This window comes from Abramis brama, assembly GCF_963993115.1.
Source record: "Abramis brama genome assembly, chromosome: 2".
Taxonomy (NCBI): domain Eukaryota; kingdom Metazoa; phylum Chordata; class Actinopteri; order Cypriniformes; family Leuciscidae; genus Abramis; species Abramis brama.
In genome coordinates, this window is record NC_139964.1 from 362950 (window position 1) to 507128 (window position 144179).

Here is a 144179-nt window from a genome sequence, read left to right on the forward strand (position 1 = left end):
AACATATTTAATACTTTACTTACAAATTAAAAAAATATATATTTTTTTACAGTGTATAAATAAAACGACATGAAGGAAGTTATTTCCAAAATGTAATTAATTGCACAGTCTTTGTTTTAGCTGCTTGTTTTAGCTGCTACCGATTGACACAGAGTCAAGAAATTACACCCACCCCCCAGGTCTGCCGATTCAACCCCCAATGCTAATCGATCTCCTTTCAGGGAATCAAAAGAAAACCGGTTTTTCCTGTTTTCACCAGCGCGTGGACAGGGTTTTAATCCCTTGCAGTTCCTTTGTTTAAATGCTATTTAAGCAAATCTACTATAGGGGGGAGCGGGGGACAAAGTAACGCTTTTTGACTTAGTTTACTCAGTTTGTGTAAATCTACTTATGGTTCAGAGTATTTATTTTTTTCCCACATTCATTTCCCACATGTCTAGTACAATTATGTGTTTTTGTTTTATCAATACAGTATATGCTTTTTTCTTGTTATACCCCGAAAGAATGGAACTGAAACGTGACAACATGCCCCACATGTGCAGGGGCACATTGTAACATGACCATATGACAGCTTAAAATGTTATCTGATCTAATAAAAAAATATACAAAACAAACTAAAATATTTTCTAAATAAAATACAATTAAAAAACGTTTTCATATAAAATAATGGCAATTTTTAATAATTAAATATAAACTATTTTTTGAGTTTTGACTACGAACACAGCTATACAACATAGTTCAAAACAAATAAATAATTTGTATTTTCTGAACATTGACTCTCAGTCTTCATTCACATTTTCTCACGTTTTTAATTAATAAAAAGTATAGAATATAATAGCATATTTCTAATAGGGGCACATTGTAACGCAGTGTTACAACATGCCCCCGCCTGCACAACTGGGATTTAAACCCTGCTAGTGTCTTCTGCTAGTTAGCGAAGCATTAAATAACTATCTCAACTGTTAAATAACATCTTGGAGATTAAAATAATATCATATTTGTCTTATTTTAAATAAACAGAAAAAATAGAGATGGAAAATTAACTTAAGTAAGACATTTACTTTTGCTATGGTTTAATAAATGTCTATGGATATCTTCCAAAAAAAAAAAAAAAAAAAAAAAAAAAATTGGCGGATTTTTTTTTCTATATAGTGTTGATATGGCAACTAGTAAATACTAAATACACAAAGTTCCGTCATCCAAGCATGTGCAGAAGTAGGCTATTTAAAACAAGCGTGTTACAACTAACCCCGCGTTAGGTTGTGCCCCGCGCTCCCCATACGCTTTAAGTTATTCAAATGAATGTTTCTAACTTGTTGATATCGCGTAACTTAATTTGACATATGTTGATATAACCAACTGACATTGTAGCCTTGTAGATTAGATTGCATGCCAGGAAGAGGCTTATGCTTTTTAAGTAATGCGTTTACTAAAGGCTAATATAGCCGCACTCAAGCGCACGACCGCACGCATAAAGCTTGCCACAAAGAACCGGTAAAAGTAATGATTATGAATGCGTCTAAATGTGTCTAAATACGCTGTGAATGTGAATGTGCATTATACACCGAGTTTCGGTTCATTTATGAGACGAACTCCAGTTCACTCGCCGGCGCCTCCAATGTCGTGATTGTCTGCTATATTTACTTCTTAAATCCAGGCAATTGGTTCACGAAACATTGATTAAAATTAAGAAATAATTAATACAAAACGAAATTCAATTTAAAGAAAGGCAGCTGTTCTGTTTGAGGTCTCTGTGAAAGTTTTACAGTCTTTCAGAGCGCTCGCGTCCATAACCGTAAACTGACACGTTGTTTTTTCCCTCATAAAATGCGAACACGAAAATTAAAATAAAATGAATATTATAATGTTTTTTTGTTGTGTCAGACACCAAATTTTTCTCTCATATTGCTCCTCATAACCACTTAAACGGTCAACGGAAATTAAAAGTGGTGGATACAAAATGACTCATGACGAAATCAGGTGGGTACACGTACACTGTCTTTGAATCTCTTTATAATATTGCTTTTAGAAAAAAATGACATAATTATGAATCAAATTATTATGAACAAATAATGAAACTCTGTCAAAATTCGACAACACAAAGAATTATCAAAAAGCGATAGGCACTAACGCACATCTCAGGTTAAATTAATTATATAAAAAACAGGGAACATTTTGTAAAAGCAAAACTGAACAAAATGCGTAATTAAAATAATTGTATTATGTGTTACCAAATATTTAATACCACTTCCCCATAATGTTGTAATTATTTTTCTAAAACAACATCTGTCAAACTGTCAATCAGATACCTCTTATCTGGTCATTTTTATTTAATTTTTAGAAGTTCTAACTGTTGATCACCCTTTATATGGAATTTGTGAATATGAATATTTAGAAGATTTACAAACTGTCGGCAAGACCTCAAACCAACCCCGGACATTCTGAGACTAACGTGGAAAAATCTTTATGCTTAATGCATTAAGACAGTTCAATTAAAATATTTATTAATAATAATGGCAAATCAGATGCGCCCAAAATATAAATGCTACGCGTTGTGCTGCAACATTACCTCACAAGAAATATCTGCCCAAGAACAATCACACAAGAAATATCTGCACGAATTAAGAATCTGGGTAAGTCGCATTATTTAAGCCTTTCATTATGTTAGGATGATTTTGTGTATATATAAAAAAAATACTGCTGGGTTTTTACAGGCAGAGTCACGTGTATTATGCTCACACTAAATTCTCTGTTGCACTTATATAAATACGCATTGCATGCACAATCATCTTAATAGTTGTACAAAAAAAGTTATGCGCTGGCAAGAACGTCACTTTGCTGTTTTAATAAAAGCAATGTTAAATATTCTGCATGCACTCATCTCCTGGAAACCACAGCAATGACAAAGCATATACAAATTCGTAAAATTCGTCTCAAGACAACTTTGATGAACCTTTTGCATTTACAAATATTTTAAAATGTCTGTATAATACAGTAGCCTACTGTAAATATTTGTGTCTATTACTATTTATAATTTATATTTTATTGTGGATGTTTTCTCACAATCATGACGTAATTTGAAGTAAAATAAAAAATCTAATGTAAAGTTGTTTTTTATGCGCCACCTGGTGGATATTCTGTGAAGCGAAACACATTGAGGGATTTTTTTAAGTAGGCCCCCCCGAAAGCACTTGCAGAATTCTGCGAGACTGTGCGAGACGAATTGCCGAATGCCGCGGGAGAAAACGCGCGTTTCTAAGGGCCACATCTGTAAAGTCGCAATTGCGAGAAAAAAAGTCAGAATTCTGACTTTATAACACGCAATTGCGACTTTATATCTCAGAATTCTGACTTTATATCTCAGAATTCTGACTTTATATCTCAGAATTCTGACTTTATATCTCAGAATTCTGACTTTATTTCACCCAATTCTGACTTTATATCTCGCAATTCTGAGAAATAAAGTCAGAATTGCGAGATGTAAACTCGCAATTGTGAGATAAAAAGTTGCAATTATCTTTTATTTTTTTTATTTTGTGGCGGAAACAAGCTTCCATATTCATGCGATTTCCGGTGGGGGGTATTTATGCACTGTAGCCCGCTGGGTGAAAAACGCAACTGGTCAAACCAGCGAGATAATTGTGCTCCCGAGATAATTACTTCTACCCACTTTCACCGCAACACTACAGAAAAATAACAATTCCGACACGTCTCAAAAGAAACATGCCGCTATACCTATCAGAGAAAACTCACGTTCAAAAAAACAATATTGCACATGTACTTACCAACTGGTGATTTCACACGGTGAACTAATTGACTTCAGTACAAACAAATTTTCGCATGTCCAAAAAAAATTTAATAAATCAATTATCAAACTATACGAAAACAAAACTTTAGCACAATCAAATAACCTAAGCAAGGACGAGCCCCCAATTTTGTTACGACCCTTGGCTCAAGGGAAGCAACAAAAACAAGGAACACACGAAAACCAAATTATAAGCTCAAAGAAATGTTTATTTAATTACAAAATAAGGCAACACTAAATAATAAGATGAAAATCAATTAAAGAAAATAACAATGTTTCTGTATTCATCAGTAAGGTCAGTGTGTAAGGCAAGGTGCAGGTTTGAAATGTAATCCAGTGTTGAAGTAAAAATGTGAATGCAAATGAAAATGAGAAGGGTAATAAAATACAACACAACCAAAGAGTCCAAAACCAAAGACTGAAAACTGTCCGGTCAATTGGTGATCTCTTAAACAGCATCCAAGGCACGAACACAGGTGTTTCCCGTAGACTGGCAATCTAGGTGATTAATGGGCTCAGGTGCCAACCGCAATTCACAGAATCAACAGCAGAGGTCGTCACAGTAGTATGAAAAAGCCTTCAAACATCACATAGTTCATTCGTCTCAATTAATTTAACAAGGCTATTCTTACTGGCTTCATGTGGTTCTGGGTGGTTTCACTGAGTTACTTATTACAGTATTTAGAGTGTTTAAAAAGACCACCCTTTCTGTGCCTACATTAGGAGCTTTAGTGAAAGTCAATTTACTTTTCAAATACAGCTTGTATTTTTAACAAGCGACCTTTAGTGATTTCCTCAGTAACACAATAAATGGGTAAAACATCTCTAGAAAACAGGAACCAACTCCACCACTGTTACTACTCTTATGACTGAGAACAGCTTCCCCATCCCAATCTTCATTCCATGCAGTTTCATTTTCAGCTGTGCTATGCGTGTGTTTATTGTAAAAAAAAAAGACATTTAGTTTCTTAACTTATTATAATATTAACTTAACTTATCTTAATATTTTTAAATAAGATAATAATAATCTTTTTCAAACACAGATACACTTAAATATACATTTCCAAGCAGCCATCATTATCAGCATCACAAATGCATTGATTTATTCCCCATTTAAAATTAAACATTTCAATGTCTCTGACCAGTTTATAAAAAGTAAATTCAATTTTAATACGATATTTTAGTAAACCTTTTAAAATGGACACCACATCAGTTGATCCATCACCCCTCAATAGCTTTTTCCATGACAACCATAGGGCCAGTTTTGTCTGCCCAAATAAAATATTAATTAAAACACGAACTTCCCTTTAAGTACTACTATATTCATTTAATTTCATTCATTGATTAACACTTTATTTGTCTCCAAGGGGCAATTATTGAGGCCATGTAGAGTACGTAAACAATATACACAAAAACATCATACATTAAATAAATAATAACAGTGTGCACAGAGTACAAATTAATAAAAATCCATATCAAGTGGATACCTAAAGACACAACTAGTCCATGTCATATATAAGAATAAATAAATACATAAATATATATACTGTATATGGAGTACAATAATAATAATAATAATAATAATAATAATAATAATTCACTAAGATCACGACTTGGTAACCCAGGGGGCCAGAGATGGTTTAGGATTTAAAAGCTGCACTGATTTTGGAACAAAGGTTGCCTTCCTCCTTTGAGTCCTACAACATGGACAATGAAGCCATCGCCCTGAAGGGAGCCACTCAAAAACAGAGAACATGACATGTGAAGTGTCTTGTAAAATCCTTCCAGCCAATCTCAATGTTTGCTGATCACTTAATAGATGAGCCCTAATAGGGAGTCCAATTATTTTTAAGCAGACTTTAACCGTGCTCTCCAGACTATTTATATTATGGAGGCTAATAGAATGAAACCAGCAGACGATGGAAAATGTAGTGACACCTTTAATGTAGGAGTAGTAGAACATGATAAGAATGTTCTTACTAACTCCAAAGGAATTAAGCTTCCTTAAAAGGTACTGCCGCTGCTGGAATTTCCTCAATATCTCCACTGTACTAGAAGCGAATTTAAGCAGCCTGTCAAAAGTTGTCCCCAGGTACTTGTACTCCTTGACAATCTCAATCGGTTTTCCATGAATAACAGTAGGGGCTGCCATAGCCATCTGCCTCTGCTTATTAGAAAAGGTTACCACCATCTCTTTGGTCTTATTCACATTAAGTTCCAAATAGGAGATGTCACACCACTCAACACATTTCTGAAGTGTTGGGCCATGATGCTGTGAAGGGCCTGAGAGCAGAAACAGTAAAACCGTATCATCAGCAAACTTAATTAGATGACAATCAGGTAGATTAGATCTGCAATCATCAGTATACAAAATGAAGAGCAGTGGTGAAAGGACACAACCCTGGGGAGAGCCAGTTGAAGTAAATAGGAGGTCAGAAAAGATGTTATTGACCAGCACTCTCTGAGACCTATTGGTCAAAAAATAAATTATCCATAAAATCAATTTGTCCTCCAGATGAAAACGACTAATAAGTTTCTCAGCAAGAATATGTGGCTGTAAGGTATTGAATGCCGAAGAAAAATCAGCAAAAAAAATCTGGCTGTGGTATTAGGAGACAGATGCTTATGAACAAGGTCTGTGATAAACACCTTTGCATCATCAACCTCCCTAACCATGCAATAGGCAAACTGAAGTGGATCCAACTGTGAGTCGGTTACTTTAGTAATATAGCTTTTAATAATCCTCTCCATTGCCTTAATCACAAGAGAGGTGAGTGCAACAGGCCTCAGATCGTTTAGGGCTTTTATGGAACTCTTTTTAGGTATTGGAATAACTGTGGAATGTTTCCATAGGTGAGGGACTACACCACTGACCATGGTGTTCTGGCCCCCCACTGCCATACCCCCCCCCCCCCCCCCCACCAACTGCTCCGCACATTATTTTAAGATTCGGCCACAGATATTATCCGGCGGAGGTGCAGATTTAACTTTGGTCTTTTTAAAAGCTTGCACCACCTCTGTACTTATAATGAAGGCAAAATCAACCGGTTTTGAAGTAGAAATTATTGTTTCCACTTGAGTGCTATTATCAGTCTCGAATGTTGAACTGCTACCTGCAACCTGAATGTGCTTACGAGCAGTGGGAGCAATATTAACTGCCGCCATATTCTTAAGACCCTGCCAGGCTGTATGGAGGTTCCCCTGAGTAAATGTTTGCTCAATCTTGTTCTTATATCTCAGTTTAGCAGATTTAATAGCACGTTTAACCTCTCTGTTAACTTCCTTTTTTTTCATACTCCGAGCCAGTGAAAAAACTCTCTTTGGTTACCCAGGGCTTATTATTGGGAAAGATGGTAACCGTCTGGGTGGGAATGATGTTATCCACACAAAAGGAGATGTATGATGTCACTATGTCCCCTTGCTCATTAATATCACTTTTCAAACACTATGAGCATATTCCAATCAGTTATTTCAAAGCATCCCTTTAATCTATCGATGCTATCATTAGGCCACTGTTTAAAAGCCTTTACAACCTTCTCTGTCCTCCTAATAACGGGCAAATAGGCTGGTGCAAGAAATACAGAGTAGAAGAGCCAAGTGGTGGGAGAGCAATAGATCTATATGCACCTAAAATTGAGCCATAGCATTTATCTAATATTTTCCCCAGACGAGTAGTACATGTAACATACTGTTGGAAACCTTTCAAGGGTTTTTCTACCTCACAGTGATTAAAATCACGCAGAATGAATTTGGGAGAATCTGGAGAAGGTGGGCGATACTCCAAATTATGGTATCGATCCGATACCAAGTAAATACAGGGCCAGTATCGCCGATATCGATACCAATACTTTTTAATTTTAAAAGCATGCACTTGAACTTGTATGCACTTTCCTGTGCTAGAGCAGTGTGTCATGATTTATGAGGTGAATGCATCATTAATATGCTAAATCTGAAAACGTTTTCATGACTACTAAATATTTTGTGATTTGTGCTCTCAACTCGCCTGTAATTATTGGTCAGTGACTTTTACAAAACTACCCTAATTATAGTAAAAGTACTATTGTACACTAGCCTACTGTTCAAAAGTTTGGGGTCTGTAAGATTTTTAATTCTCTTCTGCATTTATTTGATCAAAAATACAGTAAAAACTGTAATATTACAATTTAACATAGGCTATCTGTTTTCTATGTCATACTAAACTGTAATTTATTCAATTGATCAAAGCGTAATTTTCGGCATCATTACTCCAGTTATGATGATAATTAATTTTATTATGCTGATTTACAGCTCAGAAAACATTTCTTATTATTATCAATGTTGAAAACAGTTTCATATTTTTGTGGAAACCATGATGCAGAATTATTTGATGAACCAAGTTGAAAGAACAGCATTTATATGAAGAAGATTTTTTTAACAGTGAAAAACCCTTGACTGTCACTTTTGATCAATTTAATGCATCGATCCTTGTTGAATAAAAATATTAATTTCATTAAAAAAAATCTTACTGTCCTCAACATTTTGAACCGTTATATACACTTTTGCTTTGTTTATTGCAAAATAACTCCCGATTGTTTCTCTGTCATCTAAGCAAGGCTTCGTTTCCCAAACGTGCCTGTGAGCTCAGTGAAGCACCAGCATCGAACGCTCTCTGTGATTGATTGGTTTCGTCTTGTATCCAGATGACTAGGAGAAAAAGTTCTATCCTACACAATTATCCGCTAACATTCGCTTATTTTTCCACTTAGAAGCTTATTTTACGCACTGAATTGCGTGCTAAATTAATAAAAATTACTGGTAAAAAACACACATTTGGATCGATATTTTTATGTGAGGATCGATCCTTTTCGATACCACGTCAGTATCGAAGTATCGATATTTTAGGATCGATCCGCCCACCTCTACTGGAGATATTAGTTCCAGTCTGCCTAAGGTGTTCTTAATATGCTCTATGGCTGTGGCAGCATTTGCTCTCGGGTGTATATAAACCAATATAAAAAAAAGCTGTGGAAATTCCTTGGGCAAATAAAAAGGGTGTAAAGATACAGCCAAAAGTTCAATGTCAGGGGTGCACAACTTCTCCCTTACAACAATCGTTGAGCACCAGCGTGCATTCACATAAAAACAAACACCGCCGCCAAGCTGTTTACCCGTAGACTCACTGTCCCGGTCAAGTCTCAAGGGAGTTCCAAAGCCATCTATACATAAAGTGTCATCATTATCATTCTTATTTAGCCATGTTTCAGTAAATGCTAAAATGGAAGCAGATACTGATGCATATAGTTCACGTTAGCTTGCAGTTCATCAATTTTGTTACGAAGAGAATGGACATTGGCCATAATGACTGATGGGAGCGATCAATGTTTACATTTCTCCCGCTTGAGTCTAGCTCGTATTCCTCCCTTTTTCTTCCCCCTTCTCGTTACCTTCTTGTTTTGAGAAGAATCCCGGGTAGACCTCTTACGTGTTATTTCCTCTGGAATCCTTTCTGTAACAATAGCCTGGTGAGGGTGGAATTGCAGCTGCAGCAGAAGATCTCTTAAATATGCAAGTCGCAGATTATCCGGGAGATCATATCCAGTTGGCAAACCAAAAACGTTCTCCAGAAAATGTAAAAAGACCAATGACCAGAAAAGTCTTTTGTAATACATATTGATCGCAAGGCGATGTTCCAACAGTCAGTCAACACGAAACTCACGTGTAACCATATATAAACCGCAATATCCTCTCAATATAACATGGACTGTCTTAATATAATCCAAAATAAATGCACTCAGTATATAAACAAACAAACAAACAAACAAATACGATAAAAAAAAAAAAAAAATTTAATTTACGTTACTTTACAAGCCACACGGTCGACCACATGAGCAGCGACCCGGAAGTATTTTGGTCCATAAATTAAATAAATCAGTGTAAAAACTTCCCCCAAAGTATTACACCACTCTTCCAATCTATAAAAAAGTGTTTGAAGCCTTTCACATTCTGAAAACAGATGAAGAATGGTTTCCTGCTCTCCACGTAAGGACACCTGTCCCTGCCTGTCTGTATCTGTCCGTATCTATAATCCCGTGTCAGTTCTCCACTGAAGATCTCCAGATCTCTTCTCAAGGGCTGGTTTGTGCACGGACCGCCAGCTACCTTTAGGGGGAGCGACCAGCCCCAACATCTCCTGCCATTTTGACTCTTTGACACTCTCCAGTGTTTTAATGTTTTAACACACAGAGAATAAAATACTTTCTTTCCAGCATCTCGAAACAAAACCAGCTGAGGTGACTTAAAAGATAGCAAGCAACCCTCCTTTCCTGGCCATGTCCCAGTCTCAGCAGAGACACTCAGCTCTGGAAACACACGTTCGCCCACCTCCTCTTCAGAGGTTTCTCGTGCCAGTCTATAGTCCTGTGGCAGAGACTCTACAATCTCATTCAACACTTTCTGTGCCAGTCTGATTGATCTTAGTCCCAGTTTTAAAGCCAAACTTTCAGCAGTTATCCATTTGTTTACATTAAATGTCCAATCTTTACAATTTTAGCCTTCCACATGGCTTTTCTGAGGGTGTCTGATTTAGAAATGTCCAAATGTCCAAAAAGTAACGGTTCTTCTTTCAGCCATAATGTCCCATTTCCACTCTGTGAAAACTTAAAAAGTGTCCATGATCTTGAAATCGATCTATAAAAAGAGCTCAGTCCAGAAAGGTCCAGTTTATTCATTTCCATAAGGAAGAGATGTCGGTCTAGAGCCATGTTTCCCGCTGTCCTCAGGAGGGCACAGGCATCTCCAGCTCACCTCTTCTCCACACAGCAGGCTCTGTGCCGTCTGGATTCTGAAGGCCTTTACTCTTGACGTGACATCGATCAGCCCCTGGCCTCCTTCATGTGTAGGCAGATATAGAACTGCCGCCTTCAACCAATGATGTCCTGTCCAGAAAAACTCCACCAGTCGCTGCTGGATTTCTCTCACCAGCTCTTCCGGAGGGTCAAGTATTGCCATTTTGTGCCACAACGAAGATGCAACCAAGTTATTACAGACCAGTACCCTCCCCCTGTAGGAGAGCTGGGGCAGCAACCATTTCCAGTTAGACAGCCGAGCTCACACTTTCTCCACTAGGCCCTCCCAGTTTCTCTTTTGTACTCGTTTCGCTTTAGGTGTCAGAAGGCTTGAACTAGGTTTGTTTCGGATTGTACAGCAGATCTAAAAGACACTATCCAGCTTAAGTAAGTTGAGCGTTGATTCATTTCCATTGTAAAAATCATTAGTTATTAATTTAGGGCCCGTTTATACGGCACTGTTTTCAACTGAAAACGTTGAATGCGTTCTGGTCGTTCATTTACACGACAATGGTGTTTTGGTGGCCTGAGAACACAACCTTTGAGTGCAAGTGTTTTGAAAACGATACCATCTAATCAGAACATTATCATTGACTATAAGTTATTGTTAGTTAGTTCATTGTATCCCTTTCTTCTTCCTTATTCTTCTTCAAATTATTACACGTTGCACGTAAAACTAGTCAAAATCTTGCGATATAATACAAATAACACAAAATATGCATTTATCAAAAACATACTCTTAATAATATAAGGATGTTTATATTGTTTTATGGTGTGTCATTTTAAACACCTTTTACCTTATTTTGATTATTCTCAGGTTAGGTAAAGTGAGTCAAATCTGTCCTAAATAACAAGCATTTGAATTTCCATACTTACAATATTTAGATCACAGAAGACTTCTCCGTGGTCAGTTCAGCTCAGTCTTTTGTAAAACAGAGACATATGGCAGGCCAGCTTCTTAATTTTGATTATATATATTTTTTATTAAATACAGGTTAACTAGTTTACATAAAAGGCACTAATATATAAAATAAAACTGAAAGTAAATCCAAACCTAATAATTTGCCAGCTTTGACTGCATGAGGCGCAATGGCACCGGAGAGGCCGTCCTTGGTGAATCAGCATCTGACTGGACATTATCTCTCCAGTCCTTTTAAAGTCCATCAACTCTTTGACATCCTCAGAAATCCCCTCCTGGAAACTCCCTGAACTTGTTCATTGGTTATCCCCTCCTGGAAAGCCCCTGGGATTTGGTCATTAAAGCCTTCTGGACCTTTTCTTCTACACATTCTGTCTCTCGTCCGCAACACAGAGACGGTAATGATTGCATTTGTCTTTGGCAAAGCTCTTTCTAATGCATCTTTCTCTCTACTCTGCCACATGCTTCATAAATGCTCACATTCAGTGTGGTATTTTTTTCTTCATAAACCATTTTCTCAATATATGGTTACAATGATTATTAAAAGTGTCTTACATTATATAACACTTTCTTAATAAATTGTTTAACAACAACTTCTGGTGTCTTTCTTTATAAACCACTTTCTAAATACAGTTACAACTGTGGTTTACTACGACACATAAGTACTTCATATACTATAAGGCATACATAAGGCATAATTATAATAGAATAATTGCATATTCCATAACAATATATATATTTTGGTGTATATTTTTGAGGAGATGAAACAGAGCCGATAGTAAAGTGAATCTAATAAAGGTTGTTGTGGTGATGAAGGTGATGATCACATTAGTGATTCAGAAACAGCTTCATGATTAGATTAATCACAAATGTACTTTTCTTATATCGGTTTATCAGTTTATAATATGAATATAATATGAAGTAACTTTATTACTCAGTTTTTTTTATAGATGTGTTTATATGATGTGTGTAGATTTCTAACTTCTAGTTGTTAATGAAAAACTTTAATTAATGGATCTTAGAAATAGGATTTATAACTGTGTGTCTGTTGTTTAATGGCACACAGAGACACTGAGGAGTTATCATCATAAACCCCAAATCCAGCATAGAGGGGTTCAGTGAATGTGATGATGAGTGTGTGTAAGTGTGTGAGTGTGTGTGTGTCAGAGACGCTGTAGAAGGACAGAGTGCCGGCCGACACGTCCACATACACTCCTGCTCTCTTAGAGGATGAAGAGACGACAGGAATAACCGTGAATGTATTATTGTGAAGGACAATGAATCTGTTATCATAGCAGAACAGACTCCAGGATTTGTCATTTAATCCAAACACACAGTCTTTACTCTCTCCTTTCCTGCTGATTCCTTTATATGACACTGATATACCAGCTTTATCTCCGCTCCATTCAGCCTCCCAGTAACAGCGTCCAGTCAGACTCTCTCCACACAGAACCTGAAGAACATACTTAAATCTCTCTGGATGATCAGGATACGGCTGACGCTCTTTCACACGCGTCACTGTCCTGTTCTCATCAGACAGAATGAGTTGAGTGTGTGCTGTGTTTGGATCCAGTGTGAGATTACAGGCATCTGAACACAAGAAGAGAAACATTTCACTAAATGACACAAATCAACAATAAATCACTGAATGATTGTGTGTGTGTGTGTGTGTGTGTGTGTGTGTGTAGACCTACATTTGTGTAATCCTGCTATCATGCTGAACTCTCCACAATGATCCACACTATAAAACACACACATGATTCATATTCATTTCTAGAGGAAACACAAGAAAGTGTGTGTGTGTGTGTGTGTGTGTGTATCATCCTCCCTTTGAACGCAAGAGTGTGTCTGTGTGTGTGTGTGTGTGTATCATCCTCCCTTTTGAACGCAAGAGTGTGTGTGTGTGTGTGTGCGCATCCTCCTCCCTTTGAACGCAAGAGCGTGTGTGTGTGTATCATCCTCCCTTTTGAACGCAAGAGTGTGTGTGTGTGTGTGTGTGTGTGTGTGTGTGTGCGCGCATCATCCTCCCTTTGAACGCAAATTTAGAAGTTAGTGATCCTACAAATGTTAATTTAAATTGAGTGACTTCTTCAAAACTTTCAAGTTTCACAACATGAAACAAAAACACCTTAAAAAAAAACTTACTTTTTTGTTATAGCTTAATAGGTCTGTCATGTGAGTTTGTGCAATAATGAAGCGGTTAAATGCACTCCACACAGTGTGTGTTTAGGCTGAAAAAGGTTCATGATCTTGGTAAGCAATTGGACAACATTGTAGGAAATATTCTCAGTGCAACAAAAAGTGTGTTTGTTAAGATACCAGCAGACAAACTAATCCAGCACAAATTACAGCATAAAAAGTCACCAAAATGAAGTATACGATACAACCACCCTATAATGATGAAAATCCACACAGAGCTTTTTTTAAAATACCCATAAATCATAAGCACTGTCTCAGAACGAGCTATTCTCAAAATCGATGCAATGTGACGTAGAATTGCACATGCCCCGCCCACGACTGTTGATTGACACTGCAGTTTGAGCATAGCCCCGCCCTGAGTTAGCTGGACACAGGCCCCGCCCACGACTGTTGACTGACACTGCAGTTTGAGCATAGCCCCGCCCTGAGTTAGCTGGACACAGGCCCCGCCCACGACTGTTGACTGACACTGCAGTTTGAGCATAGCCCCGCCCTGAGTTAGCTGGACACAGGCCCCGCCCACGACTGTTGACTGACACTGCAGTTTGAGCATAGCCCCGCCCTGAGTTAGCTGGACACAGGCCCCGCCCACGACTGTTGACTGACACTGCAGTTTGAGCATAGCCCCGCCCTGAGTTAGCTGGACACAGGCCCCGCCCACGACTGTTGACTGACACTGCAGTTTGAGCATAGCCCCGCCCTGAGTTAGCTGGACACAGGCCCCGCCCACGACTGTTGACTGACACTGCAGTTTGAGCATAGCCCCGCCCTGAGTTAGCTGGACACAGGCCCCGCCCACGACTGTTGACTGACACTGCAGTTTGAGCATAGCCCCGCCCTGAGTTAGCTGGACACAGGCCCCACCCACGACTGTTGACTGACACTGCAGTTTGAGCATAGAGTTAGAGAGCTGGACACAAGCCCCGCCCACGACTGTTGATTGACACTGCAGTTTGAGCATAGCCCCGCCCTGAGTGAGCTGGACACAGGCCGCCATTGGTCCGACGCTTGAGCGGCTGTAGACAAGAATGTCTTCTAAAGGTGTGTTGTTGTTGGATGTAAGAATGAACATAGCAGTCTTCATTTACTCCCGTTATTACTCGAGGATGGATCTGTACTGTTCGTGATCCAGCTTACACTCTCCGGAGCGACAGGCCTAACGTTACTGACCACGGCAGAGATGAAAATGAGAGCGCGCACTTTACGACAGCTCATCGAGTCGCTTTAAGGGGGTCACACACCGGACGCGCAGCTCAGCGCCGCGCCGCGCAGCGCCACGTCTTTTAAATTCGAACACATTATTCTCTATGAGAGTACACACACCGGCGGCGTCTGTCCGCGGCGCCCAGCAACGGCTCAGGACCGTGTTCAAAACCCTGCCGTGCCACACAGCGCCATTTACATAGTTTTATATTAAATTTACATTTATGTGTCTCAAATCGTAGTTAATGTATACGAACTTCACCCTGTGCTGCAATATATATTTAGTTTTATATTTATTTACAGAAATCAGAAAATTGCTGATGTTATCGGATTTTCAGGTAAGAGTTGTCCTAGACGGTGTGCGACCGGCTTTACGGATATAAAGTTTACCAGTTTTTTAAGCACCCACTGAAAAGGTGTGTATATATTTCTTTACTGTTAGTTGTAACAAGTGTTTTGTGTACTTCGCTGTGTGTGTTGATGACAATGAAAGGGAGAGAGAGAGAGAGAGTTTATGGATAAGACTTTAATGCGCACTTCTTATACTGTGTTTATTCAGCTCTTTTCTGGAAGAAAACTAACGCTTCATCTTTTGTGTGATGTACAGTAAACTTCATTAAACTCATCAGTATATTTTGGTCATCATTCGGACGGGGTCTGCTTCAGCAGGCTTGTATTAATAGTGGATAAAAGCAGATGACAAATTAGTTATAACTGTAATTAAACTAAACGATACCTGTTCTATCTCCATACAGCATATATTCTCTGGCTCTGTGGGCATTATTGTCCGACTCCTGGTCGAAACGAACAGCGTTACTGAGAATTTCTGTTTTGATATTATCAGATTAGATTGTCCTGGCTCTGAGCGCGAGCTCGTGAGGCTCCGCCCCCTGTGCGGACAGCAGCAGCTCATTAGCATTTAAAGGGATACACACTAAAACGGTGTGTTTTTCTGAGCCCCAAAAATGACAATTTAAACATGCTGTAAAAAATTATCTGTTGGGTATTTTGAGCTTAAACTTCACATACACACTCTGAGGACATCAGAGACTTATTTTACATCTTGTGAAAAGAGTCATAATAGGTGCCCTTTAAATATTGAAAAACATTAGGGTTAGGCTTAGGAGAAATGGAAAAACTGCACAAAAAGTGCAGAGGAAATTGAAAATGGCTGACTTCCTGTGGGGTTTAGGGGAGGGCTGCAAGAGGCTTTTTCATAGGTACTGGGATGTCACATGTGCCTACCGAATGTCGTGCATGTACGCGAAACGTAGCACGAGGGGCGCTTCGGTCAAAGTTTGTAGGTGGCGCTATTGAGCCGTTTTGAAATACCTGACTCTGAAACCTGTATTTGTTTGATGAGATGGTGTGTTGTAGGAGGTTTTCTGGCAATGTTATATGCATGTTTTGCTTTATGTTTTAGGGATATTTTTACCCTGGGGAGAAAATCTAGCCTGGGAAAAGCTTCTTGCCAGGGACGTGAGATGTGAGTGAGCAGTGCATGACTAAGGCTGAACTTACAGTCTCTGACTAAGATCATTCCTTTTAACAGCGTAACACTCAACATTTATCATGACAAAATACATTTACAGGAGAGCTTTGTAATGCTACACATGTTTTTTTTCTCCTTCAGGCATATTGCATCATTAGAATTCCTCATTTGAAGATCAGTTTTGTGCCTGTTAAACTTAGGAATGTAAAATATCATGCTGGAAAACGCTACCTCTCTGCAGGTTGCCAGATCTCCACACTACTGTTAGTGACCCGTATCCCATACCAGCCTTTCCAGAACTTTATATCCTTCCCACCGTGAGTGAAGCGGATAAACCGAACACCAGGGCCATAATCCTTAAAGACGTGGGTCATCTGGAATAAAGCAGAACAAACACAGGGACAACGACTCTCTGACTGTAAGTCTGACTACAGAAGAAGAACTTGGGCCCTATCTTGCACCCAGCGCAATTGACTTTGTACACCGACTCATGTATCATTCCTATTTTGCACCCGCGCAAAGCGCGCTTTTCCCTCCACAGAAGCACGTCGCTAAACTAGGGAATGAACTTGCGCTCCCTGGGCGGTTCAGCTCAAAAAAGGAGGCGTGTCCCGGCGCAAACGTTCCTTCATGCTATTTTGCAGGTTTAGAAAACAATTGCGCCACTAACCAGGAAAAAATAGTTTAACCCCCTGAGGTCGGCGGTATCGCCGGCGATACCAGCTCGCTTTTTTTCAGTTCAGTTCAAAAGAAATTAATTTTGCTCTGTGGACTTTGATATTACAAGCAAGTTTCATACATCAATCGATTCTGTTAAATGTGTATTATTTTTGTGTATACTCACAATAAAAACAAAGTGTTGAGCTTTTTGCCAAATAAAGAAAAATAAACGTGAAGCGAGTTCTGCCTTCTATCTGCCAGTGTAGTCCATTCTGAAACGCGTCCGAAAATGAACAATAACTCAGCGAATACTCAGTCAAACAGGCATTCAGACACACAGGCATGAACCTTGAATTCTCTTCTTTTTAATGAAGTAATTTATATAAAAAACAAATATTCTCATCTTGTGAAATCTGTATTAAAAGAGAGCGATTCCAGTCGACCTCATTAGAGCTAATTCAAATGTAATGTGACTCCGCCCACGGAGAGCGCGTGCTATTCAAACGCAAATGGCTGAGGTAATCCGCGCAATCCTGTGAACGCCCCCTGTATCAGCTCGAGACAACCAAAACACAAGTTTATTCAGAACATTACTTGTTTACAACACAGCGCTGTGAGGAATAATGAGGAATACGAGGAATACGAGCTGAGGAATACTAGTAAGTTTTTCCTTCTCGGGTTTCTGTTTATGAATGAATGAACGGCATAGATGCGCGCTGTTTACCACAGCTGGCAAAAAAACAATATTACGTGACAGTTCTCCATTATGGACGCGAGCGCTCTAAAACTTTTACAGAGACCTCAAAACAGAAAGTACAAATTCTTTCTTTAAAACGAATTACGTTTTGTATCAATTGTATCTTAATTTTAATCATATTTTCATTAACAAATTTCCTGGATTTAAAGTAAATATGGGCTAGCAATCAAAACATAAGGTGTTTGAACTGGAGATCATCATGAATCATGAGCCTACTCGCCTCACATGTCTAAAAAATGTGAAATATATTTACAGAAAGCTGTTTCTAAACAAAACCATCCAAAACAAAAAAACTATAGCCTAATAAATGTGCATTTATCCGGTGCGTTCACTAGCCTACTGCAAAGATCGCGAGTCAAAAGCCTATCGTCAACGAATGATGATTTTTTTAGCAAACCGTATTGCTATACTGAGATGGGTAAAAATCAACTGAAATATGTTGAAATAAAATGTAGGCTATTTGTATAAGCAACGTAAACTGCAAATTAACATTTATATGCCCTAATATTTCATGAAAACAACGTTACAGTCAGGCGAAATATGAAAGACAACATTTTGTTTAGTATATTTGGGTACAGTTTTTACTGTAGAATATACTGCCTCGTCAAATAAGCTTTTGTTTAGCAATTTCTATATATAAAATAGCCTAATATTTTTGTCAAAAATAAAGTCATCAACTAAGATGTTAGCTGTAATGAATACATAGATAAAATGTAGGCCTATAATCTTTTTTTTTTTTTTTACAAAGAAAGAGTACACTTGAAATATTGTTGAAATTGTAATTATTGTTGTAATTGTAACCTTTTTAATAAAATAGCAAAACATATTTACAAGATAGATGTAAGCAAAATCTTAAATGGTCAATATAAGTATTCTTCTAAATATATCTTTTGTCCTTGCATTGTGGCTCAGCCAGTTTCACACCTGTGTGAATGGCTAATTATGCAGAGTGGGATGGGACATTTTAATTTCAGGTGTAAACCACTCCTCGTTCACGCCCCCTCGCATATTGGCTTTCCAAGCAAAACCTGTTTTACATCAATTTAAATCAATGTATGGTTTTATGTGAACAATAAAGCAAGACTATTTTCACATAATTTTGAAGAAAAAATTCTAGGCGAGGACATCTATTAGTCAAAAGTCTTATTGACACATATTTACTATGTGTTTTGAGGCCTTATTTCAGAAATTTTAGTTTTTAGTTTTTTCAATATCCATGCATAAACATGCATGTACATTCACGTGGCTCACATATTATTGTAGCCCTGTTTGTGCTTTATAGAGTGAATTTACACCTTTGCCATTAATATGTTTATAAGCAACTGAAAAAAGCACAAATGTCAGGGCATGTCAGAACATCTCAAGGGCCCCAAAAACAGCCCAGACTCCAGAGGGTTAAAGTCAGTGGCGCGTTGGGCATGTTATTCATATGCTATTTTAAGGGCGCATGCTTGGCCATAATCAATGTAGCGTGTGCACAACGCGCATACACTCTCTCATCTACACAGAAGCAGCAGTTTTCATTTTTGCAAATCATACATTATTACGATAGATAGATAGATAGATAGATAGATAGATAGATAGATAGATAGATAGATAGATAGATAGATAGATAGATAGATAGATTAACGTTGTGTTAACGTTGAACATTTATTTTTACTCATAAGCATTTAAAGAAATATGATCATATAAGTTTGCAGACAACAAAATGTCAAAGTGACCTACTGTATACTTTTAAGTGTGAAAAGTATGTGTGCAGCTTTGATAGAAAATAGAGATAGGCAAAAGGTGCGAATAAGATCAGCAGCTAATAACAGGAAACTTTTGCAGACATGGTATTGCTTTGTCTAGATAGAATTTATGTTAGAAGAGATTTCGGTAACACTTTAGAATACTGTATCTTACTTACTGCATAACTAATAAGGAATTATTGAGGAACTAATAGATAATTATTTATTAACACTTAAATCACTACTGTTAACTACTAAGGAAGATGTGTTAACTAATTAGTATGTAATAGAATTGTATGATTGTGTTAAGTTTCAGTTAGTTAATCAATAACTAATGAATTATGTCATAACTCTTGAAGAACTATTATTAATTATCTATTAATCAATGTGCAAAAAAAATAACTAAGAAGTAACTACTAATGAACAGTCATATACAGTGGTTACTACAATAAAGCGTTTTATTTTAGCAGTGGAGTGGTGGATGAAGTACACAAATCAAGTACTTGAGTAAAAGTACAGATAACCCAATAAAATATTACTCCAGTAAAATGATAAACTATTGGCCTATTCATTTTCAAAATTACCTTAGTAAAAGTACAAAGGTAATTACTTGAAAAGTAAAAAGCACTGATCAATGTTTTTTATTTTATTTTCTGGTTTTAGTCATTCTTCAGCACTAATAAGAAATATAAGTGCAGACATTTACTAGGCTATATATTGATCTGCAAATAAGCAAACTTTTTATTTAATTAGCAAAATGTATCATAATGTATGTTAACTTATCTATTTTACAAAGGTTTAGATAATACCGTTAATAATGTGTTTTTTACAGTAAGTTTGATTTGAGTCAGAAGTATGTGGTAATTCTGTATTAATTACTAATGAGTTCCCTATATTCTCACTTTAGAATACTGTTCCAGGTTCCAAGTAATTCCTGAAGAATTATCTAATAATTATTTGTTAATTACCAATTAATTTCCTTATTTGTTCACTTTAGAATACTGTTTCAGGTTATAAGTAGCCTAATTCCTGGATAATTATTTGATAATTATGTATTAATTACTAATGAGTTACCTATATTCTCACTTTAGAATACTGTTCCAGGTTCCAAGTAATTCCTGAAGAATTATCTAATAATTATTTGTTAATTACCAATTAATTTCCTTATATGTTCACTTTAGAATACTGTTTCAGGTTATAAGTAGCCTAATTCCTGGATAATTATTTGATAATTATTTATTAATTAATAATGAATTCCCTATATTCTCACTTTAGAATACTGTTCCAGGTTCTAAGTAATTCCTGCAGAATTATTTGATCATTATTTATGAATTACTAATAAGTTCCCTATATTTTCAGTTTCCATCAGTCATTGCCTCAAACATGAATTTACTCAATGGCATTCTATACTGAGGAAAACAGAGACACACACACACACACAGTACTGTATATAAAATATAAAAACTAATCTGAGGTTAGTTTTGTATGACTGTTCATTAGTAGTTACTTCTTAGTTATTTTTCTTGAACCTTAATTAGTAGATAATTAGTAGTAGGGGAGAACCGGGACGAAAGTAACGCGGGACGAAAGTAACAAAGCGATTTTCTCAGAGCCCTGACTATATGAGCATTTCAACCTATGACTGCACGTTTAGTACGCAACCATTGACGGAGCTGCCAAATATCACGTGATTTCATCATCATTTCCCGCTGTTAGGTCCGGTAAGCAGTTTTCGAATTCAATAAGTAAATTACTGAAGCGGTACTTTTTTTTCTAATTACAAGTTTAGTTTTTCGTTTCATGTCACACAGTAATGATCAATCTACAGGTTATTAAGTGCTGTAACACATCCTGAAGTGTGCCTTGTCAGAGTTTTTCAGAATAAAAGTAAATCGGGTTTAAATGTCAGGAGTTCCTGTCGGGACGAAAGTAACACTTGTTACTTTTGTCCCGCTATAGTGAAAAAAAGTGTTTCTTTTGTCGCGCTGCTAATGTGGTGACTTTCACTGTGTTGCAGCATTTATTAAAACATGTTTATGTCATATTATACCAACAGAATATGGCAAGAGTGAGGGTCAGTACGACAGATAGAGGTCTTATTCAGCCAGATGTTTATTATGAGAGCACGTTCACATTTAAATCAGCTGATTTCTGTGTCACCAATTTTTTTCACTCAATCTGTTTCCATTTACCCTAAACACATTTAAATTTTAGCCATACCTTATAGCTTTTCCACCTCCACCTATGAATTTGCAGGGTTTCCATCCTGATGTTTTTATGCAGATTTTAAATTTATGCATAAAAACAGCTTGATGGAAACATGACTATTGTTACATTATGTTGAGAATTTATATTATGGTAATGTAATTAATTTTCATATTGTTCATTGTAGCAACAATGGGTTGTACATTAATATTAATATTAGCTCAAATGATCTATAGGGAATTTTAATAATTAATCATGAATATGATTAATATTTTGTATGTTACAGTTAAATTAATTTATCGCAGCTGAACTAGATTGATATATGAATGATTACCATAACGGGTTATGGTTCGTCATTAATACATCAAATAGTCTTATTTCAGCTCGAAGTAATGGGATAACTTTAATGGAATTAATCTAGTTATCAAACAATCTGTTTGTCCAGCAAACATTGAGATTAACTTAATTCTCAAGGAAAATTATCCTTCTTACAAACACGAGAAAGAGTATCTTTTCCAGGCCTTGAAAAGACAACTTTCTATGTTTGTAAAATTAGCTTACTTAAATCGTACCAAGATAAAGCATATAGCTAAGATCGAACATTTCAGGGACTAAGTAACATGGGCAATTAAAACAGAGTCAGTCAAGGACATATGGAATTTAATAATTAGACTAATACTACATCGAAACTACGAGTATACACAGAGTAAATACATATTTACAACAGAAACATACGGATGAAAACATTACAAGACCAAACGGATAACAGATGAGAGAGGGAGAGGATGAAAGGGAGAAAGTGAAACTAAGGTTCAGGATGAGAGAGATCACCGAGATGATCTCTGCATCGCAAAATCACAGGAAATGTAACCTTTTGAGAGACAGCAAGGAATCAAATCACATTAAAAGTTCAATAAACTTATCTTGCAAAATGGTTCTCTTTGTTGCTGAAGAACGCAGAGTTCATGCGTGTGTCCTAAGACCAGCGTGCGTGTGTTTCTTTAAGAAAGCAGGGCTCGCGCTCTCGTGTCTTCTGGTGAGCGCGGTAGCGGGGTTTTCGAAAAAGTCTTTCTCTTTGAGTTGAAATTGTCTGCTGCGTTTGCTTCGTGGAGTCCGAAGACGAAAATAAAGAAAAGACTTAAAGAAAATCAAAAAAACGCTCCCAAAGGGAGCCATAAGGTCTTCTCGCTGACGAGGCGGGTTCGTGAAAGTGCAGGAACAAAACAAGACGAAAGGAAATACAGAACAGAACTCTCTGCGGAACGCGGAGTGTAACCGCTTTTCTAGGGCACAAGAATTTAACTCCTCCCTGGGCTTGAGCCAATTGGAACGCGAAATTCCAGGCGGGAGAAAAGTTCTTTGTCTCACTATGAGTTTGATTTGCATGTTTTATGGCAGTCTTAGGATCATGCCATTTCTACGTTAAACAATTATAACTGCAGTAAAATGCATTTTATCATAATTTGGTATCCATATCTTTCCTATGGGTATATGGAGGTTCAATTCAAGACCAAATTTGGTATGTTTAAAAGCTACGGCCTAGAAGTACCTTTTTACTCTGTAAGATAAGTATTAAAAGTTCGATTAACAAACTGTGAATAAGACTAACCTAAAATGTGATGTGCATTTACAAGTGGGAATGAAAATTGGACTTTTAAAAAGACCACATGACATATACCTATGAATTCGCAACAGTGTGCACATCTGAAACATTATTCCTTTAAGGTTTACAAGAATACAAAAACCCATCACAGAGAAGAACAATCGTGGAAAAGAAGAAATTACATTCAGGTTTACACATTTCTTCAATGGTTATACATATAGAAAATGTAGGATTTACGTAGGGTTAAAGATTAACACTAACTCTGCTCTACTCCTAAAATCTCTGTTGCGGGACATTCCATTAGGCAATAAAACACAGTGGGTGGGGGGAAGGCAATTCCCCTGGAGAAACATTCTTCACAAATACATTTCAGAGCTCACACTAGAAAATCATAATTATATGATCAAACAAATTAATAAAACATGCATACAGGAAGGTCAAACCCAAATCTGAGTTACATACATTAAAACTATTTTTCTATCCTGAATATCACACAGAGGATGTTTGTGTGTGTGTGTGTGTGTGTGTGTGTGTGTGTGTGTGTGTGTGTGTGTGTGTGTGTGTGTGTAAGGTTTCGTTATCTCTTTGTGGGTCCTTTTGGAAGCTCCCCACAGGGAATAAGGAATGTTGTTTCCAGGTTTTCTGGAGTATCTCTGAGGGGCAATTAATGTCGTAAAAGTCCATTTGCTCCAGACTAACTGGAGCTAACACAACTGATTTACCTTCGGGGGTTCAGAGTGGGACAGCAAGAAGGAATGTGCGTTTGTGTTCTGATTCAATGAGCCATGATTCATAGCCAATGTGGCTACATTCCCCCTTTTCGTCCGATGAAGTCCCTGTGTGGACATCATCGGACGACAATCATCACAATGGTCACATGGCGGTGAATCATGATGGTCATGTAGCAGGTGGATCATGATGGTCGGAAGGCAGGTGGTTCTTGGAGCTGAGGGTTCAGCTCGATGAGGTTCGGCGTGGTCTCTGACTTGGCACCCCCTTTCCGGGGATTCCATCTGAAACCTTTGGACACAGCTTTCGTGAGCTTGGCTGTATCGCATCTCGTTGAGTCTTCTGTACAGGATGGAGACCAACCTAGTGTTAGGGTGTGGCTGATTACCTGCAAAGGTGCACAGCCCAATGTCGGCGGCGGTCCCGGCTTGGACCGCAGATGAAGTGTTCAGAACAGGTCGTCGAGACAGTGCTCGGAGGGCTGTGTTGACAGGAGCAGGGTCAGTGAGTTGGGACCCCCTTTTCTCAATCCAGAGTTCCAGTCCTGGATTTAAGGTGAAGTTGAAGTTCTTGGAGGATGGGAGTTTCAGTGCTGTCTGGTACTCTTTGCTCGGAAGCTGGTACCCTGTCAGGCCATCAAGGTGTAGGATGACACCTTTCAGTACTTGAAGTCCCATTTTCTGGTTGAGCATGTTGACACGGCTGGTTGTGTCATGCTGGTCGTGAGTGACAGTGGCGGTGTGCACAGGTGTGTTAGCACGCCACCTTTCACTTGCAATCTCCGCTTGTGTGTTGGTAACTTTGCTGACCAGGGGGTGCAACCCGTAGATTTCTTCAGCGTTGTCTCTGAGTAAGGGTTTGCTAAGGCAGAGATAATGAATGTCTTTGGTCATTGTACACAGGTGCAGGTTTGGAGCTGAGTACAGTTGTGTGTCGCTGTCGTGGTAGGCCACCACGTCTGGAGGGCTTATCTTGATGTGGGTGTTGTTTTTCCAGAACCTGACCTTGACAATGTCTGTAAGTCTGTAGACTCGGCTTGACTCGATGATAGGCAGATTTAGGAGAAAACCCACTCCTCTCTGCTCGGGATCGACGCAGAGTGAGATGGCGCTACCCAGAGAGTAGGCCAGGTGTTTTTGTAGAGTGTCAGCTGGCGTGGTGATGGTGGAAGCCAGCACAGTTAGCATCAGGCTTAGTATCAGGTACGGTGGGATTACACCTGTGGCTAGGCTGTCATTGGAGGAGTTAACCTCCCACAGCATGTCTGTCGTTAGCGCTGTAACCAGCTGAGTCTGGACAAAGTCACTCTGTAAGACAGTAAACAGCGGCTTCATGGAGTTTGCGGTCTGGTTTGCTGCATTTACACTGGACGTACCAATGTTAAACAGAGTTCTGGTGGCCGCTACGACTCGGAGCAACACTCCCAGGAGCTGGCTGGAGTGGTGGTTGGTGCTTAGGAGTCCCGATTGTGCAACAGTCACTTTCTCAAGTTGGTTGAACATGTGTTCGACCTTGGCCTCGGCGTGAGAGAGGGAGTCCTCTGTCCGTTGGACACTTGTCCAGATGTATTGGGCTACGGAGCTGGGGTAGTGTGCTCTGTAGACCGGGCAGGGCTGGATGAGTCGAACATGCACTTGCTGGGGGTAGGTCCTGCCGTCGGTGATCTGGAGTCTCAGTTGTTCTCTCAGTGGCAGCTGTCCTCTGGTTGGCTGACAGTACAGCATGGCGAACCAAAGCAGCAACCTGGTACAGACAACAGGGAGAGAGAGAGAGAAAGGGGGGGAAGAAGCCAGCAAGGGTTGTCTTTGATTGAACAGGGCAGTCTTTTTACTTCGTGGGCGGCGACTGGGTTTAGTTCGCCTTGGCCCATGTTTTGCCACATCTTGCTGTCGGCTTGTCGCTTGCTTCAGTGTCTCGTCAGTGGCTCTGGTGTTGCTGTGTGTAGCACATGATGCGTTATAGACGAACATTAGCAGTTTACCCCCCTTTGTGTGCCGTGGCATTACAAGCCTTGGCATAGTGATGTCAATCGGTGCACAACTCATAATGTTGTTCTGTACGCGCAGCATGTGCGTTGTGTCATGCACTGGTCTGAGGCACTGGTTGTCAGTGAGGTCAGACGGCGTGTGAGGGTGGATAAGGAAAGTCTTTATGTAGGTGACGGAAGCCCGCATGTCCATTATGGTTGTTTTTTCAAATAGCGGAGCTAGCGTAAGCAGCTTTGAGGTAGGTAGTTGAGCTCGTAAAGGTCTTATGCTGTGTGTAATCTTCACTTTCTTTAGGGTGGGTGGGTGGGTTGAAAGTGACCACAGCTTGTTGTTTAGTGCGCCAGGCTTGGCGATGGCTTGAGTGAGGTCATGTCGCTGCAGGTGAGTCATGACCTTGAAGCAGCAGGTGTCAAAGTCTTTGGTGGGCTGTAAGGTGCAGGGTAGCGGGTTCGAACCTTCAGTTGGGGCTGAGTCTGTGTCTTCCTGGCTGGCTGTGGGAGTTCCCATGAACTCTGTGACCTTTGTGACCTGACCGTCTAGCTGTGACTGGAGGGGGCAAAGTTCTCGTACTTGAGCCCAGATCTTGAGCTGTTTCAAGTCCAGTACCGGTTCAAAACGATCTAGAAGGTCTCTGCCAATGAGGAACGGAAAAGTGTCCATTTTTGAGATGAACACTGGATGGAGTAGACTCAAAGGACCAATTGTCAGGTGAATGTGAGCTACCTGTTCGAGCCGGATGTCATGTTGACTGTATGACTGTACGTTCAGTTCACAAGTTTGAGGTGTAAGAGTTCGATCATGTCTCTTAGCTTCAAGTTGGAGTCTTTTGAAAAGTTGATTTGAGATCACCGTAATGTCTGATCCGGTGTCTATCAGGGCTTCCATGCTCACTTCCTTTTCCAACGTGATGTTCAGGTAGAGTTTTTGGGCCACCCCCTTTTTGATCAGGTTGCCCAGGAACATTGGCATCGGGGCAGGTGTAACGGTCGTTGGGTGGTTAGGACCGGTCTCGTGTAGCTTGCTGCGGAGGCAGTTAGCCGAAACAGCATTTCCTGGTACCTTGTGATTGTGGTACCTGGTTTGAGGAAGTGTGCTGTTTCGTTCATGGTGTACAGCTGTCAGCTGTGAAGCTTGGGTGATGCTGTCACCTTGTGATGTGACAGTTAGCTCTGTGGGCTGTGGATGATGAGCAGTGTTCGAGGTGCTTGGCTCAGTCAGATGGCGGTCAGACGGTTTGTTTTCAGGTCTTATGCTTAGGCATAAGATGTCTGGCTCGTCCTTCTTGTCTTTCTTGCGACGTGTCTGGTGAAGAAGCTCTTTCAGCACCCTTGGGATCTCTGCTGTCTCAGACGTGGCTGCACTGTGGTTATCTGATGTGAGCTCAGGCTTGAGCTTACCAGTGTCGTGTCGAGAGTGGTTCCACTCTCTGTCGGGGCTTGTTGTCCTGGACGGTAGAGATCGGTTCTTCTTGGGTCGCCGGCCGGCTTCCCAGAATCTTTCAGAGCGCTCGCTCTGGTGCTTTGGACGAGCGCCACCGCGATTGTGTTGCCCTCTGCTGCTGGCGTGGCGTGAACAGTGCTCAGAGACAGAGTAGATTGTGGGGGTTTTTACAGTCTTTTCAGAAATAGTCTTTTGCTTGGTGTAAGCTTTATGGGCTAAGTCACGCAGCTGTTGTGTAGACATGCTACGTGGGCACGCGGCCACGCCCAAATGGTAACTTAAAGTAGGATGTAGGTTTCTGAGGAACAGAGTTTTAAAGTTGATGTCCTGTTCCATCCCGGGCTCATTCCGGGCTCCGAAAAAGGCTTGTCGGAGTCGGTTGTAGTAGATCTGGGGGTGTTCACGCCGGCTCTGTTTGAGGTCCATAGCATTGAAAAACCCTTCGTCTGATTCTGGATCAGAGAATTCACGGATCAAAGCTTGTTTTAACTGTTGGTAGTCTGCTTTGACAGTCTGAGGTTGGCGGTCTAGGAAGCTACGAACAACACTGCTAGCCGTTATTCTTAACAGATACAAATTGTCCCAAGCTGTCATGTTGGCGACAGTTTGCACGTGAAAGTCAATGTCTCTTAAATAAGCATGAAGGTCACGACCTCCTGCAGAATCTGGATCGAACATAGGAATGTTTCGAGCTAGCTTGTCAAGTTCTCGGGGGGTCGTGCCGTGGTTAGTGGCATGGGTTGTCTGAAGGGGTCCTCCCCCTTTTGCTCCTGACAGGTGTTCTTGAAAGCTGGCTGGTGATATCTTGAGCCGTGGGCTCACATCTCCCTTTTCAGCTCTGGTTTCTTGGCTGAAAGGGATGGGGTGGCTGGCCGGGAGAAACTCTGTGATGTGTGTTTCTCCGTTCCAGCCACTCTGCAGTCTGTAAGAATGTCTCAGTTCTGCATGAACAGTGTCAAGTTCATCTTGGAGCTCGTCTCTCTGCAGAGTAAGCTCGCCGATTTTAGCTCGGGCCTTTTGCAAATGTTTTTCGCAGGCCCTGGCTTTTGCTTCTGCTTCTTTTCGTTCAGTCTCGGCTCTCTCTAGGAGAGCGTCACTTTGTTGGAGTTTTTCGTCGAGTTCTTTTCTGGTTTCTCTCTCCAACTGTTCTCTTTGGTCTGTGTCGAGGCGCAGATCTTGCAGGGCATTTCGAAGTCTTTCTACTTCTTTCTGTAGCTCTGGATCTGTGGCGTCCTCTTTCTCGCGCTGGTACTGGGTTTCGAGGAGGAGCTGATCAAGGCGACTTTGGGTTCGGGCCTGGTCCTTCCGGGCCTCCTCCGCTTGAAGCTTAAGCGTTGTGGCTTGCTGCTCCAGGTCGATGTTGCGCCGTTCGCTGAGCCTCGCCTGGGCGACGACGTTGTGGGTGACGCTGCTGACGATCCGGGCCCCGTCTTTGTAGTTGTAGCTTCGGGTAGGATCGTGTGTTTTCAGTTCGTCTAGCTCGGTGTCCAGTTGCGTTTGGCTCAGATGCTGCAGGTCACTGGCGTCCTTGGCTAAGTGCTCCCGACGGACCACGGGACTGGATGCACGGGACATATTGGCTTCGCTGTAGGCGAGAGAAACACAGCACACACACAAAGAGACCAATGCAAGTTCGTTCTAAGGTTAATGAGCTATACTCATACAGGCTATGCCGTTTTTGAGAATTTTGGGCTAACTGATGCACAGTTAGACAGTTAGCGGAGCCAATTGACTTGGGTCGAAGGACCCGAACTAAAGATTTGACAGGCAGTAGCCTCGCGGGTCACGTGATGACACCGGCTGCTTGGTCTGTCGCCCTATTATTTAGCTTCCTTGGTGGCTCTCACAGGTTACTTGTCTCTAGGTAAAATGAAAGAAACAAATCATGACAGAACAAAGGATAGAAAAGACTGAGGTCAAACAAAACACTAGTGATGACTAGGTCTGAAATTAAATAAACAGAATAGTAACACAGTACGTGTTCAAGAGGATAAAGAGACCTAAGCTATTACCACTGCTAGGGTTTAGGATAGGGCCAACAGGTGAGTGGGGCTATCGGGGTAGAAAACCTAGGAAGATGGTGTGGCTTAGAGAAGAGATGGGCCAACACTTAAAATATCCGGGAGATATCTAGTGTTCTGTGGCTTATAGTAAGTGGAATGGGTTTTACTAAATTTAGTTTACCTGCGGTGAATTGAGGTCATTCAGGTGGAAACCAGTGGCTCGGTCAACCTCTCCGACGGTTCTCCAACACTTGACCGCAGTGCTCTCGGGCAACCTCGTCTCTCGGTACCACGGTGTGCCCACTCAAACCACTTGCGACTTTAAACACAAAGTGGCAACGCCAAGGTGTCAATCATCAGACGGCACGGAAAGATTGAGTTTTCCTCGGAACTCTCCTTTCGGAGTGGTCCTTTCAGCGGACCCCAGTTCGAGTGATTGTCTCAAAATTGCCTTGTGTGTCGCTGACGTTGACTTAACCTTTTGGCGGGCCAAATTGCTGATGTCGGGGTGGCGTGCCACAACCGGAGGTACGAGATTCGGAAGAGTCCGAGACACACGGCCAGTGCCAGGTAGCGTCGGACAGATGACCTCGCTCGCGGAAACCAACCCGAGATGACTGCAACTCACCACAGTGCTCTAGTGAATGCCACCTATAAATACACAAAGGATAAACAAATGAAACTTAAAGTGAATTAAGTTTGTTTAAACCAAATGGATTAGTTATTTATGTGGCAATAAGAGTCAAAGGTTTTACTAAATAATAATAAACAAAAGGAGATTATGATAATGTTACTTATCAAAATGACCTAACCCAAGAGAGAGAAGGAAAAGAATAACAGTAGAAATAAAATCAATAGAATAAAAATAAAAATTTAAAAATGAAATCAAAATGAAATGACAGGATGAACCCAGGAGAAGAGGCAGGCCGCAGTAGTGGGTTTTCACCACAAGGGGGCGTGCTCCCTCTCTGTGCTTAACCTGGCAAACAGAGAACTTAATTCAAATCAAAAATTCAAAACTTGATTAAATTAAAATTTAAAATAAGCATGTAAGGAAATGTGAAAATCAGAATGATATCTTATAATAATCCAGATACAATAAAGTATCAGTCCTATTTATAAAAATAATCAGGAGAGAAATACGATAAAAGAGTGAAAGGAGGAAAATAGTGATGCCACTTAGTATCCACAAGGCCACACGATGGTGCTGTTTCCTCCAAGTGGAAATCAGTGGCTGAATAGACAACTCAATTTAAATTTAAAATTCAACGTTTAAATCAAATTTAAATGAGCATGTAAAGAAAATGTAAAAGGAGAACTGGTAACAGTGCCATAACTATAAAATAAATCCAAAATAGAAAAGTGGAAATAAACAATTCCTGACAGGATTTGAAGAGAGAGAAAAGAGAGCTGAGTGAACCGACCTAGCGGGAGGCGGCCACTAGGTGCCGTTGTTTCCTCTAAGGGAATGGCTGGGATTTAATCTAAGTTTTAATTCAAATCTAGTTTGAACCAAACTCAGAGTAAATGTATCAGTCAAAAGCAGGAAAATTGTGTAACACAAAATAATATTCGCACGAGCAAAGCTGTAAATGCGGATAGTTATTTAGAGTTTAAACATTAATTCACAGGGAAATGAATTCAGCCGTAAAGAGAGCGTTATCTGATAACTGGCCACGAGATGGCGTAATTGTGCTCATGCAGGCTGACGTCAGTGGGAGTGGTGCTGACGTCGGATGACTCGGTGGGGCGCGTAATTTGAGAACTGCCACACACTTAAAGGACGCCCTCTGGCGTTTAGTCAATGGAATTACACACAATTTTCATGTGATTCAAAACTAAGAGCTTTCAGCTCGCGTCACGCGCTCGTCGCGCTGATTTTCTGCAACAATCACAAATAGAAAAACACTTTAGATCTCAGCGGATCTCTCTGTGTCAGTTAACTGCACAGAAGGGTGTCTGCAGGATTCTTTTCGCTGCAAAAACACACAAATGTAAACAACAGGAATTTTACGTCTGTCGTTATAAATTTAGATTTTCCTTAAATCTAACAAAACTCCAATTTACAAATCTATCATCAAACCTGTGTTGTTTATATGATTTTTGATTTGCGTAGGTTCACAGTGAGTAGCTAAGTCACTGAGTAACCCACAGGAGAAATCGTCTTAGCTGGACATTATTGGACTAACCATAACTTCAACTAGCGATAATTTATTCAGGCCTTACTTATACTGCTGAGGGGGGGAAACTCGCCCCGATCAGACTTATGTCTCGCACTAGAAAGAGATTTCTTCGTCTTAATAGGCGGTTTATTAATATCAACATGTACACTGCAAAGAGTTTTGTTTCGTCTTTACAGGCACAGGTTCATATGGACTGCAGTCTACTCACATTTAACAGTGTTAAAATGTGTCTAGGCATATTTTAGCAACTTGTTAAAAATGTAACGTTGCTGACTTCGGCTTTTTGCCTTGGTCAGTTAGGAGTGAGTTCGCTTTAGCGACTTAACTCACAAATTCATAATTTCATAATGCGCAAAAATGATTAATAACCATATAAACAGATTGAAACTGAATATTGCCCATAACAAAGTTTGAAATGCCCCGCATTCGTTCCACCAAACTGTAGCAACAATGGGTTGTACATTAATATTAATATTAGCTCAAATGATCTATAGGGAATTTTAATAATTAATCATGAATATGATTAATATTTTGTATGTTACAGTTAAATTAATTTATCGCAGCTGAACTAGATTGATATATGAATGATTACCATAACGGGTTATGGTTCGTCATTAATACATCAAATAGTCTTATTTCAGCTCGAAGTAATGGGATAACTTTAATGGAATTAATCTAGTTATCAAACAATCTGTTTGTCCAGCAAACATTGAGATTAACTTAATTCTCAAGGAAAATTATCCTTCTTACAAACACGAGAAAGAGTATCTTTTCCAGGCCTTGAAAAGACAACTTTCTATGTTTGTAAAATTAGCTTACTTAAATCGTACCAAGATAAAGCATATAGCTAAGATCGAACATTTCAGGGACTAAGTAACATGGGCAATTAAAACAGAGTCAGTCAAGGACATATGGAATTTAATAATTAGACTAATACTACATCGAAACTACGAGTATACACAGAGTAAATACATATTTACAACAGAAACATACGGATGAAAACATTACAAGACCAAACGGATAACAGATGAGAGAGGGAGAGGATGAAAGGGAGAAAGTGAAACTAAGGTTCAGGATGAGAGAGATCACCGAGATGATCTCTGCATCGCAAAATCACAGGAAATGTAACCTTTTGAGAGACAGCAAGGAATCAAATCACATTAAAAGTTCAATAAACTTATCTTGCAAAATGGTTCTCTTTGTTGCTGAAGAACGCAGAGTTCATGCGTGTGTCCTAAGACCAGCGTGCGTGTGTTTCTTTAAGAAAGCAGGGCTCGCGCTCTCGTGTCTTCTGGTGAGCGCGGTAGCGGGGTTTTCGAAAAAGTCTTTCTCTTTGAGTTGAAATTGTCTGCTGCGTTTGCTTCGTGGAGTCCGAAGACGAAAATAAAGAAAAGACTTAAAGAAAATCAAAAAAACGCTCCCAAAGGGAGCCATAAGGTCTTCTCGCTGACGAGGCGGGTTCGTGAAAGTGCAGGAACAAAACAAGACGAAAGGAAATACAGAACAGAACTCTCTGCGGAACGCGGAGTGTAACCGCTTTTCTAGGGCACAAGAATTTAACTCCTCCCTGGGCTTGAGCCAATTGGAACGCGAAATTCCAGGCGGGAGAAAAGTTCTTTGTCTCACTATGAGTTTGATTTGCATGTTTTATGGCAGTCTTAGGATCATGCCATTTCTACGTTAAACAATTATAACTGCAGTAAAATGCATTTTATCATAATTTGGTATCCATATCTTTCCTATGGGTATATGGAGGTTCAATTCAAGACCAAATTTGGTATGTTTAAAAGCTACGGCCTAGAAGTACCTTTTTACTCTGTAAGATAAGTATTAAAAGTTCGATTAACAAACTGTGAATAAGACTAACCTAAAATGTGATGTGCATTTACAAGTGGGAATGAAAATTGGACTTTTAAAAAGACCACATGACATATACCTATGAATTCGCAACAGTGTGCACATCTGAAACATTATTCCTTTAAGGTTTACAAGAATACAAAAACCCATCACAGAGAAGAACAATCGTGGAAAAGAAGAAATTACATTCAGGTTTACACATTTCTTCAATGGTTATACATATAGAAAATGTAGGATTTACGTAGGGTTAAAGATTAACACTAACTCTGCTCTACTCCTAAAATCTCTGTTGCGGGACATTCCATTAGGCAATAAAACACAGTGGGTGGGGGGAAGGCAATTCCCCTGGAGAAACATTCTTCACAAATACATTTCAGAGCTCACACTAGAAAATCATAATTATATGATCAAACAAATTAATAAAACATGCATACAGGAAGGTCAAACCCAAATCTGAGTTACATACATTAAAACTATTTTTCTATCCTGAATATCACACAGAGGATGTTTGTGTGTGTGTGTGTGTGTGTGTGTGTGTGTGTGTGTGTGTGTGTGTGTGTGTGTGTGTGTGTAAGGTTTCGTTATCTCTTTGTGGGTCCTTTTGGAAGCTCCCCACAGGGAATAAGGAATGTTGTTTCCAGGTTTTCTGGAGTATCTCTGAGGGGCAATTAATGTCGTAAAAGTCCATTTGCTCCAGACTAACTGGAGCTAACACAACTGATTTACCTTCGGGGGTTCAGAGTGGGACAGCAAGAAGGAATGTGCGTTTGTGTTCTGATTCAATGAGCCATGATTCATAGCCAATGTGGCTACATCATGTTGAAAACACATTTTATAAAATAGATTGATATTGCCAATAAAAAAAAAATATTCTAAACAATTCAAGTTTGTAATGCTGGGTTATTTGAAACATTGATGAAACTGAAATTTAAAATGAAAATGTAAATTAACAATTTTTTGCAAATATTAAGGCCAAAATATGTTTGCAGTTACATGTTAACAAGGTCATATACTCAGGTATATTTAGGCTAATAAAACCCCACAAAAAACAAGAGTAACACAAAAAATCTAGCTTGTATATTGTTGTGTTACTTTTGACCCACCTGTGTGTTACTTTCGTCCCTACTGACGGGGTCGAAAGTAACATGAGCAGTCTTAAGTTCAAAGTGAAATTATACTGAAGTCCTTCTACATTTTTACAAAATATCACCTGGTATTGATAGACCACACTTGTGAGTGACTGACCACAGCAAAAATATATCTCTGTCTAACACATCATCTTTTCAAATTATGATTTTCTGAAAAATGGTACTTTCGCCCCTGCTCTCCCCTAGTTCTTCAAGAGTTATGACAGAATTCATTATTTATTGATTAACTAACTGTTACTTAACACAATCATAAAAATATATTACATACTGATTAGTTAACACATCTTCCTTAGTAGTTAACAGTAGTGAAGAAGTAGTTAATGAATAATTACCTATTAGTTCTTCAATAATTACTCATTAGTTATGCAGTAAGTAAGATACAGTATTCTAAAGTGTTACCGAGATTTCGAACAGAGACATGTTGCCTTTTAAGGTAAACCAAGGCGATCTTTTGAGACAGACCAGGATGTGTTAAGGCTATATAGCTGGGCAAAAAGGAGAAGTCAGCGCCCTTCCATATCAGACTCTGACTGATGTGTGAACTGCCTTTCTTGCAAGAAATAAAGATCTTTATAACTTTTGAAATCTCCAGCTGTCTTCCAATTATTATTTAAAGAGGAGAAAGAATTTCCACGACAAATGGCGACGAGGATTGGGAATCACAAAGCTGATGACCTCCGTGGACGAAGCAATTGATTGAACATCCCAAAGACAAGAAGTCTCTGGCTCCGATACCCCAACGCTAAAAATGCAAGGGACGGGAGAATTGTGGACACCACGGCAGGCCTAGGTGGACGCGATCTGGAATAAAAGAACCAAGCTGCAAAAGCACGGTGAGAGAAAATTATTTACATAGTAAATAAGGAAATTATCAAGCGGCACCATTCTGATCTGAAAAATGAAGCCTACCCGGAAGTGTGAAAAACTGCAATACATCGAAAATCCGCTAGGGGCAGGTACCAAAAGGGAGCAAATGTCCATAGCCCCCAAGTTAAAATGTCCGTTTTCACAGCATAAATTCATGTCTTTACAGGTTGGTCCCATGGACTTTTATTGTATTTTTCGATAGCTTCCGAGTGCCTGACAACTGTGAGGGGGGTGAATTTTTTTCTAACTCGTTAGTTTAGATCGTATTTAGATATAAAATGTATGACAATAAGGGCGTGGTTAACTTTGATTGACAGCTTGATATTGACAGCTGACAAGGCAGCGCCACGGAGAATGACAACATAAGAATCGCCATTTTTTAATACAGTTGACATATAATACTACTGTTTCTGTATCATGAAATGTAGTTTTAAGAGTTTTTCAGGCGAGAATGTAGTTGTTTAAAGCGCAAATCTGTGGTTTATTTAAAGATTTATGAAAATTGTATCCAGTTGATCCAGTGATGACCGGGCGCTCGGCGTTCATGTACCCCGCCTGGAGCAACCTTTCATCGGCTAGACGTTCTGAGGTTTGCCGCCAATGCCGCGGTCTCTGTAGAGGTTAAACATCAGATATAATTCGTCTTGTGTATATCTAACGGGCGATTTTTGGTCTCGTAAATCTATAATTTTTTTCCTGGGCAATCGTTTTGGCTGAGGGGAAGTTTCATAACTTTATAACTTTACCGATGTATGGTTAGACGAGCGCTGACTTTGTATGTTTGACTGAATTGTTTGCTTTATTTGTATAGCTTCTTATACCTTTTACTTCTACTTTTATAATGGCTAATATTGATAAAACTGAAATTTAACAAAAAGAGACTGGGTTGAGTTTTGTCATTTTAAATTTTAATACAACGAAGATGATCTGTAATGTTGTTTACTGCAAAATCTGTTGTTTAGTACAAATGCACATATTGCCTGGACCATAAAATGTTTAATATTTTTATTTATTTATTTATTTATTATTTATATTATATTTAAAATGAAAAGAGGTTTGTGTTTTATATTTTGTTTTTTCATAAATAGGCAAACGTTATGCAGTTGAATATAATCAATATGCGTTGCCTGAACCACATTTGTGTGGCTATAATGTTTAAGATTTCTTTAAATGAAAACGAAAAGAGTTAGTATGGTGTTTTATAACATATTTCGTTGCCTAAAATATACACAGAGATAACCGGAGTAGCAGAGCGAGCTGAGTGACGCGCGCTGCATCAGAAGGTGGGCGGCATAGTCTATGGTGGGCGGGGTTTGGATTTCCCAAGACTTTCCAAGATGGCGCCGCCCATACCCCCCATAAACGGCTTCAAACCCGTTCTTCAGAAAGTCTATGGGTGACGTCACAGACGCTTTGTCCATATTTTTTACAGTCTATGAAAATTATTTGCGTATTGAATATTTTTCCTAAAAGGGTCAGGAGTTTGGAATAAGCCTGAAAGTAATTTCCAAACAGGGTTTGAGAATAAGCCTGAAAGTAATTTCCAAACAGGGTTTGAGAATAAGCCTGAAAGTAATTTCCAAACAGGGTTTGAGAATAAGCCTGATAGTAATTTCTCAAATGCCATGTGTTAATTGTTTTCCCAGAAGGGCCAGAGTTTGAGAATAAGCCTGATAGTAATTTCTCAAACGTCCAGACAAGGTGCTGTTTGAAATAAGCCTGATAGTAATTTTCGAACATTTAAGAAGGCACTTGTTTGGGAAAAAGACCTAGCATCGACGGATGTGGGCATTTTGAAAGTCCTAAATTGACGGATTTAGGCAGGCGTGGTGGCCACGCTGGGGAGAAGAATTAACACAGTGAATATAGTGCGTGGTGACCACGCGGTGGAAAAGATTTAAATACGCAAATATAAATACTGTTGAGTAAAATTAGTGCAAAAATGGGTAATGTTAATGATAAAGAGTTGGAGACAGTGGATTTCTCAAAAGGGAATTATTGTTCCATGACCAAGAAAAATGGAACAGGGTGGCATCATAGGATACCACAGTTAATTAAATTGTACGGATTTAATGTGTGTTTAATGTCTGAGTGTAAGCCATCTGCAAAAGACAAAGGAAAATTGGACAAAAAACAAGTCCAAAAATATACAGAAAAATATAATTATGACTTTGATGGTCGAATTATAGATGTATGGTTAAATGAGGCAATAACCAGACAAAGAAGACAGATAAACGCAGCATTAGCACCATTAGAGAGTGCAAATAGTATAGAGACAAAGGCAGAGGAAGCCAGAAAAACTTTACTAAACTCTGTTTCTAATTCTTCTGAGGAAATGAGATGCATGAAAACCCGCCTGGCTGAGGACGACCGCTGTCCGGCTACCTACTCCCCCTACCACCTGTTGTAATATAGTAATTTACCAATAGGTGTCACTGTTGTACTTGCCATCCAGTGTGTCACTACAGTTCTGTTATTCTTCTTCGTTGCTTCTTCCTTCTCAGTTGGATATAATAAAAAGCCATGTGAAACTTCAATAGGTTATGGGCCCAGATCTTCGCTAAAGCAAAGAAGAGGTAGTTTTACACAGTTTTTTGTGTGTGTGAAATAGACAGTGTTGTGGAACTCACAATGGAGGATAAGCTGTTTATTGAAAAGCTGAGTGGGCCAGAGAACTGGGCAACGTGGAAATTTCAAATGGAGCATTTGATGAAAGCTAAAGGACTCTGGGGCATGGTAATGGAGACTGACAACTTGGCAGAAGGAGCAAATGCACAGGTGAGAGCAGAATTCGAAAAACGGAAGGAAAAAGCGTTTTCTGTGTTAGTGCTAAATGTGAGTACGCCTCAGTTGTATCTGATAACAAGCTGTAAGACCCCTAAGGAAGCGTGGGACACGCTAAAAGGACATTTTGAGAGAGATACTCTTGCAAACAAGCTGTTTCTGAAGAAAAAATACTTCAGATGTGAAATGAAGGAAGGAGAAAGCATAACTGAACATTTGAAACGAATGAAAGAGTTAACTGACCAGCTAGGGGCAATAGGTGCAGTGATTGAAGAAGAAGACCAGATTGTTACACTGCTGGGTAGCTTGCCACCAAGCTATGCTACAATTGTCACTGCACTGGAAACTAAGTTGGACAGTTTAACGCTGCATTTTGTTCAGCAAGCATTAATAAATGAAGAACAAAAACGAATGTCTGCTGATGGTAACTATAGCGGTGCTATGTCCAGTGGTGCTTTGTCCGGTGGCTCGTCAGCAATGTCAACACAAGTTCGCAATGATATGCAGGCTAACTCCAAGGCAGTGAGAACTGACAAACCTGGCTCGTGGAGATGTTACAAGTGTGGGAAAGAAGGACATATCAAGCGTGACTGTCCAAGTAAGAAAAAATACACTAAAACTCACAAAGCTAAAAGTGTAACATTTGATCATGATGAAGACTCGTCTGAAAGTGCCTTCATCGCCAGAGAGGCAAATCAGGATAAGTTAACACAAGTTGAGTGGTTGATCGACTCTGGAGCCTCAAAGCACATGACATGTCATGAAGAAATTCTCCAAGACTACCAGCAATTTGCAAAAACACAGTCTGTGAAACTTGGTGATGGCAGAGTGGTCGATGCTCTAGGATTTGGTAATGTTAAACTGAGAATGACATTAAAAATCAGTGATGTAAAAAATGTCACAATGTTTGATGTGCTGTATGTTCCCAAGTTATCAGGGAATCTCTTCTCAGTGGGAGCTGCTGTCAAAAAAGGAAATACGGTGAAGTTCAAGAAGTCTCGCTGTTACATCTGTGATAAAAATGGAAATCTCAGAGGAATGGGAACACAAAGATCTGATGGATTGTATCAGCTTGATGTCGAGGAAAGTTTGCCCGCCTGTCACAGTGCGTCAATAGCAACCAGCTTGTGGCATCAGCGACTGGGTCACACCACTAAGTTGAAGGAACTAAAAAAACTGGTGAATGGAGTGGACTTTCCTGAAGAGAAAGAAGTTTCTTTCTGTGAAGCATGTGTGGAAGGCAAGTTGTCTAGGAAGCCACATAAGCCAGTGGGAGAAATCCGTTCCAAACGTAAGCTACAGTTGGTTCATAGTGACGTCTGTGGTCCCATGCAGACTGAATCTATTGGTGGATCAAAGTACTTTGTGACTTTTATTGATGACTTTTCAAGGTGTTGCAAAGTATACTTCATGAAACAGAAAAATGAAGTTCTTTCCAAATTCAAGGAATTTGAGAAAATATTATCCAACGAGTGCGGACAGAAAATAGCAAGACTAAGAACGGATAATGGTGGGGAATACACATCCAAAGAATTCCAAGAATACTTGAAGGCTCAAGGTATCCATCATGAGACAACTGTACCACACACACCTCAGCAGAATGGTGTTGCTGAAAGAAAAAACAGGACATTAATTGAAGCAGCGAGAACCATGCTCTCTCACGCTAAACTACCAAAGTCGTATTGGGCAGAGGCTGTAGCAACCGCAGCTTACATACAGAACAGACTCCCCACATCTGTTCTGAAACAAGTGACGCCCTACCAGAGATGGTGCGACAAACAGCCAAATGTGAGTCACATGAAAGTGTTTGGATGCGTAGCTTATGCACATGTCCCAGACACAGAAAGAAGAAAACTGGACAAGAAGGCTGTGAAGCTTCGTTTCGTGGGATATGCCAACAATGCCAAGGGCTATCGCTTGTACGACGAAGAAAAAAAGAGGATTCTTATTCGTCGGGATGTGGTCTTCAATGAGTCAGACTTTGACTTGAAACAAGAAGTGGACATTTCTTGTTCGGAGAACGAAGTTGTCATGAACACTGACGAGAGAACACCAATTGATGCTACTGTCGATGAAACTGCAAGAGAAGGTGTCAGAATCAGAAAACCACCTAAGAGATATGGTTATGATGAGTTTGCCGACCTAGTGACTGTTGATCATTATGCTAGTGTTTGTTGTGTTGCAGAACCAAGCACACTGAAAGAGGCAATGATGAGTCCTAATGCAAAGGAATGGCAGGATGCAGCTGATTTAGAATATGAATCACTGCTTGAAAATAAGACGTGGGATTTAATGGAATTACCAAAGGATCGGAAGGCCATAGGATCGAGATGGGTGTTTAAAGTTAAGCATCATAGTGACGGACAAGTGGAGAGATACAAGTGCAGACTTGTCGCTAAGGGTTACTCACAGAAGTATGGTGCAGACTACGATGAAACTTTTTCACCCGTTGTACGTTTTAGCTCAATTCGTACATTGCTGTCCTTCGCAGTCCAGAATAACATGCATGTGCATCAGATGGATGTGGTAACCGCATTTCTAAATGGACACCTGGATGAGGAGATATATATGGAGCAACCAGAGGGATACATCAGACCAGGGGAGGAAAATTTGGTGTGCAAGCTGAAGAAGTCAATATATGGACTGAAGCAGTCTCCTCGCTGCTGGAGCAAAACTTTCACAGAGTTCATGAAGAACATTGGCTTCAAACAGAGCACATCAGACCCATGTGTGTTTGTGAGATCTCGACAGGAGCTGGAGATATTAGCTGTGTATGTTGATGATCTAATTCTGATCACAGTGTCGATGGAAAGCATGGAAGAGCTGAAACTCGCTCTTAAGAAGCGCTACAAGATGAAGGACATGAGAGAACTGTCCTACATCTTGGGAATCTCAGTCATCCAAGACAAAGAAAAAAACAGTCTGTTCCTTCATCAGAAGCATTACATTGAAGCCATTCTTCAAAAGTATGGTATGCATGATGCAAATCCTGTTGCAACTCCAGCTGATGCAAATGTAAAGCTAAAAAAGGATGATGGTGTCAGCAAGCCTGTGAACCCAAGTACTTATCAGTCAATGGTAGGTAGCCTACTGTATGCTGCAATGGCCACACGACCTGACATAGCACAAGCTGTGAGCGTTGTGTCAAAGTTTAATGCCAATCCAAATGTTTCACACCTGACTGCAGTGAAGAGAATTCTACGGTACTTGAAGGGAACACTGAGTCTCGCTCTCAAGTATGAGCGGTCTGAATCTGGAACTTTGGTCGGTTTCTCAGATGCTGACTGGGCTGGAGACCAGGACGATCGTCGCTCTACAACTGGTAATTTGTTCTTACTGGGTGGAGGAGCTGTGAGTTGGCTCAGCAAGAAACAGTCAACTGTGGCTCTTTCAACAGCGGAGGCTGAGTATGTTGCACTTAGCCAAGCAGCTCAGGAATGTGTCTGGCTAAGACGACTTCTGAGTGATCTTGGAATGGATGCAACTCCTGTGGTGATCCTGGAGGACAACCAAGGAGCCATTGCAATCGCAAAGAATCCAGTTGATCATTCAAGAACCAAGCACATTGACATTCGCTACCATTACATTCGTGAATGTGTGCAGAATGGACAAATACAACTGAAATTTTGTCCCACAGATGACATGAAGGCAGATATCTTTACCAAGCCATTGGTGAGACAGAAGTTTGAGTATTTTAGGAGTGAGATTGGACTTTGTTTCATTTAACTTTGTTTAGTCTGATCTTAAATGGACTAGACTGTTAACTGTGTTACAGTGAGAGAAAAGAGAAAAAAAGGGACTACAAAACATATATTTTTTGTTTGTTTTGTTAATATCATTTACTAAGAAATGGCAGACCCATTGTTAAATTAAGTGGGAGTGTTGTAATATAGTAATTTACCAATAGGTGTCACTGTTGTACTTGCCATCCAGTGTGTCACTACAGTTCTGTTATTCTTCTTCGTTGCTTCTTCCTTCTCAGTTGGATATAATAAAAAGCCATGTGAAACTTCAATACCACCACCACCAGCAGTGGCCCTCCACGAACCACAAAGACAACCAGGAGCAATGGGAGGTCAAGATCCTGAGGAAGACAAAGAATTAGAGGGAACGAGTCTGCAAGCAAGACCACCAAAACACCCATAATCGAAGCCTGCTAGGTTCGATCACCCTGCCCTCTGCTCCTCCAGACTACACTCCTCCATCTGCAAAGTTCGTAAATGTTCACCAACCCAAAGAGAAGCACAGGCCAGACAATCAAAGATAAGTACGTATGAAGAATATCTGAAAACTGTTTTTCTGGACGGTCTGGACCCTGAAATAGGGGAAAAAGGTCAAAACGTCTTGTGTGGGGTACCACCAAGCGCGGCTGGAAGAAATCCGACGACACGCAACGCATCAACAAAAGCTGCTGAGAGACCAAGCCAAGAACAAACAGAAAAAAGACTGACAAAGACACTCAACTGGCTCTGCTGAAGATGGGAGGGTTGATGATGGAAAATTAGAGGAGGAGGAAGAGGTGGCAGAAGAGGACGAGGCAGAGGAGGAAGAGGAGGAAGAGGACGTGGAATGGGTGACCAACCCGCAATGGACCCTGAAGCTTGTTATAATTGTGGGCGAAAAGGACACTGGAGAAATGACTGTCCGGATCCTCCAAAGAAGAGAGGATTCCAACAGCCACCAAAGCCATAAGGAGATTGAAAGAAGGAGGGCGAGGGGAGCGACGGTGAAGGGTCTGACTCCCAGGTGGTAAATATATCTAATCTTATCTCTTTTTCTGCTCCTTGCAATGAAGAAAATGTGCTTGCTGTTTCTTGCAATGAAGAAAATGTGCTTGCTGTTTCTTGCAATGAAGAAAATTTGCTTGCTGGCACTGAACGAATGTATAAAGCATTTGCAAATTTACCAATGATTGACATTAGTGTCGAGGGAAAGAAAATTAAGTTCTAAATTGACAGTGGAGTGACGAACTCAGGAATTAAAAATTAACAATTGCCTGATTTAACTGTATTATCTGGAAAATGGGCAACCTCCAGAAGTGCCACAGGGCATCTGGTAAAGGAACCATATACAGCAGATTTGTCTTGTCAGATTGGTGATCGCTCGCTTCTCATGCTTTTCTTGTAACTACTACCTGTCCTTGTAATCTTCTGGGAAGAGATTTGATGTGTAAACTGAAGCTGAACTTGTATTGTGATGACAGTGGCCTCACTGCTGATATGAGTATGGTGCGAATGCCAACTGAAACATTATATGTTTTTGAATGGAGCACTCCTCAGTGTGGTCTGCAAAACAAAGCCACGAATAGGATGCCTCCTGACCATGATTTCATGGAAGAAAGTGATTTGCATTGCACATATCATGTTAGCAGTGAGCCAGATGAAATATTTGATGAAAAATGGTCTGAACTAGAGAGGGAGGAACTGATAGCCAAGCATCACTGTATGATGTGGAGGGGGCCGTCCCTCACATCTCTTTAGCTAAACCACTGACTGCAGAGTGGAGAGAATTGGGGCTTTTTGTGAAACAATGTGACTAAAAGATTGGTGGCCAACCACTGACAAAATGTGTGGCAATCTGAGAGCACAGGGTTTTACAAACAGTCAATAGGGGGAAAAAAATATTAAGGGAATCAGAACTCTTAAAATGATGAATAAATAGTACTATATGAATTGCACGTGTTTTAAATATTATACTTTCTATATGAAGGCGTCTATAATTTGAATCCCGTTATCCCTGGGAGACAGTGAGGAAAAATGTTTTTGATCTATGAGATTCTAAGAGTCAATGGTTTATTGTATGTTTAACTAAGATAATTTTTGTGCATTGTGCATATGGGAAATATAAATTGTGATTTGACAAAAATATTGGTCACTCCATTTCATTTAAAAGGTAATTTTTTAGATTTAATAGAAACAATGTTTTCAATGGTTCTAGACTTTTGAAATCACATGCTGTCATCACCGGGGGTACGAGATAGAAATGTTATTTTCTTTTTGTCCATGGATCAAAGATTGTGTGAAGATAAATTCCAAATATTCTTTTAAATAGCTTATGAGCAACAACAAAAAGTTTGAAAAATTTAAATTGTGCAAAGAATGACAAATTGCATTTGAGAAATTAAAATGGATTCTCTCAACTGCAATTGTAGGTCTATACGATTATTTTAAAGTGTTTAATCTATTTGATTTTGAAAAGTTAGGTTTATGTTCACTGTGTTAAACTCAAACACATGACGACTGCATCAGACAATTGAAAATTGATATCCTAACGTTCAGACACTGTCGCAAGGGGAATGCCACAGTGTGTCTACGTTCTGTAGTTTCCGTCGTCGAACTTTGTTACCGTTCAGATTTGGTGGTATTCCACTCCTAATAAATATATGTTCCCCATTCAGTTCATAAACTGCTAAGGCAGACAAGAATGAATGTATGAATCTCTGGCCAGAGAGGGGTGTGTGGAGTGTGTGAAAGTGAGTGTGTAAATTATGGTGTTCAGAGACATAAATGATGTCAATTAAAACAGCTGTATCTAAACAGATAAAATATGACCCAACAGGGAAAAAAATATTCTCAATAAAATAACAACCATGGATGAATTTGGCTAACCATTGTGGGATGGGTTATTGTTGTGGCAGAAATAAACAATGCCACACCTGCGCAGCGTATAACTTTGGGAAGGCAGAGAGCAAGCAAGCTTGCCCTGTCCACCCCATACTTAACTTTTGACTTTTTGCAGGATGTCATGATGAATCTCAGCGAACAGAACTGATTCTGTTCCAAATGTATAAAATATTGACTTGTCACTGTTTAACATGAAATTTTACAGGTCTCATCAAAAAAGGACGACCGGCCAGACAAGCAGATGAGTCTGGCGACATGATACATGATGTTGTCACTAACAAAAATACTTAAGGTCTCCATTCACAGGTTGTTCTTGTGGTTCACTCCACAAACAAGGTCCAGCAGGGCCGTGCAGAGACCTCTGGAGGGGCAGGTGCTCAAAGTATAAAAGGGGGCACATGGAACAAGGCTTTAAATAGGGCTGTGATCAAAATACAGTAACAGGGTTTTTCCAGCCTCAAAATGAGGCGGAGGTGGTAAAAATCCTAATAATGTATTTTAATAATAAGATAATTAAATTAGTATTTTTTTGTCTAAATGTGTTTCCCACATTATTTATGTGGGTGGAGTTTGGTATCTGTAGGGGGGTCCGGGTCCTGATTTAAAATGAACATTTATTTAAAATAAAAGTTCTTCTTTTGGCAAAATTACATTTCCTTAATAGCCTAAACAGAGGCTTTTCTCCCTTCAAACTTAAATTGTCAATGTTTCATTACATCACTGTTTGAAAACACTAATTTTTTGTACCTTTTATAAAGGGCATTTTTCCACTAATTTTATTAAATGTATGCTCCATCTTTCATTTCAAATTCTCAAATTTGATCAATATATTCAATTAAAATAATAAGACACTAGGCTGTTACCAATCAAATTAAATAATTAACATTGAAAAATTATAACTGTATTAAATTAATTATTTTAAATATTTTTGAATATACAAATAAGGAATGTTGAAAATAATGATACTTTATGAAACTAAACCGCCAGTAGGAGGCGGCAGGCGGCCGTCTTAATGAGCAAGTCATTGAGTCATTCATTCAAACGATTCATTCAAACGGCTGATTTATTCAGAATGAGGCAGTTTGTGAATGGGTAATTGAATCTTTGACTCAACCGATTCGTTCAAAATGCTGAATCATTCAGTAATGCAACAAGTGTTGCTGTGAGATGCGCGATGCTTCTGCTGTGATCTTTGTTTGGAACTCTTTTCGTTGCTGAAACAGAACAAAAATAGTCATTGCGTCTAAAATGTAAGTGACTTAATTTTAACTATTTGTTTATTGAACTGTTATGAAATCAGTCTCGGTTTCAATCTTGATGGCATTCAGGAAAACAGTTACTTCTATAGCCTAACGTTCCACACAGCAATTTAAACAACATCTCTGCATGCTCTCTTCACGTCGTCCTTGTAAAATAATTATAATAAGTAAACGAACATCAAAATCACTTCGCTGAGAATGAAACGCCACTTACCAGCAGCCGCAGATTTGAAGATATCCTCTGGTAGTGCGCATAGCCGCGCGAAATAAAAAAAAAAGTGCGTGCAGCCAGAGCCCGTCTACGGAGAGCCTTGGCACTCCCTATTAGCCCCATTGTATTGATTTTGGTTGCAGTTCCATTAGAATTCCACTGGGGGTGATCGCGAGCGAGTGCAGACTGAATGGGAGTCTATGGGGCTAGACGGCTAAATGTGTCTCTTTCACCCGATTGCCGTTGAGAAATCTCAGATTTTATTGTAGGTTTTGCAAGTTCAACATGGGTTATAGGTCGAAAGTTGAATGAAAGAGTACTTATTTATTTTCGATTTCTTACAGGTTGAGTTGTTGTTGCCCATAACACGCTAGCATTCTGCTAATGACGTCAGCATTCTGACGTCATTGACATTTTAAAAGACTTTTTAAACCAAATAAGTGACTCTAAAAAATCTAACACCCAGCAATGTGTAATTTCTTTGCATCTCCTTTCGCATACAACATTTAAATTACTAGACAAAAAATTATATCCTGAGAAAAGTGGGTTTTGAGGGGTATTTCGCCATAGACCTCCATTCATTCTGCACTCGCTCGCGAGCGCCCCCGCATGGATAGAGACGTGTTACTGCAACCAATCCAGAACCCGGAAGTAAGCAGAGAGCGCCAATTCTCTTCCTATTAGACATTCTCTGGTGCAGCGTGAGGAATGAGTTAGTCAGGTGAAAGATCATCATGTGGGTCATTTCATTTATGGCTAAATTATTATTAATTAATTTTACTAATAGTTAGATTGGGCAGGCATCCACAAAAGGGCCTTTAATTACAAAAAAAGTAGAGGAAATTTTGCCTTGACAAAAGGGCACTTTGGGCACCAAGGGGCAAAGGGGCAGGTGCTCAAGCACCCAACGACCCCCCCTCTGCACGTGCCTGAGGTCCAGTGGACTGCGGTTGTGTTCTGAGGAAAAATCTTGCAACTATCAGCAAGGTTGCAGTGAGTGACACCTCCGTCCAAGCATATCGACTTAAACTACACCAACCAGCCTCAACAACCCCAAACGCCAACGCCTGACAACGCAAAGCATCAAGTAGAGGATCAAGGATGTGCTAGTTTAACATTCCTCCCTTGCCAACGTGGGAACGCCCATGGCAACGGTTCGCAAAGAATCACCCTGGTGAAGATGGAACGTCCATGGGGCAACGAGATGATCAACACATCTGGAGGAAGATGTGGACCAACTAGCCTAATGGTTTAAGCTTAGCATGATAATAGTTCATTTTGTGTGATTTTTATTGATGTTTTATTTGGTTCGATCAAACTGTACTGGACTGTATGATTTAGATCTCATGATTTGAACAATTACAAATTAATTTTAATATTTCAGGTACACGTAAATTAAGAAGAGGAAGATTTCTTAATTCTGTAGAGTATATGGACTCTAAATAGGTACATTACTGTAAAGATAATAAATAATCTAAGTACTATTTTTGAAGAAACTTGAGGGTTTTAGAACCCTAATTCAGATATCATAGATGCTAAAAAATTAATTAATAGGGGTAATAATTGTTCTCTAATAAGAGAGGATAAGTTACTTTGCTGTACTAGGTCCGAATAGATAATTGGGTAAACTTCTATAGCGATTAATTAATGACTACATTAAATATTTTTTTAGTTGTTTAAATTGGTTAAAATAGCAAAAGAAAAACTTTCAGAAGGTGATTGATTTTGGGAAACATATTTAATTTCTGGATTATTATTAGTTAAAGAAGTTACCAGTGTGATTATTGAAATGTTCCTTTCATGTATTGTCTAAATTCTGTATTTGATATCTGAGAGGTGACTGCGGGTCTAGTCTATCTAGGAATACAGTAACAGTGCTTGCTAATTCAGCCCGGCTTCCAGAAATGAAATATGGATTTGTTTTGTTGAGAAAGGTCTTCAACGTATTAGAAAAATATGAGCACAAAGTTAAAACCTAGACCAAGAACAATGTAACTCAAACATGTTAAATTTAAAGACTAAAATTAATCTAAGACATTTCAGTGAAATGGAATATTTGCTCATAAAGCAAAATTCTAAAAAAGCTCTCTTAATTCAGAATGAAGTTACGGATTTAATGATCTGGATCAATGGATCCATTATGAATTATTCCGCATTGCCAACAAATAGAGGCAGGACATGTTATGTCCATCAGTTAATTCTGGAAAAAATAGGATTTTAGAATAGGTAATAAAAGATTAAATGTCAAACCAGCAGCTAAAGCTATTCTCATGGCAACAGCTGGGTGAGAGATAATAAATACAAAAAAAATAAAATAAATTACATTGTTTGAAACAAAATAATACAATTATTGGTATTTGTGTTAAAAGATAAAAATGAAAAGATTATATTATTTTTTGGTTAGATTTTATTACACAGATACTTAAATAGATCTTACTAAGTAAAACAATAGCCTAAAAGCTAGCAAAATAAGGTTAAGAAAAATGGTTAATCAGCAGGTATCAGCCTGTTAAAGGCCTAATAGATCAATGTGATTCGAAATTTAGCAAAGGATAATGAAACTTGATTCAAAGTTAAAAGGCAATGTACTATGGTATGTGTATGTGGTAAAATTGTAAACGTGTAGTATTTTAATTAAAACTTAGGATGCTAATTAAAGGAATATTTGACAGGTATTCTAAAGTAAAAGATGGAACATGGTATGATTAGTGATATTAGGTTGGTATTAAAATTTGAAATTTTTAAAAAATTGTTATAGGAAAGGCAAAACCAGGCAACTATGATTATGGAGAAGTAAATGTCAAAATTGTGTGTATGTTCTTTGAATGAACATGGGGTGGAATGTTATGGAAATTTTACATTTAGATGTGTTTCTTTTACTTTTAGGTGTGTGCAACTTGTGTTAACGTTGAACATTTATTTTTACTCATAAGCATTTAAAGAAATATGATCATATAAGTTTGCAGACAACAAAATGTCAAAGTGACCTACTGTATACTTTTAAGTGTGAAAAGTATGTGTGCAGCTTTGATAGAAAATAGAGATAGGCAAAAGGTGCGAATAAGATCAGCAGCTAATAACAGGAAACTTTTGCAGACATGGTATTGCTTTGTCTAGATAGAATTTATGTTAGAAGAGATTTCGAACAGAGACATGTTGCCTTTTAAGGTAAACCAAGGCGATCTTTTGAGACAGACCAGGGGCCTCATTTATAAAACCTTAGGAACCTTACTAAAAGTGTACGTGCGGCCGAAAGCCAAAAATGGCAAAAAAATATTCAGACTTATAAAACCGTGCGTACGCCAGAACCTGCGCAGAATTCACTTTATAAATCCCAGTCAGCGGAAGATTGTGCGTACATGCGTCTCCACCCGAAATAACCATATATGGAGCTTACAACGCCTAGTTTTACTATGCAGATCCTCATCTACATATCATTTGCATATGATTATTCATCCACGTGATAACTTAAACGTTATCACGTGGATGAATAATCATATGCAAATGATATAAACGGTACAAGAAACATTACATTAATACAAATCAAGTAGTTGTCTATCCTTGCCTTGTTTTTAAATACATAAATCAAATAGTGTAAAATACATTTCAGAGAAAGTTTTTCTCAATCTTTTCCACTTGCCGAATTTTATTTTTAATATTCTATTTTAATTACATATTTAATGGAAACGGATAGACCTTGTGCATTATTTGCACGAAACTATTTTCTCAGACACTCTGGTATTATCATGATAAGCAGTTATCTCTGTGGTTAAAACATTAAAACACAGCACGCCACAGGAAAAGTGTTCAAAAACAATCGCATCCACAACAAATATTTCTATTGATTGAATATAAATTTTTTTTTTAACCATTCAGTATGAATTCATGTTTAAGTGTTTAACTCCATAATTTGAATGGCATATTTAATCTAAATGTTTATATCAGAAGTAAAACATAGTTTAAATCATTATTTCATTTATTTAAACTGCGTCAGTTTCACTAAACGGCCCAACGCGCTCGCTGGCGCGGACATTTAAGAAGGAATGGATATTTGCTTCAAGTGACAGGTTTGGTGAGTGAAATTATATTTGTATTATCTTTCTGTATTATGTTTAATTTTAATTCTTAATTCTAAAAGTGACCAAAAAGACATTTAACTCCAACTCACCATCGGTGTCTCCAAAATGTGCGTACGCATGGGTCAGAGTTTGCGTGCAGGTGCGCATATTTTCACGTCAAGTTTTTCTTTATAAATCCCACCTTTTGCGCAGGAACTGGCGTACGCATGTTTTCAGCCCCGTTTTGTGCGTACGCAAGCTTTATAAATGAGGCCCCAGGATGTGTTAAGGCTATATAGCTGGGCAAAAAGGAGAAGTCAGGGCCCTTCCATATCAGACTCTGACTGATGTGTGAACTGCCTTTCTTGCAAGAAATAAAGATCTTTATAACTTTTGAAATCTCCAGCTGTCTTCCAATTATTATTTAAAGTGGAGAAAGAATTTCCACGACAATAGATAGATAGATAGATATAGGCGGTGGGCCGGACCTCGAAATTACGAATTTAATACTTACCTCACAGCTGTCTACGTTTTTTTTTGCTGAGGTCATGTAATAAAATCGTATAAGTACTATAGACATTGTTTCCAACTTTGTTGTATGCACATTTGACGCAAAATGTCCTTACAAACTCTTACTTTTTTAAACCGGCAAAGAAGCAGGAGTACTAATCATAACGTTAGAAAACCTCCCGTTTCCTTGACAACCAATGTAAATAATGAACACAGATTCTACAGCGGAGGCATATAATCTTTGTCAGTGACCAGGAAGCTGGGCCATATAGTGAAACTGACGCATAGTTTGTCTAACGGCAGATGAAGTAAAACCGTAAATCTCTGTAAAGTCCTAATCATAAATACAGTGCATGTTCACAATAACGCAGTGGTGTAGTCTAGTTTTTTGTAGTGAGTATACTCTAATATAACACCCCCCCCACCCCACCCCACCCCACCGCCGCATACTCACCCATCCCAGAGCGTCACCCCATAAGCACCACCACACTCACTAATGCATACAGTATGCATCGACATGTAATTGAGAGCATTATGAAATACTAAGTGTTATCAACATGTCAATTTATTATAAGCAACACAAGACTTTAACAGCCAATGACATTTACAGCTAGGGAGACTCTGATTTTCTACTGTTTAGTGTTAATCACCATCTAACTCAGTCAGTTAAGAGCTACCTTTAGCCTTAGATGTTATATGAATACGGTCCCTGAAGCACAGGTTTTATCAGTTGACAATTTTCAACAAATTTTTTTTAAAAACATTATAGGCACAAATACAAATTTACTTTTAGAAATGGTGTTTTTGAAAATGGTCTTTTATTTTGGTGGGTTGTAGACATTTGAGTTTCTGTGTGTTTTAATAAACTATTATTATTATTATTATTATTATTATTATTATTATTAGGCCTGAAGTATACTCTGTGCAATAGTAATATATTTCTGTTATAATTTCTACAAGTTATACAGAACTTATTTTGACAGGTTGTCGTAAAGACATTTCAGTTTCTATGTGTATATGAAACGAATGAATGGCGATAGATTTATCAAATGAAATGGTGAAAATCTCATCAAGTGACTCTCATAGCAGCTCTGCGATGAAATGCACATGTGTAGCTTACATCATGTCTCAATACAGTGAAACGCTGAAAACACCACGAGCGTGAGTCACGCGTGCTTCCGTGTGTGTGTGTGTGTGTGTGTGCGTGTAGTGGAGCACACACTGAGCGCTCATTCCCAGAGACGCGTAGAACAATTGCAGTCTCTTTTAGCTTTAATATTCATAGACACTAGTCCATATCGAGATTTTATTCATTGTACAGCAGCTATTTTTGATTTATTCATTCAAAAATAGCCAAATTCCGTGACGTTCTGCTTTATATAGCACGTTCCATTTGTGACTGGATTCCGCGATTCGATCCGTCGCTTCGCAAACACAGACGGGATGAATTTATGAATGAAAGTGTGAAAGTTCTGACACAAAACGAAGTTGATACGTATCCTCACGCTTTTTTAAGTGGGTATACGCAAATCCTTGGCCTTTTCTAGTGGGTATACGGCGTATACCTGCGTATCACGTAGACTACACCACTGCAATAACGGTTTAAATAAATAAAATAATACATGTTTTACCTCTGATATAAACATTTAGATTAAATATGCCATTCTCATTAATGGTGTTAAACACTTTAACTACATGAAATAATTACTGAGAAGTTACAACATTTTTATATTCAATAAATATAAATATTTGTTGTAGATGCAATGCTTTTGAACACTTCTCCTCTGGCATGCTGTGTTTTAATGTTTGAACTAATTGCTTATGATATGCAGATTGTCTGAGAAAATGGTTTCGTGCAAATAATGCACAACAAGGTCTATCTGTTTCCATTAAAAATACTATTTGGCCAGTGGAAAAGATTGAGAAAAAAATTATCTGAAATGTATTTTACACTATTTGATTTATTCATTCAAAAAAAAGGCAAGGATAGGCTACTAAATTATTTGTATTAATAAAATGAGAGCATATGAATAAAGCGGAGCGGTGTGACGCTTAAATATAAGTTAAAAAACTTAAACATACGTTTAATTTATATAAGTTTAACCCCTTACTAGTCAGCCCCAATTTTGGCAAGTGGTGCATACATGACATACCCAAAATAAAAAGGTAGCTGCTCAGAAGTCATTCTGAATTGACACAACCAATATATATTTAAAAATCCAACCCTTGAGAGTTTACAATTCAAGACTCAAAATTAACCAGACTGTTATTAATATTGAGATAAATAAGCTCAAACATAGAAACGAAAACAACAAATATTAAGAATATATTTATTAAATGTATAAAAATTGTATGTGAATTTAGGATTGCAACTTATAACCACAACTAAAACAGGGATTTTTTAAAGACAATCATCCCACACATCCTATTCTATAATAAAATCAGCTAATCGAATATTCGAAAATCGTGACTCATCCCTAATTAATATAGTGTTATTGTGTAAGTGGATGACATGACAAGCAGCAAAAGGCAGTGCAATTTGTGTGTAAGTGGGGTCAAATGTTCATAGCAAATTTCAAAATAAACCAATGTAGCAGCATCATAGTGTAAACTACCAGTGTATTTGTGCAAGAGTCAATCAGCTGCCCTTAGGTTACTGGAGGGTGGGGGTGGAAGGAAGAGGCTCTCTATGATTCCCCTATAGAAAGTTAAGAGGATGGATTTTTGGGAGATGAGCCTTCCTCAACTGTGGGAGGAAGTGCAGAGGTTTTTGGACTTTCTTGGCCAGGTTCAGTTGTTGGTGTTGATAGATCAAGATGGGTCATCTGTGCTGTGGATACTTCTGATCTTGACTTGCTCCATCATGGTGCTGTTGATGTGATGATTGTCAACGATCACCTCTGTAGTCATTTGGGTGTGGAGAGATATGATGTTGTCATGTCTGTGTCTGTGTGTTAGATAAACAACTGAATTATATTCAGATAAATAAACACAGAAAGCGCACATTACTCATTTTAAATCACACTTTTCATCTTGACATTTGTATTAAGATGCTAACCATCTTAAACGAGCTTGCCAAGACTACTGCAGTTCTGACCACAAATAATTTTGTTAAATAACTCAAAAACAGCCATCTTTAACTAAAATATTTTTCCACCATACAGTATACCTGTTCTGTTATGTAGGTGAAGCCCAACCACTATCAATCGTGACAATCAACCATAATTGTCTTAAATAACTCCATGACTACCACTATAAAGTTGATTTGAAATAATTTCTTTGTTTTGGTTTGCAGTGCACTCTTTTTAGCTGATAATTAGTCTAGCTTACTTGTAGCCTAGGTAGCTTGCTGTAACAAACCTGGACATACCGTTTACCCCGTGATTCTCCCTTACTAGTCAGACTTATTTCCTGCTGTCTTCCCGTTTAAATATTTTTCCCGTAATTATCCCGTATTTGAATACTCTTTGCTTAGTTCATTGTGTATGTACCGAATGATTATTTTGGATTAGCCTAAGCAACATACCGTTAGACCTAACGTCAGCTTTACTGCTCCTCTACCCACATTCTTTCGTGGCTAACGTTACTGTTTTCATCAAAAAAACATTTTATAGCTTGCAGTCTTAAATACAACTTATATGAAAAGCATTAAGATATAGGGGTGTATATAATCATTGCAAAACAAATCTTACCTTGACGTTGTCTTGCCGAGACACACCGGTCTCTCCAGGGTGGGTTGATTTGACTTCAGACTGACGCGACGCCGGTTCAACGAATAACGTGATTGGCCAAATCAATTAAACAAGGTAACAACACGAGCGTTGATTGGATCTCACTCCGGCCAACGTTTGTGATCAGCTAGCGAAATTAAATCTATTTTTATACTTTAATGTGCAACAATTGGCGTTGGAAACAATCGGTAATCTTTTTGTGAATTATTCATACAGACAAATAAAAAAAATGAGCCAGACAGCTGCTGGGTAACTGTCAAATCAAAAACTAAACGAGATAGACGGACTTGGCCCACTGCCTAATAGATAGATAGACAGATACACTCTAAAAAATGCTGGGTTATTTTTAAACCCAAATGCTGGGTTGAGCATTTTGACTACGTTGCTGGGTTATTTTCCCCGTAATCAGCTGACAATAACCCAGCAATTGGGCTTGTTTTGGAAACTTTGACCCAGCGCTTTCCTCTACGCGCGCTTTTGTCATCACAAATCACAACGTCAACAGGAGGACGAGAGGTTCAAGCAGGAGCGAGTGTAAAGGTGAGTAACGTTAACTCTGTTTTATTCAAACTATCCTAATGTTAAGTTGTCGGCAAATCAGTAAGAAGTTATGTTGAAATTAACTGTGAATTATTGACGACAGACCCTTACATTATTTAACGCGAATGCTCTAGATTTTGCGTCTGTCGAACTAGCGACCGTTAGGCTAACTTACGTTACACATAACATTCATTATTTTGACACGGTCTGTCATCAATTATTCCACTTATAACACGGTCACACAATGTCTAAATACAGTTCTTGGTGTTTTATCTCCAGAAATTTTGCGCGCTGGCGTCTTGTACTTGAAACATAGCTACTGACTGACTGACTCGGTGTTGGATTGCAGTGTAACGTTAATGTCACTGGCTAGTGGCTAGCGGCTGCACAAGCTAAAGAAGCTGTAAGTCTACCTATTATTTATCTGTTTTTGTTCGTCATTTTCGAAAAGTAGCTTTACATAAATATTTTATTATGTTACATCATGTTCTCTGTGTTTGGGTGCGTGGGCCTTAGTTAAAAACCAGCTCTGTAGAAAGTCATCGTCCAGCTTTGTACAATTTTCATAAAAAACGGTTGCTATTCTGAAGTCAGTTCAGTGTTGCTTCATTTCGGTTCAAAAACTGTAAAGATGCTCAATTGTGAAGATGCTCTGATATGGTCTGTGCAATCAAATCAATAATATTGTTGAATATTAAGTGCAGCTAACTAAGCAAGACAGAGACAACATTGGCAAGGAACCCACACTCCATCAGGTGACAGAATGGAGAGAAGAAAAAAAAACCTTAGGAGAAACCAGGCTTATGTATTAAATAATATACAATTTATTATTTTGGTTTGTCATGCAATTTGGTACACAATCATTAAACTAATTATGATGATCATTGAATGGTGCATTTTTTTTAAAAAACTGACACGAAGAATAAACATTAACAACATTTATTTTTTATTTTTACTATCTTGAAACTGCAATTAAATAAATCAATGTGTGCCTCAGGCAATCATTATATGAACAGACTAATACATTGGAATGAATACATTCTATGAAATATCTACAGGGGATTGTATCAAATATTTTTGAATTATCCACAAAATTAACATTTCTTCTATTTACAGTCTTGTGAATTGTAGTTAATTAAGCTGTTAAAAAAACATTTTCTCTATTTATTTTATTTTTTAATTAGGTAATGATTCTTATATAAAAAATGGGAGTAAGCACAAAAATAAATTTTAATGGCAGCTGGCAGTGCTAAAAAGACTTGTTAGCACTGCCAGCTAACTTTGTAAATATATTACTAATCAGATGTTTCCTTCTGTTCTTTTACAGCAATGGACATTTTTGTTCAACAAAAACTCATCAACTGGAATATTGAGTGCCTCACTGAGTAATTTGCTGGTAAATATGTGATGAACAATTTTGAATTTCAAATTCTTTCTTTGTAGATAATCTTTTTTTTCACAGTTGCATCCAGTGCCAGCCCTACCACTTAACCAATTTGCTACACCATTCACAATAAGATCAAACACATGAATGGCCAATTTACTTGTCCAAAGTACAAGAACATGACAAGGCTTAAAGGGATAGTTCACTTAGAAATTAAATTTTGGTATGTTTTAGCTTACCTCAAGGGCATCCAAGATGTAGGTGTCTTTGTTTCCGCAGTAGTTTCAATTTTGATATTTTTAGGTCAAACCGTTCTTGTCTGTCAGTCATATAATGCAGGTCTGTGGTCACTGTCTCAAAGAGCATGCACAGAGAAGTCCAAATTAAACAATTCCCCATCGTAAAGTACACATTGATGGCCTAAGACACGAAACGAGCGGTTTGTGTGAGAAAACGAACAGTATTTATATCGTTTTACCTCTTGTACACAACCACGTCCAAGTGATCTGAGGGCGCGCACGCGCGTTCTGGCTTAGTCTGCGCAAGTGCCGGAAGTGATCTCTCGCGCGTGTACGTCACTCATTGTTTACACAATGTTTCCGGCACTTGCACAGACTAATCCAGAACGCGCACACACGTCACACACCAGGAATCGCGCGCGCCGTCAGATCACTTGGACATGGTTGTAGAGATAAAAACAATATAAATACTGTTCGTTTTCTCACACAAACCGCTCGTTTCGTGTCTTAGGCCATCAATGTGTACTTTACGATGGGGAATTGTTTAATTTGGACTTCTCTGTGCATGCTCTTTGAGATAGTGACCATGGACCACCATTATATGACTGACAGACAAGAACGGTTTGACCTAAAAATATCAAAATTGAAACTACTGCGGAAACAAAGACATCTACATCTTGGATGCCCTTGAGGTAAGCTAAAACATACCAAAATTTTATTTCAAAGTGAACTATCCCTTTACTGTCAAACCCATAGGGGGAATTTAAATTACTTATATTGTAGGGCTGGCATAGGATACCACTTCTGTGCCTAGTCTATGTCAGTGTAATTTCATATAGCCTTGTTTGTTTGTGTTATCTTCCTTTTAGATGAGCAGATAGATGATGACAGCTTCCTGTTGCTGGATGAGAACACAATTGCAACACTCATCCCCAAAATTGTGCAGTTAAAATTCAAAGAGATCCTTTAGCTATTTTTTTTTTCTTTAAAGGACAAGTTCGGTATTTTACACTTAAAGCCCTGATTTCAGATCGTTTCTGATGAAATAGAAAAGCATCTTTTGCAGCAATTTTTGTGTGAGCATATCAGCGAACACCCCTGACCACTCGGTGAGTTTCACGTCTTTGTAAACGAAAGTTTAATGTGTTTTAGGAAGGATTGTTCCAGTGCACATATGCAGCCATTGTGGAGGTGGGGGTGCTACCACAGAAACCGAAAATTCTCGGGCCAGCAGCATGTGTCCAAATTTCAATCTTAACCGTTCCATTTCATCAGAAACGATCTGAAAACAGGGCTTTAAGTGTAAAATACCGAACTCGTCCTTTAACTTAGGGTGAAAACACTGCCTGTTACACAAAATTCAAGTATAACGTTTTCACGTGTCTCCCATTTTTGCTGCACAAGACTAATTGAATGTTTATTTAAATTAATTGCAATGATATATTAATTTTTTTCTATTGTATCTTTGTGTGAAGAGAATTAATGTATTTTATACAGTTTATACGCAGAGTTTTCACGTGTCTCGCATTTTTGCTGCACAGGACTAATTGAATGTTTATTTAAATGAATTGCAATGATATATATTGTTTTTTTATTATTGTATCTTTGTGTGAAGAAAATCTTTATCTATTTTATGTTGCAGTTGACTAATTGTTGATTACACATGAATGTATTTATGATTATATTAATTTCCTGTAATAAACTTTAATTGAATCAATAAAGTTGTGTTATTGTTATTAATATTATTTTACAATTTTTGTAAAAATTAGTATTTTTATTATTATCATCATCTAAAATGAATAACCTGTAACATGGGGTTGTTTGACCCAGCACTGATTAAAAAACAACCCAGCAAATGGGTTAATGTATAAAAACCCAACCTGCTGGGTCAAAATAACCCAGCATGTGTTCTGTCCAATATTTACCCAGCGCTGGGTTGCCAAATAACCCAAATTGGGTTGTTTTTAACCCAGCATTTTTTAGAGTGTAGATAGATAGATAGATAGACAATTTATTATAAAAGCATACATCTAGCTTACACATTTACCCAAATTATCATACGCCTTTTTAACCGAAGTTAATTTGGGTGGGTTCCTCCATCCCCAACGTCCCTGACGAGAGCGTTGCTCTCTTTGGCTGTGAACCGCTCCTGGCGCGCGCCTGGCAAATCCGCCGTTATGATAGGAATCCGCTTTAGAACAAGAGCGCTTGATCTTAAAGGGAATGTGAGATGACGCTCTGATTGGTTTATTTCACGTTACGCCCAAACCACACCTATGAATAGTGAAGCTCTTCAGACCAACACATTTTAGATTTGCGCCTGGCGCAAGAGTCATTTATCCCGCCGGGAAAATAGCAACAGCGCCAAGACCCGCCCACAAAGTTACTTGCACTTTGCGCTTTGACACTTGCGTTTCAGATCGTTAAAATAGGGCCCCTTTTACTGCATGTGTTACTCGACTCACCTGACGCCACGGCTCCTTATTCCACTGCTGAAAGGAAACTCTCCCAGGCTGAAAGGTTCTGATGGGCTTTTTCCTCTGATCGAGCAGCTCTACACAGATCTGATACTCACTCCCACAGTCATAGCGTGGGGAATACCTGCAGATAAGACATCAGATCAGTGAGCTTTCAGATTAGAACTGATTTAACACTGCTACTGTGTTCTTAAAGCGATAGTGAAACAGATATAATTGAAAGTTGTGTCTTCATTTACTCTCCCTCATGTCATACGAAACCTGGATGAGTTTCTTTCTCCTGTGGAACAGAAGTTTTTAAGTGAACCATCCCTTAAATGGCATTAAAATTCAGTTTCTGCACTTTTTTCTTGCATAAATTAAAATGTACGCATATTCTTACAATAAAAGTACAAAATAATCTGCCAATAACAAAACAAAAATGGAAATATGAATGTCAAATGACTTTGGGTTCTCATGGTGCCAAGCACAATTCCAGCATAAGGCACATTTGAAGCAGATACTTTATATTATATAAAGATATTATATTATATTATATTATATCGTATATTTCCCCCAATATCATGCAGCCCTATAGAGTGTGAAAGCACCACCTAAGATGCTGTAGCATAGACTGGAGTTTCAGTGAACGCTCACCAGTCTGATATTCTGATATGAGGTTGCAGACGATCCATGAAAGCATCACTGTAGCCTCTTTCCTTCAAATCAATCAGCTGTTGCTTCAAGCATAGCCTGAGGACAAAGTTTATGAGTGATTCATGTGTGGATCGGCTTGATGATTGAGTTAGTGTCTTATTTTAACAAGGATCTAAAATATCAAACATACCTGAAAGATGTTAGAAAACATTTGGTGACCGTGTCGTCTGGATGCCCTCTGTTTTCTGTCACCCAGCCGTCACCCCCATTCTTTACAATCTCCCACCCTTGAAGTCCATCTAAAAACATCATCAGAAAAGAGACATTACCTGAAGCAAACATTCTTTACACTCTTAATGTAGGTTAATTATGTTAATTATGTGAATCACCTTCAGCTCTGGGGTTTTTCAGCAAGTTGGACCTACAGGTGGAAACACAGAAGTAGCATTTCATATTCTGCTGATAATACAGTAAACCAACTGAAACACAAATACTCCCACAATCGGCTGACATTTTCATTTTTAATTTGTTTTGTTTCATGAAATGCCTAAATATATCCTCTATCTGTATTGTGCATAAAACACGTTTTTCAGTAAAGTCTGACGAGGTGAGATCTTTATACAAGGTGCACTGACCCGTATCATAAAGCGGTTGTGAGGAATCTGGGTGTATTATTTGACAGAGCTTTTCAATTCTTACATTTTAAAGTTTTCTTTCATTAATGATCTAGAGAAAGTCAGTCATGCCTTCATCTTTTCACGGCTTGACTACTGTAACTCTCTTCATATAGGAGTTATCCAGACAGCACTCCTGCGGTTGCAGGCCGTCCAGAACGCGGCCGCTAGACTGTTGACTAGTTCTCACAAACATGAGTATATTACACCAATTTTATCTTCACTTCAGAATTGAATATCAACTATTATTATTTGTTTTTAAATCATTAAATGGCTTGGCGCCACCATACCTTGCTGGCTAACTAAACCGGCACACATCTGCTAGATCTCTTAGATCCTCTGGTCAACTGATCTTGACTACTCCTAGATCCAGACTGAAACTTAGACCCAGGGGTGATCTGGCTCTTTCAGTCGCTGCACCTAAACTGTGGAGCATATTACCACTGCATAGCACAATGGCTCCAACAATATCCATTTTTAAAACTCGGTTAAAATCTAATTTGTTATCCTGGGCTTTTAATCTCGATCAGGTGCATGTTTTACCTTGAAGCTGTGTTTATTTATATGTATGCTATTGTTGTATTATTTGTTCTATGTATCATTAGCATTATATTTAAGTTCTTTGTACAGCACTTTGGGCAATTGTTGTTCTATTAAATTGTGCTTTATAAATAAAGAAAAAAAGAAGAAAGCTTGCTGTTCGAGTGAGGTTTATGGCCTCTCGTTTCCCCGGTACACTGCGCACAAAGCAAAAAAAAAAAAGTCACACAAGTCAGAATTCGGCTCAAAATCTCACAAAAATCACACAGTGTATGCCCACCTTAGGTGAAATCATCTGAAGATAAAAGACTTTAAATCTCTCAAGATCTCAGCAGAGGAGAACTGAGAGACTGAGTCTGGTTTCTCTCCAAGGGTTTTCCTTCATTCTGTCACCGTCGTCTCTGGCTTCATTGGTTAGAGTCACTTCATACTCAACAATATGTTTGATCTGACTGTATGAGGACTGAACTGAGTGATGACATCACCGTTTACTCCAGAGCGGCTGTATAGATGAATTAACTCATTTAATAACTAATGATTTTTACAAGCTGCACAATGACACAATTGACAATGCATAATTCTCCTGTTACCACTGTAAAGCTGCTTTGAAACTATCTGTATTGTAAATGCTATTGCAATTGCTTAAAAGGGAATTACTTTAAAAAGACAAAAGAGTCAAGAGCCCAACTAAAGCACATACTGACCTCCACAATAGTGACTTGCTTTTTTTGACAAATAAAACATCAACATCTAAACTAGGGCTTACACACATTAATCACATTAAGAGGTGTGTTTAGAGCATGTTGCGCTGTGAGAGGCGAATCACGACTGCTGATTACTGGAGATGGGAAACTCGCTCCACCGACCACAGAGGGTTAACAAATATATAAATAAATCACACAGTAAATCAATACAGACACCAGTTCTGTATTTTCTGTCTTACATTAATTAATGTCTAACATTTCAATTTAAGTTTTAAAGTTAATTTTCAAAAAAAAAGAAGAAAAAAAAAGTCATTTTCCTTTTGTTTACAGATCTAAGAAGAAGATAATAAAATAACTCATCTCTCTGTGTGCATTCAACGTGTGTTTGACTCCCATAGTTAAATTACCCACTACACGTTTATACTCACCTGAGTAAAGAGGTCACTGCTTCATCACTGAAATTAAGGGGAGGAGTCAATGATCGATTACTTCTCAGAGACACAGAGTCAGGTTCTGGTTCATTACTGGGGTCAGAGGTCACTGCTTCATTACTGGGGTCAAAGGTCACTGCTTCATTACTGAAATCAGGAGGAGGAGTCAAGGATTGATCACTTCTCAGACACACAGACTTGGGTTCTGCAGATGCTCCTCCATTCTCCATAATTAGAAACTGACCTAAGGCCTGCATATGGAAACAGTGGACAAATCATACATTAAACCAAAATACTTTCAGCAGACAAAAATTTCATAAAACAGTTTTGAAAGGTATATGCGATCTATAACCATTATATACTGTATGCCATTGTAAAGACTGTGTGTCTGTCCCTCACAGCCTCGTTTTCATCCACGCACAATACAGTATGGTGTGTCTGACCAGACAAAGGTCTACTGCAAACATCTGTCATATAAAACACACAGCTGCAGATGTAGAGAAGACAGGTGCATTCCTGTTCACATTAACCACCCCCCACCACACACACACACCCCCGGCATGAATGTAAATCAATGGATAACATCAAGACTTGGACTCGACTAAGCTGGACTCAAACCCAACACTAACTCTTTCGGCTTGCTCTCGTTTGATCAGGGGTCGCCACAGTGGAATATTCTGCACAGATGTGAACCTCTGAGATGAAGTGGATCAGTGCTTCAGTCTCCATTACCCACCGTCAGTGTCTCTCTGATGCTCTCGAGTCTCACTGAACACTGAACTTCAACAGCAGGAGGAAAAGCCTGAATCTCTCTCTGTTCAGAAGCTTCATGTGTTTCTGCTGCTGTAGAGAGACTCACTGACAGCTTCTCTGTGCCAGAGCTCATATCACACTGACTGATCAGCACATCTGATCAATAACTCTCTGAACGCTTCCACATCCAGCCGGCTACACTTTTATAATGATTAAAAGAACTGATAAATCAAATTTTCCTTGAGCTTTTGACATTTGAGAGGTCATGTTATGTGGGAGTGTTCTACATATGGTATAGTATTGCCACCATAAAAAAAAACAACAACAACCAATGTCCCACTCAATAGTGCTAAAAACTGGTTCAAAATTTAAAAAGGAGAAAAATGCCTTGCAGGTGTGCAATGATAAATTGTTCTAATAGTGGGCAAAGGGTTGTCCTATTTCTCGAGAGGAAAGAAAGTGCAGAGCTGTAAGCACCAGAGCAACTGAAGGATTGCCGTAAAGCAGTATCTCTGGTCGTACGATGTGTGTGACATCATTGACATTTTAAAAGACTTTTTAAAGCAAATAAGTGACTCTAAAAAATCTAACACCCAGCAATGTGTAATTTCTTTGCATCTCCTTTCGAATACAGCATTCAAATTACTAGACAAAAAATTATATCCTGAGAAAAGTGGATTTTGAGGGGTATAGCGCCATAGACCTCCATTCATCCTGCACTCGTCCTGTGAGCGCCCTCATGTGGAGCCAGAGTGGAACTGCACTCGTCCTGCGAGCGCCCTCATGTGGAGCCAGAGCGGAACTGCACTCGTCCTGTGAGCGCCCTCATGTGGAGCCAGAGCGGAACTGCACTCGTCCTGTGAGCGCCCTCATGTGGAGCCAGAGTGGAACTGCACTCGTCCTGCGAGCGCCCTCATGTGGAGCCAGAGTGGAACTGCACTCGTCCTGTGAGCGCCCTCATGTGGAGCCAGAGCGGAACTGCACTCGTCCTGTGAGCGCCCTCATGTGGAGCCAGAGTGGAACTGCACTCGTCCTGCGAGCGCCCTCATGTGGAGCCAGAGCGGAACTGCACTCGTCCTGTGAGCGCCCTCATGTGGAGCCAGAGTGGAACTGCACTCGTCCTGCGAGCGCCCTCATGTGGAGCCAGAGTGGAACTGCACTCGTCCTGCGAGCGCCCTCATGAGGAGCCAGAGTGGAACTGCACTCGTCCTGCGAGCGCCCTCATGAGGAGCCAGAGTGGAACTGCACTCGTCCTGTGAGCGCCCTCATGTGGAGCCAGAGCGGAACTGCACTCGTCCTGTGAGCGCCCTCATGTGGAGCCAGAGCGGAACTGCACTCGTCCTGTGAGCGCCCTCATGTGGAGCCAGAGTGGAACTGCACTCGTCCTGCGAGCGCCCTCATGTGGAGCCAGAGTGGAACTGCACTCGTCCTGTGAGCGCCCTCATGTGGAGCCAGAGCGGAACTGCACTCGTCCTGTGAGCGCCCTCATGTGGAGCCAGAGTGGAACTGCACTCGTCCTGCGAGCGCCCTCATGTGGAGCCAGAGCGGAACTGCACTCGTCCTGTGAGCGCCCTCATGTGGAGCCAGAGTGGAACTGCACTCGTCCTGCGAGCGCCCTCATGTGGAGCCAGAGTGGAACTGCACTCGTCCTGCGAGCGCCCTCATGAGGAGCCAGAGTGGAACTGCACTCGTCCTGTGAGCGCCCTCATGTGGAGCCAGAGTGGAACTGCACTCGTCCTGTGAGCGCCCTCATGTGGAGCCAGAGTGGAACTGCACTCGTCCTGCGAGCGCCCTCATGAGGAGCCAGAGTGGAACTGCACTCGTCCTGTGAGCGCCCTCATGTGGAGCCAGAGCGGAACTGCACTCGTCCTGTGAGCGCCCTCATGTGGAGCCAGAGTGGAACTGCACTCGTCCTGCGAGCGCCCTCATGTGGAGCCAGAGTGGAACTGCACTCGTCCTGTGAGCGCCCTCATGTGGAGCCAGAGTGGAACTGCACTCGTCCTGCGAGCGCCCTCATGAGGAGCCAGAGTGGAACTGCACTCGTCCTGTGAGCGCCCTCATGTGGAGCCAGAGTGGAACTGCACTCGCCCTGTGAGCGCCCTCATGTGGAGCCAGAGTGGAACTGCACTCGTCCTGCGAGCGCCCTCATGAGGAGCCAGAGTGGAACTGCACTCGTCCTGTGAGCGCCCTCATGTGGAGCCAGAGTGGAACTGCACTCGTCCTGCGAGCGCCCTCATGTGGAGCCAGAGTGGAACTGCACTCGTCCTGTGAGCGCCCTCATGTGGAGCCAGAGTGGAACTGCACTCGTCCTGTGAGCGCCCTCATGTGGAGCCAGAGTGGAACTGCACTCGCCCTGTGAGCGCCCTCATGTGGAGCCAGAGTGGAACTGCACTCGTCCTGCGAGCGCCCTCATGTGGAGCCAGAGTGGAACTGCACTCGTCCTGTGAGCGCCCTCATGTGGAGCCAGAGTGGAACTGCACTCGTCCTGTGAGCGCCCTCATGTGGAGCCAGAGTGGAACTGCACTCGCCCTGTGAGCGCCCTCATGTGGAGCCAGAGTGGAACTGCACTCGTCCTGTGAGCGCCCTCATGTGGAGCCAGAGTGGAACTGCACTCGTCCTGTGAGTGCCCTCATGTGGAGCCAGAGTGGAACTGCACTCGTCCTGTGAGCGCCTCATGTGGAGCCAGAGTGGAACTGCGCTCGTCCTGTGAGTGCCCTCATGTGGAGCCAGAGTGGAACTGCACTCGTCCTGTGAGCGCCCTCATGTGTAGCCAGAGTGGAACTGCACTCGTCCTGTGAGCGCCCTCATGAGGAGCCAGAGTTGAACTGCACTCGTCCTGTGAGCGCCCTCATGTGGAGCCAGAGTGGAACTGCGCTCGTCCTGTGAGCGCCCTCATGTGTAGCCAGAGTGGAACTGCACTCGTCCTGTGAGCGCCCCCATGTGGAGCCAGAGTGGAACTGCGCTCGTCCTGTGAGCGCCCTCATGAGGAGCCAGAGTGGAACTGCACTCGTCCTGTGAGCGCCCTCATGAGGAGCCAGAGTGGAACTGCGCTCGTCCTGTGAGCGCCCTCATGAGGAGCCAGAGTTGAACTGCACTCGTCCTGTGAGCGCCCTCATGAGGAGCCAGAGCGGAACTGCACTCGCCCTGTGAGCGCCCTCATGTGTAGCCAGAGTGGAACTGCACTCATCCTGTGAGCGCCCTCATGAGGAGCCAGAGTTGAACTGCACTCGTCCTGTGAGCGCCCTCATGAGGAGCCAGAGTGGAACTGCACTCGCCCTGTGAGCGCCCTCATGTGTAGCCAGAGTGGAACTGCACTCGTCCTGTGAGCGCCCTCATGAGGAGCCAGAGTTGAACTGCACTCGCCCTGTGAGCGCCCTCATGTGGAGCCAGAGTGGAACTGCACTCGTCCTGTGAGCGCCCTCATGTGGAACCAGAGTGGAACTGCGCTCGTCCTGTGAGCGCCCTCATGAGGAGCCAGAGTTGAACTGCACTCGTCCTGTGAGCGCCCTCATGAGGAGCCAGAGTTGAACTGCACTCGTCCTGTGAGCGCCCTCATGAGGAGCCAGAGTGGAACTGCACTCGTCCTGTGAGCGCCCTCATGAGGAGCCAGAGTTGAACTGCACTCGCCCTGTGAGCGCCCTCATGTGGAGCCAGAGTGGAACTGCACTCGTTCTGTGAGCGCCCTCATGTGTAGCCAGAGTTGAACTGCACTCGTCCTGTGAGCGCCCTCATGTGGAGCCAGAGTGGAACTGCACTCGTCCTGTGAGCGCCCTCATGAGGAGCCAGAGTGGAACTGCACTCGCCCTGTGAGCGCCCTCATGTGGAGCCAGAGTGGAACTGCACTCGTTCTGTGAGCGCCCTCATGTGTAGCCAGAGTTGAACTGCACTCGTCCTGTGAGCGCCCTCATGTGGAGCCAGAGTGGAACTGCACTCGTTCTGTGAGCGCCCTCATGTGGAGCCAGAGTGGAACTGCACTCGTCCTGTGAGCGCCCTCATGAGGAGCCAGAGTTGAACTGCACTCGCCCTGTGAGCGCCCTCATGTGGAGCCAGAGTGGAACTGCACTCGTTCTGTGAGCGCCCTCATGTGTAGCCAGAGTTGAACTGCACTCGTCCTGTGAGCGCCCTCATGTGGAGCCAGAGTGGAACTGCACTCGTTCTGTGAGCGCCCTCATGAGGAGCCAGAGTGGAACTGCACTCGTCCTGTGAGCGCCCTCATGTGGAGCCAGAGTGGAACTGCACTCGTCCTGTGAGCGCCCTCATGAGGAGCCAGAGTGGAACTGCACTCGTCCTGTGAGCGCCCTCATGAGGAGCCAGAGTTGAACTGCACTCGCCCTGTGAGCGCCCTCATGTGGAGCCAGAGTGGAACTGCACTCGTTCTGTGAGCGCCCTCATGTGTAGCCAGAGTTGAACTGCACTCGTCCTGTGAGCGCCCTCATGTGGAGCCAGAGTGGAACTGCACTCGTCCTGTGAGCGCCCTCATGAGGAGCCAGAGTTGAACTGCACTCGCCCTGTGAGCGCCCTCATGTGGAGCCAGAGTGGAACTGCACTCGTTCTGTGAGCGCCCTCATGTGGAACCAGAGTGGAACTGCAACCAGTTCAGAAGCTGGAAGTTTACCGAGAGTGGAACTTCTCGCCTTATCAAAGAGTATAGACCAATTTCGAGCCGACATCACAGTTACGTCACGGCGTTAGCTGGTGGCAAAAGAAAGGGAAAACTGGAGGCGGCCAATACAAACCAGCACATATTCGGCTACATGATAAGGAGCTTAAATTATTAAGTGTGCTTGCTGAAAGCGCACACTTATTGTTCTTCTTAAGTTTTCTTCTTCTTCTTATTATTATTATTATTCCCGGGAGAAAAATTTTGGCCAGCTCCTGCGCCTAGGCCCTTTGAGACAGAGACACCGTTCCAACTTTAAAACGTTCGGTCAGTACCGGTGTAAGTTGCTCGCGAAGATGACATCACAAGTCCATGTCGTTCGTCCGCCATAGTGGATTGAACAGAAAGCGAAACTAAAGTTTCACAGGTCACAAATTTGGTCCGAACTTCACGAAACTGGACGTACATGATCCTTGGAGCAAGCCTCACAAAAGTTACTAGAAGGATTTTTGATTTTTGGAAGCGTTTGCCCGTCACAGCCAAACGAAATCGGCGGCGTAGTCGCCAAAACAGGAAGTAGTTCATATTTCAGGAACGCTGTCATGTATTGAAACCAAACTTTGTACATTAACTCGAGACTCCAAGGTGAGGATGTACAAGATCTGAATTTTTTAATTTTTTTATTTCAGGCTAATAGACAAACCCATTTACCTATGTCTATGCAAGAGTTAGATTTAATGTTAATGCATTTAGACAGTAGGTGGCACTGTTGTATTACATTTCACAGAGCAGCCAAGTCAGTGTATAGACTGCATTCGTTTTTACCAGGTTTGTCTTAATAAATGCAGGCATGAATTTCGTTTTTTGCATCGGTCTAATTTAATCATCTTCATTTATTAATATATACAGATTTGTATGCATGAATTGTGCATTTCCAATCCTCAAAGCAGTTAATAAAAAATAAAAATAAAAACTTTATTCAAAATACATCATGCTCTTCTTCGATAACCGAACAAACAATTAATTGTCTGTGGCTGTGTTTGTGCGCACGGGAAATATGCTGCGCATAACAATAGAAAACAAGGAGAAACGCGCGTTGTGGACTGCGAAGTGGACTTCACAGGGTATTCCACCATCTTAAGTTAGAGTCTAATCCGAAGGGAGCGAACATGTTCAGTTCGAAGGGCACTGCGCAAGGCATAGGGAATAAGGGAACATCGATACATCACTTCACAGGAAGTGGAGAGCGATGATCACACACCCAACTGTCATTTCGCGCATCAGGTCATCACCAGTCAGAACGGTCATAACTAACGATGGAGGAGTTTACGTATGTGTGTAAGTAATACATTTCGCCATTGTTATACAAATGACAGTATTTTTAACGGTTATTGTTGTGAATATTACATATACTATTTTTGATGATTATAATTTACCTCAGTGAATGCAGCCAGCTTAGCTAGTTTGTGAAGTAAAGTGATTTTATTTTAGGTAGTTGTAAAATAGTGCAATATAATTGTAAATATATAATATAATAATCAAAAATTAAAATATGAATGTAGCCCTATATATATTTGTTATATCATAATCTGCGCGACTCCGTCGTTGACTTTCTTTGATGACATTTGCTGGGTGTTTCTAATGAGCGGTTATTGTCAGTGAAGTCCATTTCAACTGATATACTGTGCTCAGGGAGTAGAGGAGCAGTGAACACTGCATATGGACCCGGTCGAATGGAACGCACATTAGATGTGTAAAAACAAGTGGAAAGCGCGAGCGAGCCACTGTCTCCTTTCGCTTGTTCTCTTGTGGCGTCTGTCGTTTCTATGCAACCATGAACTGCGCTCTCCATGATGACAAGAGCTGTGTCTGAAATCGCTCCCTATCCACTATATAGTGCACTATTTAGGGTGTCGGCCATTTTGTAGTGGTGTCCGAATTCTGAGTGAACGACATCATTCCCTACATTCTTCACTACTTTTATCCACAATCCTCTCTGAATTCGAGTGTACATACGATGTACACTTGCTGAGACACCATTTCCCACAATCCAACACGATAAGGCGATAGAGCGCGAATGAAAAATAAACAAAAATGTCACCATGGCAACGGTGCACGTGAGTTAGAAAACGTACTCGGTTACTAACGTAACCTCGGTTCTCTCTAGAAGAGGGAACGAGTACTGCGTTTGGTAAAACGCTGCGGGAAAAGTCTCTTTTCACGAAATACTGAAGCAAAATTATCCTTAATTTTCATATTTGTAAAACGCATTGCGGCAGTGCACAGCCATGGCGAGACGGCTCGCTCACTCATTGGCTGTTCTGCGGCAACTGCATGAGCCTATCGAGCGAGGGCTGATGCAACATCAGACCAATGAGAGTGCTTCGCGCGCTCCTCGTCACATCCCGCCGAAACGGGTGTGGCCATCCCCTATAAAAGGAGCTCGAGTAGGCTGATTCAACTGGTTTTCATCGCCGAAGCGAACCAGAGCGAACCGCGCGCACGGCAGGGAACGCAGTACTCGTTCCCTCTTCTAGAGAGAACCGAGGTTACGTTAGTAACCGAGTACGTTCTCTTACGAGAGTTCTCTCGTACTGCGTTTGGTAAAACGCTGCGGGAACCACTTGTAAGACGCCGTGCGTGCTGGGATGAGAAAACACCGACCACTGGAAGCTAGTCCAGGTATACAGTGCATAATCACCCGGTAGACTCGGAGAGTCTGGAGGGGGGGGGGACAACCACCCTCAGATAGCTGCGTCCTAAGACGCAATATAACATCACATAGGCAGGGGAAGGCCTGGCTAATGTGGGAAATGTGGGTCTTACGTAATTTCGCCCAAATGGATGCGCCCTTAAGCGCGATACAACGTCACATAGGCAGGGAGAGCCTGGCTGATGTGGGAAATGTGGGACTTACACACTTTCGCCCAAATAGGTGCGTTCTAGACGCGATATAACATCACATAGGCAGGAGGGAGCCTGGCTAATGTGGGAAAAACATGGGTCTTACACAATTCTGCCCAGAAAACTTCGGCGGCGCTGTGCGTCTGCGATATCAGTGCTGTGTTTAGACAGCTGACTCGAATACACCGAAAATACTTGGCTTGCAAGTGCGGTGAAGTCTTCGGTGGCGTTGTGCGCCTGCGAAATCAGTGTCCTGGTTAGACAGCTGATTCGGCTAAACCGAAAACAACCTGGCCTGCAAGGCGGGAACTTCTAGGTTGTAGAACCTTATGAATGTAGACGGCGAGGCCCAGCCCGCCGCCGTACATATTTCCTGTAAGGAAATCCCGCTAGACCAGGCCCACGATGAGGCAACGCCTCTCGTGGAATGCGCTCTAATGCCCAACGGGCACTGAAGGCCCTTGGTAGTATAAGCCATTGTTATGGCGTCAACCACCCATCTGGACAGGCTCTGTTTCGAAACAGCCGTTCCCTTGGAACGTCCACTGAACGAGACAAAGAGCTGCTCCGTCTGTCTGAAGGCAGCGGAGCGGGACACATAAGCTCTTAAAGCCCTTACGGGGCAAAGACAGCTCGAGTCCCCTTCCTCGTTTGATCCCGGCAGGGCAGACAGGGAAATAACCTGAGCCCTAAACGGAGTGTTGAGGGATTTCGGCACGTAGCCGTGCTTAGGTTTGAGTATGACTTTGGAGTCATTGGGCCCAAACTCCAAGCACGTTGGACTCACAGAGAGCGCGTGCAGATCGCCTATGCGCTTCACCGAAGCGAGGGCCATCAAAAACACCGTTTTGAAAGACAGATGTTTGAGGCTGACAGATTGGATAGGCTCAAAGGGAGGACCTTTCATGGCTGCCAAGACCGTAGAAAGGTCCCACACCGGGACTGAGGGAGGTCTGGGGGGATTCAGCCTCCTAGCTCCCCTGAGGAAGCGGATGACTAAATCGTTCCTTCCCAGTGACTGGCCTGGCGTTGCTGTCGAGCACGCTGCGATAGCCGCCACATAGACTTTGAGCGTGGAAGGGGATCTGCCCTTGTCCAACAGCTCTTGTAGGAAGGAGAGAACCTCCGTCACCTCACAATCGAGGGGTGACAGGCCCCGAGTTGTACACCAGCTGGAGAAAACCGACCACTTCGAGGCATAAAGCCGCCTGGTGGAAGGCGCTCTAGCCTGAGTGATGGTGTTCAGCACTCCATCCGTGAGACCAACGGGTAACCGTTGAGCGTCCACGCATGAAGGGACCACAGCTCTGGGTGTGGGTGCCAAATCGAGCCCCCGGCCTGCGAGAGGAGATCTCTCCTCAATGGCACTGGCCATGGAGCGGAGTCTGCTAACTGCATCAGGACTGGAAACCAGGCTTGGTTGTCCCAGAACGGAGCTATAAGCAGTACTGGGCATTTCACTTCCCTGACTCGCTCCAGCACCTGAGGTAGGAGGGAGACTGGGGGAAACGCGTATAGCGGGCAGTGCGGCCACTTGTGGGACAGCGCGCTGTCTTTCTTTGAAAGAACACGGGGCAATGAGCGTTTTCTGGGGACGCGAATAGGTCCACCTCCGCCCTGCCGAATCTCTGCCACAACAGCCGGACTGTTTGTGGGTGTAGAGACCATTCGCCCGTGGGAACATTGTTCCTGGACAGCCTGTCTGGACCCAGGTTGAGTGTCCCGGGCACATGCACCGCTCTCAGCGAGCTCAGGTTGCGCTGAGCCCATATTAGGAGGCGCTCGGCCAGCCTGTAAAGGGATCTGGATCCGAGACCGCCCTGGCGATTTATGTAGGACACCACGGCCGTGTTGTCCGAGCGGACTACGACGTGTTGGTCCTTGATGTGGGGACAAAAGCGCGTCAGCGCGTTGTGAACTGCCAGCATTTCCAGGCAGTTGATATGATGGAGCTTTTCTCGTTCTGACCAAAGGCCGAAGAACGGCCTGCCCTCGAGCAGCGCTCCCCATCCCGAGGTGGATGCGTCCGTAGACACCACTTTCACTCTCGAGGAAGTCCCCAGGCTTACACCTGAACGGTACCAATCGCCCGCCGCCCATGGTCTCAGGGCTGCTGCGCAGTCTTGATCGACTTTGAGGCGCAATCGGCTGAGTGCCCACGCTCCGCGTGGCACTCGCGCTTTCAACCAGAGCTGCAGAGGGCGCATGCGAAGCAGGCCCAGCTGGAGAACTGATGACGCTGAGGCCATGAGGCCCAGCATCCTCTGAAACCGTTTGAGCGGGATAATCGCACCGCAGCGGAAGGACCTCGCTGCGTGCTGTATGCGCAGCGCGCGCTGTTGTGACAGCCGCGCCGTCATAGAACGAGAGTCCAGAACGATGCCCAGAAACGATATAGTTTGGCTGGGGTTCAGGGAGCTCTTCGTCCAATTGATTGTGATACCAAGATTCTCGAGGTGATCGAGTAACATGGTTCTGTGCTCCACGAGCTGAGATCGTGATTGAGCTATGATCAGCCAGTCGTCCAAATAGTTCAGCACTCGCATGCCCCTGAGTCTGAGGGGAGCGAGCGCTGCGTCCATGCACTTCGTAAATGTACGGGGTGCCAGGGACAAGCCGAATGGCAGGACTGTATACTGGTATGCCCGACCCTCGAAGGCGAATCTCAAGAATCGCCTGTGGCGTGACGCTATCTGTATTTGGAAATACGCGTCCTTTAGATCTATCGACATAAACCAGTCTTCTCGGCGAATATGCGCGAGGATTTTGCTGGTCGTGAGCATTTTGAAACTGCGTTTCACTAAAGCTCTGTTTAGTCGTCTTAGATCTAGTATGGGTCTGATACCACCGTCCTTTTTGGGGACTAGGAAGTATCTGCTGTATAGCCCCCCTTCGCTTTGAGCTTGGGATACATGTTGTATCGCCCCTTTGCTCAACAGTTTTGATATTTCGGTGCGAAGTAGGTGTGCTACTTCTGAATTCACCGTAGTTTCGACGCGCGCTGTGAAGCGTGGAGGGCGCCGACAAAACTGTAGCGAGAAGCTTCTCTTTATAATGTCTAGCACCCAGTCCGAAACCCCTGGAAGCGCGGCCCATGCGTCTGCATGGCCGGCTAGGGGTTGGATGCGAAGCGCGCTCTGTTCGCTGTGCGACGGCGGCGCTTCGGGGTGCGCTAGCGTAGGCGTTACGCCTGTGACATTTGAGGCGGGGAGCGCGCTTAATACAGCGGGCAAAACGCTCATCCTCGACCCCGCTACAGTGTTTATCTGAACGAGGGAGGTCTGAGAAGGTCTCATGGGACTCATGCAGCCTACAAGTGAACGTGGGCGGGGACCGGGCACGTTTACTGCTTTGGCCGCGCTGTCTGCTTGAACAGAGCGGGCGCGCACAGGTCCCGTTTTTACAGGGAGCCTGTGGCTTGCCAGACATAGTGTTTGTGGGCACTGGGAAGTGGGCACTTTGACTATGTTTGGGGCGCGATCGAACTGCGTCGATCTTATGAGTACGGGCCCTGTGTGCAGGGCTGTGCTTGTGTGTAGGGATGGGCACAGAGAAGTGGGCATCAACACTACATTTATAGCACCATCGGCCTTGGCCGGGACACCAGAAAATACACTCTTTTCGGGATTTATCTGGGTAGCCGTAAAAACGGCTTTTGTGTGCAGGCAAGCGGGCAGCTGTGCGGGCTTGTGCTCTGCTGGGAACGCTGAAGCAGTCGCAATTCCTGGGACTGGGACAGCGGTGCGCTTTGGTGAGGGCCCGGTCGCAACGGGGCTTACACACCTGCGCTTTCCTAGTCGTGCTAGGATTTCTTTGGGGCTTCCGGCTTCAACACAACCCTTGGTCGCGGCCCGCGGTGAGTGGGGCGGCGGCTGGTAGAGCGAGAGCGAGGGCGTGAGCTGCGCTGCTGTCGCTGTGAGGGGGCGGCCGGTGGCTGAGGCTGTGAGCTCCGAGGGGCCTGTTTCTCACGGCCCGCTGCAGAACTGGGGCGTTTGGGCAGGAAGTGCTTGAACGCCTGTGACGCTTTCTGGGCTTCGGAAAATCTCTCCACGAACTCGGAGAGAGAAGATCCAAAGAGGCCAGCGGAGGATAGCGGGGCGTCGAGGAACGCGTTGCGCTCTGCATCAGCCATCTCCGTGAGCGTCAGCCACAAATGCCTCTCGGCTACGGTAGCGGAAGCCATACAGCGTCCCATGGCTTGTGCTGCAGCCTTGGTAGCGCGGAGGGAGAGATCCGACGCGCTTCTCAGGTCCGTGATGCAGATAGCTTCAGGTCCTATCTCGTCCAGTTTGCGGAGGAGATCGCCTTGGAAAACCTGAAGCGTGGCCATGGTGTGCAGAGCCGATGCCGCCTGCCCAGCGGCGGAGAAGATCCGCGCGAGCAGCGACGACGTCATGCGGCAGGCTTTCGACGGCAGCACTGGCTTAGTCCGCCGTCCAGCAGAGGGCGGGCAAAGGTGGGCTGCTATCGCTTGTTCCACCGGCGGCAGAGTGAGGTAGCCTCGGTCCTGAGCATTATCCAGGGAGGAAAATGCTGGGGATACAGACGAACGTGTTCGTGCAGAAAAGGGAGCGTTCCAGGCCTTCGCCACTTCTTCATGAAGCTCAGGAAGAAACGGAGCGGGCTTAGACACAGGAGAAGTGCGCTCACCAGGGAGGAAGCTACCATCAAGCCGGGTGCGCGAGGGGAGTTCCGGTGCAGACCACTCGAGGCCGAGGTTCTCCGCGGCCAGCGCGAGTACTCGCATGAGCTCCCTCTCGATGCTAGCTCTAGCCGACGGCTTTCGGGCAGGAGGCGTGAGATCCGCAGAGCTCGCCCAGTCCTCACTACCTGAAGCTAGCAGAGAGCAGGAATCCTTTTCGACCGACTCGGCTTCAGAAACAACTTCCTCAGATGAAGCGGCGGCAGACTGCGGGCGCTGAGCATCAGGAAGTGCTTCGGGGGAAGCCGGCGAAGCTGGCGGGCGAGCCGGCGAGCTTTGTCGGGAAGAGGTGGGTTCCGGGGCCCGCTGCGAGCGGCGCTTCTTACGGCGCGGCACCGCGGCGGGGGGCGCAGGCTCGGAGAACTGTGCCAGGCGAGTCCGCAGAGTCGCCATCGGCAAAAGCTCGCAGTGAGGGCAGCCGCCGTCAGCGAGCGCGAGCGCTGCGTGATCTTCGCCCAGACAGGAGACGCAAATAACGTGGCGGTCTCCCTCGGTGAGCGGGGCTCGGCACGAGCCACAGGATGGCATCTTGAAAAAGACGCGGCTCTTTTAGGGGTGAGTGTTCGGAGAACACTGCACACACACACACAGAACAGAGCAGGTAAAGGATATGAAGCGCCGGAAAGCGCAGCAGGTACGGCAGTAGAAGGCGGCGAAGGCCAGCGGCTTCAAGGGCTCGTCCCGCTGAAAAGCTTGCCTCGACGACGCTTGCTTCTTCCGTGATCCAGCGATGCGTGAGCTTCGCTGAAGAGATGAAAATCAGTTGAATCAGCCTACTCGAGCTCCTTTTATAGGGGATGGCCACACCCGTTTCGGCGGGATGTGACGAGGAGCGCGCGAAGCACTCTCATTGGTCTGATGTTGCATCAGCCCTCGCTCGATAGGCTCATGCAGTTGCCGCAGAACAGCCAATGAGTGAGCGAGCCGTCTCGCCATGGCTGTGCACTGCCGCAATGCGTTTTACAAATATGAAAATTAAGGATAATTTTGCTTCAGTATTTCGTGAAAAGAGACTTTTCCCGCAGCGTTTTACCAAACGCAGTACGAGAGAACTCTCGTAAGAGAACAATCATTTATAAGACCAGACGCCTGGTTATTTATTTATATATACCGTTATATCTATATTTGAAAAATCAAATGTGTTGTGTAGTGTTTTGTTCTCTTTTATTTTCACATATAAATTAAAAAAAGTAAATAAATATGACAAGCAAGTGTTTTTATTATCTTTTTTTTAAATCAAATAACGCAATAAACGTGAAAAATACATACATACAATGGTTACATACAATTCATACAGCCAAAAAAAGGAAATATTAAAGATGGGTAGGTAATGTTTATGACAAATTGTCCGAGCTCTCTGGCGCGTGATAATTATGTCAGCGTCCGAATTCTTTGCTGATGTAGTGCACTCAACTGCCATTCACTATGTAGGGATTAGTGAACGAGTGAGCGGTTTCAGACACAGCTAAGGAAGTATCAGCAAAAGATTACTAGATTTCTAGCCCTTGCATTAGCTTTACTACTAGATATATTTATGGAGATGAAAAATAATAAGGCGCCCTTTACAGCTATGATCAGCTTTTCGGCCGAGCATTCAATGTTGTTACGCTGCAAGCTGATGGTTCGTTGCTGCCGCGCTCTATCACTCGCACACCATAAAGAGCAAATTGTTTTTTAATGTTTCAATTTTGTGATTAAAATGACATAATTAGGAAGCGGATAATTTCTTCATAAACAGCTCATTATGACTCAATGTTAGAATGCTGCACCTACACTCGATAGTGTGAATAAGATCAGCGCAACGCAGACCACTGCATTTATAGAGTAAAACACATGATCTGTCTACGGCCAGGGCTCAGCGGAAGACAGAAAATGCCGGTCCAGCGCTGATTGAGGAATTAAATTCGAAAATAAAAGACAGTTTGACATCTTTTTTCTCGCATCTCGCATTTTTTCTCGCATCTCGCATCTATCCACTACCTGCTAACGTTAGTGCACTGCACCCGAGCAAGCACACTTTGCAGTTCCTCCGGAAATGCATTTTTCTAGTTATTATAGCTCCTGCGCCTAGGCCCTTTGAGACAGTGACACCGTTCCAACTTTACAACGTTCGGTCAGTACCGGTGTAAGTTGCTCGCGAAGATGACATCACGAGTCCATGTCGTTTGTCCGCCATAGTGGATTGAACAGAAAGCGAAACTAAAGTTTCACAGGTCACAAATTTGGTCCAAACTTCACGAAACTGGACGTACATGATCCTTGGACAAAGCCTCATCAAAGTTACTAGAAGGATTTTTGATTTTCGGAAGCGTTTGCCCGTCACAGCCAAACGAAATCAGCGGCGTAGTCGCCAAAACAGGAAGTAGTTCATATTTCAGGAACGCTGTCACATATTGAAAACAAACTTTGTACATTAACTCGGGACTCCAATGTGATGAAGCACAAGATCTGATTTAAATTTTTTTTTTTTAAATTCAGGCTAATAGACAAACCCATTTACCTATGTCTATGCAAGAGTTAGATTTAATGTTAATGCATTTAGACAGTAGGTGGCACTGTTGTATTACATTTCACAGAGCTGCCAAGTCAGTGTATAGACTGCATTCGTTTTTACCAGGTTTGTCTTAATAAATGCAGGCATGAATTTCGTTTTTTGCATTGGTCTAATTTAATCATCTTCATTTATTACAGATTTGAATGCATGCATGAATTGTGTATTTCCAGTTCTCAAAGCAGTTAATAACAAACAAAACTTTATACAAAATACATCATGCCCTTATTCGCTAACCGAACAAACACCCAGCAAACACAAAACGTTGGCGCAACGTAGCCAACCTTGCGTTTAGCTATCAAACACAATCTACAACTTTAATTTCTAATGTGATTAATGTAGCATCGCTCGCACTGTTAAGTTTGTCATTTGATTTTTCCGCTATTTAATTGATATTGATTTTCTTTGCTCCTCTGGATTTGTGGATGTTTCCCCGGTGACACCGGCTTTCGGCCACTGTCTGCCAAACAGACCCGGTTTTGTTCATTAAATGTTCTGATCTGCCTTTGCTTTTTATGTTTTATTTATTATACTTAAAATAAATTTGTATATTCGTTTATTTCGTTTTTTTTTTTTTTTCACAAATGTATGACTTTTGGAAGTGCAATTTGATTATATGCAGTTTTAATAAAGTTGAATTAACGAAACTTTGTCATTTTTACTCTTCAAAGTGTAGGCTACACTTGCAGGTGTTGATAGCCCTATTAAATAAAAATATAGATAAACAATAAACTATAAAAGTATATAATTATCTAACAAAATGCAGCATATAAAAATATTGTCAGAACGTCGTCTCTCAGTTGCTGAATGTCGCGCAACAACGTTGCTACAGCCCTGTCGCGTCTTACAATTCTACGTTGTTACAATGTTGCGAGCACGTAGACAGCGACGTTGCCATAGCAGAAATGCAACGTGCCAGAGACGTTGCCACAACGTAAATGTGTTTGCTGGGCAATTAATTGTCTGTGGCTGTGTTTGTGCGCACGGGAAATATGCTGCGCATATCAATAGAAAACAAGGAGAAACGCGCAGTCACATGCTCAAACAATCAACAACGTCGCTCTAGAGGTGCGTTGTGGACTGCGAAGTGGACTTCACAGGGTTTTCCGCCATCTTAAGTTAGAGTCTAATCCGAAGGGAGCGAACATGTTCAGTTCGAAGGGCACTGCGCACGGCATAGGGAATAAGGGAACATCGATACATCACTTCACAGGAAGTGGAGAGCGATGATCACACACCCAACTGTCATTTCGCGCATCAGGTCATCACCAGTCAGAACGGTCATAACTAACGATGGAGGAGTTTACGTATGTGTGTAAGTAATACATTTCGCCATTGTTATACAAATGACAGTATTTTAACGGTTATTGTTGTGAATATTACATATACTATTTTTGATGATTATAATTTACCTCAGTGAATGCAGCCAGCTTAGCTAGTTTGTGAAGTAAAGTGATTTTATTTTAAGGAGTTATTTTTTATTTTTGTTTATTTTTTTATTGTTGATGTTTACACATCTAACGACCCTGTCGAATGGAACGCACATTAGATGTGTAAAAACAAGTGGAAAGCGCGAGCGCGCCGCTGTCTCCTTTCCACAACTCAAGTCAAGTCAAGTCAAGTCAACTTTATTTATATAGCGCTTTTCACAATACAGATTGTATCAAAGCAGCTTCACAGTATTAGATAAAATAGTACATCAGTGTTTGTTTCTAGTGTAAAACATCCACGTTTGGTAATGCTGATCAATAGTATTGGCATAGGGAACAAGCGCTTGTTCTCCTGTGGCATCTGTTGTTGCTATGCAACCATGAACTGCGCTCTCCATGATGACAAGAGCTGTGTCTGAAATTGCTCCCTATCCACTATATAGTGCACTATTTAGGGTGTCGGCCATTTTGTAGTGGTGTCCGAATTCTGAGTGAACGACATCTTTCTTCACTACTTTTACCCACAATCCTCTCTGAATTCGAGTGTACATACGATGTACACTTGCTGAGACACTATTTCCCACAATCCAACACGATAAGGCGATAGAGCGCGAATGAAAAATAAACAAAAATGTCACCATGGCAACGGTGCACGCGAGTTACAAAACAATCATTTATAAGACCAGTACGCCTGGTTATTTATTTATATATACCGTTATATCTATATTTGAATAAACAAATGTGTTGTGTAGTGTTTTGTTCTCTTTTATTTTCACATATAAATGTAAAAAGTAAATAAATATGACAAGCAAGTGTTTTTATTATTATTATTTTTAATCAAATAACACAATAAACGTGAAAAATACATACATACAATTGTTACATACAATTCATACAGCCAAAAAAAGGAAATATTAAAGATGGGTAGGTAATGTTTATGACAAATTGTCCGAGCTCTCTGGCGCGTGATAATTATGTCAGCTTCCGAATTCTTTGCTGATGTAGTGCACTCAACTGCCATTCACTATGTAGGGATTAGTGAACGAGTGAGCGGTTTCAGACACAGCTAAGGAAGTATCAGCAAAAGATTACTAGATTTCTAGCCCTTGCATTAGCTTTACTACTAGATATATTTATGGAGATGAAAAATAATAAGGCGCCCTTTACAGCTATGATCAGCTGTTCGTGATCATAGCTGTAATTACCCTTAGGAAAATAGTATTTTTGGACAAAATATTACTATAGAAGTACTATAAGACTACTATAGAAATACTATAGCGGCTCTAGGATATTATAGAGGTATTACAGAACATAACATACTTCTGTGATGTTCTGTAATACCTCTATAATATTTTAAAGCTGCTATAGTATTGATATAGTAGTCTTATCGTACTTCTGTAGTATGTCCCAAATTACTATAGTATTCCTATAAGATTACTATAATTTGTCCCAAAATACTATAGTATTCCTATAAGATTACTATAATTTGTCCCAAAATACTATAAGATTCCTCTAGTACTTTGTATGTCCCCCACCGAATCGGCTTCATTAGCCTACCACTTACGGTTTGCAAAGATACAATTATAAAATTACTGCAAACCTTTAATCTATCAATATGTTCTATTATGCATTTTCCTTTTTATATGAATAACAGAAATTCATGAAATAATAAATAGGCAGACACACAGTAATAAGATATTTATTCAAATGTTGATTTTGAAATTAGTGAACATCACCATATATATGATTTTGGAAAAATAAATAAATAAAAAAAATTATTATTATTATTATTATTAAATAAACATTTCTAAACACAGTTAATATTTTACACAGAATATCACAAAAATATTAACAACTTGTTTTTTCACCATCTTCAGTGAAAGTGCACACAGTGAACGTTTCAATGGCAAGAACAAAAACTCTGTGAATGTCCTATTACAGGCGGAAAGGTACAAAAAAGATGTCAATCTAGCAAGTGCACACATGAACTATAAACAGTACTAAAATGGAAGTGGTGCCGTAAGACCTCAGTAATTAATCAGACACCATCATCTATTGCTGCTGTGGACATGGGCACTGCACACCCTGTAGGTCCGATGCAGCTGATCCAAAGGGATGCCATGAAGGGATGCATTCCTTAGATTCTGGACCCACCTGCAATGTGTATATATGAAACATGATGAATAAATGTTTTCATGTGTCACAATTATTTTGAACAAGAAAATAGCACTGCACTTTATGCAGAAATGCAGAGACTAGGCTATCTGCATATTTGTCTGGTAATTGGTAACACCATTAATGTCCATGCACTTGGTGTGACTGGAGATAATATAATATGAACATTTTGAAAAATTGCATTGATCTCAGACCTATTGCCTCTTTACTCTAGTTGTCATTTTCCACAATACACTTGATGCTACTGCTCAAATGCACCTTTGCAATTGCTGATAGACCGTGACTGTCAGACACATCTGTGAAGATCATAGCATTAACTCCTGTTACACTTAAATCTATTTATAATGTGAACATAAAATGGCATTGCACCTGGTATGCATTTTCATGTAGCCAAGGCACGCACGAGTTAGCAATTGCTATCTGGGTGCAAACACTTTGCCTCAGTTAAATGTACCATTCATTTCGGTCAGGCATTAAGCAAACTTAAGTAATCACTACTTTTCCTGTCGCATACCATCAACATAGCATATTGTTATTTCTGTTATTTCATTTTAAGCTGGTGCGGGTTTTAATCAACTCATGCAAGCATCTATGGAGGTATATTTAGTGCAAAACTACTGAACGCCTGTGACAGTGAAATTTGTAGTTGTAGAGAATAGCCACACATGTGTATCAGTAAATTTGAAGTCACAGAGAGAAATGTTTTAAGAGTTGCAAACTTGTAGACTTTTTTTTATCTTCCACAAACACAACACAACAGTTACACCTTCTCAAATTCTTCATTGCAGATGCACAAATCCTATTCTACAAATCACAAATTAAGAAACTCATGCGCTCACATTTTTGCTACAGTTGCTGCAGTGAATATGGTGCAAAACGCATTTACACACCCGCATCAAAAAATGTGAAGTCACAGAGAAATGTTGCTCATCTGCAAATCAGTATGTGAATTCATCCAATGAGAGTTGCACACTTGTAGAATATTTTCTCACAAATGTCTTGTATATTTTTCTAGCACAAACACAAGTACATAACTACAGCTGCTTGAATCTGCTGCGACGAATCTCAAACACTGTTTTTCGCTTTCAAGTGACAAGTTTCGCGCGCTCTCCCTTTTGCACCAAGTGCACCGTGAGATGTGGGGCAAAAGTGAGTTGTGCATCTGTAGAGGCAGTGGGCGGAGCCTACATGAATATTCATGAGTTTGCTGGGCATGCCCGTGGAACTGCTCATTCTAGTTCACGCTCCTCGTTTCTCAGCAGGTTTAATGGATTATTTCAAAAAAGGTAAATATAGTTTCAGCGCGAACTTAAAATACAATTGTGTATCATTTCATAAAGTTTATAAAGTTTTATAAAGCACGTTTTGTGCATTCGTTAATGACTAAATGATTGCTGGCATTCACTTCGCGTAGGCCTATATAAAGCACAGCAAACTTCAACTCGATCATTTCGTTGAGCTTTTCCTCTGTACATTGCAATGCTTTAAACTGTCTTTTGTTATCATTTGTTGAATGTCACTGCAATAAAAACAATTTAAAAAAATTACGTTGCACTTTTACCCTAAAACCAAAAATTCCAGAACACCTGAATGATTACAGCAACACTTATTTCCAACAGAAGAGCAGAATATTCCTAAATACATGAACCATTACCATTTAATTTATTTATTGCTAAGCTCTTCTGATATACCTTATGAAGCTTTATGTGTCATCTCTGGCAATAATCTCTGGGAAATAACTCCACAACCATATCCGTGTCCAAATAAACATTTTGCACCCTATGTTTCTCTTTGTCAAGTTCTTTCTTTGACCTTATGTGTTGCTCTGTGTGCCTGGATGATACACAATGATGACCATTGATACAAATGCATGATCTACTTCTGACTTGAACTCTTGAAAATGAAACCTTTAAACTTTGTTGGATCAATGTTCATGGATCAACATGACATTCCGGCATTTAAGATTTGCATGACAAAAGTTTGGAATCACTATGATTTAAGAAATGTTATACTTTTATAGCAGGCAAGGTCAATTTCCACACTTCATTAAACAGCACAACCATTTTCAACTGTGATAATAATCAGAAATGTTTCTTGAGCAGCAAATCAGTATTAGAATGATTTCTGAAGGGTCATGTGACACTGAAATCTAGAGTAAAATGAGCTCTGCCATCACAATATATTTGTTGAAACATTAAAATAGAAAACAGTTGATAAAACTATTTCACAATATTACTGTTTTTCAGATAAATGTAGTCTTGGTACCTTAGAGGTACCTAACCTTAGAACCTTACTAATACCAAACTTTTGAACAGTGTATATATTATTATATCAAAACCAGCACAAGCACACCTTGCAATCAAAACATTAAAAATAATATTGTTACATTATTTTGCCAGTATGTTTGTAAATATTTTTTAGAACATCAAATTGGTGTCTTATTATATTCCGTAAAATAATGTTAAGTGTTTTTTTGTTTCTCATTTACAGTAACCTAGTTGTATCAAATGTAATTTATCCACTTTTGTCCATAGAATTTTGTTTAATCCAAATTGTACGTATGTATTAAAGCAACACATTCATGCTTGAGTTTGGTCTTAAATGATTTGGCTTATTTAAACAGGGGCGGCAGTGGCTCAGGGGTTCATGTAGATTGTCTGCAAACCGGAAGGTTGGTGGTTCAATCCCCGGTTCCACCTGACCAAGTGTCGAGGTGTCCTTGAGCAAGACACCTAACCCCGGCTGCTCCCGACGAGCTGGACCGCCTTGCATGGCTGACACCGCCGTCGGTGTGTGAATGTGTGAGTGAATGGGTGAATGTGAGGCAACAATTAGTAAAAGTTTTAAAGCTTCAGTTTTAAAGCACAGTTTTAAAGCTTCGCACGGTGCAATTTATACGACGAGTTGAAGTTTGTTGTAGCTACGTATATACACAAAGTGAATGCCAGCAATCATTCAGTCAGTGACGAATTAATAAAAACATTATGAGTTTAACAAAACGATACACAATTGTATTTTAAGTTCGCGCTGAAACTATATTTACCTTTTTTGAAATAATCCATTAAACCTGCTGAGAAACGAGGAGCGTGAACTAGAATGAGCAGTTCCACGAGCATGCCCGGGAAACTCATGAATATTCATGTAGGCTCCGCCCACTGCCTCTACAGATGCACAACTCACTTTTGCCCCACATCTCACGGTGCACTTGGTGCAAAAGGGAGAGCGCGCGAAACTTGTCACTTGAAAGCGAAAAACAGTGTTTGAGATTCGTCGCAGCAGATTCAAGCAGCTGTAGTTATGTACTTGTGTTTGTGCTAGAAAAATATACAAGACATTTGTGAGAAAATATTCTACAAGTGTGCAACTCTCATTGGATGAATTCACATACTGATTTGCAGATGAGCAACATTTCTCTGTGACTTCACATTTTTTGATGCGGGTGTGTAAATGCGTTTTGCACCATATTCACTGCAGCAACTGTAGCAAAAATGTGAGCGCATGAGTTTCTTAATTTGTGATTTGTAGAATAGGATTTGTGCATCTGCAATGAAGAATTTGAGAAGGTGTAACTGTTGTGTTGTGTTTGTGGAAGATAAAAAAAAGTCTACAAGTTTGCAACTCTTAAAACATTTCTCTCTGTGACTTCAAATTTACTGATACACATGTGTGGCTATTCTCTACAACTACAAATTTCACTGTCACAGGCGTTCAGTAGTTTTGCACTAAAAATACCTCCATAAGCATCTATCATTTAGCATTCCCTTCTAAAAGAAATTCCCGCCAGGTTGAGCCTGAAAATTGTTTGCACTATTTCATCCACCACACTCAAAACACCAATTTTATTCTTAAACAAGCATGTCTCGGTTATGGAAAATAAATGCGATCTAATAATCCGTCAATCATTAGTTTATGAGGCAAACTTGACAGAGATGCACTAGCGTAACATTCATGCAGATTTACAAACGCTAACAATGCTGTCATTCACGTTCAACATTCAAGTTAAATCACGACAACCTTTAAAATATCTCCACTTAAATGAGTTATTACCTTTGTGCATCCTTTGGAAATCGATGAAATGCCAAATCGTTTCTGGTGGACTGATAATTTTAGCAATTTATTGCAGAACACTGCTTACGTTTTGACCACTTGCTCATCTTCACAGTTCGGTTGTGTGGCGTGCAAATGCAAACTGGCGCTAACGATTTCAGCAGCTTTCAGTCCATAATGGCGGACACGCCTCCGCAGCGCCATCTACAGACTGCTGTTACCCATAACACAACAGAGTTTCGCCTCTTGGGCTTCTATACTCTTTGGCCTTATTAGACATTCTCTGGTGTTTCTCACTGTTCTGGCCTCTGGTGTTTTGTGTAATAATGACGTACAGTTTGAGCACATTAATAAAAACGGTCAAAGCCATTAGCTAAATCAGCTTATAAGTTCTTGTTGGGTCATTAATGGCTCAAATGGTCTATTTGTGAACATTTTCACGGCGCAGTTTTGGTCAGTTAACACTTCCTTGAGCCCTTAACTTTAATATTCTAAGTTATGAAAGTCTATGGTAGGGTTAACTGACCAAAACTGTACTGTGAAACATTTCCAAATCACAATAGTGCATCTGAGCCACATACGACCTGACAAGATGACCAGTTTTTATACTAATAAGCGGATTAATCTAACGCAAACTAACTTCGCAGATTGACGCATGGCCTACAGTTTTATATTTAATGTTTACATTTCCTCAGTTTTAGATTTCCTTCGGATTGTAACTTATCCGTAAACAGGCACGTGCACACATAGACATCAAAGGGGGCTTGAGCAGCTGCCCTTTTTATTCGAGAGAAAGGGCCCTTTTTTCTGGGGTGTTTTTATTTTTTATTTTTTTTTTATAATATATATTCCTGTTTGCGCACAGCTTCCCTGTCAAACAAATTATTGAAGAATAGTATATCTAAATATCAGGTCAGGAGCTCTCTCTCTCTCTCTCTCTCTCTCTCTCTCTCTCTCTCTCTCTCTCTCTCTCTCTCTCTCTCTCTCTCTCTCTCTCTCTCTCTCTCTCCCCTTCCAGCAGTGTTTTTCTTGGCTTGTGCTGAGGTGAGTGGCGCTCGAAATTCGAGACGCTGGCGAGGCTCGAATTTACTGCTGATTAGCCAAAGACAAATATAGCCTAGTTAACATGTGTTTTGCTAGCATGCATGCCTCATGAGCTACTAGACTAGCTAATGTGTAAGGGATAATCGCTATACATTATCCCGCTTATTACATGGCTACCTACCAAATAAATCATAAATTTGACACAAAATATTGATTTAAAAGGGAGTTTATTGATTTAAACCCGATTGTATTGCTTCCGCCAAAGAAAATAGTACGCTCCGAGTCTACGGTTAGAATCCTGTGAGTCCATAGCAACGCTGTTTTTCATGGCAACGGTCTGTTATTCTCCGCACAAATGAACACAAATAGAATTAAAACCGAGAAGGCTCAATATCATTATGATCCTGAAGATGAATTTGTCCAGCTTTATCCACTTTTACATGCGTGTCAACTCTAATACCCCTTAATATCTCTGAAGATCAAGGTTGATATGATAAAACATTATACAATAATATGACATGATAACAGAAACTGATAAATGAACTTACCGTGAAAGCTGATATTTTTGGAGATTGTAAGTCTTCAAACTGCGCACTTTCCGTTCGAGCTTACTTTCGATTTCGCCACAGAAACAGTGAAGACTGCGCATGCGCGGAAGACCTCGCGCGTCACGCGTTTTCCTCCTTTTGAACAAGCCACGCTCACCGCATCCACAAACTCTTCTTCTTTTACTTTTTCTGACGGGTTTTAGTCTATTGTAAAAGCTACTTCATGGCTTCCTCTCTCTGTAATTAATTCTACTGATTAGTCCAGAGTCTCATTTCAATGAATCAGTGTGCATGATTTCGGGCACTGTTACGGACAGCAAGGCTCGCATTGGGACACTGATGGTGACACGACAACATCATTCATTTGCAGATTACATTTAATACAGTACACTTTAATGAAAACATTTGTGATTGTTTTATAAAGATGCCATTATGTGCAGTTACACACTGTTTAGAGACGCGTCTTCTTATCGATTAAGGTTTATCCAGTATTATATATGTACGATGTATGTATGTAATGTGACACACAATGTTTTGAAGTCCACAAACTCAGATCAGTCCTATATCTATAACTTTGTGCATTTGTGCTTAAACAGGTGCATGTGTGAAATAATCAATAGCATATTCAGAACAATAAAGAGAATTTGAGGGGGGTTGTGAGGAAAAATAAAAAAAATATTTGGAAGCATGTACAAAATCTTAGAATTATATAATTCACCAAGGGATTGATTATTGATTATTATTAAGTATTTAGTAGATGCTGAATAATTTTTACATAAAACAAGTTAAAGAGGGTTTAGCCTACTGTTGTTCCATTTGCTTTTATGTATAATGTTGAACTTCAAAGAGAGACCATCTACATTAACTAAAACCTGAAATAAATGTAGTAAAGGAATGTAAGTAACAATATTTATACAGCTGTAAAGACCCTGTCAGAACAGTGAATACATACTCAGTGTTTTCTGGCTCTTCTGAGCAGAATCCACAAAGAACTGCTTCAAAACACAGTCTTTCCCTTAAAACCGCAGCAACACACATTATTAATGATTCGACACTGAATGACCTTCATTCGAGCTACAATTGGACATTAAATATAATTACACATATGTGTTTATAAATGTTGCATACCGACTGCTGGTGTGTTAAATCGTAAGATAATTGACATTTTAAAACGTTTCCTACTTTGTTGTTGCACTTTTTGTCCTCCATAAAATTGAATATGTGAGAGTGTTTTGTATTAGTTGTTTATTTGCTCATTAATAAGGCTGCATTTTAATTCACCATAATCAGGTAGGCTACATATTTACGCAGCATTTTGAAAAAATATTATATATATATATACGGTTTTTCTTTTTACTTTTATTATGAGAGCCAGTAATAGCATCTGCAAACGGAACACTTTAATCAAATAATTAATTGCTTTCAATAGGGCTGGGACTCTTTTCACTTCTGGGGCTGTTTGATTAACAGATGAAACTCCATTGAATGCAATTGTAATACGGGGGGGGGGGGGGGGGGATAATGGATGGATGGATGGATGGAAGGATGCATTACAACCCCCCCATTATTTATACCATGATCACATGAAAAATATGCAGACCCAAACTTCAACCCCCCCAATGTTCAAACCAAATCTACGCCATTGACCCAATGTCTTCATATTTATTGTAATGGCTCTATTATTCCACAGGGTGGATCCATGCGTGTGAAGTTATGTGTAAATATCATTTTCCAGAAGTGCAATATCTGCTTATGGACATTTGAAAGCTTAATTTAAGAATTTAAATCTCAAAATGCCATTTGAGCAGAAAGTCTAATCCTCTGACTCTCTTGAATACACACTTTGGCATATGAAACCATATTGTGTTAAATATGATTTAATTCCTGTTCAGTTTTTAATCATCTTTAACCTCCTCAGACCCGGTGTCCACATACGTGGACATCACATTTTTGGCTGTGTGCAGCTTAATACTTAATTCTGTGTAAATGGAACATGTTTTTCACAAACATGGACACTTATACTGCCATCTGGTGGTGTCAGGAGAAAATTTTTTTTAACATAAATAATATCAAGATGGCGGAGAACAGAGGCGAAATGTCACGCAGCCACATCAGATCAAAACGCCCACAAGGTAAAAAATGTAATAACATTTCATCGTTGATTCTTGTTAAGTTATGCATAATAGTGTTGTATGATTAAAATGGCATGCACATTTGACAAACTTTTGAAACAGGAAAGATTTACTAGGCCGGTAAACTTTATGTCCACATATGTGGACATTGGGACTTAGCTTCGATGAAACTGTATAAGAATGTTAGCAAAAAAAATTAAAATTTGTAGTTGCACAACTTGCACTGAGCTTCGTGGCGCACACACACACACACACACCACTAGCGGCGCCAGGATTTTGATTGTAGGTGGGCCCCCAGAAAACTGGATGGGCCAGTTAAAATAAGCCAAAAAAAAAAAAAAAAAAACGGGTTCCCCTTCATCTCCGTTTCAGCGCTTTTCTGCGGCACTGAGGACAGCAGGGCCGCGGGAAGAGGAAGAGGTTTTATGTTGGGGGTGCTGTTTTTTTTTGTTTTTTTTTGGGGGGGGGGGGGGGGGGGGCGTCACCACTTTTGAATAAGAAACAATATCAAGACTATAAAACTCGTCTTATGGGACATTTGCACAAAAAGAATAAATAACTTACCGTAGCCTATTTTATAAGTCGCTCCGGAGTCGCATATCAGTCAAAAAATGCGTCACGAGGAAGAAAAAAAACAGGCTATGCCTAAGTCGCACTGGACTAAGTGGCATTTTTTTATAAATCTATTTCACACAAAAAAAAAAAAAGTTACAGACAGTTCTCCGCTACGGACGTGAGCGCTCTAAAGCGGCACTAAAATAATGTTTTAAAACTTTCACAGAGACCTCAAACTGAAAGCACAAATCCTGTCTTTAAATTTAATTTCGTTTTGTATTAATTGTATTTTAATTTTAATCGATGTTTCATCAACAAATTATCTGGATTTAATAAGTAGTAAATATAGGCTATTAGAAAATACCCAGCAAACATTTGGACGTTTAATGACCGTTGAAAAGACGTCCGTCCGAGACGTCCCGTCATGGTTGAAAAATAGTTCCAAAATGGAAGTTGAACCGACGTCATTTCTGGCCGTGAATTCCACGTCTCTTCTGGCCGTGAATTCCACGTCTCTTCTGCGCGTCCCTGGACGTCTAAATGCGTCGTCATATGTGTTTAAATGTGTTGCATAATTTAAGTGTATATATAAGCCTGCATATAAAATAATCACACACCTATTGTGTAACATCGTGAAAGACAATCAAGTCTTGAGGTTTAGCCTACACATCTTGACAAAGGTTCTAAAAAGGTCCAAAATTGGTCCAGTCAGACCTGAACGTCAATAAAACGTTTTAATCACGTGTACATCAAAAACAATAACACATTATTTGTGGACATAAGCAAAAAAGAAGCATGTTCTGATTAAGCACAACATTTTATTGATATTGAACAGCCAAAATTTCTCTTTATTTTTTTCAATGTTTAACATTTCGTGAGCTTAGAATTTTAAGGTTCTATCTCCACTTTTGGTTGAAATTGAGTTTTTGACAATCTGATCCATTAGGTGTTTATTAATGCCTGTGTGGTGTTATTTTTGTAAAAAAAAAAAAAAAAAAATTGTTAGTAGTTATTAATAAAATAAAAGGTTCCATCTCACAAAACATAAACCGAGTTTAAAAACTTTGATGCTCAATAAACTACAATAAACGGAGATAGAACCTTATAATTCTAAGCTCTCGATTTGTTAACCAAACTAAAATACCAATTGCAAAATACTGAATTATTATATAAAGATAGTTCACCCAAAAATGAAAATTATGTAATTTACTCACCAAATTCCAAACCTGTATGAGTTTCTTTCTTCTGCTGAACACAAAAGAAGATATTTTGAAGAATGTTTGTAACCAAGCAAATAGAGCATCCACTGACTACCATTGTTGGAGAAAAAAATATTATTAATGGGAAGCGACATCTGCTTGGTTACAAACATTCTTCTAAACATCTTTGTGTTTAGCATAGAAAGGTATACAGGTTTGAAACATGAGGTTGAGTAAATGATGACAATTTTCATTTTTGGGTGAACTATCCCTTAAACACATTGTTTGGCTCATTTTTTGTATCCACCACCCCCAGCTCTTCCTGGAGTGTGTTTCAGGTGTTCTGCCATTGCTGCATCAATTTCAGTGTCTGTAGCATGTGGGCTCCACCTCTTCACAGCATCTAAGGGAAGAGAATATATTTCTTTTTAAAATAAATGAAAATTAAAAATTTGAGGTAAATGACATGCACTTATTTTCAAAATATTTTTATGGTCTTCAGCTAAATTCAAAACAGCATTTGTCCCCTGCCTCTTCAATACCACTGTGGTGCCCTTGAGAAAGACCCTTAACTAGGTGTGTAACAGTGAGAAAGTGAACAGGACATTTCTGATAAAGACAGGTGGGCTGTGATGTCCCCTGAATAGACATGTTTAGCAATTCTAAAATTACAAAAATTTTAAAGCAGTTACTGAAAACATACATGTTCAAATCCAGCTAAACATTTCATTCTACTTCAGATAATTTACTTTCTGAAAGAAACTCTCAAAAGGCTACATTAATAATTTACAGTAATAACTTTGACTGTATCATTAAACATACTTTATGGTATACCGTCGTATAAGTTCAAAGCAACTTTTAGCCCACTAGCTAATTTTAGCCAAACTCAGTTAACGTTAGCCAATTTCAGTTGACAAGGTGGGCATCATTTCTTTCGGTTCATTCATGTCAAACAAGTAAAACTCTAGCACGTGAATCTAATAATACAAAATGTACGTACCCAACAGTAGATTTTTTATAATATGGGCCTCAATTCCTCCTCTCTTCGTGGTTGTTCAAACTTCAGTGTTCCGGAGTGAGTCTATGGGGAAAACGCGTTAACATCTCGTGAGATAATCTAACCTATCGCGGGATTTGGTAATGTCGGGAGATCTTTTGTTACATCTTGGCAGCACAGTTTTGGCAATTACATCCAACTCAGACATAAATGGTGACCAGATATATTTCTGTTTTACATGCATACATTCCATAAAAAAATCAAAAAAAAAAACACAACGTATCAGGTTGAAATAATGACTAAAATGCAGAGGCTTTGCATTCACTTAACCACACTGGGAACTGTGTGATTATAATTTATTTAAACAAGATAAAGTAAATATATTTACTTTGTATACAATTCGTGTATTTCATAAAGATAATTCCTGGGTTTTTTTTTCCTCTGTCTTGCTTGACTAGACGTGTACGTCAGTGGACGTGTATTCACAGCCTTGACGTGTAAATGACGTCAGTGGACGTCTTCACAACCTCTTAAAAACTACTTGGGCAATTAAATTAATTTTTGCAGTATTAACCATGCAAGGATTAAGCACAGCTTTTGCATATTTCACAAGGATTCCATGATGGAGGGTCATGATGGACTATAAATGCACGTGTAAAAGACGTCGCCAGGTGACGTCCTCTCACCCGATAAAGTTTTAATAAGTTGTGTGAATACGTCCACTGACGTGTAAAGGACGTCAGTGGACGTATTCACACAACTTATTAAAACTTTAATTTAATAAAAATTTTTATTAATTATTGCAGTATTAACCACGCAAGGATTAAGCACAGCTTTATCACAATTGATTTCATAGAGGGTCATGATGGACTATAAATGCACGTGTAAAAGACGTCGCCATGGTGACGTCCTCTCTCACCCGAAACACAACATGGTATATATTGAACTACACGTAGCTAAAAGTCAAAATAACAATTATACATGCAACCTCAGATAACTGTAGACATGCACACATGTATCTGAATGCATTTTTAGGAAATGTTCTGTGTTACATATTTTTATCGATTTATGCCGTCATACCGCGACTATTTTTGGCCAGGGACACGACGTTGCCGTCGGACCAATGTTTGCTGGGTAGATAATCAGGACACAGAGGCGCTGGCGAACCTGGAGCTCGTCTCATAAATGAACCGAAACTCAGCGTAGGCCTATAAGGTAGCCTATTGCCTCACAGACCTGAGACATAGATAGCTTGAAATGTCTACTTTTAAGCAGAACAACTCAAAACGAAAGAAAACAGACTGCGCTGCTTATGTAATTCGTATGAAATGAAATGTGCATTTCTCTCTGGCGCTGCGAAGATCGCGAGTCGTCAACTTCATCTGTCTAGCCGACACTGACATAAAAAATAACTGTTTTATTAGTTAACAATTAAAATGTCTCCTGCTATATTGAACATATTTGCCTGTTCCTTACAAAACACTGACAGTGGGGTTTTTGACTGTGTTTTTTTTTTTTTTTTTTTTTTTTTTTTTGAGCAGCTGCCGACAAATTCTTTCGACACACACACACACACACACACAATATTGGTAAACAGGATTTTTTAATTTTTTTTTATACAATTAAAATTTCATTTAATCTATTGTTTAATAAAATTATAAGCCTATTATTTTTAGTTTATTAACAGCAACAACAGCTGTAAAGATGAAGTTGACGATCGCCATCTCCGTAGTGAACGCGCCTATAGAGAGAAATGCACATCATTACATAAACCGAGAGTAGCCTATTTCTTTTCGTTTTAAATTGTTAAAAAGACATTTCAAGCTTTCTTAAGATATATTTCATGTCTGTGAGGCATATGCTGAGTTTCGTTAAGTTAGGATGAGATGCGCTCCTGTTTACCAGCAGTGCAAGTGACCGCGCGGGCGCCTCTATATGATTGTGTTGTCTGCTATATTTGGTATTTGGCAATTGGTTGATAAAAAAAAAAATATTAAAATTAAGATACAATTTATACAAAACGAAATTCACTTTAAAAAATCGTTTTCTGCAAAACAAAACTTAATTAAGTGGTCAAAATCATGTCTGACCCGCTCCATGTCTCTCGATATTGCGTACTCGTGTGTGCGGTTCACTTTTCATAATTAACATAGATGAAAAAATAACATTATTATATTTTAACAAATATGAAACTAAATGAGCTTATTTAATGGTAACAACACAGTAGGCCTACAGACTCTGTATTTGTACAAATTGCTGCACATTCATTTTATTCTGAAATTTGCACACATAAGTTGAAAGGCATTTGTTTGTGCATGCATGTAAAACATATCTGCAACATTTATCAAGTTCACTGATAATTATGCGTGCATTTATTAGTTATTATCTTAATGAATAATGTAACTAGGACAACGCATGTAAACTGCGTTGTTTGTTTAGAATGGAATTGATCGCAAATAGATCCGAATGAAGAAACGTACAAAACCATAGTAGAAAATGGGTGGGCCCGGACCTAAAATGGGTGGGCCCAGGCCCACCCGGGCCCAATGGTAGCGCCGCGGCTGACACACACTCTTGATCACTCGCGATCGCACACACAGACGATCTCTCTTGCCCATTCACGATCGCGTGCGCGAACACACACACACACACACACACGCACTCTCTTGATCACTCGCGATCGCACACACAGACACTCTCTCTTGCCCATTCACGATCGCGTGCGCGAACACACACACACACACACACACACACACACACACACACACACACACACACACACACACTCTCTCTCTCTCTTGATCACTCGCGATCGCACACACAAACACTCTCTCTTGCCCATTCACGATCGCGTGCGCGAACACACACACACACACACACACACACACACACACACACACACACACACACACACACACTCTCTCTCTCTTGATCACTCGCGATCGCACACACAAACACTCTCTCTTGCCCATTCACGATCGCGTGCGCGCGCACACACACAGACACTCTCTCTTGCCCATTCACGATCGCGTGCACACACACACACACACACACTCTTGATCACTTGCGATCGCACACACAGACATTCTCTCTTGCCCATTCACGATCGCGTGCGCGCACACACACACACACATTCTTGCTCACTGCGATCGAGCGTGCACACACACACAAATAAAAATAACATTCCTAGTTTGGAGAAGTTGAAGTTTTGGAGTGTTACAAAAAAGAAAGCAAATTTTCAATTTTTTTTGGATATGTTTTTTATTTGGATATACATTTTGTTTTTCCATATCAATGTTCAGAAGTGGTGATCAGTTGACAGCTCCGCCCCTCTCTTCACCGAGTGTCCAAGATATACAGCCAGAGGCCAGATGAAACGTCCACAAAGTCACAAAGTCGATCATCGACCTCCGGCCTAGGGTGTCCTGGTGCCACGTGCACTGATGGACACCCTTATGCTTGAACATGGTGTTCGTTATGGACAAACTGTGACTAGCCCGCTCGGGTTCAGATCAGGGGGGCCGTTCCTCCCAATCACGCCCCTCCAGGTGTCACTGTCACTGTCGCTGCCCACGTGGGCGTTGAAGTCCCCAAGTAGAACGATGGAGTCCCCAGTCAGAGCGCTTTCCAGCACCCCTCCCAGGGTCCAGGGATCAGGTCGTCGAAGCCCCCGCCTTCGACTGCCGCCCGATCCTCTAAGCACCGGCCCCTTACAGTCCCTCCTACGGGTGGTGAGCCCACGGGAGGGTGGTTCTTCGGGCCACGTCGCTTCTTCGGGCTGAGCCCCGCCGGACACCATGGGGGAGGCCTGGCCACCAGGCGCTCTCATACAAGCCCCAACCCCGGGCCTGGCTCCAGGGTGGGGCCCCGGATAAATTTTCCAACTCACCTGGGCTGAGCTGTGGGTCATGACCGAAAAGACAAGATCCCGGATACAAGCGGCCGAAATGAGCTTTCTCCGCAGGGTGGCTGGGCGATCCCTTAGAGATAGGGTGAGAAGCTCGGTCACTCGGGAGGAGCTCAGAGTAGAGCCGCTGCTCCTCCACATCGAGAGGGGTCAGCTGAGGTGGCTCGGGCATCTGTTCCGGATGCCTCCTGGACCCCTTCCTGGGGAGGTGTTCCGGGCACGTCCCACCGGGAGGAGACCCCGGGGAAGCCCTAGGACACGCTGGAGAGACTATGTCTCCCGGCTGGCCTGGGAACGCCTCGGTGTCCCCCCGGAAGAGCTGGAGGAAGTGTCTAGAGAGAGGGAAGTCTGGGCATCTCTGCTTAGACTGCTGCCCCCGCGACCCGGCCCCAGATAAGCGGAAGATGTATGTATGTATGTTCAGAAGTTATACAAGAGTAACAACGAAAAATGTTCAGGCACAGGCTGTAAATAAAAGAGATTTGCACTTTGTTACACAATGGTGAATTGATTTTTTTGTGTGAATTCAGACCCAGTGTCCACATATGTGGACATCATTTTTTTCAAAAAGTGCTTCATGTTCAAAGATAATATCTGGTTATTATATATATTGGTCCCTCCTAACCCCAAAAAGCTAGAAGAAATCTAAAATGCACGCCAAACCAAAGCTCGGGTCTGAGGAGGTTAATCACCTGGGATTCTTTAATATAACAAGTTTTGCTTTTTCCATATAAAATTAAACATTCCAGTTTTGATTTGTTTGATCAGTTATAAGGAGAACAATAAAGAGAAGACGATGGGTAAATTAGTTGAGATATTTCTTCTGCCCGATAGACAGATCTCTCATAAGGCAACGATTAAGAGATTTTTTTTAGACTATCCCTTCTCTGTTCTGTGTTGTATTTTAATCTTTTGAAAGTGTTAAACCAAAGTGTTGTGTACTTTCCATCTTTCATGAATACACAGAAAACTGTTCAGTTTCTTAACTTTAGGCCCGATGCTCTTGAAAAAACTGAAATAATGTTCAGGGAATTATTAAAACAAAAAAATATGACTGTGTCATCAGCAAATTGAGTGGTTATTCCCTTTAATTGAGGATGTTTAAGAATTAAGCAAGCTAGAATTGGCATGCATAATATAAAGAATTGGAGAAATGGTAAAACCCTGTCTGATTCCACACTGGGAGTCATTGATGTGTGGCATTTATAACTGGAGGAGTACTGACATGTTCAGTAAGTTCTGTTTAGCCTTCACACACATTAGCATGGATAAGCAGACCACAGAAACAGAATAAGGTGGACTGAAATCAAAGAAACAAGATACAATTCACACTATTAACACACATGGACGTCACACAGCACTCATTTTTATTTATTTTTTTATTTTTTATTATTATAACTTTTATTCAAAGATAGGACATACAGCAGGAAAACAACATCTTCTGTACATCAAAAGTCTATAGACAAGTCACAAATAAGCCATGAGGGTGTGATGTGGAGTGCCCGTGTGAGCCACTGGAGGACACTCTCTCCCTGCATTGTTTCACCATGGACTCATTATGTTTAACTATGTTTCAGTGGTGTTTGATTATGGGTTATTGAGTTCCTTATATAAGTCTGAGTGATCTCTGTGTCCGGTGCGAAGTCTTGTCACACTGTAAGCGTACATCTCTGAGCATTCTTCCATGTTTGTGTATTCCGTGTTTCTCTGGACTCTTGACCCTTGCCTGCTTCTTGGACTGTGTATGAACCTGTGCTGCCTGCCTCGACCAAAGCCTGTTATCACCACGAGTTACTGGATTGCCCCTTGTTTAACTGTATGCCGGAGTTTATGTCTGCTTGTGTTTGATGCTGAAATAAAGTGCTGCATATGGATCCGACCGCCTCTGACCGTACGTTACAGAAGACTTCGCCACTACAGGATCCAGCGGACTTTCAGCATCTATCCACCGTGGCCAAGACCCAAGTTTCCATGCTAGCCTCTCATCATTTACAGCTGACGAGACTAACATCTCTCCTCGAGGAACTTACAAGCTTTACGCAATCTGTGTCTTCGCAGAGCTCAAGCACAGCCACTAATCAAGTCCAAGCTCCCGCTGCACCTGTCCCACCGCAACCCAGTGTGAGTGCTGCATCTAATTATTCTAGTCTGTCATTTCCTGAAAGGTTTAATGGCTCACCTGTGGCGTGTGAAGGATTCCTTCAGCAGTGCAGCTTATATATGAATCATCAGCCCCAGTTTTACACCTCGGATGATGACCGCATTTCTTTAATTTGTTCACTGTTCACTGGAAAGGCTCTGGAGTGGGTAGGCGCGTTCTGGGAACCAGGTCGGATATCGTTCCCTTCTTATGACGTGTTTATCGCCCTATTCAGAGAGGCTTTTGAACTCCCCGCAGGAGAAGAGGATCCCGAGGAACTGCTCTTGTCCTTGCACCGGGGTGGTTCGTATGCGGCGGATTTCTCTCACTCATTCCGAACGCCGCTAAAGCCTCATCTCGCTAAATTGTTCGATCCTCCCTTGATGACCGTTAGAGGGGCGTTCAAGTATACAGTTTCTGTCAAACCCATTCATCGTGTCAGACCCCTCGAGTCCGTATTCCGCACTGGTCCTGTTGAATTTGCTAATCCAGAGACAGCGGAGGTTTTGCCGGTCGAATTGGAGTTTGAGCGCGTGCCAACCGACTTGAAAGAGTCGAGTGAACCGAATCCCGAGTCGAGTGAACCGAATCCCGAGTCGAGTGAACCGAATCCCGAGTCGAGTGAACCGAATCCCGAGTCAAGTGAACCGAATCCCGAGTCAAGTGAACCGAAGCCCGAGTCAAGTGAACCGAAGCCCGAGTCAAGTGAACCGAAGCCCGAGTCAAGTGAACCCAGTTTGGCTGAATCTATGGAGTCAGGTCCAGTTAAGCGAAACAAGTCTGTTCTCCTGGATCCAGAATTATCAGTTCCTACAGCTCGCCCTGCCGGCCCCGCCTCTGCGCCTCGCCCTGCCGGCCCCGCCTCTGCGCCTCGCCCTGCCGGCCCCGCCTCTGCGCCTCGCCCTGCCGGCCCCGCCTCTGCGCCTCGCCCTGCCGGCCCCGCCTCTGTGCCTCGCCTTGCCTGCACCCTTCAAGCTCCGGGAGGCTTCTCTTGAACCCGTTTACAGCCAGGAGGTTCTTCCCATGGATTTCCCCAAGTATTTTTTGGGGGGGGGCAGTAGGTATCCTGAGAGGGCCATGGAGGTGGCGCTGACATGGACCTTGTCTGTGCTATTTTCACTTGAGCCTCCTATGTCGCTAGTCCTGTTTGGTCCTGTGCTTCCCATGCCACTGGTTACGTCCAGTCCTGAGTCTGCTCCGTCCTTGTCTCCGCCTAAGTGTGCTTCGTCCTGGCACCTCTCCAAGTGTGCTCAACCCTGGTTTCCGGTCAAGTGTGTTCTACCCTGGTTGCCTACGACACGTGCTTCCCCATGGTCTCTTACCCTGCTCTGGTTTCCAGGCCCTAGGTCTCTCCATGGGTCTGGCCTCCTGCCTCTCCACGGGCCTGGCCCTCCATCCCAGCCCCCGTTGACCTCCCCCCAGAGTTTTTAGGAGCGTCTGGAAGCCGCTCCTTTGGGGGGGGGCTATGTGATGTGGAGTGCCCGTGTGAGCCACTTGAGGACACTCTCTCCCTGCATTGTTTCACCATGGACTCATTATGTTTAACTATGTTTCAGTGGTGTTTGATTATGGGTTATTGAGTTCCTTATATAAGTCTGAGTGATCTCTGTGTCCGGTGCGAAGTCTTGTCACACTGTAAGCGTACATCTCTGAGCATTCTTCCATGTTTGTGTATTCCGTGTTTCTCTGGACTCTTGACCCTTGCCTGCTTCTTGGACTGTGTATGAACCTGTGCTGCCTGCCTCGACCAAAGCCTGTTATCACCACGAGTTACTGGATTGCCCCTTGTTTAACTGTATGCCGGAGTTTATGTCTGCTTGTGTTTGATGCTGAAATAAAGTGCTGCATATGGATCCGACCGCCTCTGTCCGTACGTTACAGAGGGAGGACAAGGGGTTATCAAAAACAAAGTATAACGCAAACAAAGACAAAAATAAATAATAATAATAATTTTAAATAAATATCTTGTAAAGCTTACAGAGGTCATATTATTTAACAGCTTGTTTGTTTGTACACTCAGATATTGAGAGAACGTAGTGCGTAATGTTAGCAGCAAGCTCCAGAAAGTTTGGTTTCTTTTTTAAGAATTTTGACTTGTGCAAATCAAATTTGGTTAAAATAATAATCAAATTTACCACATAATACTCTGACCCTAAATTTTTATCATGTTGAGTGAAACCAAACAATACATTTTCCCACCGCAAAGCAAATTGGGGGTAAATATGGACAGGTTGGGTAAAACCTGTGAAGTGTTTTGAATGAGATCTCTTTGACTTTGTTGGTTAAAAAAAACTTGTGTGGCAAAAGCCAAACTTTTTCCCAACAAATCTCTCCAACATATGAGGACCAATAAGATACAGCAGCGGGTGCACTCCTTATATCCGGCTGAAAAGGTTGACGAACTGCCTTATTCTTATTTTCAGTTTGCAGCGTAAAACAGATATTTCCAACACATCCACCAGTGTAGGGCGATCAACAAGACCATTAACACCTTTAAAAGGTGAGGTGACAGCTGAAGGTATCGCATCAAAGACGATAGAGAAGTCCTTTGGTGAAATAGGGATGCCAAAGTAATGAATAAATTCAGAGTAGTTATAAAGTTGACCATGTTGGTTAAACAATTGATTTACAAGCAAAATATTATTATCATACCACTGTTGAAAGAAAATGGATTTGTTTTTTTGTACAAAATATATCTGGAATATTAGCAATTAACTCAACATCACAATCTTTTAGAGAAAGTAATTCACATTGTTTAAGGTTTGAACGGAGACCAGAGGCTTTACTGAAGACTTCTATGATGTCAATAGCAAGAGGAGCCTGGGAGCTCTTTTAAAAACAGTGTTGTGTCATCTGCCAACCGACTAATAATAGCCGTCCTCCCAGCAATGGAAATGCCCTGCAAATTGCTATTTATAATATGTTCACATAAAAGTTGGGCTGCAAGTAAAAAAAGATCCCTGTCGAATTCCACGTCTGATTTCAAATCTGGGTGAGGACCCATTTTTAAGCTTAATTGAGCCATTTGCATTACTATACAAGGTTTAGATTGCATCACAGAAGAAATCACCAAAGCCAAACATCTTGAGTGAATGGTAAAGAAAATTATGTTCGACAGTATCGAAAGCTTTGCAAAAGTCTAAGAAAAATATGAAGCTTTCATCTGAAATTAAATATGAATAGTCAATTAAATCTAAGACTAATCTAATGTTGTTGGAGATATGCCTCTTAGGCATAAAACCTGATTGTGTTACATCAATAATAGAATCTAATATTTTTTTTTAATTCTACTAGCAAAAATCAAGGCCAAAATTTTGTAATCGTTGTTCAGTAGGCTAATTGAACGCCAATTATCAATATAAAGTAAATCTTTGTGTAGGGAGTAAAGTAATCAAACCTTGGGTCATACATACTCCATGGTAAGGTTATGGCTATTATACTTTCATTAAATACCTGCAGTAAGAAGGGCGCCATCTGCTGGGAAAACAATTTATAAAACTCAGAAGACAGACCATAGCTGTGTCCCAATGTGAAGACTGCATCCTTCGAAGGCAGCGGACTTCAAACGATGCAGCCTATGCGTCCTCCGAACGACACACCATGTAGCCTTCGTAGGATTTCCTTATTGCGCAGCCAGGTGTTCCCGATCACCGCTCCTGGCGCCAAGCAACGGTGCGAGAGTATGCTGCCATCCTGATAAATCATTTGATATAATTGAGTAAACAGCTATGGAGCCAGAATTGGCTATTGTCATTTTTATGTTTTATATTTTACTGGAGGACATTTCAGGTCATGTAGCCTACTTTCGGCTTAGAATCTTCAGATAGCCGAAGATTCAAATGTTCATATCTTACCTTGATGCGATTTTGTAGGCTAGTGTATTCTTTTTATAAATGGACCTTGGTAAATATATTTACACAGGTTTTCAACCCTATTTGAATATAAAACCCAGTTGAATATAAAAAGTCCAGTGCGAATGTTACTCCCGCTCGTCATCGGCAGCTGTCAGTCACTGTTGCTAGGCGACAAGAACAGTCCTCCGTATAGGCTAGACCGGTCCGAGCGCTTCAGATGCGCCAAATGTGACAGAGCAGTAGTTAGCAACAATTTGCTAATATTGTGACAATAGGCCTACATTTTGTTACTTTAATTTTCAAAATAACCAGTGGTGATATGTAAGGAACTACATCGTTAATACTCGAAGTGATTTTCCCACACAGGACAGCAACACTACAAAATTATGTTATTTTACAATATGATGCATTTTACATTAAACTACACAAAAGTATATAGTTTAAATGTACCAACCTTGAAAATATTCAGAAGTAAAATGCAACATATGCAGTAATATAAAAGCAGAACCATCATAAAACACTGACAAGTTTTTTTTCCACCAGAATTCCTTTACTTTTACTCTTGATGCCTTGAGTACATTACAGTATGCAAGATAATTTTGCTTAACTAAGGTTTGAAATATATGACTACTAGTTTTCCCCCCAATGCAGTATTATTAAAAGTACTTTAGTGTAATAAAGTATCTCAATATTTATTCCATGAGTCAGCCCTGCAAACCTGCTGGTAGATGTGGATAGTGAAAATATGCAGTCAAACACTCTGGAGACCGTCCCAGACCAGCAGGAGGCCTTACCAGGGTCTCTTACCAGGGTCTCATATTGTGGAGCCCATCCCAGTCCAGCAGCACACCAGGGTCTCCCACTCAGCTGAATAAAAGTCTACATCATTTTTCTTATTTTATGTACTGTAAATTTAAATGTTTAAGTTGATTTTGAGATGTTTAAAGTATGTTGTAAATAGTTGGGGGAAAAAAGTTATAGAAGAATTTGTTTCATGAAGAAATTATGACTGTCATTACAAAAATAAACAATGTCCCGAGCAATGAATTCTCTTTTATTTACACATTTAAAGTTGCAGAATTTTTTTTCCTTTTAAAAAATATAAGTGAAAAAAAAAAAAAAAAAAAGGAGGAGCCCCTTGCTCCTCCTCTTCTTGGTCACACACTGCTGAACTCTGCCCTGGTGTGTCCTCAGGGATTGAGGCAATGAGGACAGGGGGGTTGGTGCAATGCCTCTGTCCCAACACCTCATCCATGAGGACAAACCAGGGCCAAGTTTCAGCAGTGGGTTCCCACTCACACCCTCTCCTGTCCCAGGACACTTGCAATCCTAAGGCAGAGCAAATTAACCATGGTTTGTTAACAACAACAGCACAATACATTTCAGCAAAGATGTGATCTCAACTTTCTTACTTTGTATTTTTAAAATCATATTCATATCCAGAAATCATATTCATGAATACTCAAATTTGGTTAAACCTTTGTAGACATAGCTTGCATGAAAGCACTACAAAAACACATAAAAGTGAAACCCTATTGCCTTATCTACTGCTTTTCCTATTGTTGTGGGCTTTATAGGGTGAGTGATATTTCTTATTTACATAAGTTAGACAGACTAGTGCAAATATTACAATAAAATTTAATTTATTTAGTTTATTTCTTTATTTTAAATTGCAGTTTAATAAATTGAGCTGTCTGCTCCTTGCTCCCTGAAACAATTATTAAAGCTGCTGTCGGCAACATTTTTTTGATCATATTCAGTGAAATCGACACTATAATCCGACAGAACAACATAAATAAAGTGGTTTTAGAAAAAAACCCGGGGGGTATTCCAGAAAGCTTGGTTAACTTACCATCTGGTAAATCATAACCTCTGGTAAATCATTTACCATCTGGTAAATCATAACCCCAAACTCGCATACCATGAGTATGTCGGTTCCAAAACACCTGAGAAGCGTTAGTTTAATCAACCTCCTACTGGTTACCCAGAGTTAATGCGCGCGCACGGCGAGTACATAAAGACATTTTCAATGGATCGCCGATTTCAGGAGTCACCATGGAAACCCAGGAAGAAAAAAAGCGAGCTACATACTTAGGTGAAACTGAGTTGGAGGTTTTTAATGCTTGCTTATGAAGACTATAAGCCCATTATAACAAAAAAATAAATAAAAATACTGCTGCATCAGCAAAAGAAGAGAGCTGGCTTGGCAAAAAATAACGGACAGAGTAAATGCACGAGTTTATAAAATTATAAATGGGCTATTTTCCCCTTTCATTGTGAGGCAAAAATTATTTGGGGCATGTAGTAAAAATAGACAAGTATTTACTTGTTGGCCTCCATACATTTCTTAATATTACAGTAGCAATGCACATAATTGGCTAGTAATATGTTGGCTTCTTGTTTTATCAGGTGTAATCCTTCTGGAGCCAGAAGAACTGTGAGCTAAGTCAAAATGAAACACAAAAACATTCTCCAGCAAGGTAATATTTTCTAAACTTGTTACTGACGCCATGTAATTTAGTTGTCTATGTAGCCAATAGAAAGAAGGCTGAGGCCCGTAAAACAGGTGGGGGGTCCACCTCCACCTTCCCTCACCCCAGCTGAGGAGCTGGCACTGTCCCTTAATAAAGGGCGACCTGTGGTCGATGGGATTCCAGGGGGCAATTCATCGGACTCAGCTACCAAGACAAGTGGCTTAGTAAAATGTAGGTGTACCATATTAATACTTATGATTTATTGATGTTTTCTACGGTGACCGGGAAAGGACATGTTCGGTTCACTTATTTTTGTCGTGGCCACAACATATAAACTCGTGGGAACGTGATATTAAGTCGTGGCCACGAGATCATTTTGTTGAGGTAACGACATCATTATGTCGTGGCCACGCGTTGAGGGAGCCACAGCGGCCAATACTGTAACCGTACCATAGACTGGGCTACAGCAGAGATGGAGATGACAGAAGAAATAACATTTTACTTTAAATTAGGAATGTCATATAAAGATATAATGCGGTCTTTGGCATTAAGACATGGGTACAAGTGAGAGACACATGAAGCGCATTCGTAGACTTTGTCGCACGCATATTTAGGGACCGTCTCAAAATTACATGCGACATTGGCGTAAACATTTCTAACTTCAATAGCATTTGAAGACAATGACTTACAGTCATAAAACCAACTGTACACTGTTCACCCAGGTCTCATGTATGATGCACACCTTTTAGATTTTTGATATTTATGACAAACTGCTAAATCATATGCAAATATTGTGGCCTATTTCACAACTGCCACATACCTGACACCTATATGAACAATGTACAGTTGGTTTTATGACTGTAAGTCATTGTCTTCAAATGCTATTGAGCTTTAAATGTGGCCATATTCTGTATATGATCCCATACAGTAGTGAAATACATAGCAATATTTGCATATGATTTAGCAGTTTATTGTCATAAATATCAAAAATATTAAAGGTGTGCATCATACATGAGACCTGGGTGAACAATGTATTGGTTTTATGACTGTAAGTCACTGTCTTCAAATGCTATTGAGCTTTAAAGGCCATGTTGCAGGTTAACCACCACTGTCGATGAATGGGTACATAAATCACTCAAGATATGTATATCATTTTGAAAATTTCCCAAAAATGGCCTTAAAGACCATTTTTTTACGTTTTTGGTATCAACGTTTTTTTTCCGCAAATCGGTGATGACGTCACGTTGGGGAGAAGTGGAGGAAAGCTAGCCTCAGCCTAGTATTATGGTGCGTTCAAAGTCATCGCGTATAGATCGTATTTACGAGTTGAACGCAATTAAACGCCACCACAATGTCGTAAATACTTAATAATTAAATGCATGGTCCGACTGGAGAATGAGTGGAGAGCATTTTTTACAGTCTATGGTGGAGAGTTGGTGAAGTGTCCTGGTGAGTTGCTATCATTTAGCAACGCAGCAATGAGCACTGGAGCTAGTCTACGAGCAGCAGTGCACAATAACGACACTTTTTTTTCTTTCTTTTTTTTTACTGTCATTGAATAGCACCGAGTGAAAAATCAGCGTTTTCTTTATATCTAGTGGCAGTGATCATGACGTTAGTTCAGATAAGTACCGGTAACCTTTGTCATAGTGTCGTAGTACTGGTAAACTTTGTCTTTGTCATCTAGAAATAGAAGGCATCATGCTAGCTATATGGGTGTTTCTAAGCGTTTATCTCTTCCTCCGGTGAAAATGTTGTTGCAAACGTAGCCGCCGCGTGTCTGTCGCTGTGTTTGGCAGGTGCTTGTGTGGGCGCCGGCGGTGCCGTCCCATGGGAACTGCGTTGGAAAGCTTGTGCTGTAGGGAATGCGTTTTAGTCGCTGGACCCCGCGACCAGATGGGACGTGCCTCACTCAGCATCCAGAGTTTTTACCTTTACACAAGCACAAACACAGTAGTTCACCATTGTCAATCTACCTATATATTTCTATATTTTTATCTATCTAGCTGCTAGCTATCTATGCTAACGTTATGCTATCTGGCTGTCTGCCTATCTCTCTCTATACTAGCCTATCTATCTATATCTATCTATCCATTTATCTGTCTGTTTATCTATATCTATGTATTTATCTATAATCTGCGCTAACGTTATCTGAATACTCTCGTCTGCTACTCGTCTCTCTAGTCACTCTCAATGCGGGCCGCGGGCTTTGGTAAATTCTCTCCCCAACGTGACGTAATGCAATGCATTGCGGGGGAAAGGAGAATCGTTGCAAACCGCTACTTTTTCGTATTATATTCCGCTTTGTGATGCCCAACAACATAAAATACAATGGATAACAGTTTAAATGTTTATTACCAACAAGTAAATTGCACAAATTCGATGAAAAAAAAACCTGCAACACGGCCTTTAAATATTGTCATATTCTGTGTATGATCCCATACAGTAGTGAAATACATAGCAATATTTGCATATGATTTAGCAGTTTATTGTCATAAATATCAAAAATCTAAGGCCCCGTTTACACTGCCAGTGAAATGTGACCCAATTCCGATTTTTTGCTCACATGTGACACAGATCGGATGTGTTCTATGACAGTGTAAACAGGAAAAAAACGCATGCATTCGGATATTTCCAGATCGGTTTCAGGCCTCATTCATATGTGGAAATAAATCGGATATGTGCCAATGCGACTATCATGTAAACAGGCAGATCGGATTTTCTGAGGCATTAGGCAACGTCTCCGCGGTTTAATGACGAGAGAAACCCCGACACGCGTCTGCAAAGGGACGTATGGCCTGACGAAACGTTGTCGTCGTAGGAGAGGAATGCGGAGAGGGGCACGGGAAGTGTTTTCACATGATTGTAAATTTAACGAAATTTTTTGTTCATTTACATTTATTCATTTTAAGCAATTAGTAATTTATTTGTAATAAACACTTTAAGTGGGCTATTTAAATTTAAAAAGTGCTAGGCCTATTTACATGTTCAGTTATATTTTTAAAACATACGCGCAGATTGTGATGTAATATTGTGTGTGCATAGAAAGAATTTGTCCGCAGCCGCTCAAAAAAGAAAAAGAAAATTGTCCATATAGCTGCTCTACTCCTGAGCGCAACTCCACTGTCAGTGTTGTGTAAGTACAGGCTCTAGGCAGTTTTTTTGTGTTAATTTCTATTTCTTGTCGCTGTGCAGGCTCTTTATTGTATAACAGTGAACAGCCCTTAATTTATGTGCCGTAGATCGTTCCGTTGCATTACGAATGAAAGCAGTATCAATAATGTCAAATATGTGATGTGCAGTCAAGCTCGGGTGTGTATGTTGTTTTAACGAGTGTTCTCACCGATACGCTTGTGATTCGTGGAGTTTTAACGAATTTTATAGACATTGTTTCTTATTCAAAAGTGGTGTTTGGCAACTTTGCATATCGCAGAGCATGAAACATATTTTGTGTTCGTCCATTTGTGCAAGAGAATTTAACCCTTTAAGCATGCGCGATGTTTCAGATAGTAGCCTATGGCAAGTGTAAACACATGAATCGGATATGGGTCACAATTTAAAGAACGTGTAAACAGACAGTCAAAAAAATCGGATATAGGCAACAAATCAGAATTGGGCATCAAGACCTGCAGTGTAAACGAGGCCTAAAAGGTGTGCATCATACATGAGACCTGGGTGAACAGTGTACAGTTGGTTTTATGACTGTAAGTCATTGTCTTCAAATGCTATTGAAGTTAGAAACGTTTATGCCAATGTCGCATGTAATTTTGAGACGGTCCCTAAATATGCGTGCGACAAAAAAAGTCTAAGAATGCGCTTATCTTTATAACGTACCCATGTCTTAATGCCAAAGACCACATTATATCTTTATATGACATTCCTAATTTAAAGTAAAATGTTATTTCTTCTGTCATCTCCATCTCTGCTGTAGCCCAGTCTATGGTACGGTTACAGTATTGGCCGCTGTGGCTCCCTCAACGCGTGGCCACGACATAATGATGTCGTTACCTCAACAAAATGATCTCGTGGCCACGACTTAATATCACGTTCCCACGAGTTTATATGTTGTGGCCACGACAAAAATAAGTGAACCGAACATGTCCCCTCCCGGTCACCGTAGTTTTCACTGTTTTTGTCAGTGTTTTAATGAAGAAAATCATCAACATTGTCACCATTTTATTTTGAATGCATTTTACAGTCATTGATTCACTTGTGCAGTAAGCATGCTGCTTTGACTGCATATGCTGTATACTGTATAATCTTATTACTAGTACTCTTAGATGTTCCTAATGTACTTCTTTATTAGTTGTATTTGTTTAAGAATATACATTGAGTATTGAATATGCATGATTATCTTATTGGTTTAATTATCTTGCAGTTGCTGATGGCCACATTGTATTATTGGATCCTCCTGCAACACCACACTCTGTCACAGTTGTAAGTGATTATTGTCTTTAGGTTTCTGTTTGCTAGACCAAGCATCCTTCCTTATTTTCACTGGAGGCTGACGATGAAGAGACCACTTCTGCTGTGACAGAAACAGAAAATGTGGGGAGGCCCATGGAGGTATGATGCATAGAATGAATTCCCCCTTTTTTGCATAAGAGAATAAATAAATCGTCATTGTCATTTTACAGAATATGGCAGGAGATTTGAATACAGATGAGGGTCCATCTACCTCCACACAGAATCTTAGCAGTGTAAGAAATGTTCTGCAGTTCTCCTTCCTCATTTAAATATTTGGTCTGTGTTTGTATTACAGACTTTATCAGTCATGTTTAATTATTCTGTCTTTCTAGTTGCCTGCCAAAGAGCTGTGTAAGGTCCACCTTCAAAAGCAAATCAGAAAAAGTGACATGGAGATGGACCTTATACAGCTTCAAATGGAGGAGAAAAGGCTTAACCTAAAAAAAGGCCAGACTTGAATTGCTGGAGCACCAGCTTAAGGTGGGAAACAGTATGTGAACAGTAATCTGTCACTGGTTGATGAATGAAATCTAAAGCAATAAATACAAATGTCTTTTGTTACAGGAAATAAAGAAACAATGAACAACACTTGACTGTTAACTGGTTTTAATTAAAGTGATTTTGGCAAATCATGTCTCGTACCACCCTGCCATCTCTTTGGTCTACTGGGTTCACTGGGGGTTCCTCTTGGCCATCTTCAAGAGAGGGGGGGCCCTCTCACCTCTCAGTGTGGCAATGTTGTGAAGAACAACACAAGCAGCTGTGATGTCACATGACCTTTCTGGGTTGACCCTAAGCCCACGCAGGCACTGAAACCTTGCCTTCAGGATGCCTATGGTCCATGTTCTGCTGTGGGCCAGGTTGAATTGTGCCTGTGGTCCAGGCTCAGGTTCAGGGTAGGGTGTCATCATATAGGGCAGACGGGGGTACCCTCTGTCCCCCAGCAAGTAACCACTGAACTGTCATATAAAGGTAGTTAAAGTGTATAATTGCATAAAAAAAAAAACCACTGTGTAAGGCAAAACATACCCTGTTGAAATTTGTGGCACAATGATGACTCCCTAAACATTCTGGCATCATGTACAGACCCTGGCCATTTGGCTTCAACATTAGTGATGAGGTGGGTTGCATCACATATTACCTAGTTAGTGGGGACCAGTAATGAGGGTGATTTAATGTTTTAAACACCCAAACATTTAGCACCCAAAAAAATCTATTGTCACCTGCACATTGATGCTAAGGAGCTTTAATGGGAATGTGGGTTCCAGCAATGCACCCAATCCCATTTGGGAACCCTGAATTTGAAAGTTATATAATTAGAAACTTTTAAAATTATTGTGACTGTCACTGTATACAGTATGAATAGATTAAGTATAGTGCTATTTAACTAAAATTGTCACATGCCTGTCCTGTCTTGTCATGCACATGGGTGTTTTATTGTTTTGAGCCATGTGCTCGTGTCTGTCGTTTAGCCCCTCCCATCTTGTTATCCAGTTATTGGTTAATTTGCCCCACCTGTTGTGTTTGTTACCCTCCTTTGTTTGTTCCCCTATTTAGCCTCCTTGTGTTTGTAGTCTTGTGCTGGTTCGTTGTCTTGTAATGTTCTCCTGTTCTCCCGTGACCTGTTTGGTATGTTCCTTTTTGAAGTTGTTGTTTTGTATTTAGTTATGTTTTCCCCTTTGTGGGTTTTGTTTTGTTTTCTCTTTTGTAAATAAACATTATTTTCCTTTTGAAATTGAGTCCTCCCTGAGTTTCTTTAGTCTCTACGTGACAGAACGAACCAGCCATTTCGAGGACTCAGCAAAAAGAAGTATGTTTAGATCCAGCAGTACGGGTTTCCGAATCTGTTCCCCTACCACCAATGAAGAGAGGAGGGGACGACTCAGTAATCTAACATCATTACGCCAACAGGGACAGTCGGTGGGTGGACTAGCTAAATTTTTTTGGACTCTATCAAGAGGTATGGGATACAATGAGGCATCATTAAAAGAAATTTTTAATTCCTGTCTTGATGACCCATTGCCGGGGTGGGAAATGAAGGGTCTGGAAATCCTGGACTTTTGGGGTTTTTCCAGATACCTTGAGCATCGGAGTCAGTGGGATACAGCAGTCACGTCTGCGTCTCCTGAGAAGATTACCAACACACCTGAGCTGGTGAGTGGAACTTCCCCTAAGGCGGTGGGCTCGGTGCTACCGCCTTGCCATCGTAGGCGGAGAAGGAGGAAGGTCACGTCTGCCCAGCCAGAGACTGTTCACGTCACGTCTGCCCAGCCAGAGACTGTTCCTGAGCCTATGTCTTCGGACAAGATGGTCGTCGCTGCCGCCAAGCCTGTTCAAGTCACATCTGCCGAGCCTGGGTCTTCGGACAAGATGGCCGCCGCCGAGCCTGTTCACGTCACGCCTGCCGAGCCTGGGTCTTTGGACAAGATGGCCGCCGCCGAGCCTGTTCACGTCACGCCTGCCGAGCCTGTGTCCCCTGACAAGATGGCCGCCGTCGAGCCTGTGTCTGAGCCGGTGGTGTCTGTTCCTGAGCCTGAGCCCTCAGTGACCGCGACACTGGCCATTATGGCCACAGCCATGTGGTGTGTGTGGGCTACGCACACACTGGAGCCGGTGATGTCTGTTCCTGAGCCGGTGGTGTCTGTTCCTGGGCCGGTGGTGTCTGTTCCTGAGCCGGTGATGTCTGTTCCTGTTCCTGAGCCGGAGCCAGTGTCTGTTCCTGAGCCGGAGCCAGTGTCTGTTCCTGTTCCGGAGCCAGTGTCTGTTCCTGAGCCGGTGATGTCTGTTCCTGTTCCTGAGCCGGAGCCAGTGTCTGTTCCTGAGCCGGAGCCTGTGTCTGTTCCTGAGCCGGAGCCAGTGTCTGTTCCTGAGCCGGAGCCAGTGTCTGTTCCTGAGCCGGAGCCAGTGTCTGTTCCTGAGCCGGAGCCAGTGTCTGTGTCTGTTCCAGTTCCTGAGCCGGAGCCTGTGTCTGTGTCTGTTCCAGTGCCCGAGCCGGTGGTGCCAGTTCCAGTGCCCGAGCCGGTGGTGCCAGTTCCAGTGCCCGAGCCGGTGGTGCCAGTTCCAGTGCCCGAGCCGTTGGTGCCAGTTCCAGTGCCGGTGGTGCCAGTTCCAGTGCCCGAGCCGTTGGTGCCAGTTCCAGTGCCCGAGCCGGTGGTTCCAGTGCCCGAGCCGGTGGTGCCAGGTCCAGTGCCCGAGCCGGTGGTGTCAGTTCCAGTGCCCGTGCCGGTGGTGTCAGTTCCAGTGCCCGTGCCAGTTCCAGTGCCCGAGCCGGTGGTGCCAGTTCCAGTGCCAATTCCATTGCCTGAGTTGGTGGTGCCAGTTCCAGGGCCAGTTCCAGTGCCCGAGCCGTTGGTGCCAGTTCCAGTGCTCGAGCCGGTGGTGCCAGTTCCAGTGCCCGAGCCAGTGGTTCCAGTGCCCGAGCCGGTGGTGCCAGTTCTAGTGCCAGTTCCAGTGCCTGAGCCGTTGGTGCCAGTTCCAGTTCCTGAACCCTGGCCGCCCGAGGGAAAGTCTCCGCCCTGGCCGCCCGAGGGAAAGTCTCCGCCCTGGCCGCCCGAGGGAAAGTCTCCGCCCTGGCCGCCCGAGGGAAAGTCTCCGCCCTGGCCGCCCGAGGGAAAGTCTCCGCCCTGGCCGCCCGAGGGAAAGTCTCCGCCCTGGCCGCCCGATGGACGGTCCGTTCCTCCCTGGCCGCCCGATGGACGGTCCGTCCCTCCCTGGCCGCCCGATGGACGGTCTGTTCCTCCCTGGCCGCCCGATGGACGGTCCGTCCCTCCCTGGCCGCCCGATGGACGGTCCGTCCCTCCCGTCCCGCCCTGGTCCGTCCCGCCCTGGTCCGTCCCTCCCGTCCTAGTGGAGCGTCTGGTAGCCGCTCCTTAAGGAGGGGGTTATGTCACATGCCTGTCCTGTCTTGTCATGCACATGGGTGTTTTATTGTTTTGAGCCATGTGCTCGTGTCTGTCGTTTAGCCCCTCCCATCTTGTTATCCAGTTATTGGTTAATTTGCCCCACCTGTTGTGTTTGTTACCCTCCTTTGTTTGTTCCCCTATTTAGCCTCCTTGTGTTTGTAGTCTTGTGCTGGTTCGTTGTCTTGTAATGTTCTCCTGTTCTCCCGTGACCTGTTTGGTATGTTCCTTTTTGAAGTTGTTGTTTTGTATTTAGTTATGTTTTCCCCTTTGTGGGTTTTGTTTTGTTTTCTCTTTTGTAAATAAACATTATTTTCCTTTTGAAATTGAGTCCTCCCTGAGTTTCTTTAGTCTCTACGTGACAGAACGAACCAGCCATTTCGAGGACTCAGCAAAAAGAAGTATGTTTAGATCCAGCAGTACGGGTTTCCGAATCTGTTCCCCTACCACCAATGAAGAGAGGAGGGGACGACTCAGTAATCTAACATCATTACGCCAACAGGGACAGTCGGTGGGTGGACTAGCTAAATTTTTTTGGACTCTATCAAGAGGTATGGGATACAATGAGGCATCATTAAAAGAAATTTTTAATTCCTGTCTTGATGACCCATTGCCGGGGTGGGAAATGAAGGGTCTGGAAATCCTGGACTTTTGGGGTTTTTCCAGATACCTTGAGCATCGGAGTCAGTGGGATACAGCAGTCACGTCTGCGTCTCCTGAGAAGATTACCAACACACCTGAGCTGGTGAGTGGAACTTCCCCTAAGGCGGTGGGCTCGGTGCTACCGCCTTGCCATCGTAGGCGGAGAAGGAGGAAGGTCACGTCTGCCCAGCCAGAGACTGTTCACGTCACGTCTGCCCAGCCAGAGACTGTTCACGTCACGTCTGCCCAGCCAGAGACTGTTCCTGAGCCTATGTCTTCGGACAAGATGGTCGTCGCTGCCGCCAAGCCTGTTCAAGTCACATCTGCCGAGCCTGGGTCTTCGGACAAGATGGCCGCCGCCGAGCCTGTTCACGTCACGCCTGCCGAGCCTGTGTCCCCTGACAAGATGGCCGCCGTCGAGCCTGTGTCTGAGCCGGTGGTGTCTGTTCCTGAGCCTGAGCCCTCAGTGACCGCGACACTGGCCATTATGGCCACAGCCATGTGGTGTGTGTGGGCTACGCACACACTGGAGCCGGTGATGTCTGTTCCTGAGCCGGTGGTGTCTGTTCCTGGGCCGGTGGTGTCTGTTCCTGAGCCGGTGATGTCTGTTCCTGTTCCTGAGCCGGAGCCAGTGTCTGTTCCTGAGCCGGAGCCAGTGTCTGTTCCTGTTCCGGAGCCAGTGTCTGTTCCTGAGCCGGTGATGTCTGTTCCTGTTCCTGAGCCGGAGCCAGTGTCTGTTCCTGAGCCGGAGCCAGTGTCTGTTCCTGAGCCGGAGCCAGTGTCTGTTCCTGAGCCGGAGCCAGTGTCTGTTCCTGAGCCGGAGCCAGTGTCTGTGTCTGTTCCAGTTCCTGAGCCGGAGCCTGTGTCTGTGTCTGTTCCAGTGCCCGAGCCGGTGGTGCCAGTTCCAGTGCCCGAGCCGGTGGTGCCAGTTCCAGTGCCCGAGCCGGTGGTGCCAGTTCCAGTGCCCGAGCCGGTGGTGCCAGTTCCAGTGCCCGAGCCGTTGGTGCCAGTTCCAGTGCCGGTGGTGCCAGTTCCAGTGCCCGAGCCGTTGGTGCCAGTTCCAGTGCCCGAGCCGGTGGTTCCAGTGCCCGAGCCGGTGGTGCCAGGTCCAGTGCCCGAGCCGGTGGTGTCAGTTCCAGTGCCCGTGCCAGTTCCAGTGCCCGAGCCGGTGGTGCCAGTTCCAGTGCCAATTCCATTGCCTGAGTTGGTGGTGCCAGTTCCAGGGCCAGTTCCAGTGCCCGAGCCGTTGGTGCCAGTTCCAGTGCCCGAGCCGGTGGTGCCAGTTCCAGTGCCCGAGCCAGTGGTTCCAGTGCCCGAGCCGGTGGTGCCAGTTCTAGTGCCAGTTCCAGTGCCTGAGCCGTTGGTGCCAGTTCCAGTTCCTGAACCCTGGCCGCCCGAGGGAAAGTCTCCGCCCTGACCGCCCGAGGGAAAGTCTCCGCCCTGGCCGCCCGAGGGAAAGTCTCCGCCCTGGCCGCCCGAGGGAAAGTCTCCGCCCTGGCCGCCCGAGGGAAAGTCTCCGCCCTGGCCGCCCGAGGGAAAGTCTCCGCCCTGGCCGCCCGAGGGAAAGTCTCCGCCCTGGCCGCCCGAGGGAAAGTCTCCGCCCTGGCCGCCCGAGGGAAAGTCTCCGCCCTGGCCGCCCGAGGGAAAGTCTCCGCCCTGGCCGCCCGATGGACGGTCTGTTCCTCCCTGGCCGCCCGATGGACGGTCCGTTCCTCCCTGGCCGCCCGATGGACGGTCCGTTCCTCCCTGGCCGCCCGATGGACGGTCCGTCCCTCCCTGGCCGCCCGATGGACGGTCCGTCCCTCCCGTCCCGCCCTGGTCCGTCCCGCCCTGGTCCGTCCCTCCCGTCCTAGTGGAGCGTCTGGTAGCCGCTCCTTAAGGAGGGGGTTATGTCACATGCCTGTCCTGTCTTGTCATGCACATGGGTGTTTTATTGTTTTGAGCCATGTGCTCGTGTCTGTCGTTTAGCCCCTCCCATCTTGTTATCCAGTTATTGGTTAATTTGCCCCTCCTGTTGTGTTTGTTACCCTCCTTTGTTTGTTCCCCTATTTAGCCTCCTTGTGTTTGTAGTCTTGTGCTGGTTTGTTGTCTTGTAATGTTCTCCTGTTCTCCCGTGACCCGTTTGGTATGTTCCTTTTTGAAGTTGTTGTTTTGTATTTAGTTATGTTTTCCCCTTTGTGGGTTTTGTTTTGTGTTTTGTTTTCTCTTTTGTAAATAAACATTATTTTCCTTTTGCAATTGAGTCCTCCCTGAGTTTCTACGTGACAAAAATGGTCTTTCATAGAATATCATAGAATGACATATCACATCATATCACATCAGAATGGACAAACCCGCCACTCTGTGGAATTCTTCTTTAACCCCCTGAGGTCGGCTATCGCGCCGGCGCGATAGGCTCGTTTTTTTCCGTATGAGTGCAAAAAAATAATAAAATAAAAATATTAATTTTTATCTTATATGCTTGTGTTATACATCAATCTATCCTGTTTAGTGTGTATTATTTTTGTGTACACTCACAATAAAAACAAAGTGTTGTGCTTTTCACCAAATAAAGAAAAATAAACACGAAGCGAGTTCTGCCTTCTCTCTGTCCGTTTAGTCCATTCTGAAACGCGTCCAAAAATGAACCATAACTCAGTGAATACTCAGTCAAACAGGCATTCAGACATACAGGCATGAAGCTTGAATTCTCTTCTTTTAAACGAAGTAATTTTTATAAAAAACAAATATTCACAGTTTATGTAATATGTATGCAAAGAGAGAGATGTCAGTCGTTCTCATCTCAGCTAATTAAGTTTTAATGTGCTCCGCCCACGGAGAGCACGCGCTATTCAAACGCAAATGTGAGCCGATCCAAACAAACCTGTAAAACGCCCATCAGCTGGATAACACACACCGCGTGTTCACTTTCAGACTTATGTACTTTACGATGCTGTGAGGAATAATACTGTCTTGATAATAATCCTGCAAAAATTTACCTCAGAAGTTCTGGAAGTATCATTTCGAGGAGCAAACGGATCCCGCTGAGGAATTAGGTCAGTTCTGTTTGCTTTGTTCTAATCGGAATGAATGAACGCAAAGATGCGTGCTGTTGTGGAGCTACTACAGCTGGCAAAAATACTGTTTAAATATGAATCGCGTTACTATGAATGAATGAACGCAAAGATGCGTGCTGTTGTGGAGCTACTACAGCTGGCAAAAATACTGTTTAAATATGAATCGCGTTACTATGAATGAATGAACGCAAAGATGCGTGCTGTTGTGGAGTTACTACAGCTGGCAAAAATACTGTTTTAATATGAATCGCGAATACAAAGAAAGATTACACTGGAAATATTGTTACAATTATAAATGTTGTTGTAATTGTATAACCTTAAAAAAAAAATGATATATATATATATAAGGATAGATGTAAACAAAATCTTAAAAGGTCATTATAAGCCTTATCTTTAAATAATTTTATTATGCTTTATTAGTGACACATTTGGGAAGAGAATATATTCCAAATCTGAAAATACAGTATGAGAACAATTAACTGCACAATTACTAGAAATGTTTACCTTGGATATTGTACAATTTGCAAGCAAAATTTGTGGAAAAAACAACAAACCAGTTATATATTGTCCTTGCATTCTTGTGGCTCATTCACACACCTGAATGAAAGGCTCATTACCTATGCAGCCTCATTATGCGGCCCCATTGACTCCATAGGTGTGAATCACGCCCACCCGCATATGGCCTTTCCAAACAAAAAGTGTTTTACAAGATTTAAATCAATGTATTGTGTTATGGGAATGATTAGGCAGGACGATTTTCACATAATTTTGAAGAAAAAATACTAGGCAACGACATCCATTAGTCAAAAGTCTTATTTACATATATTTAGAATGTGTTTTATGGCCTTATTTCAGAAACTTTAGTTTTTTGTTTTTTAAAAAACCATGCATAAACATTATTCTATCAAAAATACAAACATGTACATGCAAGTTGTTCACATATTATGGTAGCCCTGTTTGTGCTAAATAGAGTGAATTTACACCTTTGCCATTAATATGTTTATAAGCAACTGAAAAAAGCACAAATGTCAGGGCATGTCAGAACATCTCAAGGACCCCAAAAACCCCTCAGACTCCAGAGGGTTAATGACCCTCAGTGGTTTATGGCCAGGGAACTGAACAAAAGTGTGAAGGAACCGTTTGAGTGCAATGCATACTGTACAAACAGCCCTACACACAGTTGCCTTTCCCACATGCTCTGCATCGCCTATTGTATACAAAAAACTCACCGTCGCAAAAAAGTTAAATAAATGGAGTTAAATATTTAACATGAGAGTTGTAAACATTCAAAATTTTGGCTAAGTCGACCTAATCTGCCAGACTTGCCGACTGCAGTGTAATAGCAATTTTAAATCTCAGTGAAAAACACAGCATCAGAGGTGTGACGGCGCTGATCCACTTGTCCGTGCGACACTTGTCGCGCCGCGCTCCACTATATTCCTATGGGTGACGTCAAGCGACTTTGTCGCGCCCGCAAAGCATTACGGGAAGGCGGCGATTCATTTGAAAAAATGCTGCGCGTCAAAAAGCTGGCCGATGCCCATCTTTATGCAAATGAATTCCGTTAGACGTGACGCGTCTATCCAATAGAAGTAGAGCATATGGAGACGGAGGGAAGTCTCTCACAGGTTCTCTGTTCTGATACACTACATTTCCCACTCGGTCAATACCACGGCCATAGCGGTAAACGCCCATCAACGTACCAATGTGGGGAGGCGTCACGACACCACACGACAGTCGTGTCGGACAAGTGGATCAGCGCCGTAAGAAACATTCAAGAGGCAAAACTGTAATAAAGAGAAAAGGTTTATTTAATTGAGGATTCTTTTCACAAAAGCCGCAGCCACCCAGCTTTGAAATAGAATACCTATAGACTCCATAAAGCACAAACATTTTATACTGTTTCTTGGCAAAAAACTCCTCCTTCCCCGGTTCCTTGTAAATTTCCAGAAAGATACCCTCTATCTTGAGCTGGTTTGGACTGGTTTCTACCCTCTGGTGCAGGTCACACTGTTCTCTGTCCCTGAGACACCCAAAGGCCTTAATTTATGACCTAAATTGCCTTCTACTTCCCTTAAGAGAGGGCCTGGTGCTTCGTTTATTAGTTAAATAACCCTGTATTCTTCTAACCAAACTCTTCCTCGTGCTCAGGTATTTCACTATCTTCCTGCCCATCTGTTTTATTGGCCTGCTCTTTCCTGTCCCCTCCTCAGCTGCTGGAAAACCTCACAGAAACATATGATTAAAAATGGAATTAACAGTTTGAAAATAAATGAATATAAGAAATGCTGAATTTTTCCACAACAGCAGCTTTAAACTATTAGCACAAGACAAGTTTTGCCTCAGACCACCTGACAAATGAAGCCACGCGAAGGAGTTAAGATGAAGTTTATAAGAAAGAAAAACGTGTGGCTTTTAACTGTGGTTTCACTAGCTATTTGAGTAAATTAAAACATAATACTTACATTTAAGTGAATCTGCCGTCCACCAGCAAACTCTCGGCCGTCATTTTTTTAATAAAAATGCTGTCGTCACCGACGCGCGATGACTTATGGAGTAGGATAGTCCGTTAATGCTGCGTTCTATTATTTATCCGTGTTGGAGTTCCAACTAGGAAGACAGACGTTGCCTAGCAACACACACCAACACGCCCCCTTTCCTCTGATTTTTCCGCTCGGAAGTTTGGACAACCGTGAGGACACCGAGCAAGAATTCCGATACGGAATCCAAGATGGCTGCGCCCTGTGTGACTTGTTTTCATTGTTTTCGTACCGCTTTGGTTGTTTAAATGATGTTGTTTGAATTTTAATCACTCGTCGTATTACTGCAATACCTTACTGCGTCCGTATCGCTGCCTGTGGGTATGGGAATCGGTCTTGTTGTGAGTGCAATATTGAATGAAACTTTGTTTCAAACGGGTGTTTCTAACGTGGCTATAGCGTTGCTAACAGAAGGTAAACTAGTTACTAGGTGAAGCACATAGTGCTACTTATTTTTGAGCGCCTGGTACTCGGCCAGTGCTACATAGCAACAGCTTTCCGGGTGGCGTCCATGTTTTTCTCCGACTCGGACGCACAAAACATAGCAGAACGCTTGAAGTGTGAAGTGACGTCATATCCGAAGTCCGAGTCGGTTCGTTGACAATAATAGAACGCACCATAAGTGTCCATTTATGTATCCTTCCTTTCACGGGGAAACAAAGGGTGCATTTGGCGTCGCTTTAGCCTTCATCGCGCCGCGGTGACGCAATCGGCCTTCAAATGCGACCTCCGAAGTGTGCAGCCTTTGAATTGGGACATCCTTCGTCGCTCCGCTGTGACGTTTCGACGCGCCGCTGTGACGCAATCGGCCTTCAAATACAGCCTTCGGAGGATGCAGACTTCACATTGGGACACAGCTAATGTTTTGCGTCACAGTCAATACAGCTGGCGCACAGATAACGAGTTCATGTCGTCTCATTTTATTTATGTCTATTTTCCCCTTTTCCAGGTAGGCCTATAGACTATTTATAAATTCATTTCTGTTGTGAGTTAAAACTATACGGTGGTTGTAAAGCTCATTTTTTCTCCTGAACATATATGAAAATGTGAGATTTGATGGTTTAATTATCGTGTGTTTGACATGCTAACCATGAGGAAACTGTGGGCTAAACTGAATGCATCTGATGTCCTTATAGCCTAGGCCTATACCATTTATTATCTGAAATGGTTAGGAGTAAATGTTATTTTTCTGTATTTCATGGTTAATCTGTCTATGGATAAGTGACTGCTGAAATAGTGTTTCATTTTATTTTAGTATTAAAGAAGTTGTAGAAAAGTTGAAACAGGACTCAATGTTAAAAATGCAGCTTTAGTGCTAATACATATAAAAAAAATGTGAAGTTATAAAAAATGTATTTAAATCACAGTTATGATACATTGTTTTACATTGTTGATTTGTCCGCATATTGATGTGAACTAATGTATTGATGAATACATTCAATTCTTTATGTTGTTTTGAAGAAGAAAGAAATGAGTTCACACAGTCAATACAGCTGGCGCACAGATAACAACGAGTTTATTTTGTGTCATCTCATTTTATTTATGTCTATTCTCCCCTTTTCCAGGGGTGCAACACAGGAAGCAGAAGCAAACTGTAAACACACATCTGAGGCATTCTACTGACAGTTTAAAGTGTGGGATATTAAAGAAATAGTGCTAGATTTATTACATTGGTAAATGTATATGCAAACATTTATGATATCAATGATAACACATTAGATATATAAGTAAAAAAGTTACTATATGACTTATACATTGTTTAGCAAACTTTCTGACTCATAGGAGACACCATCTTGTCCCACACCTCCAGTGTTATTATAGCCCCGCCCAAAGGAGACATGGTGGCCCTGATGTCCAGGCATTTACCCTCAAAGGTAATGCCTGACCCATTGGCCTTCTCCCTCACAAAGCCCTGTTGATTTTCTTGATAGTACATTTCTTCATAAAGGCGATAGTCACAGTCCTTTCCTTTTGGGTAGATACCTACTGCAAACCAATTACTATACCGAATGTAGTCATAGGGAACAGAAAACATTATGGCCAGGGTCTCAGTGTTATTTCTGTTTTGCTTGAACAGGTCGTAGGTCAGAACCCCCACGCTGCCCCTGGCACAATCACTGGTCTTCCTGAAAGTGCATACTTCAGTCTTGAGGGGGTGCACTGTAGGCTTAGGTGGGTTGAAGGTTTGACCACTCACCAGATGGACCCTGTGGGATTTATACACATGAACAACACACACACACACACACACACACACATTCTTATTGCTACAGAACATGCACGTTTAAAGGGATAGTTCACCCAAAAAATTAAATACTGCCATCATATACTCACCCTAATGGTGCCCCAAACATGTTGGACTTCATTTGAACACAAATGAAAAAATAAGTATTTAAAAAATAAAATAAAAATTGTCCTTAAAATTAAAGTTTATGGGGTCCAAAACTCAATGTATGGACAAACAAGTTTTCAAAATATCTTCTTTTGTGTTTCACAAAAGAAAAAGTCATGCATGTTTGGAATGACATTAGAAAACTGAACTCTCCCTTTAAATGCATTTCACACTCCTTTCCTTGAATGCCTATGTATGGTTAAACATTAGATTTGCTTCTGGTTGTAGTCTCACTTTGGGTTGATGAGGCAGTAGTTGTTTGTCTGGTTGCTGATCACTATGGTGGCGTATCTCCACACGTTGACAGCAGCAGCAGCAGCAGCAACAGCCATGATGGTGGACGATAGATCTGATTGACGGCTGAAACGGAGAGAAGTAGGGAGGAGAGGGATGGTGTGAGGAAAAGTAAAAAGAAGTGGAAATTCAGTTTTGTTTACACTACAGGGCTGCAGTGAAAAGAACTTTTCTATTGTTTTTCTATGATATAAAGTTTGCGGTCATAAGTTAATTGTCCTCTATTTGAACTACTGTGCTGAATTAATGTGTTGAATTCAATAATTTATTCTTGAAAAACACCCTGTTCTTGTGTGTATGTGCAAGCACTACATAAAATGTTGAAGCATTAGGTTAAAGTTCACATAGCTCTACTCAAGTTCACTTCTGCCCCTCTTTCATTACTATTCTCAATATTAAAGGGATAGTTCACTTTGATATTAATTTTTGATATGTTTTAGCTTACCTCGAGTGCATCCAAGATGTAGGTGTCTTTGTTTCCGCAGTAGTTTCAATTTTGATACTTAACGATTTTAACGATATAAATACAGTTCGTTTTCTCACACAAACCGCTCGTTTCGTGTCTTAGGCCATCAATGTGTACTTATGATGGGGAATTGTTTCATTTGGACGATGGGGAATTGTTTAATTTGGACTCTGTGCTTGTGTTTTGAGACAGTGACCACAGACCTGCATTATATGACTGACAGACAAGAACGGTTTGACCTAAAAATATCAAAATTGAAACTACTGCGGAAACAAAGACACCTACATCTTGGATGCACTCGAGGTAAGCTAAAACATATCAAAAATTAATTTCAAAGTGAACTATCCCTTTAACTAGCGAATAAACAGGGTCACAGTGATTACATGCAGAGACCTCTGCCTCAAACACCACTCTGCCTGTAGGAAGCAAAGTGTGTATAATAGTGTCCTTAACTGAACTGTCTTGCCATGTTCTCATTTTAATATGGAAATAAAAGGATATATTAGCATTTAGTTATGATTATTAAGAATATTTTGTCTCCATGAGACTGAAGGCTTACCTCTGTTATAACTTCAACTCTTCATAAAAGGTTGAATAATTATCACAAAGGGAATTGACTATTTTCTAACTAAAACAAAAATAATCCTCAACAGTCCTGACTCTGTCCTTTTCTGCTTTGAGGTATGTAGGCAGTTTAAGGATGAAAAACTTCATTTTTAAGTGAACCATCCCTTAAATGTCATTAAAATTCAGTTTCTGCACTTTTTTTCTTGCATAAATTAAAATGTACGCATATTCTTACAATAAAAGTACAAAATAATCTGTCAATAACAAAACAAAAATTTAAATATGAATGTCAAATGACTTTGGGTTCTCATGGTGCCAAGCACAATTCCAGCATAAGGCACATTTGAAGCAGATACTTTATATTATGTAAGGGATAATGTATAGTGAGCCGGTTGTTATAGTGAATAACAACCCCGACAGGCTGAACGGGATCCCGACGCGAAGCGGATCTTGAATCAGCCTGAAGGGGTTGTTATTCACTATAACAACCGGCTCACTATACATTATCCCGCTTATTACATGGCTACCTACAAAATAAATAAATAATTTGACACAAATTATTTATTCAAAAAGGAGTTTATTGATTTAAAAACGATTGTATTGCTTCCGCTAAAGAAAATAGTCCGTTCCGCGTCCATAGCAACGCTCTGTTTTTCATGGCAACGGTCTGTTATACTTCGCAGCGGTCTGTTATAAAGAAATAACACACCGCATTCTACATTGGAATTCAGCCAAGCCATGTAATAAGTATAGTTATTTCACTCCCGAGCCTCTCTCCTTTTTATATACAGTCTATGCGACGGCACTGCAGCTAACGACATGGAGTCTGATAACACCAAAAAGCGTTTGAATTATGGAGAGACCTCCGCTTTGTTTTAGGTAGCCTATAAAAACAGACCCGGAGTTGGCTTTTTTTCTGATAAATTACAAGTTTTCAGATATGCTGAAATAAATAATAGTAAACTGTAATGAAATAGCAAGGTAAAATACAACATACATGAGACATGAAATGAATACAAAAGACTGTTCCATGATAACAAAAAGTAGGTGCTTTAGAATGTAACTTTTATTTTATGTACTAACCCTAGATCTACTGTCTAACGTCACTCATCCCACTACGATCATATTGTTTATAATACACATTTCCAGACACGTTCAGTAGGCCTACAGTAATATTACTTCCTACTGTCTTATTGTTACACTGAAATTGTTCAGTCTAGTTGACTAACCGTTTTCGTTATCATTCATTGACCTATGTTGACATTGCTAATTGTGAAAGATACACAAATAGTTAGTAAAATAATGCTAGATAACACCACATGTCGGCAAAATACAGTCAATGTAACGTTATCATGGTACGAGCATGGAGCATTAGTTCTACGTCAAGCTGATAAAAGTAGCCTATTATGGTAATGTTGCAGTGGGAGTTTACATGAGTTTCCAGCATGTTGTGTGATGCTTTCTCCGTTGTGTTGAAAGTCTCAGTGTGGCCGCCGGTGAGTTCGCGCTCTTGAGTTTGAGCACGCGCACGAGCGCTGTTGTTGCAATCTGAAACATCACCGCTAGAGGCCGCTGGATCCTACATACAGCACCTTTCATATTCAACAATATGTCTGATCTGACTGTATGAGAACTGAACTGAGTGATGACATCACCGTTTACTCCAGAGCGGCTGTATAGGTGAATTAACTCATTTAATAACTAATGATTTTTACAAGCTGCACAATGACATAATTGACAATGCATAATTCTCCTGTTACCACTGTAAAGCTGCTTTGAACAATCTGTATTGTAAATGCTTAAAAGGGAATTACTTTAAAAAGACAAAAGAGTCAAGAGCCCAACTAAAGCACATACTGACCTCCACAATAGTGACTTCCTTTTTTGACAAATAAAACATCAACATCTAAACTAGGGCTTACACACATTAATCACATTAAGAGGTGTGTTTAGAGCATGTTGCGCTGTGAGAGGCGAATCACGACTGCTGATTACTGGAGATGGGAAACTCGCTCCACCGACCACAGAGGGTTAACAAATATATAAATAAATCACACAGTAAATCAATACAGACACCAGTTCTGTATTTTCTGTCTTACATTAATTAATGTCTAACATTTCAATTTAAGTTTTAAAGTTAATTTTCAAAAAAAAAGAAGAAAAAAAAAGTCATTTTCCTTTTGTTTACAGATTTGAGGAGAAATACTAAAATAAGTCATCTCTCTGTGTGCATTCAACGTGTTTTTGACTCCCATAGTTAAATTACCCACTACACGTTTATACTCACCTGGGGTCAGAGGTCACTGCATCATCACTGGGGTCAGAGGTCACTGCATCATCACTGGGGTCAGAGGTCACTGCTTCATCACTGGGGTCAGAGGTCACTGCATCATCACTGGGGTCAGAGGTCTGTGAGGGACCAGAGGGATCAGAGGTTGTACAGGGTTAGAGAAAAGCTTATTTAGTTTCATATTTATGTTTAAATAATATGCTGGGCTGCATTTCCCGAAAACCTTCTTTACGGTATCATTCTTAAGTTATAACTCAGGCTATAACTCAGGCTTTACCTTAACGTTAATAAGTGTTTCCCGAAACGTCCTTAGTTAAGAATACCTTCTGTAAGTCATTTGTTCCATCTGCCTGCCTCTATGGGAATTTAACATAGGGGTGTCCAGACTTATTTTAAGGAAGAACATTTATTTATTTACGATACATTATTCATTCACAAAGAAAATTGGTGTCCTTAAAGGTTGTATTTTTTTTATATATTTTTTTATTTTTAAGCACTGTATATATATAGCTGCAAGCAGCGATGGAGGGCCCAAGCCGGTGACACTGCCACCCGGTGCCTCTAGTGTAACTAAAGGTACCAGGCACTGGGGTGGCGGTGTCACCGGCTTGGGCCCGCAATCAAATTTTTCAGGTTTGGCCTATAAAGCAAATATGCTATAATGCAGCTATAATTGTTTGTGTGTTTGTATAGATGTCAGTGTGGTTTGTATGTGTGTAATGAACATTTTTTGTGTGTGTGTGCTTGTAATATTTTGGAGTTTTGCTGCGTCTAATGGGGAAATCTGGTACTACCTGTATGCCTTAATCTTACAGAAAGCTCATTTTTTGAGATATCAACCTCAAATTTGTAACAACTTCTTTAGATTTAAGATTTTCTGGCAGTTTTAGAGTTCAACATGTTTCATAAAATATATGTCTATAACTTTTTTCGGTTTCACTTTTTAAACTTTTACGTCAACACTAATCTGCCAAGGGTCTTTAAAATGAGACCCAATTTAAGTCTGTGCTCTCAAGCTTAACATTTTTATGACAGTCTTTTGACACGGACATTTTTGTCCACTATGGACCTGTGTAATTTTTTTAAATGGATGCACAGGGTTAAAGGGTCTGTTGCCCAGCGAGATCATGTGACCTGGCGGCAGTCGTGTGCGCTCACCACCTCCACGTTTTCCTGCATCTGCTCTCGCTCTTCAGTTTGAGAGATGATGGTGCGTCGCAGGTTCTCCATCTCATCCGGCTCACTCTGAGCTCGCTCCATCTTCTCCGACAGAAGCGCGTCTCTCTCGCCGCACACACACTCCAGCTCTGAGCTCAGCTGCAGAGACTGACACAGGATAAAACAGTGTTAAACACTCCGTCCGGTGGTTGGTGGGAGTGTGTGTGTGGTGTAAAGTGCGCGCACCTTCTGCGTGGCCTCCTCTAGTGCCGCCAGCAGTGTGTGTTTCTCCGCCTGGATGTTCTGGAGTCGTTCTGAGGTCTCTGTGAGCTGTCGGGTCAGCTCTGCTTCCTTCAGCTGAGCCTCCGCCCGATCGCTCTCCACCCGATCGCTCTCCACCTTCAGCTGAGCCTCCGCCCGATCGCTCTCCACCCGATCGCTCTCCACCCGATCGCTCTCCACCCGATCGCTCTCCACCTTCAGCTGAGCCTCCACCCGATCGCTCTCCACCTTCAGCTGAGCCTCCACCCGATCGCTCTCCACCTTCAGCTGAGCCTCCACCCGATCGCTCTCCACCTTCAGCTGAGCCTCCACCCGATCGCTCTCCACCTCCAGCAGCCGATCCGCAGACTCAGACGTCTGATCCTCTTCTGCCCTCACACTGGACTGAGCGGCTCTCAGAGCGTCTCGCTCCGCTCTCACAGAACTCAGCTCTTCTGACAGAACACACACCTGGGAATGAACCATAATGGAGGGGACTCACATTAAACACACCTCGTAACCAGGGGTGTAACAAGACCCTCATATCACGAGACTGAACTCACAATATTATTGCGATACTCCAAGACACATGATAAAAGGTTAACTTTTTTTTTTTTTTTTACTGTTGATTAAAATGCTAAATTTGATATGTCATTGTGTGTGTAAATGAATGTTATTGGACTTGAAGCACAGAACAACAGAGACACCAGAACAACAACATTATCTGATCTTGCTGAAACTTCAGCAGTGTGTTCGTTGTAAGAGGCTGATCACATGGATGTGACTATTGTGAGTCAAAGTTATAGCGCCACCAACTGGCAGCAGGAAGTTTGTCACTTTCAAAATGCTTTGAAATCACTCTCTTATTTTTACCCAATTTGGTTCAAACTTTATGTGTATAATGTAGACACACGGCAGATGTAGACCTGTGAAAGGATTATTGATATCTTAGATACTGTTGCCGTGGTAACGCATCGAACTTTACAATTCTTTTCGGATGCTTTTGAGACTCTTAAGATGCTTGAAATTGGATGAAACTCGACAGACACATCACACTTATTAGCCAGTAGACAAGTGCAAAGTTTCAGAAACAGGCGTGGTGAGGGGCTCAGTAGCGCCACCTTTTGACAAAAGTGTGTGTGTGTGTGGGGGGGGGGTAGTTTTATATACACCAACAAAACTTGGTATGTATATTGTTCTCATCAACAGAAGGATGGACAAAACCAGTCAAATGTCACCAGTCATGATGCGCACCACAGTAGAGGAGGAGTCTGAGTCTCTGTCCTTCTCCCACTGGCGCTCCGATGATGAGCTCTCGCTATCCAGTGACGTGTCCTCGCTGACGTCCATCATCACCACATCAGCATCAGTCTGCTCCGTCTCGGGCACGTTCTCTCCTGCGGGAAACACAACATCAGAAACACACATTAGGCTAGCGTATGTGTTTCAACGGGGACTTTAAATTGATATTTGAGTAAGAATAACAGGAAGGGATATTTTGTAATGACGTCAGATATATAACACTAAATATAATATATATATATACGTGTACGGCTGTAACGGGCCCCCGAGAGTGGTGTACGGCTCACTGCTGCGCCTCAGCTCCAGCCTCTGGATGGTGTCCCTCAAGCTCTTGCTGATCTCCTTCTCCTTCTCATACTTCCTCTTCCACTGCTCCGCCGTCAGCTCCAGGTTAATGGAGGCCGCGTTCTTGATGGTCTTAGCACTGCACACACACACACACACACACACACACACACACACACACACACACACACACACACACACTTCTTCTTCTTCTTCGGTTGTCCATCGAAATCCGATGATGACGTCCACGCCTTTAACGGTGAGATCTTTGATGGCTGAACAGTCCTATCCTGGACCCACAAGCTCTATTGCAGGTGGGGCATATGTATGTGATGGTGGTGGTGGTCACAGTGGCAGCTATGGCTGCATTTCTCCTGGCTCGCTTCTGCTGTCTTCTGGTTGTCCTCTCCATCTCTAGTGTACGAACCCCATCTCCACATAGCTGTCGCCAGATGGTGCGGTCAGCAGCAACATCCTCCAGATCCTCAGGTCTGATCTTACACTTTCTCAAGGCGTTCTTCATCTGATCTTTATAGCGCTTCTTCGGACCCCCAGCTGAGCGTCGACCATGATGTAACTGGCCATATAGCACTCTGCGGGGAAGCCGACATGGGGGCATCCTTATCACATGCCCCAACCACTGCAGTTGGCGCTGGGTAATAATGGCCTCAATACTTCTGCAGTTCGTCTTTTTAAGTATTTCAGTGTGAGGCACATGATCGCGCCAGGTAATTCCCAGAATGCGCTGAAGGCAGCTTATGTGGAAGTGCTCTAAAGACTTGATGTGACGAGAGTAGGTTACCCATGCTTCACAGCTATAGAGGAGGGTGGTGACACAGACCGCTTGGTACACGGCGACCTTTGTGGAGGGATGAAGGTTCTTATTATGAAAGACTCTACATCGAAGTCTCCCAAAGGCAGCTGATGCCTGTTTAATGCGGCTCTTGATTTCATTATCGATGCCGCTATCCTCAGAGAGAAAACTCCCCAGATATTTGAAAGATGGCACTACTGACAGCTGTTCATCTCCAACAGTGAAGGCAGTAGATGTGGGTGGGACATTGGAAGTCCATTGGCAGACCACTTCTGTCTTGGTGGTGTTGACAGTCAGCCCCATCCTGCTGTACGCCCTCACCACCACATCAAGCACAGTTTGAAGATCCTCCGGAGTATGGGCTACAAAAGCACAGTCGTCTGCATACTGTAGCTCCAGGACCTGCTCTCTACTGATTTTTGTTGTTGCATTTAGCCTCCTAATGTTAAAGAGGTTGCCATCTAATCTGAAGTCCACTGCCACACCACTGCTGTTTTCAATCTCATTGTGGAGAAGCTTGGTGACACACAGGAGGAAGATGTTAAAGAGCACTGGCGCTAACACACACCCCTGCCTCACCCCTGTGCGTACAGGGAAGGGCTCGGACTCTTGTCCGCCTATGGTCACCCGAGCAGTCATCCCATCATGGAATTGGCGGAGGATGTTAACAAATTTTTCTGGACATCCAAACCTGAGGAGGACAGCCCATAGGAGCTCCCTTTGCACAGTGTCAAATGCTTTCGAGAGATCGATAAAGGCCATAAACATGTCCTGATGTTGCTCCCGGCACTTTTCCTGAAGCTGCCGGGCTGTGAAGATCATATCGATCGTGCTCCTGTTCTTTCTAAACCCGCACTGTGATTCTGGCAGCATTGACTCAGTGATGTTGTTAATAAGTCTCTGATGCAGCACTTTGGCCATAACCTTACCACCAACAGAAAGGAGTGATATGCCCCTGCTATTGCCGCATACAGCCTTGTCACCCTTGTTCTTATAGATGACTACAATGTTTGCATCTCTCCATTGCTGTGGGATGTTCTCATCAGTCCAGGCCTGGGTGATGTACTGGTAGAGGGTGCGCATACATATGTACCCTCCTTCCTTCAGTAACTCAGCAGGGATGTTATCAGCGCCAGGGGACTTGTTGTTCTTAAGGGAACGGACAGATGATAGAACCTCCTGGAACGTTGGTGGTAGACTGAGATTGTGGATGGGAGGAAGTTCAGGCAGTTCGTCCAGGATGGTGGGGTCTGCATCAGAGTCCTGATTAAGCAGGGTGTCAAAATGGTCAGCCCACCTCAATAGGATACTATTCTGGTCCTTCAGAAGTGTTTGACCATCAGCTGTTTTCAGGGGAGTGACACAGCGATTTGTTGGACCGTAGATGGTTTTGACAGCATTATAAAAATTATGCATGTCATTTTTATCTGCAAAGGATTGGATTTCATGTGCCTTTTCAGTCCACCACTCATTCTGTATGGCCCGTATATCCTTTTGCACTTTCCTCCGAGCTGCCTGCCAATGCTGTCTAGTTTCAATGGATGAAGGGTTGTCTAAAGTTTCCCGGTGTGCTTTCCGCATATCCTTAAGCAGGTTGTGGATGATGTCTGAGTTATCGTCAAACCAGTCCTGGTGGTTCTTGCTCTTATAGCCGATGGATTTGGCTGCTGCATCATAGAGCACAGAGCTAATATAGTTCCACTGTTGTTCCATTGTGTTTTCTGAGCTCAGACAATTTTCTGACTCCCCAAACTTCTCAGCTAGGAGACGTCGAAACTCACTTCTTGCTTCTATGTTTCCAAAGCGGTTACAATTTAGCCTCTTTTTTTTGGACTTTTCCCGCCGCAAAGGGGAACGTACTTCCATATTGAGCTTGGCCACAATCATACGATGGTCAGTCCAGCACTCTGCACCTCTCATGGCACGAGTGATGAAAACATCCTTGATGTCATTACTCCTCACCATGATGAAGTCAATCATGTGCCAATGTTTAGAGCGAGGGTGCATCCACGAGGTCTTATATTTTGCCTTCTGCTGGAAGATGGTGTTGGTTATGGTAAGGTTATGCTCAGAGCAAAGAGTAAGTAACCTCATACCATTTGCATTCTCCCTGCCAATGCCATGCCTACCTAGTACTCCATTCCATACCCTGTAGTTCTGTCCCACCCTAGCATTAAAATCCCCGAGCAAGAGGATCTTATCACTCTTAGGGATCCGGCGAAGAGTTTCATCCAGTGCTTGATAAAAGCTTTCCTTGGCTTCATTTTCAGATGGCAAAGTTGGTGCATAGGCACTGAGAAGTGTTGCATAACGCTTTTTTGACAGGGGGATACGGAGGGTCATTAGCCTTTCACTAATGCCTACAGGTGTTTCTGTGATACTTGGTAGAAGCGTGTTTTTGATGGCCAGTCCTACTCCATAAAGATGTTTCCCACCTGGGGGGAAACCTTTCCAGAAGAAGGTATAGCCCATCCCTTCCTCTGTTAGAGATCCTTCATCCAGAAGCCTAGTCTCACTCAGGGCAGCAATGTCGATGTTGTAGCGGCTCAGCTCAGCAGAGATCAGGGCTGTTCTCCTGTGAGGTCTGTCAGAGATGCCATGCGAGTCCAGGAGAGTCCTTACATTCCATGTTGCCAGTTTTAAATGGTATTGTTTCTTATTTTTCTTATTTCGACCGCAGTAGTGGAATAACCCGATAGGCGCGGTAACCTATCCAGGTAAATGGTTGAATGGGCAATTTTTAGGCCACCTTTTCTAGGCCCTTCCCCAATGGGGGTGAGCAGTGCGGTCCCTAAATAGGGCTGCTCAGTCGCACAGGGGTCTGCCGAAACACCTGCCACTCAGTCCCAGTTGATAGCGACCAAATACCCTGTGCCGCTGCCGTGCAGGGCTCTGACTAAGGGCTCCCAGTCTATTCAAACCTGCCCCCGTCGTCAGATTCCCCATCGCCGTCAGACTTTAACCATATATAAGGTCCAGGTATTGTCACCGTGGTCAGAGGTGGAAACCTGCGCAAGGAAGGTTTTAAAGTGCCAAAGGAGGTGCGCCATCCCCAGTAGCACTATCTTCACCATGATGAGGTTAATCCCGATGGCAAGGGTGATCCCAGGACAACCGGTTCCCCATCTTGGCTGCAGGAGGCTGTCGGGTACTTCATCTGTTAAGGCCCGCCTATTGCGCACCTCCAGCGCATTGCTTTTCTGTCAGGGTATGCTCCCTTAGCCTTATCTCAGCAGACTAACCACAAGGCAGTGGGGCTATTTTCCCATAGCTGGGACAGTGGTTGACGGGCGCCAGGGCATGTCCACACAGTGGTGGGCCTGCACACCGCGTCTCTGGGGCCCACTGCTGCTCCGAGATCCCCTGTAGTTTAGCCTGGGATCGTATGATACCCAGTTTCCGTGTGTGGCCCCGAGGCGGCACTACAGGAGTCTTGGTGGTGGAGAGGCTCTGTACTGGCAGAAGGAGGCTTACGCACTCGGCTCCTCTTTTCACCCTCTATCAAGAAGGCTAGCCAGCGGCAACAGCTGTAAGCAGAGTAACAAGCAGAGAGCACAGCATGTACTAACTACCAGCACCACTACACTACTGCACTAGACGCTTCACACACACCCTGTGTGGTACACACACACACACACACACACACACGGGTCTCAGTCTCAGAAATCAGAACTGCATTGCACTTCCTCTTCTTCTCCGCCACAATGTTCTGCATTTAATTCAAGCTAAAACCTGCCATTGATTTACACTGACAGTGTTCAACACTCACGATGTGACCAGAAACAATAAACGCTTTCGCACGGCGGCTCGAGGGTCAGTGGATATTTAGCCTCGACTGGGTCAGTTTTTATTTAAAGGAAATCATTTAATTAAATGATTTCAAGTGATCTAAGGGAATCAAGTAAAACAAATGTCTTCTTGTAGCTGTGATGCAATCAATTTAAACTATTTACAAAAAATATTTAAAATATACACACATTATCTCTAAATCTAATATGTCGAAAATGCAAAGCGCTCCTTGTCTAGTCACATTCAGTTATGGTTTACATGGATCATGTAAATGATAGTATTTTTCAATTAAAAATGTCAAAATTTGATAAATAGAAAAACCTGAGTACGTTGCATAATTTTTGCAGATTATTACTGTCGGTCATTGAACACTTCAGTCGTAAAACAGTTGTCAAATAATAAATGTTTAGCTACTTCTTACCACACACTTTTTCAATGTTAAAACTAAAACGTTACTAGTAATTGGCACTCGTCTTTTGTGAACGGCAAGCCCTGCTTTCTTTGATCTGATTGGCCATCACAAGTTTGCAAAGATCATGATAAAATGTGTTAATAAAAGAGAAGAGCTTGTGTTTTAAACCATATATTCTGCTTTCTATGAGATATTCACTTATTATGCCTGTGCGTGACAGAGAAATAAAAGAGTGTATTAGTGCTGTGTAAATGCACTGTGTGTGTGTGGCCATTGGTCCTCTTAGCAGCAGGAAAAATAAAGCTTTTATTCAAACCGTGAGCTGATCCAGTGTCAGTCATGTGACGGGCTCTCTCGAGTCAGCTCACGACACTGCAGTGAACCTCTCATCAGCATCTACAGTTCATTGGCTATAATGACAGAATCGTGAAAGTGTAGAATTTGCACAAAACACATCTTCAGCGCAAGAGACTGATTTAAACGCCTCTGATTGGCTGTTGCGTTCAACAGACATGTTTGTGATTGGCTACCATGCTCAACGCTGCAAAGTTCATTGTCAGCAGTAACCTTTGATGCAAAGGGGGAAATGTAAATATAATGCTGCAATATGCACTGTTCACGATTAGGAAATCGCAGCAACTGTAATTGTATAATCAGTTATTTTACAGTTATCACCTCTATGAGAAAGAAAAGGTAAAAGATCATTCGGGCTCTAGTGCCTTTAGCCCAACCCTGAATATGACTAAAATATAATAATAATAATAATTGAACTCTATATATACAGTATATAGTTCATCTAACAGCCTACTACTGAAATTGAAAAAATGAATCAAATATAAAAATAAAGCACTGCATAGTCACTGTATGATTTAAATACACATTGATTATTTTTAAGCTACTGCAGTTATTCAAGAGCAGAGAGTGATTTTCTCTTTGTCTTTAGTTGTTTGATGAACATTAATGACAGACAGCAGCTACTGTGTCGTTTAAGAGCTAATGCACAGATACACTATACTGATCATGCAGACTGCATTATACGACAGTCACGTTACACGCTTCGACTGATTTGGATGTTGAGTTTGGGATTTTAAGGGAGAATGAAAGCGCACTGCAGTCAAGCAGAGTAAAACAGTGCAGCACAATAATGGTTTTATCGGTAACACTTTACAATACGGGTGCACTAATCTGCATTAATTCATGCTTAACTAATGCACAGATAATCATGTGTTAATGTATGACTCATGAAGAACTAAACCATTAATTAATGATTACTGCATCAGCAACTAATAAAGATTCTAAATGATTAACAGATTAAGTAATATGAATTGTTATTAATTAAATGTGTCATAATGCATTAATTCCTTAATAACTTATTTTATTAACTAAAAGTGTAAATTAATGCGTTAATTACCACAGTTGGTCAAAGCAATTTACTTCAACTTCCAGCTGTCTGCTTTAATTAATCATGAACTAATGATTTGCAAATGTGTCATTATGTTATGACTTTACTTGTTGAGGCACATGACTATTAACTAATTTGTTAAGTAATATGCAATTTATGGGTTTACATGGCACCAAAATGGCATATTACTTAATAGTCATGTGCCACAACAAGTAAAGTCATAACATAATACACACGGGTCGTCAGCGTCAACGCTTGACGGAAGGCGTGGCTGAAGTTTGGCACTGACGCCATGGTCATAGCAGCGTCAGCCAATGAAATTAGACAGGAACTCAACAACAAGCTTCATTGTCATTCAATGGTCATAAAGGACCGGGTGATTGCCCACCGCAATAATTAGTTTCTCCTCCATTTTAAAATTTATCCTTAGTTTGCTGCTCTTGAACAGGATGAACGTGATTGGCTGCCGCCTGGCTACTGTATTTGCATAGAGCGATCTGATTGGCTGACGCTTCCGTCGGCGGCGCTTCACTGGCGTTGCTCGCGGCAGAAGTTGAAAAATTCTCAACTTCTGCCGCGAGCAACGCCAGTGAAGCGCCGCCGACGGATCCACAATTCTTTTCGGCAACGCTTGACGTCACCCATTCAAAGTCAATGGGAAGCGTTGACGCTGACGCCCCGTGTGAACGTACCGTTACCGTCCGCCACCACGCACGGTAATAGAGCTTGTGTTTCTTCTTTTTGCCGCTTTCGCATTGCGAGAACTCTCTCTGAACTGCACGCGCGGCACACACACGTCCAGCTACAATAATCAAATTTGAAATAGCAACCTAGAATATTTGTCACAAGCATTGATTAAAACAATGATGACAATAATCACATGAAAAAAAAAAAAAAAAAACGACCTAAATTCTGGACCTTTGGCAGTGAGAGGGGGGGTTCGTTCGAACCACCCGAACCCCCCCTGCCTACGGGCTTGTGTTGTAGTACAACCTTTTAAAAACACTGTTAAAATACCAAACTGGTACGTTTTCTTTAAGTAGTCAACTAGATCACGCTTGTCTACAAAAACGAAACTAACCCAGCCAGCAACAGACGTCGTTTGGACGTTGTTGTTGTTGTTGTTGTTGTTGTTTTTTTGTGCTAAATCAAGTTGGCCCGTCAATAAATGAGTCATATACGTTCGCAAACCATAATGATTTGGCATGGCAGAAATCCAGCAAAAAACCCTCCCTGGTGGTTTATATCTCGTTGAAATCACTTGTGCTGTATATTAGTAGGCTACACTTCTAATAACATTCAATCACTACATTTAAATATGCCTATAATGCATCCATAAAAACATTAAACATCACAGTATTATAAACACTGTAGACCCCAATAAACAGCAACACTTAAACAGCATATAAATAACTGCATATTAATATATTCATATGAAGCACTGTTAAATATGAAATACATTTTTAATATTTGAAATGTATATAAAAAATACTTAAAGCTAAATTGTTCCCCATGATAGGCCCTACATCTGTAAATTTGTTCATGCCTTCATGTAGTTTTTGCTATTTTATTTCTACACGTTTACCATTTTATATATATATATATATATATGACTTCAAATATTGTTTTACATTTTCAATGCTTTCATGCTCATTCCATTTACAGTTTGACGATGGCCACATACCTATTGATACTGTGCAGTCACGTGACTACCACTGATACCTGGCGGGCAACAAACGGGTATTTTCAACGTAGAGTCCTGTAGTTCCCTGTCTTTCTAGTAGCTATCAAGTCTGTTAGCGAGCTAGCTGCATATGAACTAGGATTAACTCCAAGGTAGCTAAATTGTGTAAAGCAGACAAGGTTTTTTAAGATAATCGAGCAGTAGCCTAATAATTCCTCCGTAAATAATCTAGCTCTACTGTTGGGTCATCTCTGGTTCTCATTGAAAACCACAGATATCACAAACCTCAAAACAACCTATCACACACTTTTATTGTTGTTAGCAAAAGACGACAGCTGTTACTGTGCGTTCACACCGCCGCCGGCGAGAGCGTCAAAGTGCCCGGAAGTCATTAATTTTCAATGAATTTTGCCGCTCTCGCCGGCAGCGGTGTGAACGGCCCTGTCCCAAATGGCACACTCCGGACTTGTGTTCCTCAGAGTCCACACTTTGGTGACGTCATGTAGTGCAGACCTATAGGGCCCTCGGCGTGAGTCCACGAGGGCGCATTGAGAGGTATTTTTGGGACAGACTCGATCGGCACGCCGGAAATAACGGCCTGGTTGTTGATGGACAGGAGAAATCACATTTTTGCGCTCCGACGTCTTATCTCCATCATGTCCACTACACAGCCTAACTTTACAGTTCTATACTATGATATTGTGCATATCACCTGGGCATTAAACAATAGATATATCATGCTTATTTAAATGATGTATACAGTTGTACTTAATAATAGGCTACATAATGTTCCATTTGAACTAAGATTACAATTTTAAAACATAATTTAAACATAATTTTTTTCAATTTACAGGTTTCAATATTCATACTATGTTTAGGCCTACATATGACTCAGTAAAGCCCTGACATTCAGTTCTATTTATTTAATGAATCATAATGCGATCGTATTATTAAACGCGCTATTATTATGTTTGAGACATCAGCCACTGCTCGGTGACCATAATGTTTGTATAAACTGTAGGTAACAACTGCTAAAATGTACATTTAGGTCATAAAACCGTAATTTTTTCTTCTCAGCCTTATGTCAACAATTATCCGTGAGTGAAATCTCCTCCCATCCGTTGTCTGATTGGCCTTTCGCAAGGATTCCTGGGTAGTTAAAGTGCCTGGAGCCTGCTTCTATGCGGGCGTCGTGGAAGACCGCTTCAAGGGTACAAAGGGGGCGCTGCTGAGCACACTTCAGAGCGGTAAAATCATGAATGGGACGGCCTACAGACTCGTAGACTCAGCGAGCACGTGCAATTCAAGTCCACGAGACCGAAGTCCGCATGAAGTGCGCCATTTGGGACAGGGCCGTTACAGCCATTGTATTCAAACAAATGTTGAAATTACCTTTGATGGTAATATTATGCACATACTGTGAAGGTTGCTTATCTCATCTGCGGTTAGTGCATCCAATTGCACAACAACTATCTGGCATGTCGTTTACACCTCAAAACACCAACTTTTGTATACTAGTAAAACTGGCAACCCTTGATTAGTTTACTGGGTTTCGTTGCTGGAGAACGACGTTCTTGCCCGTCAGCCAGTATTTGTGACGTCACGTGCAAAGTATCAATATCCACTTAATAATGAATCAAGTTTCAGGCTATTTTTTCTGATTGTCAAATAATCCACTCCATCAATTATAAATGTATGTAAATGCTGCGTGACTTCTACGTGTTTTAATGGGCGCGCTCGCTGAACATTCAAGCCGCATTTGAACTGGAGCGGAGGGCGTTACCATGGAAACGGGGCAAGCAGTAACTCCGTCTCTCACTGTTGTTTTCACTACTTTCAGGTAAGTTTAGTCCCTAAAATTACACAACTAGTACATAGAAATGTTTCTGACACTTCCTTTCATATAAATGACTCGCTTCCGTTGAATATTTACTTTATGGAATTGGTTTAGTGTTTTCGAAAAAGTCCGTTAGCAAGTTAGGTTAAGCTGTTAGACTTGAGCTGTAAGTTTGGGCTTTTAATCGCATTTTATGTGTAGATGAGAGATTTTGACTTTTTTATTTATTTTTTTATTTATCTATTACTGAAATGAAATCTTGCACGTATATGTAAAGGGAAAACTCCAGTGTATACTTCACATTTTGGACAACCATTGTTTTTTACATTAACATTACATTTTGGTTATTGTTTTCTTTCTCACTTTAGATGCTGGAGAAAAAAAAAACAGGAAACTGCTGTCTTGGCTCAACAATCCTTGTGAGCCATACTGATCTAAATCAGTAACTGAATATAGGAACTGTGATGTTGTTTTAATTAAATGTACTTTTTATGTGATTAATTCCGTTTTATGGGAAAAAATAGAGATTTTGAGAAAAAAAAAAGTTTATTAAATAACATTTGAAAAACCTGTATAAACGGAACACCAAAGAACAATATTAACTAGGCCTATGCAAATTATTAACAATATATACCTAAGTAAAATAAATAAATAGCCACAGCTCTAACACTTCTTCAGCTAGCTCGCATCACATGGAAAGGTAGTCACATGACACGTAACGTAAAATAGACGCTTACAAGTAAACATTTTTTTAAAATCAAACTCACTGATCAACTGCTGCGGTCGGGTTGCTGTGGCCACGTTGCTTGGCAACGCCTGTATACGGGAGATATTAAATAGTGCGCTCAACTTAATAAATAAAAACCCTCACGATCTTTACTCTAAAACACATTAAAGTATTATTAATTGATTAAATATTTTTTTCTTTCGTAAGTAACCATGGTATAAGCGGGTTAATGCCCTTCGAGGTGTCCATTATCAGGTTTTAATGGACTTCGCTGCGCGTCGGACGGTTCACGCCTCGCCGTCGTCCATTAATACCTGATAATGGACACCTCGTCGGGCATTAACCCTTACATAATCATTTTTAGATATAGTAAAATCAGAACGAGAACTAAAACAAACATGGTGGGGTAAACCTCAATGAATAAAAGGGAATAAGAGAAGACAAAAAAAAACTTTAAACAAATGATGGGCGTATTGGAGTGACATACGTTATCCATCTTTCCCATTTTTTCCAAAAAGTTCCTTGTTGCAATCTCAAAGCAAAAGTAATCCTTTCCATCTTGAAAATATCGTAGATAATGTCCATTCCTCCACTGTAGGTCTACCTGGTTTTAACCACCTTCTAGTAATAGCTTTTCTACTAGCAGCACTTAGGATCCGAAATAAGTATTTGACATGAGAAGAAACATTTTCCGATGTTAAGATCACATTGTCTCTTTGTTCATCTGACTGTTATAAATCAATAACAGCAAACAAGCAAAATCTAAAGTAAACATATAAGGGTCAACTAAAGCAAACACCGATCACCATAATGGTGACTTACAAATTGTTATTTTCTCCTTCAGTGATTCTGCTTGTTATCATCAGGTGTCTTCAATAATGACCAATCATCACTCAATCACTTAATTATCTCATTAACTTGAACACTCTTGAGTAAAAAAATAATAATTTTGGTTTGACATTCAATCAAAATTCATTGTTTTAACTAAATCATAAATACAATTAGAGAAAATCCAAAAAAAAAATAGCTGTAACAAATTACATAATTTTTTTAAAGTTAATCCAAAGTATAATTTTTTTCAGTGTCTAGAGGGCTTTGAGGCAAAGTGAAAACAGAAGGTATAAACTGAAAATCACAATTTTCCATTGGACTAATGTAAATATATATTTTTAATAAATTGCACTGATGTTTCACTTTGTTAGTGTTGAATGTGCAGTAAATCTGGTTAAAGGAGATGTTTACCGCGATGATGACCGTGTTGTCCCCTTGGAAGCTGGGCAGGAACTTGTCTCCGCGCTGGATCTCCGCCTTGTTCAGAGGCCTGAAGCGACACAGCACTTTAATATTACACTCGGCTACGGCGTCCGTCATGATCACACAGTATAAGCGAGTTTATATTAACAGCAGAAGACGGCGAGTAACGGGCTGAGCTCGAGCTAATGGCGTCAGGCGAGAGACAGAAGAAGATGCTGGTGTCTGCTTGTAGGTCTGCTGGAATCCTTCTCTTCAGGGTTATCTGTGTGTGTTGTCCTGGAGGATTGTCCTGCTGGAGTTAGTCGCAGTGATGCTGGGATGGCGAGTCTTCTCTTCAGGGTTATATATGTGTGTTCGCAGTGATGATGGGATGATGAGGATGCTGCTGTTGTCATGAGGATGCGGAGCAGGGCGGGGCTGAGGACCACTCGCGCAGGGGGCGGGGCTAACGTCATCCTCCTCACTGCTTATTTCACTAGACTTGTCATATCTTTAATGAATATACCGTTTGTTTGATTAATTGATCAATTTGTACACTCTGGCATGTGTTTTTTATTATTATTTATTTTTATGTATTAATATGTAAATTCTGTATACTATATATTACTAATGTTCGTTGGATATTGTTTTTATTTTTTTAAACGGATAATTTTCACTTATATGCACTCGTGTCAGACGTCATTATTCAGACAGGAATCATAAATAGCGATGATTTCTTCTGAAGTGAACCCGCGGTCACGTGGTGCCTGTGACTTTCCTCAGCGCTGCTCGGGACGGGCCAATCACAGCCGGTTACTGGATTATTCTGTCATTATATGGTCAGGTTTTGTGACAGTGCAGTTTTCTAATAACATGTGCCACGGTATTTACTGTAACAGTGAAAGGTCTCTCATCTAAAGTGCTGCTGTACTGTAATTATACAGTATGTGTAAGTAAAACCCTGTAGACCAACTTCCCTCATGATCATTCCTGCAGAATAACTATAGCGCTCTGTATTTCATCAGGAATAAATGTCTTTTGACCCTGTCCTCTTAATTTTAATTTTAATTTTCCTCTTTCTCTCCCACAGGATTAATTTTCAAAAGCACATAATTCCCCGTGGCCCTTGTTATGTAATATGCAATTATTCTATTATAATTATGCCTTTTGGTATATGAAGTAGCCTACTTATGTGTGTCGTAGTAAACCACAATTGTAACTTTATTAAGAAAATGGTTTATAAAGAAAAACACTGCAATTGTTATTGTAAAATCATTTATTGAGAAGATGGTTTATGAAGAAAAAAATACCACCCTGAATGTTGTGAGCATATATGAAGCATGTGGCAGAGTAGAGAGAAAGATGCATTAGAAAGAGCTTTGCCAAAGACAAATGCAATCATTACCGTCTCTGTGTTGCGGACGAGAGACAGAATGAGTAGAAGAAAAGGTCCAGAAGGCTTTAATGACCAAATCCCAGGGGCTTTCCAGGAGGGGATAACCAATGAACAAGTTCAGGGAGTTTCCAGGAGGGGATTTCTGAGGATGTCAAAGAGTTGATGGACTTTAAAAGGACTGGAGAGATAATGTCCAGTCAGACGCTGATTCACCAAGGACGGCCTCTCCGGTGTGGTTTGGATTTACTTTCATTTTTATTTTATATATTAGTGCCTTTTATGTAAACTAGTTTGTAAACCTGTATTTAATAAAATATACATATAATTGAAATTAAGAAGCTGGCCTGCCATATGTCTCTGTTTTACAAAAGACTGAGCTGAACTGACCACGGAGAAGTCTTCTGTGATCTAAATATTGTAAGTATGGAAATTCAAATGCTTGTTATTTAGGACAGATTTGACTTACTTTACCTAACCTGAGAATAATCAAAATAAGGTAAAAGGTGTTTAAAATTACGCACCATAAAACACCCTTATCCTGAGACTCTGATTGGTGTGTCATCAGTTTGTCATCAAAACTTATAGTTTTTTCTTTATTCACTTTGGTAATATTTTCACAAGTAAGGTGTACTTTTTCAAAACTCTTAATATCACAACAGATCATCAAAGTGCACTTTATTCAAACATTTTAGCAGCACATTTTCAATTGTCTTAGTAAATACAAGAAATCACAAAGTATTATTTTCACAACACAAAATAGTTGTTTCATCTATATAACCATTTTATTCACACAAAAGTTGCCTTTCATAAGGCCATCACTATCAAACTTTTGATTTTTAAAAGTACAAACCTATTCTTTCTATAGGGTTAGTCCTATGGAGAGAGAGTGTGTGTGTGTGAGTGTGTGTGGTCCCTATTTTGTCTAGGGTTGAAGGGACAAGTAAGAGAACAAAAATGGTGTGATGTGTGGAGGCTGCAAGGTTCAATTCCCAACCCCAATGCCGTAACAATGACCAAAAACAACTCAATAACACATTCTTTATTTAACAGATGTGGGAGGATTTCAAGGCTTCGAGAGGGGGCAAGGCTAAGACAACAAACATAAACCCTCTAGCTATTATTAAACTTATTATTACTATTATTCTTGCTGTTAAAGGCAGCTCTGGATGTCCATTTTTTCTAAGTCCCTTTAGAAGGTCATCGATGGCAATGCGTTTAATATGGTGTTTTGTAGCCCGACCCTGCAAAAATTGTTGTAAGTGGGGCTGGAGGCATTTGATCCTCATCCTCATGCCCTGAAGTGCAGTTGTCCTCACTGAAGACATGATCCTCACTCGCATGTCCTGAACGGCAGTCTTCTTCACGGACTCCTGTCTCTGCACATGTAAGAGCACCCCAGATGTCCTTGTCACTTCTTTCATCCACACTGACCTGATCTTGACCATGTTGAGATGTTACTGGAAGGCATTTTGATAGTTCTCCAATAATCCTCTCAGTTAGTGACTTCCGGGCACATTTCCATTGCCTTGTGTACCTTTGCCTTCTGGATTTTGAGTTCTAAATTCAGAATATTTGCTTTCATAAAATATTTTGCAATAGTAAGTACAAGGAGAATACATTACATATCCAAAAGTATTGAAAAAGGGGGTTTTGTTATGTGTCATTTCTAAAACGATAAGTTATGCAAATAAAATTGTACACTGTTAAATGTTTCTGTTAATTTACACCCAAATTTCAACATGATTAACCTGTTAGTTTTAATAACTGCGCCTTACTGTTAATTTTAGGAAATATATGTTAAATAACATCTCATTTTTGTTATTTAACTGCAAAATAGATAAGTGATAAATGCCAATATGCAATGTTATGCTTATTATAAAAAAAAGTTATTATTTATCAGTGGAGAAGTTAGCAATTTCATTTTGCTTTTTTTTTAGGTGGCTAAACAACGACTGATTCAATCAATAGTCGACGGTGCAATCCATTACTAACAAACTAAATATTGTATGCATTTACTGAATGATTAGACAAATTAAACATCTGATTTCTCTACTGCAAATGTTATCAAGAATAATCTTGCATAGCCTATTCCACAGACAGAAATAAGAAAGTTTGCGGTGTTTTCTGTGTATGCGCAAATGTGTTTGTTAACGTGGGTGCAATAGCCTTTTATTACCCTATTAATACCCTACAGTCGCGAGACGGCCTATACATTTAGTTGAGGAACTGCGCTCCCAATGTGTGTGTGTGTGTATGTCTCCCCTGTTCTTTCTGAACACGGTGTAAATATCCGTATGACACGCAGCACGCTGGCAGGCGCCCGCGCCTCTTTATTATGTCTATTGGCGGCACTATCTGAAATAACATGTTCATACAGTTTTTTTTAGCATTCTGGGAAGGAGTGTTGAAGGCGGCATTTGAACCTGCAACGAACACGGAGATCCATTTTTGGAGGTGGCATTCTTACCATGTGCACGTCTGGTTAAAGCAGATTCATCCTGAAAATCAAACGGCTAACATAAATCTATTTACTGATACTAACTGTTTATGATGCTAGATAGTTGGTCTAAGACTGTATTTGATGAATTCATGTCAGGTGCTCGTCTTTGATGGATTATAGCTGTTTGGGCTACCAGACATGCTGGTGTGACTATTTTATGTGCAGGTTTTAGCCTATCAGTGAGGTAAATCCAGCAAAAACAGCTACTACTGATCGGGCTAGTGCAGTATCTAGCTAACTTATGTGAACAGCTATTCTCTTTTAATTGCATTGGCATAGTGCACCCTATTTTTTTTTATTTATTTTTTTGCTGTTTTGATTATCATTGAGTTGTGGATCAA

The 144179-nt window shown here is 41.5% G+C and overlaps 3 protein-coding genes and 1 long non-coding RNA gene across 8 annotated transcripts; 1 reads left to right on the top strand and 3 right to left on the bottom strand.

Moving 5' to 3' along the window:
- Positions 1-8107: 8107 nt before the first annotated feature.
- Positions 8108-87268, bottom strand: LOC311077479 (uncharacterized protein). The gene is made up of 9 exons (XM_084106009.1): positions 87168-87268; positions 62411-62664; positions 60454-60485; positions 60255-60363; positions 60065-60160; positions 59417-59552; positions 16674-16816; positions 13243-13289; positions 8108-13138 (listed from the first exon to the last, which is right to left on the bottom strand). The coding sequence occupies exons 2-9, from the start codon at positions 62641-62643 to the stop codon at positions 12567-12569; spliced, it is 1368 nt and encodes a 455-aa protein (XP_083962135.1). The 5' UTR covers positions 62644-62664; positions 87168-87268; the 3' UTR covers positions 8108-12566.
- Positions 87269-89223: 1955 nt separating this feature from the next.
- Positions 89224-112774, top strand: LOC311077464 (uncharacterized protein). Of its 5 annotated transcripts, XM_084105986.1 has the most exons (7): positions 89224-89299; positions 104361-104388; positions 104485-104656; positions 108804-108991; positions 109063-109125; positions 109225-109372; positions 109457-112774. In XM_084105986.1, the coding sequence occupies exon 7, from the start codon at positions 110705-110707 to the stop codon at positions 112763-112765; it is 2061 nt and encodes a 686-aa protein (XP_083962112.1). In that variant the 5' UTR covers positions 89224-89299; positions 104361-104388; positions 104485-104656; positions 108804-108991; positions 109063-109125; positions 109225-109372; positions 109457-110704; the 3' UTR covers positions 112766-112774. The 5 variants fall into 5 exon arrangements, with proteins under 5 accessions (XP_083962112.1, XP_083962111.1, XP_083962113.1 ...); XM_084105985.1 differs by having other exon boundaries at positions 89224-89308; positions 104361-104656; XM_084105987.1 differs by having other exon boundaries at positions 89234-89299; positions 104361-104656; positions 108884-108991.
- Positions 90653-92473, bottom strand: LOC311077524. The gene is made up of 2 exons (XR_014604911.1): positions 92054-92473; positions 90653-91456 (listed from the first exon to the last, which is right to left on the bottom strand). It is a non-coding gene; the product is annotated as an uncharacterized lncRNA (long non-coding RNA).
- Positions 112775-120518: 7744 nt separating the features above from the next.
- Positions 120519-132496, bottom strand: LOC311077477 (uncharacterized protein). Its single transcript, XM_084106007.1, has 7 exons — positions 128004-132496; positions 127712-127854; positions 126443-126928; positions 126197-126364; positions 125036-125157; positions 121656-121781; positions 120519-121236 (listed from the first exon to the last, which is right to left on the bottom strand). Exons 2-7 carry the CDS (start codon positions 127808-127810, stop codon positions 120789-120791), a joined length of 1449 nt encoding a protein of 482 aa, XP_083962133.1. The 5' UTR covers positions 127811-127854; positions 128004-132496; the 3' UTR covers positions 120519-120788.
- Between the last annotated feature and the right edge of the window lie 11683 nt (positions 132497-144179).

Coding starts and splice junctions, on each gene's coding strand:
- LOC311077479 (XM_084106009.1), bottom strand. CDS start 62,643: ATGGAGAATGGAGGAGCATCTGCAGAACCCAAGTCTGTGTGTCTGAGA. Junction 60,486..62,410: donor GCAGTGACCTCTTTACTCAG/GTGAGTATAAAC, acceptor TTCCACCTGTAG/GTCCAACTTGCTGAAAAACC. Junction 13,290..16,673: donor ATCTGGCAACCTGCAGAGAG/GTAGCGTTTTCC, acceptor TGTGTTTTATAG/TGTGGATCATTGTGGAGAGT.
- LOC311077464 (XM_084105985.1), top strand. CDS start 110,705: ATGTTTAGATCCAGCAGTACGGGTTTCCGAATCTGTTCCCCTACCACC.
- LOC311077477 (XM_084106007.1), bottom strand. CDS start 127,810: ATGATGGACGTCAGCGAGGACACGTCACTGGATAGCGAGAGCTCATCA. Junction 125,158..126,196: donor TGCAGGAAAACGTGGAGGTG/GTGAGCGCACAC, acceptor GGTCCCTCACAG/ACCTCTGACCCCAGTGATGA. Junction 121,237..121,655: donor TACTGCCTCATCAACCCAAA/GTGAGACTACAA, acceptor TAAATCCCACAG/GGTCCATCTGGTGAGTGGTC.